The 144,179-nt window shown below is 44.7% G+C and overlaps 1 protein-coding gene across 1 annotated transcript; it reads right to left on the bottom strand.

Moving 5' to 3' along the window:
- Positions 1-17,511: 17,511 nt before the first annotated feature.
- Positions 17,512-91,164, bottom strand: LOC115461775 (CD5 antigen-like). The gene is made up of 7 exons (XM_030191820.1): positions 91,060-91,164; positions 76,409-76,521; positions 73,373-73,699; positions 68,159-68,461; positions 52,456-52,776; positions 23,430-23,753; positions 17,512-17,852 (listed from the first exon to the last, which is right to left on the bottom strand). The coding sequence occupies exons 2-7, from the start codon at positions 76,485-76,487 to the stop codon at positions 17,512-17,514; spliced, it is 1,695 nt and encodes a 564-aa protein (XP_030047680.1). The 5' UTR covers positions 76,488-76,521; positions 91,060-91,164.
- Positions 91,165-144,179: the final 53,015 nt, after the last annotated feature.

The following is a 144,179-nucleotide window of genomic DNA, read 5'->3' on the forward strand; positions in this document are numbered from 1 at the left end:
TGTGAGAGAGTGTGTGCAAGTGTGTATGTGAGACACAGTGTGATAGAGAGTGTGTGTGTGTGGCCATCCATGCTCCTCTGTCCCCTGCCCCCTCCATTCATCCCTTTCCAGCATTTCCCCTGTTAGCCTGAGGCCTGCCCTGCAATCCATATCCATCCATGCCCATCTCTCCCCTCCATTCATCCCTATCCAGCAATTCCCCTTTCCCTGAGCTCTGCCGTCCCAATCCATGGCCATCCATGTTACTCTGTCACCTGCCCCCTCCATTCATCCCTATCCAGCATTTCCCCTCTCTGCCTGAGGCCTGCCCTGCAATCCATGCTCCTCTGTCCCCTGCCCCCTCCATTCATCCCTTTCCAGCATTTCCCCTGTCTGCCTGAGGCCTGTCCTGCAATCCATATCCATCCATGCCCATCTGTCCCCTTCATTCATCCCTATCCAGCAATTCCCCTTTCCCTGAGCCCTGCCCTCCCAATCCATGGCCATCCATGCTCCTCTGTCACCTGCCCCCTCCATTCATCCCTATCCAGCATTTCCCCTCTCTGCCTGAGGCCTGCCCTGCAATCCATATCCATCCATGGCCATCTGTCCCCTCCATTCATCCGTATCCAGCAATTCCCCTTTCCCTGAGCCCTGCCGTCCCAATCCATGGCCATCCATGTTACTCTGTCACCTGCCCCCTCCATTCATCCCTATCCAGCATTCCCCTCTCTGCCTGAGGCCTGCCCTGCAATCCATGCTCCTCTGTCCCCTGCCCCCTCCATTCATCCCTTTCCAGCATTTCCCCTGTCTGCCTGAGGCCTGTCCTGCAATCCATATCCATCCATGCCCATCTGTCCCCTTCATTCATCCCTATCCAGCAATTCCCCTTTCCCTGAGCCCTGCCCTCCCAATCCATGGCCATCCATGTTATTCTGTCCCCTGCCCCCTCCATTCATCCCTTTCCAGCATTTCCCCTCTGTGCCTGAGGCCTGCCCTGCAATCCATATCCATCCATGGCCATCTGTCCCCTCCATTCATCCGTATCCAGCAATTCCCCTTTCCCTGAGCCCTGCCGTCCCAATCCATGGCCATCCATGTTACTCTGTCACCTGCCCCCTCCATTCATCCCTATCCAGCATTCCCCTCTCTGCCTGAGGCCTGCCCTGCAATCCATGCTCCTCTGTCCCCTGCCCCCTCCATTCATCCCTTTCCAGCATTTCCCCTGTCTGCCTGAGGCCTGTCCTGCAATCCATATCCATCCATGCCCATCTGTCCCCTTCATTCATCCCTATCCAGCAATTCCCCTTTCCCTGAGCCCTGCCCTCCCAATCCATGGCTGACCTTAGAGAGGAGTATGTTGCGGGTCTCTCGCTCAGTGGACATTGAGGAGAATGCTGTAAAGGTATTCTATAGATGGTACCTGACCCCGGTTAGATTACACCATATGTTTACACAGGTTTCAAAGGGCTGCTGGAGGAATTGTGGGGGGGAGGGGACTATGGGACACATCTGGTGGCTATGTCCTAAGGCACAGGCCTATTGGAGGGGTGTGCGCTCCCGACTTCCGGTATGGCTCGGCAGTTCTGTGCGGTGGCATCCTTTGATCTTTTTATTAGGAGAGAGACCTGAAGGCATTACATCTGATCAGTGGGGATTGGTAAGATATTCCCTGGCGGCAGCCTGAGTCCACTTGGCCCGAAATTGGAAAATGCCACAAATACCCTCAATGAGTGGTTGGCTTACTAAAGTGAGTTAGATATGTGAGATGGAGAGACTGACTGTGGTGAAAGGGAGAAATTTGCCAAAATGGCAAAAGATATGGGACCCCTTTTTAAAGCACAGAAAAGGAACTGGATAACAACTGTGGTTTTAGCAGTCTTTACTGATAAGGATGGGAAGACGGGGGGTAGAGGGGGTTGGGGGGAGGGTCAAGGCGGGTGAAGGGAGGGAGGAACCGTTGTATAAAATTAAAAATGCTGGAAGTAACATAAGCTACTGTTATAGCATTGCATTGGTGATGGTGCGTTCTTTTGCTAGATACCCAATGTTAGATTCATACTGTGTTACGAAAGTGTACTTTCTCTTATTGAGTTTGGACTGGTTATCCTATGCAATGATTAATAAAATCTTCTATAAATTAAAAAAAAAATAATGAGTGGAGTGGAACGGGTAGACGCAGTGGCGTTCCTAGGGGGGGGGGGGCGGTGAGTGCGGTCCACCCCGGGTGTCGCAATCCATATCCATCCATGCCCATCTGTCCCCTTCATTCATCCCTATCCAGCAATTCCCCTTTCCCTGAGCCCTGCCCTCCCAATCCATGGCCATCCATGTTATTCTGTCCCCTGCCCCCTCCATTCATCCCTTTCCAGCATTTCCCCTCTGTGCCTGAGGCCTGCCCTGCAATCCATATCCATCCATGGCCATCTGTCCCCTCCATTCATCCGTATCCAGCAATTCCCCTTTCCCTGAGCCCTGCCGTCCCAATCCATGGCCATCCATGTTACTCTGTCACCTGCCCCCTCCATTCATCCCTATCCAGCATTCCCCTCTCTGCCTGAGGCCTGCCCTGCAATCCATGCTCCTCTGTCCCCTGCCCCCTCCATTCATCCCTTTCCAGCATTTCCCCTGTCTGCCTGAGGCCTGTCCTGCAATCCATATCCATCCATGCCCATCTGTCCCCTTCATTCATCCCTATCCAGCAATTCCCCTTTCCCTGAGCCCTGCCCTCCCAATCCATGGCCATCCATGTTATTCTGTCCCCTGCCCCCTCCATTCATCCCTTTCCAGCATTTCCCCTCTGTGCCTGAGGCCTGACCTGCAATCCATATCCATCCATGGCCATCTGTCCCCTCCATTCATCCGTATACAGCAATTCCCCTTTCCCTGAGCCCTGCCGTCCCAATCCATGGCCATCCATGTTACTCTGTCACCTGCACCCTCCATTCATCCCTATCCAGCATTCCCCTCTCTGCCTGAGGCCTGCCCTGCAATCCATGCTCCTCTGTCCCCTGCCCCCTCCATTCATCCCTTTCCAGCATTTCCCCTCTCTGCCTGAGGCCTGTCCTGCAATCCATATCCATCCATGCCCATCTGTCCCCTTCATTCATCCCTATCCAGCAATTCCCCTTTCCCTGAGCCCTGCCCTCCCAATCCATGGCCATCCATGTTACTCTGTCTCCTGCCCTCTCCATTCATCCCTTTCCAGCATTTCCCCTCTCTGCCTGAGGCCTGCCCTGCAATCCATATCCATCCATGCCCATCTGTCCCCTCCATTCATCCCTATCCAGCAATTTCCCTTTCCCTGAGCCCTGCCGTCCCAATCCATGGCCATCCATGTTACTCTATCACCTGCCCCCTCCATTCATCCCTATCCAGCATTTGCCCTCTCTGCCTGAGGCCTGCCCTGCAATCCATGTTCCTCTGTCCCCTGCCCCCTCCATTCATCCTTTTCCAGCAAGTCCCCTCTCTCCCTTCCATGACCCCCCCCTCGCATCCATGCTCCTCTCTCTCCCATGTCCCAGCCTGGCCCGCCCTCTTCTCCTCCCCCCCTTCGCATCCATGCCCCCCCCCTTCGCATCCATGCCCCCCCCCCCTTCGCATCCATGCATCGGGTGTTTTTTTTTTTTGTTTCTTCTTTTAAAATTTACCCCGTGGCGGTTCCGGCAGCGAAGCGTCAGGGAAGGAGGCGGCGCTCCCGACGTCTAGGTTTCCCTTCGCTGTGTTCCGCCTACTTTTGACGTCATCCTTGACGTCAGAAGAAGGCGGAACACAGCGAAGGGAAGGCTAGACGTCGAGAGCGCCGCCTCCTTCCCTGACGCTTCGCTGCCGAGCGAAGCGATTGGTTGTGTCATTGCTCCGCCCTCGACGTCATCACGTTTGACGCGTGGGCGGGGCAGACACAATGGGATCTCACCCCCTTCACTTCTGGCTAAAAGAGGCTTCATAGAACCTTGGAGTTGCGTGTTATATAGAGAGATATTGTATATTATATAGATAGATAGATCTTTATAATAAAAGCTAATATATTTCAGCCTGCTTTCTCAGTTTCATTTCTCTCTATCAGACGTATTGGCTTGGCGCCAATCTAAGGTTCTCCCCCCTCCCCTAGACCGAATACAGAGTATTTTGCTTGCAGATAGTTCTGTTTGGAGAACCTTGGGCACAGGGAAGTATTTGCTGTGACCATACCTACAGTACAAACTTAGATTGTGAGCCCTTCTGGGACAGAGAAATATCCAGTGTACCTGAATGTAACTCACTTTGAGCTACTACTGAAAAAGATGTGAGCAAAATCTAAATAAATAAATATATGGAATGCTGCTACTATTGAAGATTCTACATGAAATGTTGCTACTATTTGAGATTCTAGATGGAATGTTGCTAGTGGAGAAGTGGCCTAGTGGTTAGAGCACCAGTTTTGCACCCCCGAGGTGGCCAGTTCAAATCCCACTGCTGCTCCTTGTGATCTTGGGCAAGTCATTTAACCCTCCATTGCCTTAGGTACAAACTTAGATTGTGAGCCCTCCAGGGACAGAGAAATACCCAGTGTACCTGAATGAAACTCACCTTGAGCTACTACTGAAAAGGTGTGAGCAAAATCTAGATAAATAAATAAATAAATACTCTCAAACAGCCAGCCCTCTGCATAGGGGAACCAGGAGAGCCGAGATAATGCCGACCAACAATAGCAGGTAGTGGGTGAAGAATGTAGTAGATTAATAGTAGAGGTTGTAAAATGAAAAGGTAATAAGGGTAAAAGGACTTGATGGAATTACAGTGATTTTTGGAAGCATGCAAACCATGCTCGTAGGGGAGAGAGAAGAAGAAAGGTGGTGGGCTGGGGAGCAGAACAAGTCCAGCATTCTAGAAGGCAAGCAACCAATAGGAAGTCTTCCATAAACCACAAGGAACCCATTAGAGAGAACTACAAAATTACATAGAATCTGCCCATTTAACGACACAGGCGCAGTAACCATGTTGGCGGGAATACTGCCAAACTGGGGGATTTCTAGGATAGTTGGGGGTTGGGCGCTTTTTTTAGCTGCTGCTGTGGTTTGAGAGTGCACCACTAGTCTGTGCACTCGTCGCCCTGACTCTTCCTGCCCTCAGATCCCCTTACTCCTAATTGGACCATTAGGAGGGTGAGGGAGGCATGATCCACCACCAAGATCATTATGATCCGGCGCCCTGCCATTTCATTTGCTGCCTGCCTGCTTCTGTCCTTGTGGTGTGTGCAGCTGCACGCCTTTTTTCAAATTCTTTCAGTCAGTGGCGGTGGTGGTCACTCTCTGTGCCCCCCCCCTCCCCGACCACGGCAGCTCCCCCCAGGCCGGCCGCGCAGAGACAGACGGATGCCAGACGGTGTTGGCTCTGGTGACGGGTCCCCTCCTGATCTGCTCTCGGAGTCAGAGCAGATCATCAGGAGAGGGGGACTGGCGGCCGCCACCAGAGAGGAGGACGGAGCCAGAGGAGTCACAGAAGAAAGGGTGTGAGTCCGGGATGGAGGAGAGTGGAGGGAGGGGAGGGTTCCAGAGTGAAACAGAGTTATGAGTTTTTGCAACCATGTTGCTGTGCTTTTATTGTTGGTAGCATTTTTACACAGGGATGTACACAGAGAAAGTATAAATTTTCATAGGTAGAGTAGTAATTAGTAGTAGTAGCCTTTCCTCATAGGGAAGTCGTCCCATCCATTTATCATTTTCGCTGCCCTTCGTTGTACCTTTTTCTAATTCCACCATATCTTAGTTTAGATGCGGTAACCAGAACTGTGCACAATATTCGAGTTGCGGTCGTACCATGGAGCAATACAAAGGCATTATAACATCTTCATTTTTGTTTTCCGTTACTTTCCTAATAATACTTAACATTCTATTTGCTATCTTAGCCGCCGCCGCACACTGAGCAGAGGGTTTCAACGTATCATCAATAGAAATCAAACAAAATAAAACATGGAAAAGAAAATAAGATGATACCTTTTTTATTGGACATAACTTAATACATTTCTTGATTAGCTTTCGAAGGTTGCCCTTCTTCGTCAGATCGGAAATAAGCAAATGTGGTAGCAGATAGTATATATAAGTGAAACATCCAAGCATTACTTTGACAGTCTGACAGGGCGGGGGTGGGTAGGAGGTATGCATATCTCCTACCCACCCCCACCCTGTCAGACTGTCAAAGTAATGCTTGGATGTTTCACTTATATATACTATCTGCTACCACATTTGCTTATTTCCGATCTGACGAAGAAGGGCAACCTTCGAAAGCTAATCAAGAAATGTATTAAGTTATGTCCAATAAAAAAGGTATCATCTTATTTTCTTTTCCATGTTTTATTTTGTTTGATTTCTATTGATAACCTTAAGAGTGGACTAACACGGCTACCACACCACTCAACGTATCATCAAAAATGACACCTAGATCTCTTTTCTGGTCGGTGACTCCTAATGTGTTATGTAGCTATAGTTCGGGTTCCTCTTTCCCACATGCATCACTTGTACTTTCTCACATTAAATGTCATCTGCCATTTGGATGCCCAATCTCCCAGTCTCGTAAGGTCCTCTTGTAATTTTTCACAATCCTTTTGCGATTCAACAACTTTGAATAACTTTGTGGGCACTCACATGGACATTGGCAACCATTCCTTCATTTGTGAGCATTAGATCCAGCATCAACCCTTCCCTTATGGGTTCCGCCACCACTTGACTGAGCAAGGCACATTGATATGCATCCATGATATCTCTACTTTGATTCTGCCGACTGGAGATTCCAATCCACATCAGGCAAGTTGAAATCTCCTAACAATAGCACCTTCCCTTTCATACCAAGATTTTGAATATTTTCTATCAGATCCTTGTCCAGCTCTTCCATTCGTGCAGGAGGTCTGCAGATAACACCCCTGTGGATACAGGTTCCATCTTCTCTTTCCAGGACAATCCATATAGCTTCTTACTTTCCCCAGATTCCCACATTTCAGCTGCTCTGATATTGTTTTTCATATACAATGCCACTCCTCCACCTCTTCGGCCATCCCTATCCTTCCTAAAAAGATTATAGCCCGGTATGGTCACATCCCATTCATGGGAATCATTGAACCACGTCTCTGTAATAGCAACAAATAAGTTTCCTTGACCTCCATACCTTGTAATTGTCCTGTTCCCTCCTTTTTGAACTTGCTTTTCTTATCATGAAATATTACCCACTCCCTGGGCTTGGATTCCGCTTTGTTCAGTGTGTATTACTGCAAGGCTATCCTGGCTTTCACCCATTCTTGATCCCAGTCTTCCATTCTGGAGTTTCTTGATCCTTTCAGCCTACAATATGTGTAATAACTCGACTTCTATCAAGCTAAATAGTGGCTCCAGTTCCAATAGCTACTCTAGGCCAGGCTTTCCTGACTGCATTAGAGCATTGCAATGTTAAAAACAAAAAGATCCTGCCTGTTTGTCTCTGCCTTCAATTTTTCTGGACCTTCTCTAAGGCAGGGCTTACCCCTTTAGCCCAAGTACTTGGTTCTGGGCTGCAGCAAGGCCCAGAGCCCTGGAGGTTAGTGGGTTTGCCTTTTCTTTTAAACCAGTAAGTTCAAATCCCACCCCCATGTGATAGCATGAGCAGATATAGGGTGTGGACCCTCCCCAGACATAGTCAAGCTGCAGTGTAGAAGTGAAACAAAGCTCTTCTATTGGGTTTCTCATCAAATGTACACTGAGGTTTGCCTGCTTCGTAGACTTGGTAACTCAGGAAGAAGCATAATCATCAGGCAGCTCAGTTCCCACTATAAAATCTCTGCTCAAAACTCACCTCTTCAATGCTGCCTTCGGCGCCTAACCGCTCGAGAAATATAAAATGCCCCAATCCATCCACCCTATCAGATTAACTGTTCACTCGTCCTCTAGCTTGTTCACTTGTCTTTAGATTGTTCTCTTGTCTTTTAGATTGTAAGCTCTTTGAGCAGGGACTGTCCTTTCTACGTTTGAATTGTACAGCGCTGCGTAACCCTAGTAGCGCTTTAGAAATGTTTGTTAGTAGTATAAAATGGAGTAACACCTGCCAGGCTACAAGTAGTTACTACGTGAACAGAAGTATTGACTTTTAAAGTTTAGCACTGAACAGGGAAGGAAAGACCTGTTTCTTGTCAGGTCTCAAAGTCAACATTTTTTGATGTTCATATCAGAATGTGTCTACCTTGGCCACACCACTGGTTCTATATACACAACTGATACCTTGAAGGGCTGTTTCTTCCTGTTGTGGGCCTCTCTGTCTTCTTCCTGCTCTGGACTTTTACTTTCCCTGGCTGGACCACATCCTTCTAAGTAAGCAGTCTAGAACTAGGTCTCTCTTAATATGGCCCTGTGATGGAGTGTTCTTAAGGGGACCTGAGCTTATTCTACAAGCGCTGTCACAAAGAGCAAGATGACGCTTGGGGTTGTTGACTACCCAGTTCAAAGTTTCTAGAACCTGAACTGCCCTGAATCACCAGGGCTCTAAAATGTGTCCTTCCTTGTGAAGAAACACGGCTACACTACCATTATCAGCTTCTTGCTGGCCTCCCACTTAGTCACCTCTCCCCTCTCCAGTCGGTTCAAAACTCTGCTGCCCGTCTCGTCTTACACCAGGGTCGCTTTACTCAAAATACCCCTCTCCTTAAGTCGCTTCACTGGCTCCCTATCCGTTTTCGCATCCTGTTCAAACTTCTTCTACTAACCTATAAATGTACTCACTCTGCTGCTCCCCAGTATCTCTCCACACTCGTCCTTCCCTACACCCCTTCCCGTGCACTCCGCTCCATGGATAAATCCTTCTTATTTGTTCCCTTCTCCACTACTGCCAACTCCAGACTTCGCGCCTTCTGTCTTGCTTGAGCCCCTACGTCTTGCCCCATCCTTGGCCACCTTTAAATCTAGACTGAAAGCCCACCTCTTTAACATTGCTTTTGACTCTTAACCACTTCTATCCACTCACCTCCACCTACCCTCCTCTCCTCTTTCCTCTACACATTAATTGATTTGTTTGCTTTATTTTTTGTCTATTAGATTGTAAGCTCTTTGAGCAGGGACTGTCTTCTATGTTTGTGCAGCGCTGCGTACGGCTTGTAGCGCTATAGAAATGCTAAATAGTAGTAGTAGTATCTTGGAGAATGTGATAGTGGTTGTTGCTAATCTGAAAGGAAGTGCTCTGAACTGAAAGTATGGAATGAAAACACGGAATTGAAGGAACCTATTGTGAGGATCTTGAATAGAAATGTGAAAATATGCTTTGAACAAGTCCAGGGATATTAGAAATTCTCTCAGCCTGACCACCAGTATGATGGAACGCAAATGAGAGATGTGAAAAGAAATACTTATGCCTTTGAGATCCAATATGGTATAAAATGACGGGGGGATCCACAAAAGATTTGGAGTAATGACCCTGCCCTTGCTTCTCAAATGGTACTGATTTGGTTTTGCATCTCTCCCCCCCCCCCCTTCTTTCCTGCTAATTTTGTAGTTCATCCTCCGCTCCTATTGTTGTTAGTGTAATATGTCCTGTCTTCGTTTATATCTCCACTTTTTCTTTCTTCTTCATCCTTTCTTTTTATTTTGTAAGCCGCCCAGACACATGTTTGATGGGTGGGGTAGAACATCTTCACTTCCAAATTCACACATCTCTGCAAGGTTTCAGCAACTACCTCCCTCATTTCCACAACTCTATAGGGAGAAACTATAAAGGCATCATAAGTGGGTTTCTTTAATAAGACATAACTGTGGCAACCACATCAACCATCAACAAGTGAAGAGTCCAGTGTAAATACTTTAATAATCAACACGATGCATTAAAATTCCAGATATTCCTTTATTCTCAAGTATTTTCTTCTTCTATTTAAGTATTTACACTGGACTCTTCACTTGTTGATGTTCATCTTTTGAGTTAGAGTCACAGTATCCTTCCTCTTTTTGTGGTTAACCACATCAAGCAGCCACTGATCAGTAGTAATATGGACCCACTCATGGTAAAACAGTTTCAGGCACTTTCACAGGCTAACTGTAACTAACTGGACTTCTTTGGCTCTTATAGGAAAGGAACTGCCCCCTTCCTGGGACTTTTGGGCACTCCAGAATGGATGAGTGTTATGGAACCTGCTTGATGAAAAGAAGGCACAAGAAAACTTCCTCTTCCTTTACTGAAATTTTCCCCAATGCTTAAAATGAGCTCTAACTATGGAGCCTTTAGAAGAAGAAAACAGGAATTTATTTATTTACAGTTTGCTCACACCTTTTCCAGTAGTTGCTCAAGGTGACATATTCAGGTACACTGGATATGATTCTCAGTAATTTCAGAATCCACCAGGCTGTCTCTGGACTTCCAAGAAATTGCTGGATCCACCTCAGAAAAGCACAAGAAATGTATCAACCACATATTGGCACCTTCATACATAATGTCAACGAAAAGAATGCCCTACTTGAGAAATACTTCAACCTTTTCTTTTCTCCCTCTGCCAGAAAGGTGGCTTTGCATGTGACCACCATAATAGCCATGTCAGTCCAAGGAAGATGGAACAAATGTCCATATCTAGTTAAGGTAAGGAATAAAGATTCCTTTTAATCCAAAATTAAAACCATCTCAGAAACATTCTGTTCCAAGAAGACCATCTTCCTGTGGGCTTTCTGGAGTGGAAAGATTTAGGCAATCTGTAGAGACCCTCAACGATGCACCTCCCTCCTCAGATGAAGGAACCCCCATCCTCAGGGACATTGTCACTCTATAATAACAAAACTCCATTTTATGGAACAAATAGAAAACTGATGATTTATTACCCTTGACTTGAGATAGCTTTCCTTCCTCTGGGGAAAGGATCCCAAAGGGACTTGGCCCTCATCAGCCAACCAAACATCAACCAATGAAAAATCAGATACTGGGTCAACACCAAAGACCTCAATAGTCAGCCTAGGATGCTTTTAGTGTCTCTAACCCTCTATGGCAAAGTGACCCAAAGCCCTATCTTTTGATCCTCCGTATGATCAGAGCCTAACTCTGCCTGAGACAAATGCAGGGCACCCAAAGCCTTTAGAATACAGCTTTGGCCCTATTATGGAGGAGCCCTCTGCTAAAGGACCCTCTGCCATATTACCTTCAACTACCTGCAACCCTACCACTGCCGCTTGTGAAGGCTGTGTCTTCTGCCAAATGGGAGACATGTGTCAGACATATGCAAACACAAACTGATTCCTGAATATACTGCCTGCTAACCCCCCCTCCCCAATGACAAGTGGGGAATGTATAATTATATTACAGATAGGAGCCCCCCCACCACCACCGGAAGGGTGGGAGGCTAAACCTAGAGCTCAGGCTGTTAAAATACTAGCCAAATCTACAGACTTATGGCTAAGTGAGTAAGGACTTGCTGGAATAGCAAGACCTAATGTGAACACCTGAGAAAGGCCAAAAGAACAAAGCCTAAATGCTGTAATTTGGAAAAGTTAGGTTAAGAAACTGAGAACAAAATGGATGCTGAGTTATTATAAAATGGAGTATATTTCAAAGTGACAGGAAGGGGGGAAAAAAGTGTTTACCACAAAGCCAGGTGTTAAAAACAGGAACTTAGAAGTAGAAAAAAAAGTGAAAAAGAAGAAGTTGCGGTTGGAAAACTTTCCGTGCGTGACCAGGCTCCCATAGAAGATAATGAGCCTGATACTTTCCAATGGGGCAAGAGCTGTATAAATATAGGGTCAGATTTGAGCAATGGAGAGAAGAAGCTGAGTTGCTGCCAGAAGTTCTGTCCCTCTGAACTGTTGTTTGATTGATGTCCCTGATTGCATTGCCTTGTATTGGTAAGCATAAGTAAAAAGCAAAAGTAGAGGCTGACAAATGCGCAAACCAATAGGGAGATAATATCAAAAACCAGTTTGTTCAGAATGGAGGAGGAGTGGCCTAGTGGTTAGGGTGGTGGACTTTGGTCCTGGGGAACTGAGTTCAATTCCCAGCACAGGCAGCTCCTTGTGACTCTGGGCAAGTCACTTAACCCTCCATTGCCCACCACATAGAGCCTGCCATGAGTGGGAAAAGCACGGGGTACAAATGTAAAAAAATATAATATATATTCATATCAATATCAAGGACCTGACACAGTCCATGTTTCGGCACCAAAGCGCCTGCCTCAGGGGTCACAATCAACTTTCTCTGAGAAGAAGCTGATAGGCTTGAATTCCTTTATGTACGCAAGTTAATCCACAGAGAGAACAAAAGAACAGCCAACCGATCAGCAAACACCATGTGACAAGGAAAAAAAAACATGGTGTTGGCTGTTCTTTTGTTCTCTCTGTGGATTAACTTGCATACATAAAGGAATTCAAGCCTATCAGCTTCTTCTCAGAGAAAGTTGATTGTGACCCCTGAGGCAGGCGCTTTGGCGCCGAAACACGGACCGTGTCGGGTTCTTGATATTGATATGAATATTCTGAATAAACTGGTTTTTGATATTATCTCCCTATTGGTTTGCGCATTTGTCAGCCTCTACTTTTGCTGTTTTGCTTTGACTTTCCGTGGAGGCTCCTCCTGTCTTCTTGGATAAGCATAAATAAATACATATCTTTACCTTCTGTCTTCTCTCATTCTTATAGAAAATCTAAGACATTAGTGTTACCTTGCAACAAAGATGATTACTATAAAGAGTTTAGATACCTTTACAGTGATAAGGAGTCAGATGGCCATAAACCATAGCCTTCCAAGGTACCCAGTGGGTAGTTGTCCATCTACCCTCGCCATAGCGAGGAGTCCATGGCCAGCTTACCATCCATAAAACACATTTTACACGATATAGTGCTAGAATAGACGGAAAAAGACCTCAGTGGCTCTCATGGTTCCATAATAAGGAGACCATGGAAGAACCTTACATTCAAACTACCATCATTGGTCAAAAAATCTTCTCTATTTTCCAAATAAATTCAGCGTGTGCAATATATAGCGGTTATACATTTAATAATTTATCATATTCCCATGTGTTTTTAAACAAATAATTCAACATGGTTTAGCTTCACTTAAACATAAACCTCATCAATAAATCACTTTTCAAACTACTGTTCTTAAGCTCAACGTAAACAACGCTAGATAAATAGATTACACATGGTTGAGCCACAGGGTTTAAATACTGCTATGGACAGGCAGGCATTTTTTTTAGGTTCCGGGTCATGCTTGCTTTAAATACTTCCGGTTCTTCTGAGTTGGCATTCATTATCATTACGAGCGCCATCTTTGAAAGCAGGGATGTAAAGTTAGCGCCAAGTTCATAGTAAGTCAATATGATTATAATTCCATTTGTTGTTTCCAGAACAATGTTTTTGTTAAAAGCTTGTCTTTTAAAAATTTTTCTAGGCAATTTAAACTACGATATAGAAACCACGCTCTCTAGTCCAAATTGCATTAGCAGGATCCTTGAAAAACTTCCCCAAAAGTGAAGGAGTCTTCTCTCATTCCAAACTGAGCAAAAGCAGCTACCCACACAACTTACCTTCCAGTTCCCAAACACCCCACATCTCTGCTTAAACCTCAAGCTTTCCCCAGGTCAAGTCATTACAACAAATTAAGCCAAGGAATCAAATTTCTCTCTCTCTCTCTCTCACTCACTCAAATAAATCCACAATAAAAGGCTTTCATAAGAAAATCTAACAGAAAAAATTACTGCCACTACAGGATCAGAAACCAAAAGAAGATATAAAAGGGGGAGAGGGAGTCAACCAAAGGAGACCCTTCATAATACCTCTATTGATCAAACTGCTGGAAAACAGAGTAACCTCCCAACTCAACGAATTCATACAAAAGTTCTCCATCCTTCATGGGTCGCAATCGGGCTTTTGACCTGCCCACAGCACAGAAATGGTATTACTCACCTTAATATCCAAATTTAAAAATGAAATATCATTTGGAAACAAAGTCCTCCTTTTGTAATTTGACCTGTCTAGTGCATTTAACAAACTTGGAATCGGCAGAAACATCATCAGATGGATAAAAGGTTTCATCACCTCAAGATCCTATCGAGTCAAATCATCCACATCAACCTTGTCTCCCTGGTCATCAAAATGCGAGGTACCCCAAGGATCACCTCTTTCCCCGATCCTTTTCAACCTTATGATGATCCCTCTAGCCAAGTCCTTATCTAAATTTGGCCTTAATCCTTTCATTTATGCAGATAATGTTACTATTTTCATCCCCTTCAAATCCAACTTAGCAGAAATCTCCGATAAAATAATCAATGGAATGAACATCTTAGCCTCTTGGGCCAATGCTTTTAAAATGAAATTGAATAAGGAGAAAACACAATGTTTAATCCTTACATCCCAGTACTCTACACTCACTCTGACTACACTCAACACCCTTGACGTCAGCATCCCCATATCTGATAACCTAAACATTTTAGGAGTATTATTAGACAAACATTTAACTCAGGGTTTCAGGTGCTTCAGCATCCACATCATGTTAAACGTTTTCTTTGTCGTAGCTTTTGCGTGATTTTCCAATCTTCCCTTAAAAACCTTCTGCAATTTGGTCCAATCCACTGTACTTACCCACGTTGACTTCTGCAATAGCATTTTCATTGGATGCAAGGCCCAAATCGTGAAAAAAACTCCAAACCGCCCAGAACACGGCAGCCAGACTTATTTTTGGTAAGTCACGGTTTGAGAGCGCAACACCTCTCCATGTAAAGCTTCAGTGGCTCCCTATTGTGGAACGAATTCATTTCAAAGTCCACATGCTGATTCATAAGATTATCTATGGAGAATCCCCACGCTACATGTACAATCTGATTGACCTTCCACCCAGGAATGACTCTAGATCTTCTCATACTTATCTAAATTTACATCTTCCCAACTGTAAAGGAATTAAGTACAAAACATATTATGCATCCAACTTCTCTGTCATAGGCAGCCAACTCTGGAACGCCTTACCAAGATGTATTTGAATAGTCAACGACCACCTACCCTTCCGGAAGCTGCTAAAAACTTACCTCTTCAAGCAAGCCTATACAAATGACCTGACTTAAATTAGAAGTCCATCTGCGCTGCCCGGATTAGACTATAAAACAGAACTTGAAATATGCTTCCCTATTTAATCCTTTCTGAATTTATCCTCCTGCCAACCCTTATTATACATTCTTCTTTAATTAACAACACTACCCCAATATACTCCCCTCCTATTCCCTTCCTCTACCACCCTCCTTCCTTACCCATCTTACTTACCCATATCTAATTGTCCACCTCTTTATACAATATATTACAGCTGTTATCCATTTTATGTTATTTTGTAAACCTGTTATATTATGTAAGCCTCACTGAACCTGCTAATAAGTGGGAAAGTGCGGGGTATAAGTGTTACAAATAAATAAATAAATAAGGCCCTAGATGACCCATACCAGGAATCTCTAGCTCACTTAGAAACATAGAAACATGACGGCAGATAAAGGCCATATGACCCATCCAGTCTGCCCATCCTCTGTAACCCCCAATTCTACCTGTTCCTAAGCGATCCCACATGCTTATCCCATGCCTTTTAAAATTCTGGAACAGTCCTCGACTCCACTACCTCCACCGGGAGGCCATTCCACGCCTCCACCACCCTTTCTGTGAAATAATACTTCCTAAGCCTATTCCCTCTTAACTTTGTTATATGCCCCCTCATTCCAGAGCTCTCCATTTGAAAAAGGCTCTCTTCCTGTACATAAATGCCCTTGAGATATTTAAACTTTCTATCATGTCTCCTCTCTCTCTCCTCTCTTCCAGCATATACATGTTGAGGTTCATAAGCCTGTCCTTATAATTTTTGCATTCAATACCGTTTACTAATTTCGTAGCAGATGGGCAGATGATCGAAAGCCCCGCATTGTTCCAAACAGCGCTCTAAAAATATGGTGTGAAGCCCTACCCAGTGCATCTCAGGATGCATGCTCAGGCACAATCCTCCCGCACTTTTACCCTATGATCAGAGATAATAGCATGCTTAAATTTGCATGCTATTATCTCTGATCATAGGGGCGGTAAAGCGCCATTTTCAAAGCGACGCCAATGGAAGAGGAGGGAGGTCACATCCCTCCTCCAATGAAGGTAGGGGGTGGGGAAGGGCTGCTAGAGCACCAGGTCGGGGAGAGGATTGACTCACGGCCCACTGAGCCACCAGGGCTCCATGTGAGGGGATGCCATGGGGGGTTGGGGGGGGCTGGAGACCCACCAGATCTCCAGCCCCCCTGAACCTGTGTCGGGGGGGGGGGGGGATTGGGGGAACTGGAAGTCCAGCCCCCATGTTGCTGGGGGGGGGGGGTCGGTGCTCCTGCGAGGGAGGGGCATGGGCTGCTGCATTGGGGTTAATGGGGGGGGGGGCCTGCTAGAATGCAAATGCATGCTGGACAGGGCTCACCATTCCTCTCCAATGGTCTGCAAACCCTAACGCCAGTTTCGAGCTGGCATAGGGTTTGCCGTGGACGGCACACCAATGTGTGGCACACTGCTCGCTGATCATTGGGGAGGAATAGGTTCAGCATGCATTTGCATGCTACTTGCACTAAAAGCCCTGTTTTGCATGCATTTGCATGCTAGTTGCATTCAGAGCCCGCAAGCACGTTGTTTCACGTGCTCAGGGGCTCTGATTATGGGGTGGTAGCAAATGCAGGTGCTAGTATGGCACTAACAGCCTCTAGCACCTGCGTTTGCTTCTGATCATCGGCCCATTAGGCTGAGACCCACAGGTCCTACCTTGGGGTAGGAGCTAACTGAAAGCTTCCCCTACTCACTAGAACTCCGCCAGAGTCGCTATACTCACGTTAGCCCTCTCCTCAAGTCGCTTCACTGGCTCCCTATCCGCTTCTGCATACGGTTCAAACTTCTCCTTTTGACCTACAAGTGCATCCACCCCGCAGCTCCTCAGTACCTTTCCGCTCTCATCTCTCCCTACACTCCTCCCCGTGAACTCCGTTCGCTGGGTAAATGTCTCCTGTCGTCCCCCTTCTCCCCCACTGCTAACTCCCGGCTCCGTTCCTTCTATCTCGCTGCTCCCTATGCCTGGAATAGACTCCCTGAGCCGGTACGTCAGGCTCAGTCTCTGGCTGTCTTCAAGTCTAGGCTTAAAGCCCACCTCTTTGCTACTGCTTTCGACTCCTAACCATGACTCTCTTACTCAACACCCTCACTTATCACCCCTACCACTGCAATTTCCCCACCCCTAGCTGTCTGTTCGTCTGTCCAATTTAGATTGTAAGCTCTGTTGAGCAGGGACTGTCTTTTTCATGTTAATTTGTACAGCGCTGCGTAAGTCTAGTAGCGCTATAGAAATGTTTAATAGTAGTAGTAGACTCAACTTCCAAAGAAAAAAAAAAAGAGAAAAACTGTGCTGCAGTAATCCACACTGCCATCTGCTGAATGTAGAGAATACTGGCAAGTTCCAGGGCTCTACCACGCCGTTTACTGCTTGTAATATCACTGGAAAGTTCTAGTTTTTTGCCTTCATTTGTTGATAGGGGCACACAACCCTCTAGTCTGGACAGGTCTAGCAGGAGATTAAGGAAAAACAAATTCAGTGATACGCACCAGTGTCTGCTCCGGAGCAGATGACTCCGACAGAATCTAAGCTCTTGCAGAGAAACTGCTGCGCTGTCCAGGATCCACACTGGGAGAGGTGTGACTCTGACCCACTGCAGACAGCTCTCTTCAACCACATTGGGCCAGAACCAGAGCCAAAAGGATTTGACTCTGGAGTTTCCATGGCAGATCCACATCCCAACTGCTTACACACCACGGCAGCATCTCGGAAATCCCAGAAATGATTGCATACTGTGCTCCATTGGTCATGATAATAAACCTCCAGCCGTCCTTCACAATGGCTGCTTCCGTTCACCAGACGCGCATTGGAGAAACCTGCAAGACAAAAGGAAACTAAGACATGCTCAACACTTCTTCTCCCAAGCAGACCCATATTCTCTACTAACGAAGAAAAATGCTCTGATTCCAGCACAAAAAAAAACCCAAGAATATAGGGAAAGGGAATTATATACCGCCTTTCTGTGGTTTTTCCAACTACATTCACTAGGAGTGGCCTAGTGGTTAGGGTGGTGGACTTTGGTCCTGGGGAACTGAGGGACTGAGTTTGATTCCCACTTCAGGCACAGGCAGCTCCTTGTGACTCTGGGCAAGTCACTTAACCCTCCATTGCCCCAGGTACAAATAAGTACCTGTATATAATATGTAAGCCGCATTGAGCCTGCCATGAGTGGGAAAGCGCGGGGTACAAATGTAACAAAAATAAATAAAATAAAAATATACAGGTACTTATTTGTACCTGGGACAATGGAGGGTTAAGTGACTTGCCCAGGGTCACAAGGAGCTGCAGTGGGAATTGAACCCAGTGAGTCCATTGCACTAACCACTAGGCTACTCCTCCTCTTGTCAAAGCTGTAAAAGTAGGGGACTAGCTGAAAAAATCTTTGCAAAATGATGCCAAGTAATTAAAACGTACACACTAGATAGTTTTTAAAAATCATGCATTCCCCAAAAAGTTTTAAAGTTGACCACTTTTACAAATTACAAAAATGTTTGTCTGACATTGTATGAATTCTACAATATATTAAAGTGAAAATAAAATATGCACAATAGTTTGACTGCGTTTAGTATTAAAAACTGAAATTAGAAAGTATTAAACTACGTTGGAGTTTGTTTCTGATGCGAGGGTCCACCTTAGGAGTCAGCACCCAAGAAAATGATCTAGGTGTCAATGTAGATAATATGATGAAATCTTTTGCCCAGTGTGTGGCGGCAGCCAAAAAAAGCAAACAGGATGCTAGGAATTATTAGGAAAAGGATGGTAAATAAGATTAAGAATATTATTATGCCTCTGTGGTTGGCTGGTGGTTGGGAGGCGGGGATAGGGCTGGGCAGACATACGGTCTGTGCCAGAGCCGGTGGTGGGAAGCGGGACTGGTGGTTGGGAGGCGGGGATAGTGCTGGACAGACTTGTACAGTCTGTGCCAGAGCCGGTGGTTGGGAGGCGGGGATAGCGCTGGGCAGACTTATACGGTCTGTGCCCTGAAGAGCACAGGTACAAATCAAAGTAGGGTATACACAAAAAGCAGCAAATATGAGTTATCTTGTTGGGCAGACTGGATGGACCGTGCAGGTCTTTTTCTGCCGTCATCTACTATGTTACTATGTATCGCTCTATGATGTGACCTCACCTTGAGTATTGCGTTCAATTCTGGTTGCCGTATCTCAATAAAGATATTGCAGAATTAGAAAAGGTTCAAAGAAGAGCGACCCAAATGATAAAGGGGATGGAACTCTTCTCATATGAGGAAAGGCTAAAGAGGTTAGGGCTCTTCAGCATGGAAAAGAAACAGATGAGGGGGGATATGATTGAGGTCTACAAACTCTTGAGCGGTGTAGAAGGATTAGAAGTGAATTGATGTTTACTCTTTCAAAATTTACAAAGACTAGGGGACACTCAATGAAGTTACAAGGAAATACTTTTAAAACAAATAGGAGGAAATATTTTTCACAATGAATAGTTAAGCTCTGGAACTCATTGCTGGAGGATGTGGTAACAGCGGTTAGCATAGCTGGGTTTTAAAAAGGTTTGGACAAGTTCCTGGAGGATAAGTCCATAGTCTGCTATTGAGACTGACATGGGGAAGCCAGTGCTTGTCTTGGAGTTGTTGCTACTATTTGGGTTTTTGTCAGATACTTGTGACATGGATTAGCCACTATTGGAAACAGGATACTGGGCTAGATGGACTATTGGTCTGACCCAGAATGGCTATTCTTATGTTCTTATATTCTAGAAAAGGTATAGAGAAGGGCAACAAAAATGATAAAGGGGATGGGAGGACTTCTCTATGAGGAAAGGCCAAAGTGGCTGGGGCTCTTCAGCTTGGAGAAGAGACAGCTGAAGGGAGACATGATAGAGGTCTATAAATTACTGAGTGGAATGGAATGGGTAGAGGTGAATTGCATGTTTACTCTTTCCAAAAATACTAAGGGCTAGATGCACTAAATCTTAACGACCCTCTAACAACCCTTTAAAGATGGAAATTCCTAACCGTTGCATGCATTAAAGGCCTTTTTCCAACGAAGCAAGCAGCTAACGAAAACGGAGTAACTACCATTGTAATGTGGGCGATTCGGGATGCACTAACAATACGGACGATTACACCGAATCATTTTCCGCAACATATTTAACGTGTGGTCAGACCAGTCGTAAAGGCCTGAGCTGTCATCTCCCCGCTGCCCCCCGTACCAGAAAAATCAAAGCTGGCATGTTTAAACATGAAAAGTGAGAAAAAAATAAAAACACCACAAACACTGGCTCCCCGCTTTCCCCTGCATTACTAAAAAAATAAACATACCATAAAAAAGGATCGGGAGGGGGCAAAGGCGCTCGTCAGAAGCGTCCTGTATGGACAGCCTTGCCCCCCCCCCCCCAGATCGCCGCTGTTCCCCGCTTCCACCCTTCACTAAATTAAAAACTGAAAATAAAAAGCTAAACTTAAGCAGCGCCGGGCCCCCCTCCCTTCCTGTGCCCCCTCACCTCGGGCTCTGGACCCCCCTCCCACCGAAGTCTGGCTACGCCCCTGCTGTGTTCTACAAATGACAAGATGGATTTGGATAGGCTGGAGAGGGCTTTGACAGCATCTCCAGTAGATGGAACATAAGGACAGAGCTGAGCGGACTTCTACAGTCTATGTCCCTGAAACAACAAAGGAAGACCATGATCAAGTATATAATATCATGATCATTGTTGATTTAATCTTGAATTAAGAATGAATGAGACTGTTGGGCAGACCAGATAGACCATTCAGGTCTTTATCTGCCATCACTTACTATGTTATTATGTTACTACTAGTAAAAAAGGCCTGTTTCTCAAACCAATGAAACGGGTGCTAACAAGGTTATCATCTAATGGTGATTATGTTTTTAAGGGAACTGTTAGGAAGAATGTGCTGTGATGATAAAGAATAATTGGGAAGGGTGTATAATGAGTAATATGGTCCAGGGTTTTTAATCTTTGTGTTTTAATTTTTATTTATAGTATATTTCCAAAAAGCTAAAGAGTATGCAGAAATTAAAAAAATTTTATTAGAAGTATAATGCTTGTTTACATTTGCAAGATTTCTTTATAAACAATATTTTAGTGAAAACTGAGTGTGTGTGTGAGAGAGAGAGTGAGTGTGTGTGAGAGAGAGTGTGTGTGTGTGTGAGAGAGAGAGTGTGTGTGACAGAGAGAGATTGTGTGTGTGAGAGAGAGACAATGTGTTAGAGAGAGAGTGTGTTTGTGAGAGAGATAGAGTGTGTGTGTTTGCGAGAGAGATAGAGTGTGTGTGTGAGACATAGAGACAGAGTGTGTGAGAGTGAGAGTGTGTGTGTTATTGAGAAAGAGAATGTGTGTGTGTGTGAGAGACAGACTTTGTGTGAGTGTGTGAGAGAGAGACACACACAGACAGACTCTGTGTGTGTGAGAGAGAGCGAGAGTGTGTGACAGTGATTGCACTGTCTGTGTGTTTTGTGTCCTTTTCTTTTTTAGATATTATCCTGTTTTTTCTGTTATATATAAATTTATGTGCTGTGCCATCCGCTGGGTACCTGGCGGTTCCGTGTCTGCCCAACGTCAGCTCAGCTTGCCTCCAGCTTTCCCTTCCCTCTTACTGTTCCGCCCTCTGACGTCATTACGTTTTGACGCGAGGGCGGGGCAGTGAGGGGGAACGGAACGCTGGAGGCTGGCTGACGTCATTTGATGTTACGAACCCAGGCAGCCAGACAGCGATGGAACGTTGGAGGTGCAAAATATTATATAGGATGTTGTAAGGATTTGATAGTCCTTATTGAGTAGCAGGTGGCGTTCTGACATCAACACTGCTAGGACTGTCTCGACGCTAAAAAGAGGGCAGAATCCTGATTGTTCAGGGTCTAAGAGCTGAGGTTGGTACATGCAATCTTGGAGTTGACTGGCCATTGTTGCTTCCATAATTTTTGCTAGTGTGGGGGATGTTTGTAACTGGTCAGTAGTTGTTATGGTTTATTTTGTCAAGCTTTTTTCCTTTAAGTAGGGGGCTTCACTATGATCCCCCCCCCCCCTAACTGTCTGGGGCAGGTGCCTTGGCTCAGCATGGCTTCTACTAATGTTTATATGTGTTCTACTATAATTGGTGATGCTGATTTTAGGAGTTCAGCCTTGCATGGGTCGAGAGTGCAAGAATCCTTCGAGAATATTTTTAGAAGATGTATTCAAATTCAGATTAAGTTCACCAGAGGTTTTCCAGAGGAGGGGCAGCTGATTTGTGTGTCTTGTGTGTTCTCCTTCTTTGGTTGGACTGCTTTGGGGATAGATTTCTGCAGTTTCTCTACTTCCACTTGGATGAGCATCCTGTAGATTGTATTTTAAGACTGTTTTGGGATTTGAATGCCAGGCGCATCCTATATATTATTTTTTTTAAGACTGAGCAGAAGATTTCAGAGTATTGTCTACAATGACACCTAAATCTTTTTCTTGGGTACATACTCTTAAGGTGGCCCTAGTATCAGGTAACTATGATTCAGATTATTCTTCCCAATGTGCATCACTTTGCATTTGAACGAACCAAAAGGGGAGATCACGCGATGCTGAGGTAGCAAGCGGGTGTTGCAGACCTGAGCTCCCGAACCACTTGCCTACTATCTACCTCTACACTGCTGCAGTGACCTAGTTTTCTCTCTTTACCTACTGTGCTACTCGTTGGAGTCTCCTGGTATCGGTGAGACATGGTTTCCCTCAGGATCATTTAAAAAATGTCATCCAAACCTCTGAGGAAGGAAGAAGCGCGGACAGAGATTCTGTGAGCCTGAAATTAGTAGGCTTTGCATAGGCAGCTGAAATTGCAGCAGACGTTTATTTTTTGTCTATTAGATTGTAAGCTCTTTGAGCAGGGACTGTCTTTCTTCTATGTTTGTGCAGCGCTGCGTACGCCTTGTAGCGCTATAGAAATGCTAAATAGTAGTAGTAGTAGTCTCTTGTAATCAGAGGTGATATTGTGATGTCATAATGCCTCAGGCCACCAATAAGAGCCAACCTCATCAGTGATGTCACAATGGCTTGATTGTCCTATACTTGGCTCACTTTTATTACATAGCTCTTTGAGCAGGGACTGTCTTTCTTCTATGTTTGTGCAGCGCTGCGTACGCCTTGTAGCGCTATAGAAATGCTAAATAGTAGTAGTTTTATGAACACACCATTTGGCTATTCAGAATACAGACTGGTTGGTTACCCTGAGAACTTGTCTTGGTGCCTTTCCGCTTTCTTTCAGACAAATTCACATGATTATAAAACGCAGTTTTATGAAACTTTTAAACCTGTGAACCTTGCAGGTCCAAACCTCAAAGGGAAACTATGCAGATTACAGGATTTAAAAATCAGGGGGGAAAAAAAGCGGCCTAAATTTCAAAAGAATTGCATCGAGTACTGGTTTTTACCTGAGAATGAACAATCGACTCTTGCCCTTCGTCCAGACTGGCACTGATTCTGCAGCAAGAGCTGAGACCCACAGAGGGAGAGATCCGTCTCTGTACCGGCACAGAAAACATTGTCCAGCCAAACCGGTCTCGAGTCAGCACTCAGAACTTCAGATGCGGCTTTCCAGGCAGGTCCGCACCCAATCTGCTTACAGACCACAGCAGCATCACGTATGTCCCAGCCATGTTCACAGACCGTTCCCCAGGTGTCATTGTGATAAACCTCCACTGTTCCTTCACAGGAATTCATTCCACCCACCAGCCTCAGCTTTGAAACTGTGGAGCCTGAAACAGAGACGGTAAGAAAAATGATTATCTTCTTACACCACCTGCACTACCCCTTGAGTCCTTAAAATACCACCCTGCCATTTCTTTACACTCTTTTGTCTCTAGTGTATGTATTCCTAGGTTTCCTTTTTTTTTTTTGGTCACAGATACTTTATCAGCTGCATTTCTATATTTCTTTGAAATAATTGTGAACATCCTGCATTATGACATGACAAGTTTTATCAAGAAACCTGTTCCTCATGGGCGGAGCTTGCATGCCGAGCAAGATGACTGACTAGTCCGAGCTCCCTTCCCATCTCCAGCCCTTTTCACCGCATAATTGGAGCTGAAATGCGCAAGCACTTGCTTTTATTATTTTATAAACCTGAAACAACTTACTGGATTTGAGAACAATTGGGTAAAATATGAGCTGCTGCCTGTCTCATCTTCCGCCAGGGTCGCTTTACTCATACTACCCCTCTCCTCAAGTCGCTTCACTGGCTCCCTATCCGTTTTCGCATCCTGTTCAAACTTCTTCTACTAACCTATAAATGTACTCACTCTGCTGCTCCCCAGTATCTCTCCACACTCGTCCTTCCCTACACCCCTTCCCGTGCACTCCGCTCCATGGATAAATCCTTCTTCTCTGTTCCCTTCTCCACTACTGCCAACTCCAGACTTCGCGCCTTCTGTCTCGCTGCACCCTACGCCTGGAATAAACTTCCTGAGCCCCTACGTCTTGCCCCATCCTTGGCCACCTTTAAATCTAGACTGAAAGCCCACCTCTTTAACATTGCTTTTGACTCGTAACCACTCGCCTCCACCTACCCTCCTCTCTTCCTTCCCGTTCACATTAATTGATTTGATTTGCTTACTTTATTTTTTGTCTATTAGATTGTAAGCGCTTTGAGCACGGACTGTCTTTCTTCTATGTTTGTGCAGCGCTGCGTACGCCTTGTAGCGCTATAGATATGCTAAATAGTAGTAGTAGTAGTAGCTGTGTCATCCTCCCCATGTGGCTGCTTCTGACCTCCGTTGGCCACAACCCACCACCCACGATCCCTGCGTGGTTCTTCTTATGTCCTCACTTATGTTCCTCCTTTCCTGATGAAGCGGATAGGATCGTGGGGTCTGCGAGATGACAATGTGATCTTTTTTTGGGTGCACTGAGGGAGCTACACTTTAAAGGACCAGTTCCTCAATGGATGCCCCGTTCAAAGCTGTACGGCCATCTCTGGAAGAACGGCAGCTTGAACGAGAGGAAACTTACCTGATGCTGATTTGGCAAGTGTCTTTCCCTTTAATTGTGTTTCTCAATTGTGGTGATTGGTGGTGGGATGTTTTAAAAATGACACCTTTGGCCCCTCTGTACAAAGAAATTTTCTGGCCAATATGGCGTCTCTCCCATGAACCGTTTAAAGCACCCAATGGATCGCTTTAATCCCATCTCTACTGTGCGTTAGCCAGAATTTTTCTTTTTGCGAAGAACCACTGGGCTATTACAATCAGCAGCTTTCTGATTTTTTTTTATGTTAACTGTTCCCTTCTTATATCAGTCCACTTTTAAATTTACAATCTCGAACTCCTCTCTGGTTTGGACTGGTTAATCAAAAGCTGACTGGGAACTATCTTATATTTTCTGATCTTTTTTTTGTTTGTTTGTTTGTTTTACCTTCTATTATCTGAGAGCAATATTTTTTGCTTTTTAAGCTTTCAGCCTTTCTTGCTGTTCCAGAGTAACTTTTTATTTCTACTGATGCTCTATTACTGAACATTTTTGTTTTGTCTTCTATTGTCCCAGGACAATATTGCTCTAATTCAAATTGCTACAGATATTATATTGTTGTGCAGTTCTGATTTAATGTTTACTATATTGGAGCAATACTGCTGCATCTTACCTTTGAACCTGGAATTATTTTTGGTTGTTGAGACATCGACATTGTGACTATGCCATAGTTTGTACTGTTATTTGAATATTTTTACTGCTGTAATTGTCTATTGCTTATGTTTGATCTATTCTTACTGTACACCGCCTTGAGTGAATTCCTTCAAAAAGGCAGTAAATAAATCCTAATAAATAAATAAATATTCAAATGACTTCATAGCGAAGCCCTTATCTTTTAAAGTCAAATCCTAAAGTAAAAATAAATGCTTTGCTATGAAGTCATTTGAATATTGAAAGTTTTACTTATTTAAAAATTAAAAACTAAAATTAACATGTGAAGAATAAAGTTACCTAAATCAGCACTTCCCAAGCTGCAAAGGACTTAAATACAAAACAACTTACGCATCTAGTTTTTCCTACATAACCACACAACTGTGGAACGCATTACCAAAAGCCTTGAAAATGACGTACGATCACCTAAACTTCCGGAAATCACTAAAAACCAACCTGTTTAAAAAGGCTTACCCTACCGATCCAACTTAAACGCCTAATCTCTGCAACACAACCAAACTAAAGCACGTAATGGACATAACACAACTCTTCCGTTCTCCAATTCCCTAATGTGGCTGTGCCACATGAACTTGATCTTACCACAACATCACCCGGTATTTGTTCACACCGGAGCCTGCAAAGGCCTCTCCGGTACTATGTAAGCCACATTGAGCCTACAAATAGGTGGGAAAATGTGGGATTATTATTATTATTACGTTTGTACCCCGCGCTTTCCCACATAATGCATGCTCAATGCGGCTTACATAGTAATTTGAAATACAAAGTTACTAGAATTTTAATAAAACAGTAGTAAAACAATGTAAAGTTGGGCTTAGTAGTGTATGATAAGTTGAGCTAGATAATATATGACTAGGATAAAAGAGGGTAGACAGGATAGGATAGTGTAATTTGGGAGAAAGGGTAAGGAGGGATAAAATTAAGGAGAGATGGAAAGAGAAGGATGGGAGGTTGGTATTTAAGTCAGAACAGAATTGGGAGTGGAGGTTGGCGAGATTAGGTTGGGGCATTTGGGTAGGTTTGCTTAAAGAGATGAGCTTCCAGCATTTTTCTAAAGGGCAAGAAGTCGTTTATTAATCGGATTGGTCTGGGTAGAGCGTTCCAAAGCTGGCTGCCCAAAAAGGAGAAACCGGATGCGTAGTAGGTCTTGTACTTAATTCCTCTACAATTGGGAAGGTGTAGGTTAAGATAAGTTTGTGAAGAATTAGATCTGTTTCTAGCAGGGAGGTTGATCAATTCATTCATGTAGCCAGGGGATTCGCCATGGATGATCTTGTGGGTCATTGTGTTGATCTTAAAGAAATAAATAAATATATTTATTGAGAGTTTTGATGTACTCTCTCATGTCAAAGAACCATATCTTTGTAAGAGAACAGGTGGGGTTCATTCCTGTCCGCAAAGAGGCCACTAGACCACCACAGCTCAGAGGGACCCATCGTCTTCTCAGGGTGCGGGTGGGCAGGGCGGGCATTGCGTTTTTTTTGTTTTGACTTTATTTCTGGCTGAAACTGAGCACTGAATTTTGGCCGCAGAATTGGTTTCAGTCAAAACCAGAACCACTGGTTTTAGTGGCCTCTAGTGTGATTTGAAAATTTGTTCAGCTCACATGTTTTATTGTCCAGAGCAGTTATAAATATGTTAATAAGCACTAGGGACACTTCATGATCCTAACCAGCAGCATATTTAAATCATATTCTGGACAGTATGTTTCCAGTCACCACATAATTCATCCATAAAATTTACTGCCAGAAAATGTGCTCAAGGCTAGTAACACAGCTGAGTTTAAAAATGTATTGGATACATTTCTAGAAGGCAGGTCCATTAACTATATTAGGCTTCAGAAAACTACTTCCAAGTGACCCAGACTGGGCACTATTGGAAACATGAGGCTAGGTTTAATGGACCATTGGTCTGACACAACATGGTATGTCTCGTTTTCTAAGATTAACCTACACTTGTTCACAAAGGAATTATCAAAAATTCATATGGCACATTTTCACAAAATGGCTACTTAACTTTATGAGTGGAAAAGAAGATGGCTGCTGTTTAGGAAAAAACATGCCAGTTTGTTATATCAGCACTGGACCTAAACCAAGTTTCAGTAGTGATACAGACCATCAAGAAACTTCAAACAGCCCAAAATACCGCAGCCAGACTCATATTTGGAAAAACAAAATATGAAAGTGCAAAACCCCTAAGAAAGAAACTACACTGGCTCCCACTTAAAGAACGTATCGCGTTCAAGACCTGCACGATTGTTCATAAAATTATTTACGGAGATGCCCCGACCTACATGCTAGACCTTGTGGACTTGCCACCCAGAAATGCTAAAAGATCGTCACGCACCTTTCTTAACCTACACTTCCCCAGCTGTAAAGGATTAAAATACAAACTAACACACGCGACCAGCTTCTCCTACATGAGTACGCAGTTATGGAATGTACTCCCAACTCACCTGAAAATGATAAATGAATTAATTTCCGCAAATTTCTGAAAACCTCTCTCTTTCACAAGGCCTACCACGAGAATCCATAACTAACTATAACACAACACCTATCCACCTTTATTCAGAATGTAACATAGTAACATAGTAGATGACGGCAGAAAAAAGACCTGCACGGTCCATCCAGTCTGCCCAACAAGACAACTCATGTGTGCTACTTTTTGTGTATACCCTACTTTGATTTGTACCTGTGCTCTTCAGGGCACAGACCGTATAAGTCTGCCCAGCACTATCCCCGCCTCCCAACCACCAGCCCCTCCTCCCAACCACCGGCTCTAGCACAGACCGTATAAATCTGCCCAGCACTATCCCCGCCTCCCACCAGAATGTATCTTTCTATAACTGCTTGACCAGATCCTCTTGTTTTCCTTGACCTCTGTGTAACACCAATTGTATTCTTTACCCTGATATGGCGATGCCATAACAGGTCTTTGTAAGCCACATTGAGCCTGCAAATAGATGGGAAAATGTGGGATACAAATGTATCAAATAAATTTGAAAAAGAGCATTAGAAAAGGTTAAAAGAAGAGCGACCAAAATGATAAAGGTGATAGAACTCCTGTCATATGAGGAAAGGCTAAATAGATTACAGCTTTTCAGCATGGAAAAGAGGGGGGATATGACTGAGGTCTATAAAATCCAAAGTGGTGTAGAACAGGTAAAAGTGAATCGATTTTTCACTCTTTCAAAAAGTACAAAGACCAGGGACACTCAATTACATGAAAACACTTTTAAAACAAATAGGAAATATTTTTCACTCAATGAATAGTTAAGGTCTGCAACTCATTGCCAGAGGATGTGGTAACTAACGGTTGCGGTTAGTGTATGTGGATTTAAAAAAGGTTTGGACAAGTTCCTGGAGGAAAAGTCTATAGTATGTTATTGAGACAGACATGAGGAAGCCACTGTTTGCCCTGGGATTGGTAACACGGAATGTTGCTACTATTTGTGTTTCTGTCCGGTAATTGTGACCTAGATTGGCCACTGTTGGAAGCAGGATACTGGGCTAGATGGACCATTGGTCTGACCCAGTATGGCTATTCTTATGTTATACCGTGTTCCGCCTAGAATTTGTAAGATAGTGCAAAATATAAATGTAGATATAAATAAAAAACTGCGATATACTGCATTACATCTAGGACCAGACAGCTGCCTTTTCCATACCCTTTGAGATCTTCATAACTGTGCATCTCAACTGGAAGTTAAATGTTGCTGTTACAATGTGAGTAGATGAATTTATTGTGGAGGGCTTTTCAAAGATTCTCATAATAATAAGAAGGACAAAAATATAAAACTAAGAAGTTACATGAAGGATAAGAACATAAGAGTAGCCAATGGTCCATCTAGTCCACTATCCTGTGTTTCGAACAGTGGCCAAGCCAGGTCACAAGTACATGGCAGAAACTAAATTGTAGCAACACTCCATGCTACAAATCCCAGGGCAAGCAGTTGCTTCCCATGTCTGCCTCTATAGCAGACTATGGACTTTTCCTCCAGGAATTTGTCCAAACCTTTTTTAAACCCAGATACGGTAACTGCTGTTACTACCTCTTCTGGCAAAGAGTTCCAGAGCTTAACTATTCATTTGAATTAAAAAATATTTCCTCCTATTTGTTTTTAAAGTATTTCCATGTAACTTCCTCGAATGTCCCCAAGTCTTTGTAGTTTTGGAATGAGTAAAAAATCAATTTAAGTGGGAGGAAGTGACGTCAGCGTCGGGGATGGACACATGATTCCGGAGCTCCGCTAGAGCGATGGTGAAAACGGCGAAAAAAACCCCTGAAAATCCGGCCTCCAGATAAGGAACATAGCGGCCAGCACAAGCTTATTGCGACCCGAAAAAAACTAGACGTTTAAATTCACGGCGGAGAAGCGCGACGGAGCAGCGAACTCCGGCAGCATTTCGCACATGACACGCGCCAAAATGGAGGCTGCAGACTCCGAATCGGAGACGGAGGGCCTCATAGAGCAACATGAAAGTGATACGGAGATCACCAAGAAAGAAGTCGCTCGATGGTTTAAGGCCCTGAAAGCGGAGATGTCAGCTGTTCGCAAGACGATCAAGGATGCAGTCACTGACTTACAGAAAGACATGCGGGAAATCGGACATAGAATGGAGCAAGCAGAGGATGAGCTGGAGCACGTGGGAAGCGAAGTACAAGAGTTAAAGTCAGAACTTCACTCCTTGAAAGAGGATAAGGCTAAAATGGAACTGGACCTGGAGGACTTGGAAAATCGCTCACGGCGAAGTAATCTCAGATTTAAAGGTATACCGGATACTGATCAAAATATGGATTGTGCTAAAATCATTAGAGAAATATGTGCTCTTATTCTGGGAGAGAATGGAGAGACTCAGCAGGAACAAGGAGACTCTGCAATCCAGTTTGACAGAGTACATAGAAGCCTGGGGCCCAGGCGGTCCTTTCAACCTCGAGATATAGTCGTCTGCTTTTCAAGTTATACAATCAAGGACATGATTTGGAGAAAAGCAAGAGCTAAGGGAGAGGTCCTCTGGGAAAACCAGAAAATTACGATATTTCAAGATCTGGCATCAGGCACCCTCCAACGGAGAAGAGCATTTAAAGATCTTACTCAATATCTTCAACACTCCAACATTAGATATAGATGGACTTTTCCCTTCGGATTACAATTTACAGTTGGAGGTCAATCTCGGAGGGTCTCACGGTTAGGAGAAGCGTGGACCATATTGAAGGATCTGGGCTGTAAGGATTTGCCACAAGAAGCTTCTGGACCAACCTCTACAATTATGAATCAGTCACGCATGGCATCTACATGGCAGAGAGTGGGATCCAGAAAGGAATCAGGTCCTCGGGGATCTCCAAAGAGGAGTGGGACTTGAGCACATGATCGTGAGAACTGGATGCATATCACACAGTGTTAATTATATAACCAGTTGGTTGAATATGTTTATATTAGGTGACAGTTTCATGTCGCTCCTGAAATGTTGTTAATAAATATGTTTTATGTTGGCTAGCAATAATATTAGGACACGATAAGAGAGAAGGATAACAGTTTATAGCAGTTGGGTTTTTCATATGCAGTCTAATAATAGTCTGCTCTGGCGAGGAGTTACTTCCTCAGAACCATCAGCTGGCAGGTTTTATACCAGCTACTTCAGGGGGGGGGAGGGGAGGGGAAGGGGGGGCCAGGGGCTAAGAGTGGGTACATGGAATGTCAATGGGTTGAATTCCCCATCAAAACGCAGTCTTGTATTTCGAGAGGTGCAACGGCTTCATTGGGACATAGTAATGCTACAGGAAACACATATTAGAAGTGGTGACGCCCATTTGCTCAAACACAAAGCTTTTGCTGATTGTATAGCACATTTTGATAAAAGGGGAGGAAAAGTGGGAGGGCTTGTAATCTATGTTCGGAAGGGTATACCATTTATAATTGATGATATTTATAAAGATGATCTAGGCAGATGCTTGGCGGTAAAGGGACTTATATATGGAAAGCCTGTGACCATTGTGAATGTATATGCTCCGAATGTGGGGCAGGGGGACTTTTTTGATAAGATGACAGAGGAGCTTTCCCAATTCCAACAAGGTCATATGATTTTAGGAGGTGATTTTAATACATATATGTCACCAATGGACCATTCTAGAGGAGGAGGTATTATAAATATGACCCACAGTAAAAAATTGAAACAATTGACCTCACAGTTAGATTTAGTTGAAGTTTGGAGGCTCAGACACCCAGGCCAAAAGACATATACATTTTTTTCTCACTCACAAACTACATATACCAGAATAGATATGATTTGGTGTAGTCGCACACTCTGGGATAGTGTGTTAGATTCTGAGATTGGCCCCATTAGTATTTCAGACCATGCTCCGGTAGAACTTGAACTGAAGGGGTGGAGGGAGGAGGATCGGCTCCTCTTCTGGAGATTAAATGAGTCATTATTGGGGGATCACAGAATTTGTGCAGATATTCGTAAAGTGATCCAGTCTTACTGCACAAGCAATGACACGGGGGAGGTTTCGGATGGGACTCTATGGGATGCACTGAAGGTGGTAGTACGAGGGCATCTCATAAAGTGGGGGGCTCGTAGAAAGCGCGCCAGGGAAGCAGCGGAACTCAATTTGAGATCTAGACTGGTTCATCTGGAAAGACAACATCAGGCGGGGGGTTTGGCACAAGACCTGCAAGAGCTCAGGAGGTGCCGGATGGAACTAGAAAAGTTACAAATAGTGCGGGTGGAATTTATGAGGAAGCTTCTCCAACATAAATTTTATGAATATAGTAATAAGTCAGGGAAAATGCTGGCTAATTGCCTTAAGGCTAGGCAGAGAAATCATACCATTACAAAAATTAAAGGCCCAGGGGATCAGCTATATTACAGGGATGACGAAATTAGAACTCAATTCCTAACTTTTTATAAAGAGCTCTATAAAAGAGAATTAAGGTTAGAAGCTGCTGAGGTTCGACAGAGTTTTGAGGGACTTGGGCTGTCCAAACTGACTAGCGATGAGAGCCGTAAGCTGGAAGCTCCATTTCGTCTTGATGAAATCACAGGAGTCATCAAGAATCTTAAGGGAGGAAAGGCCCCTGGATTGGATGGCTACTCCGCCAAATTTTACAAACTTTTCGCGGGGGAAGTGGGACCTTTGCTGATGAGAGTGGGTAATGCTTGTTTTGATGGTCAGTCATTGCCCAGTAGTATGCATGAGGCAGGAATATCTCTGCTCTTAAAGCCAGGAAGGGACCCGGCTATATGTGGGTCCTATAGACCAATCTCGCTGATCAATTTAGATATAAAAATATTATCTAAAGTATTGGCAGATCGGCTAGGTGCAATTCTACCAAAATTAGTACATACTGACCAATCTGGGTTTGTTAAGGGCCGACAGGTAGCAGATAATGTACGACATACACTGCATGTTATATGGGAGGCCAAGAGACAGGCTATACCAGTCACGTTACTAAGTACAGATGCAGAAAAAGCATTTGATAGGGTGGAATGGCCCTATCTTTGGGAAGTTATGGAACATATGGGAGTTGGGACTGGTCTAATGGGATGGCTTCATAGGTTATATGAAAGGCCAATAGCTCGATTAAAAATCAATGGTGGGTACACGTCGACATTTCAGATAGAACGTGGAACTCGCCAGGGCTGCCCATTGTCTCCGCTGCTTTTTGCGCTCTATATAGAGCCGTTAGCGCAGAAGATTCGAGAATCTGTGGATGTAGAAGGGATAGTAATCGGGACTGTAGAACACAAATTAGCATTATTTGCGGACGACGTGTTATTTTTTGTGGGAAGCCCTGTATTGACCCTTCCAAATCTGATGGTAGCTTTAGCAGAGTATGGACGCATGTCAGGCTTTAAGATCAATTATGACAAATTGGAGCTGTTGGGGGTTTCCATCACACAGGCCTGTATGCAAGAGCTCATGCGAACATACCCATTTCGTGTGCGGCAAGATAAGATTAAATATCTGGGGGTCAGGATACCTATAGAGATTTCACAATTATTTAACTTGAACTATACACCACTTTTTCAACAGGTGCGAACAGACATGGAAGCGTGGACGGGGAAATGGCTGTCGTGGTGGGGGCGCATAACAGTTGTTCGAATGAATATTTTACCTCAAGTGCTATTCTTCTTTCAGACATTACCAATATTGGTATCTAAGGGGGAGTTGGAGAAATTGCAGAGAGCTCTTTTGAGATTTATTTGGGAGGGCAAAGCGCCTAGGCAAAGCAGAAAGTTGTTATGGAAGTCAGTGGATTTGTGGGGACGAGGGGTTCCAAACCTCAAATGGTATTACTGGGCTGCTCAATTAAAGTTCATCTCCGCATGGAGCCAAGACAGGCTTTCAGTGGTGGCCCAACTTGATCAATCTATGGTGCCGAACCATTGCTTAAAAGCAATACTCTGGGCCTCCTTCCCACGTAGGACATACACAACATTGACTTTCAACCCATTCGTGCAACACCTCTTAATATTGTGGGCAGTGGTTAGAAGTAAATTGTGGCGGTCCAGGCTTACTTCATCTTATGCACACATTGGGGGGGAACCAGGGTTTCAGATAGGGATGGGTCATCCGGTGGCGAGGAGATGGGTAGAGAAGGGGATAATCTGTTTTAGAGATTTACTGGATGATGGACAAATAGTTCCCTTTGCAGAGCTTAAAGAGCAAAATGGGATTTTAGACACTGAACAATTCTTCTACATACAAGTTAAACATTATATACAAACACAAGGGTGGTTGAAGGCGGACCCGGAGGAGTATGAGGGACTGGAGAACTTGTGGGGCTCCTTGGGGAAAATGAAAGGTACTATCTCTATATTGTATAGATTTTTAAGGGGTAGGACCTTTGAGAAATGTCCTTATATGCTTCAGTGGGAACGGGATTTGCAGAGGGAATTTACAGCACACGAGTGGAAGGTGATTCTGGTAGAAGTTACTAAGTGCCTCAACCTGTGTGCTGATAAAGGAAAATGCTTTTAAAATCTTGTCACGATGGTATTATACCCCACACAGATTGCATGTTATGTTTCCAGGGACTTCACAATGGTGTTGGAGATGTGGAGACGAGGAGGGGACATATCTACATATCTGGTGGTCCTGTGCCAAAATACAGGTCTTCTGGGGAAATGTTGCTACAAAAATAGCAGCCCACACGGGGAAGCCATTCCCGTGTGAACCTCAATGGTGTTTGCTTGGATTGGGTAATAGATGTGGAGCTAAATGGCAGAGCCGGTTTAAAAGAATGTGTTTAGCAGCAGCAAAAACTGTCATAGCAAGGCATTGGAAGCAATTAGAGGCACCCTCGGAAGAGGACTGGCTCTTGAAGCTATCTTTGATCGGTGAAATGGAGAAACTTACGGACAAGAGATTGGGACGTTATAATGAATCCTCAGAGTTATGGACTCAATAGCGGAATTTAACTCACATGACATAAAAACTTAAATGTATAATTTGCTTGGGGGGGGAGGGGTGGGGAGAGGGATGGGGAGGGGAATATTTTGGATTGTGTCAGTGATTGACTGTTTGATAAGCAATATATTTGTTAATATACAAAATCAATAAATATATACAAATTAAAAAAAAAAAATCAATTTAAATCTACTTGTTCTACACCACTAAGGATTTTGTAGACCTCAATCATATCACCCCTCATCTGTCTCTTTTCCAAGCTGAAGAGCCCTAACCTCTTTAGCCCTTCCTCATACGATAAGTGTAATAGTTTTGAAACTCTGTGTTTATACTGCCTCTGCTGCTACTGTCCCCTGGAATTAAGGGCCAGATTCAGTAAATGGGGCCCAAAATTAGTTGTCGTTAATATCTGCACTAAGCTCCACTAAGGGAGTGGAGGAGTAGCCTAGTGGTTAGTGCAGCAGACTTTGATCCTGGGGAACTGGGTTTGATTCCCACTTAACCCTCCATTGCCCCTGGTACAAAATAAGTACCTGAATATATGTAAACTGCTTTGAATGTAGTTGCAAAAACCTCAGAAAGGTGGTATATCAAGTCCCAGTTCCTTTTCCCTATTTGTAGATTCTACATGGAATGTTGCTACTATTCAGATTCTGTTGCTACTATTTGAGATTCTATATGGAATATTGCTATTCCACTAGCAACATTCCATGTAGAAGCCTGCCCTTGCAGATCAGCAACGCGGCCGCACAGGCTTCTGTTTCTGTGAGTCTGACGTCCTGCACAGAAGCCTGCGTGGCCACATTGCTGATCTGCAAGGGCAGGCTTCTACATGGAAAGTTGCTAGTGAAGGAGTGGTTGCCTAGTGGTTAGTGCAGCGGACTTTGACCCTGGGGAACTGAGTTCAATTCCCACTGCAGCTCTTGGTGACTGTGGGCAAGTCACTTAACCCTCCATTACCCCAGGTACAAAATAAGTACCTGTATATATGTAAACCGCTTTGAATGTAGTTAAGTCCCATTTCCCTTTCCCCTTTCCCTTCTATACAGGCTGGTTACCACTAAGCAACTTTTACAAAATAGTGCTTAGCACAGATTTCAACGTCTAATTTTGGGTGCAAGGACTCAGGTCTGCTGAAACCTGGTGCAAATCCCGGTACCCTACTGATAGCAGCTACATGTTCAAATCCAAGTATTCTAGAACATTGGACCTAATTTCTCGGAACACCCCTGGCCTACCCATGCCCTTCTATGGCCATGCCCCCTTTTGAGTTGCATGCTATGAAATTTAGGCCAGCATGATATATGATAGGGTGTGGGGCAGATGCGGTGTAGGGGCCCTTTAACTAAGTATAGGCGTGTGTATTAGGCGCGCACTGGGCCAGTTTTTACCGCGTCTGCAAAAAAAGGTTTTTTTTTTTTTTTTTAATGTGACGAGAAAAGGGCATGCAGTAAAACTGAAACCAGAGTGTGTCTAAAACCGGCCTAAGCCCGTAACGCCACCCATTGATCAAGCAGTAAGGGCTCACGCGCTTCATGCGTGGTAACTGGTCGGCGCGCGCCAACCGCCAGTTACCGCTGGAAATGGCACACGTGGGAGGAAATAAATAAATAATTGATCCAGGCATTATGGGCACATTCCAAATCTGAAATTACTGCCAGGGGGGCACGCTGGCCTCAGGGGGAGGAATGCTGGCTTCGGCCTAACCCCTGGTAAGCCTTTCCTCAGCTGAGAGGTGCCCACCTCTACCACCGGCTGCCTTTCAGGTGCTGTGGAGGACTTGCAGCTCATCTGCATATCCTTACAGCCTTCTCCGGGGTGACACCCAGGTCCACTCCGATCCACTCAGAGCCTCCGCTCTAGGTGCCGCGCGCCAATCTTTTTCCAGTTGCTAAAGTACCTTAATCGTTTATGGCCCCTATTCACATTCTCTTCCTAGCTCTGTCCCTTCCTAATCTTTTCCCTCACCCCCTACCTCTCTCCGCTACAGGAACTCACTTCCCATCCATTGACATCATCACCTCACCTTCTCTCCTACCCTCTTCCTCCCTCTTGGCTTTTAATCTCCGTCTCTTTCTTCCCTCCATTTTGCCTTCCCCATTCCACCTAAATACCTCTCGCCTTCGACGCCTTCGTGGCCACACCTCTCCTACTCTCCTCCGCTCTCTTTTACTCCTTTTCTTACTCTCAGCTGGTGACATCAATCCGAATCCTGGCCCTCCTCACCAACTATTATCCAAACTCTACAGATCTCACCGTGACCTCTCTAACCTCATCTCTATTCCTCTACTCCCCTCCTCTTCTCTGCCCTTCTCTTGCGCCCTATGGAATGCCCGCTCTATCTGTAACAAACTCCCCTATATCCAGGACCTCTTTATCTCGCGTCACCTCCATCTGCTCGCCATAACAGAAACCTGGCTCTGCCCTGATGACTCTGCTTCAGTCGCAGCCCTGTGCCATGGCGGTTATCTATTTTCACATACTCCTCGCCCTGCTGGCCGTGGGGGCGGTGTTGGACTACTTCTCTCTCCCTCCTCCAGATTTCAACCCCTTCTTCCACCTCAATCTCACTGTTTTTCCTCCTTTGAAGTCCACTCTATCCGCCTTTTCTCTCCTCTGCCTCTTTGAATAGCAGTCATTTATCGTCCCCCTGATAAGTCCCTTTCATCCTTTCTCAGTGACTTTGACGCCTGGCTTGCCTTCTTCCATGATCCTTCCTCCCCCTCTCTCATCCTTGGTGACTTTAATATTCCTGCTAATGATCCTTCCAACTCTTATATTTCCAAGTTACTCGCTTTAACGTCGTCCTTTAATCTCCAACTATGCTCCACCTCCCCCACTCATCAAAATGGTCACTGTCTTGATTTCATCTTCTCCTCCAACTGTTCACCTTCTAGTTTCCTTGCCTCTGATCATCCCTCCTCTGATCACCATCTTATAACTTTCACACTTAAATCTCCTCCCTCCCAGTCCCGTCCTATCCTATCTAATTTATCTAGGAATCTTTACGATATTGACCCTTCATCTCTATCCTCCCATGTTTCAAACCTCCTCTCTACTGTGGCACCATCCACGTCTGTCAACGAGGCTGTTTCTTCTTACAACAATACTCTATCCTCTGCCTTAGACACTCTTGCACCTTTGATGACCCGCCCTGTAAGGCGTACAAAACCCCAACCTTGGCTGACTTCTAATATCCGCTACCTACGTTCCTGTACCCGCTCCGTCGAATGCCTCTGGCGGAAATCTCGGGCCCTTGCTGATTTCTTACACTTTAAGTTCATGCTGACCTCCTTCCAATCTGCTCTTTTACGTGCCAAACAGGATTATTATATCCAACTGACCAACTCTCTTGGCTCTAATCCTCGACTTCTCTTCAGCACATTGAACTCTCTCCTCAAGGTGCCCCCTCCCCCAACTCCCCCTTCATTATCTCCTCAGACCCTTGCTGAATTCTTTCACAACAAGGTTCAAAAGATAAACCTTGCTTTCTCTACCTCACCACCTCTCCCTCCACTAGTCCGTTCCCCTCTCTCTCCTTCCCCTCATTCCCTTTCCTCCTTTCCTGAAGTTACTATTGAGGAAACTACACTTCTCCTTTCTTCCTCAAAATGTACCACCTGTTCCTCTGATCCCATTCCCACCCACCTTCTTAATGCCATCTCTCCTACTCTTATTCCTTTTATCTGTCACATTCTCAACCTCTCACTTTCCACTGCGACTGTCCCTGCTGCCTTTAAACATGCTGTGGTCACACCTCTCCTTAAAAAGTCTTCACTCGACCCTACTTGTCCCTCTAATTACCGACCCATCTCCCTCCTTCCTTTTCTCTCCAAATTACTTGAGCGTGCTGTTCACCGCCACTGCCTTGATTTTCTCTCCTCACATGCTATTCTTGACCCACTACAATCTGGTTTTCGCCCTCCACTCAACCGAAACTGCGCTTACTAAAGTCTCCAATGACCTATTACTGGCTAAATCCAGAGGTCAATATTCCATCCTCATTCTTCTTGATCTTTCCGCTGCTTTTGACACTGTCGATCACAGCATACTTCTCGATACCCTGTCCTCACTTGGATTCCAGGGCTCTGTCCTTTCTTGGTTCTCTTCCTACCTCTCCCTCCGCACCTTTAGTGTTCACTCTGGTGGATCCTCTTCTACTTCTATCCCTCTGCCTGTCGGCGTACCTCAGGGTTCTGTTCTTGGTCCCCTCCTCTTTTCTATCTACACTTCTTCCCTTGGCTCATTAATCTCATCCCATGGCTTTTCCTACCATCTCTATGCTGATGACTCCCAAATCTACCTTTCTACCCCTGATATCTCACCTTGCATCCAAACCAAAGTTTCAGCGTGCTTGTCTGACATTGCTGTCTGGATGTCTCAACGCCACCTGAAATTAAATATGACCAAAACCGAGCTTCTCATTTTCCCCCCCAAACCCAACTCCCCGCTCCCCCCGTTTTCTATTTCTGTTGATGGCTCTCTCATTCTCCCTGTCTCCTCAGCTCGAAACCTTGGGGTCATCTTTGACTCTTCTCTCTCCTTCTCTGCTCATATCCAGCAGATTGCCAAGACCTGTCGTTTCTTTCTTTACAACATCCGTAAAATCCGCCCCTTTCTTTCCGAGCACTCTACCAAAAACCCTCATCCACACCCTTGTCACCTCTCGTTTAGACTACTGCAATCTGCTTCTTGCTGGCCTCCCACTTAGTCACCTCTCCCCTCTCCAGTCGGTTCAAAACTCTGTTGCCCGTCTCATCTTCCGCCAAGGTCGCTTTACTCATACTACCCCTCTCCTCAAGACCCTTCACTGGCTCCCTATCCGTTTTCGCATCATGTTCAAACTTCTTCTACTAACCTATAAATGTATTCACTCTGCTGCTCCCCAGTATCTCTCCACACTCGTCCTTCCCTACACCCCTTCCCGTGCACTCCGCTCCATGGATAAATCCTTCTTATCTGTTCCCTTCTCCACTACTGCCAACTCCAGACTTCGCGCCTTCTGTCTCGCTGCACCCTACGCCTGGAATAAACTTCCTGAGCCCCTACGTCTTGCCCCATCCTTGGCCACCTTTAAATCTAGACTGAAAGCCCACCTCTTTAACATTGCTTTTGACTCGTAACCACTTGTAACCACTCGCCTCCACCTACCCTCCTCTCTTCCTTCCCGTTCACATTAATTGATTTGATTTGCTTACTTTATTTATTTTTTGTCAATTAGATTGTAAGCTCTTTGAGCAGGGACTGTCTTTCTTCTATGTTTGTGCAGCGCTGCGTATGCCTTGTAGCGCTATAGAAATGCTAAATAGTAGTAGTAGTAGTAGTAGTAATTTGCGCACATGCTGCACGCGCGTAGAGCCTACCAAGGCTTGTTTATTTATTTGTTTGTTTATTTGTTACATTTGTATCCCACATTTTCCCAGCTATTTTTAGGCTCAATGTGGCTTACATCGTGCCGGAGAGCTGTGTGCAGACTCCAGAGTAAACAAATACAAGGTGTTGTTGTGGTAGGATGAAGGTTCGTGTGGTAGGGCCACATAAAGGAATCGTGCAATGGAAGAGTCGTGTAATGTCTATTATAAACTTTAGTGTCGTTGTGTTGCAGAGATCAGGCATTTATGTTGGATCGGTAGGGTATGCCTTTTTAAACAGGTTAGTTTTTAGTGTTTTTCTGAAGCGTAAGTGGTCATACGTAGTTTTCAAGGCTTTTGGTAGTGCGTTCCACAGTTGTGTGCTAATGTAGGAAAAACTGGACGCGTAAGTTGATTTGTATTTGAGTCCTTTGCAGCTTGGGTAGTGGAGAGTTAGGTACGTTCGTGTTGATTCGGATGCGTTTCTGTTTGGTAGGTCGATCAAGTCTGTTGTGTATCCCGGTGCTTCACCATAGATAATTTTGTGAACATAGTGCAGAGTTTGAAGGCGATGCGTTCTTTGATTGGGAGCCAGTGCAGTTTTTGGTGTAGGGGTTTTGCACTTTCAAATCGGGTTTTTCCGAAGATGAGTCTTGCTGCCGTGTTTTGTGTGGTCTGAAGTTTCTTTAAGGTTTGTTCTTTGCATCCCATTTAGTATAAGGGCCCCTAAGTGTTAACTCCAACAATTGTTAGCACATAATCTGCTAATTATTTTATGCACGTGTAACTCCTAATTACTGCCAAGTGCCAATTACCTCCAACAATTAATTGTATATTCCTAATCTATTAGTTTATCCATACATAAAAATCTAATTACTGCCAATTAACTCCAATAATTAATAGATGCACCTAATCTACTTATGAGTTTGTCTATGCATAATATCTCCTAATTACTGCTAATTACCTCCAACAATTAATAAATGCATCTAATCTACTAATTAGTGTATGCATTCATCAGGGCGACCTACTTAGAATCTGGGGTTAAGTGTATATGCTTCAGAGCATGTCCCGCAGTGTGGCCTGCTTTATTGGCAAAATCTTAATCCTAATAGGGGATATATATATATAATAGGAGGTACCTAAAACATTAACAACAAACTTCTATATAAATTACAAAATCTTTATTAGTGAAAACAAACCAGTGCATTAAAAGAATTACCAAATAGTATCACTGCAACTCACTCACATTGCCATCCACACCAGACTTATACCCTGATCACATATGTACGTAAATCCCACAAAGAACATTGAACATAAACCCTAAATTGCAGTTTCTTCAGTCTCTGTGTATCATCAGAGCACAATCTCAATAAAGATCAGGTCAGTGAGCCCTAAAAAAAAACACAAGGGCACACAAAACCCAGTTCTTAATAATTGTAGCAGATATTGAACATTGCTGATCTTTGTATCCAACAAGTTCTCAAGTGAAGAAAGAAAAAAAACTCCACTGCAATATAGGGTTTATGTTCAACTAGTATGAAATGCCCGTTTCGGGAAAAAATGAAACGGGCGCTAGCGAGGTAACACCCCCCCCACCATCCTCCCTCCCGAGTTCCAGACCCCCCTCCGTCCGTTCCTTCTGAGTTCCACACCCCCCCTCTTCCTCCCTCCCTCCGTCCCTCCCTCACTCACTTCAGTTGCGAGTTTGCGATGAATGTTCGCAGCGCTCTCCCCACTGCTGTAAGTGAATGTCAGACTCGCGCGTTGTGCCTTCGCCGCCCCGCCCTCAACGTCATCGCGTTTTGACGCGAGGGCGGAGCTACAGTGACTGCAGTGCCAAACTGGATATCTCGGGCGCCTCATCCGGCTTGAGGCTTCATTGGAACGTTGAAGGTGCCTTTTATATATAGAGATAGATGTTCTTTGTGGGATTTACAAATGTGATGTTTTTATCCCCCCTCTGTTAGACCTCTTTCTGACTCCGTCACACGGGGGGACTAAAGGTACTTAGTTCATATATCAGGTTCTGTATAGTTTCTCTAACCTCCATTGTCACCCAATCATAAGGGGGTGGCATTAGGAGCCGTAATTGAAAACTAATTCCCATAACTACTGCTTTCTGTCCAAAACTGAGTATCACTTGTATGTGATCTACCTTAGGCTAAATGTTAGGTAAAGAGAAGATAGAATCAATAAAAATAGAGACAGAGATAGGTTTAAATAGATAGGTACATTTTATTCCTTACCCAAAGACAAGTCTTTAAGTTGATACAAATACAGACATCAGATTCTGGGTTTATCTGCACAGCGCCCTGCCGTCTGAGAGAAGCGTTGGGGAGGAGACCAAAACTAAGGCAAAATCTCCCCTCTTTTATACACAAACCTCTCCATAGAAGTGAATGGTGAGAAACCTTGCTCCTAATCTTTCTCACTTTCTGAGATCATACTTTCCCACGCGGTCTTATCAGCATGTTTTGGGAAGCGTTGAGATAACAGTTTCACATCTCCCTGTTGCAATACTTTTCACACCATCTTAAGAACTCTGTATGACCTCTGTATCATTTTATACAAAATTAATAAGCTCCATTTTATTCATCTGATCCATCATTCTTTCATTACAGGTGCTGTATTTGATTTAAAAAGTTGTACCAGTTTGTGTCAGGACTCATTGTTCAGACCTGCTTTTTGCAGATTCTCAAATATTAAATCATTTACTTGTTGTTTGGCCTAGTCAGTACTTTTTCAGTTGTTTTAGGCTGCATAGCTTTGGCCATCACTATTCCAGTGGTAGCCTTAAAGCCAGGCCATATATTAACAGTGACCAGGGTATAAGTCTGGTGTGGATGGCAATGTGAGTGAGTTGCAGGGATACTATTTGGTCATTCTTTTAATGCACTGGTTTGTTTTCACTAATAAAGATTTTGTAATTTATTTAGAACAGGAGTACTGTCTGCTTTATTGGCAGACAGGAGTGGGCAGTGCATTTCCAGCCTCCTGGGGAGATCTCCAGTCCTGGCCCAGTCCTTGAAATAAATACTGTTATGTAGCAGGTAGTTCTCATGCTCCTGAGTCCTGACTTGGCAGCCGCCGAGATGAATACCATGAAACCCAGCTGTTACACATATGTCCGAAGTCTTACTGCCCCTGAGTAAGAAGTGCGTACATTCAGGTGGTTCTAAGACAGGAATTGGTAATTAATTCTCCTGTGTTGTAATACAAATACTGCAGCCAGATTACATTTTAGTAACCCAAGTGAATGTCACGTCCCGCTTGCTTGCTTCAATAAGGAAGAGCCAGGTTTTAGAAGGTTTCAAGGACTAAACCGCCATCATAAAAAGGGTTTTAAGTTACAAACAACACAGAATACAGAGTAAAAGATTCTTTTTTTAATGTAAAATTCTGCTGTTCTTTTTCTTTTATAATCAGAAAGAATTGTAGAAAATGTGTCATATGTATTCTTTTATTTCATTGAGGATCTACCTTCTATTAACAACTTTTCATAAAGACTATTTCAATATATATATACTAGTAAAAATGGCCCGTTTCTGGTGGCGATGAAACGGGCACTAGCGGGCAGGGGATTCCCTTCCCCTCCCCTTATGCGTGTCTCCCTGGTGGTCTAGAGATACCTGTTCGGTGGGGGCAGGAAAGAAAGAGCCCCCTCTTTCCTGCCCGTAGCGGTGGTGGTAGCTTCCTTGCTGCATCGTGTGGGAGTCCGGCTCTTGGCGTTTCAAAATGGCCGCCGAGAGTTGCAGTCTCGCGAGGCAGCTTGAACTCTCGGTGGCCATTTTGAAACGCCGAGAGCCGGACTCCCACACCATGCAGCAAGGAAGCCACCGCTACGGGAGGAAAGAGGGGGCTCTTTCTTTCCTGGGCCGATGGAACAAGTACCTCTAGACCACCAGGGAGACACGTGTAAGGGGAGGGGAGGTGACAGGAAGGGAGGGAGGTTGGTGAGGTTAAGCGTGTGCAACCGTGGGCGGGGCTATATGGCGAAAGGGGCGGGGTTGATATGCACGTCAGCGGCGGCTGGGATTTCTTGGAAGGGGAGGAGTAGGGTACCTCTAGACCACCAGGGAGACACGCGTAAGGGGAGGGGAGGTGACAGGAAGGGAGGGAGGTTGGTGAGGTTAAGCGTGTGCAACCGTGGGCGGGGCTATATGGCGAAAGGGGCGGGGTTGATATGCACGTCAGCGGCGGCTGGGATTTCTTGGAAGGGGAGGAGTAGGGTACCTCTAGACCACCAGGGAGACACGCGTAAGGGGAGGGGAGGTGACAGGAAGGGAGGGAGGTTGGTGAGGTTAAGCGTGTGCAACCGTGGGCGGGGCTATATGGCGAAAGGGGCGGGGTTGATATGCACGTCAGCGGCGGCTGGGATTTCTTGGAAGGGGAGGAGTAGGGTACCTCTAGACCACCAGGGAGACACGCGTAAGGGGAGGGGAGGTGACAGGAAGGGAGGGAGGTTGGTGAGGTTAAGCGTGTGCAACCGTGGCCGGGGCTATGTGGCGAAAGGGGTGGGGTTGATATGCACGTCAGCGGCGGCTGGGATTTCTTGGAAGGGGAGGAGTAGGGAAACACGTGCGTTAATTTGTTTTCGTGTTCCGCCCTCGACGTCATCACGTGTGACGTGAGGGCGGGGCATGAAGATGGTGTGGTGGCTTCACCACCATGAAACCACGAACCGGTGTGTGAGTGACTTCAGTGACGTCAGTGTCCTCAGAACGTTGAGGCTGCGTTTTATTATAGTAGATTATTTATTGCATTTATACCCCACATTTTCCCACCTATTTGCAGGCTCAATGTGGCTTACAGAGTGTTGTTATGACAAAGTCATGGCAGGATATTGGATACAATCAAAAGTAATCAGAAGATGGATGAGGAATTAGAGAAGATGGTGTTAGATTGGATAGTTTAGGAGATGATTTGTGTCTTCAAGGGGTCTTTTTGTAGGCTCTATTGAAGAGATGTGTCTTCAGAGATTTGCGAAAGTTGCTTAGATTGTCCATAGTTTTTAGGGCTGGGGGTATACATTGCATAAGCCTCTGGCGTGGACACTGCTTCCTTTCGCCAGGACTTTCTGGATTGCAACCAGCTGTTGGGAAATTCAGTGGCAATCAATTGTTTGTTCAGACAGGATCCAAAATGCAGAGACAGAGGGGAGAGGCAGGGGGGCCAAGTTCAGAAAGAGCCTAAGAAGCTACAGCGATCCCCAGATGAGAATAACCAGTGTGTTTTTTCTAGCAAAAAAGGTGCCAGTACTCAAATGCTAGGCCAACCTTCAGGGGTGGGGTGATCACTGAGGGACCCACCCCATAATAGCCAGGCCCCCTGCAACCAATCACAGAATCTATGACAAGGCAGAATTGGTGTGTAGAGTCTGAGCTCTATCATTAAAATTTGGGTTCCATGGGTCAGTTTTAGGAGACAATGGAAAAGGTGCCGGTACTCAGTACCCCCAAGTACCCCCTCAAAAAAAGCCCTGGGAATAACCCTCACTAACTTTCCTAACTGCACAGGGAGTTGGGAGGTTTCCCTTGGAGAATTGTTTCCACTCTATTACCTGACCTTTTCCGTCTTGAACTGAGGAATGTTTTCTTTCATTCTTTACTTGATCTCAGAGAAACCTCACCAGCCATGGAGGTGCAGGAAAATGCTAGAGTAGGATGTTGAATCTTTCATTTCCTCATAAGATAGTTGACAAAATACAAAAACCAGAGTATATATATTCCAATATTAGCTGTATCAACTGTTACGTACTCTCTACCAATAACAACTATAGATAATTCAAAATCTTTATTGTTTCACATATCAAATATATCAAAAAACCATCTACTATTAACATAGTAACATAGTAAATGACGGCAGATAAAGATCTGTACCGTCCATCCAGTCTGCCCAACAAGATAAACTCATTTTACATGGTATGTAATACTTTATATGTATATCCGAGTTTGATTTCTCCCTGCCTTTCTCAGGTCACAGACCGTAGAAGTCCGCCCTGCACCGGTTTTATTCTCCAAATACCGGCGTCGCCACCTAATGTCCGCTAAAATTCCATAGATCCATTCCCTCTAAACAGGATTTCTTTATGTTTATCCCACGCATGTTTGAATTTCATTACTGTTTTCATCTCCACCATCTCCCGCGGGAGGGCATTCCACATATCCACCACCCTCTCCGTGAAAAAATACTTCCTGACATTACTCCTGAGTCTGCCCCCCTTCAACCTCAATTCATGTACTACTACTACTACTACTATTTAGCATTTCTATAGCGCTACAAGGCGTACGCAGCGCTGCACAAACATAGAAGAAAGACAGTCCCTGCTCAAAGAGCTTACAATCTAATAGACAAAAAATAAAGTAAGCAAATCAAATCAATTAATGTCCTTTAGTTCTACCACCTTCCCGTCTACGAAAAAGGTTCATTTGCGGATTAATGCCTTCAAATATTTGAACGTCTGCATCATGTCACCCCTGTTTCTCCTTTCCTCCAAGGTATACCAGAACCCTTATCCAAACCCTTGTCACCTCTCGTTTGGATTACTGCAATTTACTTCTCACTGGTCTTCCTCTCAGCTATCTCTCTCCTCTCCAGTCTGTCCAAAATTCTGCAGCATGGCTTATTTTCCGCCAAAATCGTTATACCCACACTAGCCCACTCCTCAAGTCACTTCACTGGCTCCCTGTCCGCTTCCGAATACAGTTCAAACTTCTCTTACTGACCTTTAAATGCATCCATTCTGCAGCCCCCCCATTACCTTTCCACTCTCATCTCTTCCTACATCCCTCCCCGTGAACTCCGCTCACTGGACAAATCTCTCTTGTCGTCCCCCTTCTCTACCGCCAACTCCAGGCTTCGTCCCTTTTCCCTCGCGGCACCTTATGCCTGGAAGAGACTTCCTGAGCCTGTACGTCTAGCTCCATCTACCTGTTTTCAAATCTATGCTGAAAACCCACCTTTTCACCACTGCTTTTGGCTCCTAGCTACTACTCAATTACCTCCCCTTGTTCCTTCTCATCCAGTACTTGCCCTCGCCCTTAATTGTCTTGTCTGTCTGTATTTTTAGATTGTAAGCTCTATTGAGCAGGAACTGTCTCTCTATATCAGGTGTTCAGCACTGCGTGCGTCTGGTAGCGCTATACAAATGTTAATAATAATAAATGTTCAGGTCGGCAAGTCTCTCCTCGTACAGTTTGCAACGCAAATCCCATACCATTTTTGTAGCTTTTCTTTGCACCACTTCCAGTCTTTCTACATCTTTAGCAAGATACGGCCTCCAAAACTGAACACAATACTCCAAGTGGGGCCTCACCAATGACTAAAAAGCTTTCACACTAACACCTCATGCAGGCAAATTCTCTACACAGTGTCACTGTGGAGAGGCTTCATGCTTCCACCACTTTCCTATGTTCTGTTGAAAAGCATGAAGCTGGAATGTGGAAAAATACATTCAAAACATTAACAAGAAAAGAATACAGAATGTCTAGATGAAAACGAAATGCAAGAATGAAGTATCGGTACGTGACACTGTGTAGAGATCTTGCCTGCATGAGGTGTTAGTATGAAAGCTTTTTAGGTTTTAATAGTACATGGTTTTTTTGATATGTTTGAGAAGTGAAACAATAAAGATTTTGAATTATCTATAGTTGTTATTGGTAGAGAGTATGTAACATAAGACAGTTGAGGGAATTCTCTGAATAAGTAGAGAAATAGTAATTCACCTCAGGAGCTTAGTCAAGATCGGGAGGCGGGGCTGGTGGTTGGGAGGCGGGGATAGTGCTGGGCAGACTTATACGGTCTGTGCCAGAGCCGGTGGTTGGGAGGAGGAGCTGGTGGTTGGGAGGCGGGGATAGTGCTGGGCAGACTTATACGGTCTGTGGCAGAGCCAGTGGTGGGAGGTGGGGCTGGTGGTTGGGAGGTGGGGATAGTGCTGGGCAGACTTATACGGTCTGTGCCAGAGCCGGTGGTTGGGAGGCGGGGCTGGTGGTTGGGAGGCAGGGATAGTGCTGGGCAGACTTATACGGTCTGTGCCAGAGCCGGTGGTTGGGAGGCGGGGCTGGTGGTTGGGAGGCAGGGATAGTGCTGGGCAGACTTATACGGTCTGTGCCAGAGCCGGTGGTTGGGAGGAGGAGCTGGTGGTTGGGAGGCGGGGATAGTGCTGGGCAGACTTATACGGTCTGTGGCAGAGCCAGTGGTGGGAGGTGGGGCTGGTGGTTGGGAGGTGGGGATAGTGCTGGGCAGACTTATACGGTCTGTGCCAGAGCCGGTGGTTGGGAGGCGGGGCTGGTGGTTGGGAGGCAGGGATAGTGCTGGGCAGACTTATACGGTCTATGCCAGAGCCGGTGGTTGGGAGGCGGGGCTGGTGGTTGGGAGGCAGGGATAGTGCTGGGCAGACTTATACGGTCTGTGCCAGAGCCGGTGGTTGGGAGGAGGAGCTGGTGGTTGGGAGGCGGGGATAGTGCTGGGCAGACATATACGGTCTGTGCCAGAGCCGGTGGTTGGGAGGCAGGGCTGGTGGTTGGGAGGTGAGGATAGTGCTGGGCAGACTTATACGGTCTGTGCCTGTGCCAGAGCCGGTGGTTGGGAGGAGGGGCTGGTGGTTGGGAGGCGGGGATAGTGCGGGGCAGACTTATACGGTCTGTGCCAGAGCCGGTGGTTGGGAGGCAGGGCTGGTGGTTGGGAGGTGAGGATAGTGCTGGGCAGACTTATACGGTCTGTGCCTGTGCCAGAGCCGGTGGTTGGGAGGTGGGGCTGGTGGTTGGGAGGCAGGGATAGTGCTGGGCAGACTTATACGGTCTGTGCCAGAGCCGGTGGTTGGGAGGCAGGGCTGGTGGTGGGGAGGTGAGGATAGTGCTGGGCAGACTTATACGGTCTGTGCCCTGAAGAGCACAGGTACAAATCAAAGTAGGATATACACAAAAAGCAGCAAATATGAGTTATCTTGTTGGGCAGACTGGATGGACCATGCAGGTCTTTTTCTGCCGTCATCTACTGTGTTACTATGTTACTATGCAGATACAGCTGGGGGGAAGGGGGAGGGAGAGTGCTATATGGTGAGTGCATGTATACCTTCACCAGTAAGTCATGGACTAATTTGTCAGTTCCTGTTCATCAAATCCTCCTGGAGGTATTACACTGATACATGTAAGGCACGAACGGCTGAATATTAGATTATTAGAACCCCATGCAGGAATTACACTGATACAAGTAAGGCATGAATACAGCATGGACATCTGAAGACTGGATCTTCAACAGAACCACATATAGGCATTACACTGATACAGGGAAGGCGTGAATACAGCATGGACGACTGAAGATTGGATTCTTAGAACCCCATGCAGGCATTACACTGATACAGGCAAAGTATGAATACAGCATGGACATTTGAAGACTGAATCTTCAACAGGACCCCATATAGGCATTACACTGATACAGGTAAAGCATGAATACAGCATGGACTGAAGATTGGATTATTAGAACCCCATGCAGGCATTACACTGATACAGGTAAAGTATGAATACAGCATGGGCATCTGAAGACTGGATCTTCAACAGAACCCCATATAGGCATTACACTGATACAGGTAAAGCATGAATACAGCATGGACGACTGAAGATTGGATTATTAGAACCCCATGCAGGCATTACACTGATACAGGTAAAGTATGAATACAGCATGGACATCTGAAGACTGGATCTTCAACAGAACCCCATATAGGCATTACACTGATACAGGGAAGGCATGAATACAGCAGGGACGACTGAAGATTGGATTATTAGAACCTCATGCAGGCATTACACTGATACAGGTAAAGTATGACTACAGCATGGACATCTGAAGACTGAATCTTCAGCAGAACCTCATATAGGCATTACACTGATACAGGTAACGCATGAATACAGCATGGAAGACTGAAGATTGGATTATTAGAACCCCATGCAGGCATTACACTGATACAGGCAAAGTATGAATACAGCATGGACATTTGAAGACTGAATCTTCAACAGAACCCCATATAGGCATTACACTGATACAGGTAAGGCATGAATACAGCATGGACGACTGAAGATTGGATTCTTAGAACCCCATGCAGGCATTACACTGATACAGGCAAAGTATGAATACAGCATGGACATTTGAAGACTGAATCTTCAACAGGACCCCATATAGGCATTACACTGATACAGGTAAAGCATGAATACAGCATGGACGACTGAAGATTGGATTATTAGAACCCCATGCAGGCATTACACTGATACAGGTAAAGTATGAATACAGCATGGACATCTGAAGACTGGATCTTCAACAGAACCCCATATAGGCATTACACTGATACAGGGAAGGCATGAATACAGCAGGGACGACTGAAGATTGGATTATTAGAACCTCATGCAGGCATTACACTGATACAGGTAAAGTATGACTACAGCATGGACATCTGAAGACTGAATCTTCAGCAGAACCTCATATAGGCATTACACTGATACAGGTAACGCATGAATACAGCATGGAAGACTGAAGATTGGATTATTAGAACCCCATGCAGGCATTACACTGATACAGGCAAAGTATGAATACAGCATGGACATTTGAAGACTGAATCTTCAACAGAACCCCATATAGGCATTACACTGATACAGGTAAGGCATGAATACAGCATGGACGACTGAAGATTGGATTCTTAGAACCCCATGCAGGCATTACACTGATACAGGCAAAGTATGAATACAGCATGGACATTTGAAGACTGAATCTTCAACAGGACCCCATATAGGCATTACACTGATACAGGTAAAGCATGAATACAGCATGGACGACTGAAGATTGGATTATTAGAACCCATGCAGGCATTACACTGATACAGGTAAAGTATGAATACAGCATGGACATCTGAAGACTGGATCTTCAACAGAACCCCATATAGGCATTACACTGATACAGGTAAAGCATGAATACAGCATGGACGACTGAAGATTGGATTATTAGAACCCCATGCAGGCATTACACTGATACAGGTAAAGTATGAATACAGCATGGACATCTGAAGACTGGATCTTCAACAGAACCCCATATAGGCATTACACTGATACAGGGAAGGCATGAATACAGCAGGGACGACTGAAGATTGGATTATTAGAACCCCATGCAGGCACTACACTGATACAGGTAAAGTATGACTACAGCACGGACATCTGAAGACTGAATCTTCATCAGAACCCCATATAGGCATTACACTGATACAGGAAAGGCATGAATACAGCATGGACAACTGAAGACTGAATCTTCAACAGGACCCCATGCAGGAATTACACTGATACAGGTAAGGCATGAATACAGCATGGATGACTGAAGATTAGATTATTAGAACCCCATGCAGGCATTACACTGATACAGGTAAAGTATGACTACAGCATGGACATCTGAAGACTGAATCTTCAACAGAACCCCATGCAGGCATTACACTGATACAGGTAAAGTATGACTACAGCATGGACATCTGAAGACTGAATCTTCAACAGAACCCCATATAGGCATTACACCAATACAAGTAAGGCATGAATACAGCATGGACGACTGAAGATTGGATTATTAGAACCCCATGCAGGCATTACACTGATATGTGCAAACTAAGAAAACAGCATGGACAGCTAAAGAATGGATCTTCATCAAAGCTTAAGTAGATGTCATATTCATATATGAACAGACCATTCATAGGTAGTACCTTTTAAAAATCAGGATGCTTTGCCATACAAAATACACAAGTTTTATTTCAGAACAAATATGAAAAGGACTGAAATAAATTATAATATTGCAAAAAGGGAAAACAGACCCAGAAACAAGAACTAATAGAACTCAATAGAATGCAAGAAAAGACAAGGTGATATTCTAAGGAAAGTGAAAAACACTGCTGGGTCAAGTGGCGGGAGTGACATTAACAACTAAAGTTCTGCTTAACCCCAGAATAGGAATAATACAGTAGAAGGAAATAAGAACTGACCTGAACATATGACTCCGAGCCTGTCCTCAGGATCGTCACAAAAAGACCAGCTTCTCCAACGTTGCTTGCACTGGGATAGCTGGGGCTCAGAACCCTGACAGAAAAAAGCGCTGTTCCACCCTGATCCCGAGGTGTTCCAGAGATGCGATCCCCTTACCACATCAACAACAGAACCACAGCCCAGCTCTCTGCACACCACAGCAGCCATCTGAGTCCCAGGACCTTCAGGACAAATCATCCTCCACTCATCTTTTTCAAAAATCTCCACTTTTCCTGCACAGGAACTGTCTCCACCCACAAGCCTGGTTTTAAAAGGGAGATCTGGAAGACACCAAAACAGCAACGTGAAAAGGTAAATGTTAGACAATCATTCTTACCCGTCCTTTCTCCGAACTTCGTACATGCTAGATTAGCACTCTGCTGCATGAATTTCCCAGAAAGTGGGAAAACCCTTCTGTTTTCGCTCCAGTGGCAGTGTCTCGTAATTATGTTGTAAGCATGCTCTAGATGGAGGAGTCAGATTGAAGGTGGAGTTCAGTATTTGAAAAAGAAGAAGTGACCATGTGTTATCTACTATTTCTCAGCTAATTTTACGTATCAGCTTGCGCCTAACGGTACACACGTAACTACCAGTATTTTCTTACCTGCGCGTGTAACTCCTAGGCACACCCATGTCCTGCCCTCATCCATGCCCTCTTTGCAACTGAGTGCTATGGAAAATGTGCGCAAAATTGATAAAATATCGCCTATGGTCAGTTACTTACCTAACTGTAAATTAGACCTAATTAATGCCAATTACTCCAATAATTGCAATTATTGGTTCTTTAGGCCAATTAGCACCTAATTTAAAAATTAAGTTAGGCACATAACTGGCCTTATTCTATAAACTGCATGCCCTACTTTGTAGACTAAACATAAAGTTGGCGCCCAACTTTATAGAATTGAGGGATTTATCTTCCATTGCTTCACGTAGAGGGGCATAATCGAAAGGGACGCCCAAGTTTTGCTGAGGACGTCCTCGCAAAACGTCACGGCGAAGGGGCGGGGAAACCCATATTATCAAAACAAGATGGGCGTCCATCTTTCGTTTTGATAATGCGGTCAGGGACGCCCAAATCTTGAAATTTAGGTCGTCCTTACAGATGGTCGTCCCTAGACTTGGTCGTTTCTGATTTTCGGCGATAATGGAAACCAAGGACGCCCATCTCCGAAGCGACCAAATGCACGCCCTTTGGTTGTGGGAGGAGCCATCATTCGTACTGCACTGGTCCCCCTGACATACCAGGACACCAAAAAGGCACCCTAGGGGGCACTGCAGTGGACTTCAGAAATTTCTCCCTGGTGCATAGCTCCCTTACCTTGTGTGCTGAGCCCCCCAAAACCCACTACCCACAACTGTACACCACTACCATAGCCCTTATGGGTGAAGGAGGCACCTACCTAGATGTGGGTACAGTGGGTTTGTGGTGGGTTTTGGAGACATTTACCTCAACAAGTGGTTCTGCCTGCCTGAAGTGCACTGCATCCACTAAAACTTTCCTAGACTTTCCTTTTTAACAACATTTACCATAATAATCAATAATATGAATTGCAACACATCACTAATCCTACGTATATAATAATTCTCACCTCCAACAATCTGTGCTTGGGACCGTGGCTCCCTGGAGGTGGTCTGCTAGGCAGACACGCACTGACGTCACTGACGTCATGACAGCTGATTCCAAGGCAAGGGGAGGAGTACATCTGTCACCCCCCGCGCTATGGCCCCCTCGACCCCCCCTTCCACGAACCCGTCGACCTCACCCCCGGCCCGCCGAAAACCGCCCCCCACCGCCGTTGTGGACTACCTGTGCTGACGGGGGACCCAAACCCCCGACAGCCGAAGTGCTGTTGTACCCTTCGCGTTGCTTCCTTAATCTTCTTCTCTGCAAGTTTCTCTGCGTGTGTCTGACGTCAGACGCACGCAGAGGAACTTCCAGAGGAGATGATTGCGGAAGCAACGCGAACTTCGCGAAGGGCACAACAGCACTTCAGCTGTCGGGGGTTTGGGTCCCCCGTCAGCACAGGTAGTCCACAACGGCGGCGGGGGGCGTTTTTCGCCAGCACGGGGGAGTCGAGGGGCCGTAGCGCACGGGAGGGGGAATTGCCTGCCTAGGGCCCGTTTCCTTGCCTTCAGAAATGGGCCTTTTTTACTAGTTAGTTGATAATTTGTCTGCTTTATTGAATTGTTTATATCCATTATGTTACTCTTCTTCCTTATGTAACCAATTGTTTATCTACTCTTGATTGACGCTTGTCATGATGTATTATTGTATGTCACATTGAGTCTGCAAATAGGTGGAAAAATGTGGGATACGAATACAACAAATAAATAAATAAATAAATAAATAAAACTGCTCTAGGGACCTGAATACTGCTGCGATGGACCTGAGCATGACATTTGAGGCTGGCAAAAAATATTTTTAAAGATGTTTTTTTGAGAGTGGGAGGGGGTTAGTGACTACTGGGGGAGTAAGGGGAGGTAATCCCCGATTCCCTCCGGTGGTCATCTGGTCAGTTCGGGCACCTTTTTGTGCCTTGGTCGTAAGAAAAACAGGACTAGGTAAAGTCGTCTAAGTGTTCGTCAGGAACACCCTTTTTTCCGTTATGGGTCGAGGACGCCCATGTGTTAGGCACGTCCAAGTCCCGCCTTCGCTACGCCTCCAACACGCCCCTGGAAACTTTGGTCATCCCCATGACGGAAAGCAGTTGGGGACGTCCAAAATCGGCTTTCTGTGAGAAGGACGCCCATCTTCCGATTTCTGTCGAGAGATGGGCGTCCTTCTCTTTCAAAAATAAGCCTGCTAGTCACTGAACGATACTTCTACCAAGAAGGTGCCATGTATATATATATTTTTTTGTTACATTTGTACCCCGCGCTTTCCCACTCATGGCAGGCTCAATGCAGCTTACGTGGGGCAATGGAGGGTTAAGTGACTTGTCCAGAGTCACAAGGAGCTGCCTGTGCCTGAAGTGGGAATCGAACTCAGTTCCCCAGGACCAAAGTCCACCACCCTAACCACTAGGCCACTCCGAGTACAATACAGGAGTAGAGGAGTAGCCTAGTGGTTAGAGCACTGGTCTTGAAATCCAGAGATGTTAGGTTCATATCCCACTGCTGTTCCTTGTGATACTGGGCAAGTCACTTAACCCTCCATTGCCTCAGGTACAAACTTAGATCGTGAACCCTCCAGGGACAGGGAAATAACCAGTGTAACTGAATGTAACTCACTTTGAGTTACTACTGAAAATGGTGTGAGCAAAATCCAAATAAATAAATATTCCTTCACATGTATGTGTAAATAGCGGAAATCCAGCTACGTGCTCTTCTGTAACTATGCCACGTCCTCAATAGCTTGCAAGTAAGAGGAATGAGGGCAGGGTGCACACTTACTCACATTACTTAAAGAATACTGTAAGTTACATGTCTACCTGTATACAATAATTGATTTGTTTGCTTTATTTTTTGTCTTTTAGATTGTAAGCTCTTTGAGCAGGGACTGTCTTTCTTCTATGTTTGTGCAGCGCTGCGTACGCCTTGTAGCGCTATAAAAATGCTAAATAGTAGTAGTAGTAGTAGCAGTAGTACCTCCAGAATCTACGTGCTCATGCCTCCTTTATAGAATAGGTTTCAAATAACATGACTGAATATTATATCTTGTCCTGATATAGTACGTTATGTTTATCTATCAATCCACTTCCAATCCTACATGATTTACTTATGCACTCTTATTTGTAACTATTGTAAAATTATTATTCCGTTAATATGATTGCTATGATATTCTTACGCACCTATCTGTATCTATATTTTGAAATTACATAATTACATAGTAACATAGTAGATGACGGCAGAAAAAGACCTGCACGGTCCATCTAGTCTGCCCACGATAAACTCATGTGTATACCTTACCTTGATTTGTACCTGTCTTTTTCAGGGCACAGACCGTATAAGTCTGTCCAGCAGTATTTCCCGCCTCCCAACCACCAGTCCCGCCTCCCATCACCGGCTCCGGCACAGACCCCGTATAAGTCTGCCCTCCCCTATCCTAGCCTCTCAACCACCAACCCGTCTTCACCCCGCCACCCAATTTCAGCTAAGCTTCTGTGGATCCATTCCTTCTGCACAGGATTCCTTTATGCCTATCCCACGCATGTTTGAATTCCGTTACCATTTTCATCTCCACCACCTCCCGCGGGAGGGCATTCCAAGCGTTCACCACCCTTTCCGTGAAGAAATACTTCCTGACATCTTTCCTGAGTCTGCCCCCCTTCAATCTCATTTCATGTCCTCTCGTTCTACCGCCTTCCCATCTCCGGAAACGATTCGTTTGCGGATTAATACCTTTCAAATATTTGAACGTCTGTATCATATCACCCCTGTTCCTCCTTTCCTCCAGAGTATACATGTTCAGGTCAGCAAGTCTCTCTTCATACGTCTTGGAACGCAACTCCCATACCATCCTCGTAGCTTTTCTTTGCACCGCTTCCATGTTTTAACATCCTTCGCAAGGTATGGCCTCCAAAACTGAACACAATACTCCAGGTGGGGCCTCACCAACGACTTTTACAGGGGCATCAACACCCCCTTTCTTCTGCTTGTCACACCTCTCTCTATACAGCCTAGCAACCTTCTCGCTATGGCCACCGCCTTGTCGCACTGTTTCATCGCCTTCAGGTCCTCAGATACTATCACCCCAAGATCCCTCTCCCCGTCCGTGCCTATCAGGCTCTCCCCGCCTAACACATACGCCTCCCTTGGATTTCTACTCCCTAAGTGCATCACTTTGCATTTCTTCGCATTGAATTTTAATTGCCAAATTCTTATTCTATAATGTGTATATGTCGTTGTAACATTTTGTAAGCGACATTGAGCCTGCAAATAGGTGGGAAAATGTGGGATACAAGTGCAGCAAATAAATAAATTAGGCTCCTCTTTGCAGAATTACCGTCTTAAATTGTAAGCTCTTTGGGGAAGGGCCACCCAGTCTTCCCAACATGATAATTTTTTTTTTTGCTACATTTGTACCCCGCGCTTTCCCACTCATGGCAGGCTCAATGCGGCTTACATATTATATACAGGTACTTATTTGTACCTGGGTCAATGGAGGGTTAAGTGACTTGCCCAGAGTCACAAGGAGCTGCCTGTGCCTGAAGTGGGAATCCAACTCAGTTCTTCAACGTCCACCACCCTAACCACTAGGCCACTCCTCCACTGTTGCTACTATTTGAGATTCTACATGGAATGTTGCTATTCCACTAGCAACATTCCATGTAGAAATCAGATCACCAATGTGGCCGCGCAGGCTTCTGCTTCTGTGAGTCTGACGTCCTGCACGTACGTGCAGGACGTCAGACTCACAGAAACAGAAGCCTACGCAGCCTTCTACATGGATTGTTGCTAGTGGAATAGCAACATTCCATGTAGAATCTCCAATAGTAGCAACATTCCATGTAGAATCTCCAATAGTATCTATTTTATTTTTGTTACATTTGTACCCTGCGCTTTCCCACTCATGGCAGGCTCAATGCGGCTTACATGGGGCAATGGAGGGTTAAGTGACTTGCCCAGAGTCACAAGGAGCTGCCTGTGCCTGAAGTGGGAATTGAACTCAGTTCCTCAGGACCAAAGTCCACCACCCTAACCACTAGGCCACATGTCCCAATGATTTCCTAATCATTGGGACATGATTGCTTGTCATCTGAAAACATAACATAAGAATGTGTACAACTGGCAGTAGAATCACCTGGTTAGTGGTATATGATTCGCACATGTTTTCAAAACACATTTTCAATATTCCGTGCCTTCGGTCATTTAGCAGGGCTACTGAACAAGCAAAAATTGAAAGAGCCATCACAGAATACAAGGGACATAATTCCCTCACAGTGGATTCCTTAGGTAATGGAAAAACAAATCAGGGATTAATGGGTAACAGAGGGTGTTACGCAAAATGAGTTTAGTGACCTGGATTGGCCGCTGTCGGGGACAAGATGCTGGGCTCGATGGCCCTTTGGTCTTTTCCCAGTATTCCATGCCATTACTTATGTACTTATGTTAGCTGTGTCCATATACATTTTGCAGCATTTAAACTTCATTAATTCTGCTATTTACTACTGCCAGGAGGGTGGAGATTAGATGAAATGATTCTTTTCTTTGTGTATTTTAGTATGACGAAATAGTAATGTGAGGATATCTCCTGATTCCTGTTTGCTGTAGCAAGTATTGCTACAAGTGATACTGCACTGGAAGGTTATGAATATAAAATTTAAAAAATACTAAGAAGAGAGAATTTAAATTGATTGAAAATAATCTGAGAATACTCAGCCACTTTCCTTAAACATTGGCTGCTGCAGGCTGATTTAGACACACTTATTCAGAAGTCCATCCTATCCCCCGAGAGTTTCCAGTCACTGTGAATGGGAAACAGTTGGTAAAAGTGGAGGAGTGGCCTAGTGGAGGAGTGGCCTAGTGGTTAGGGTGGTGGACTTTGGTCCTGGGGAACTGAGGAACTGAGTTTGATTCCCACTTCAGGCACAGGCAGCTCCTTGTGACTCTGGGCAAGTCACTTAACCCTCCATTGCCCCATGTAAGCCGCATTGAGCCTGCCATGAGTGGGAAAGTGCGGGGTACAAATGTAACAAAAATAAATAATAGAGTTTAGTAGTTGATGTGAATAGAAACAGAAAAACCAAGAAAAATGTAGGCAGATAAAGACCATATGGCCTATCCAGTCTGCCCATCCATGCCATCTATTCTCCCTTAGAGATCCTATGTACATGTCCCAAGATCTCTTGACTTCAGATACTGTTTTTGTTTCCACCACTTCCACAGGAAGGTCGTTCCACGTGAAGAAATGTTTCCTCAGGTTACTTCTGAGTCTGCCCCTTTCACCTTCACCCTATACCCCTAGACTTGCCCTCTTTGCATTTCTGCCGCATATATATTTAAATGTCTCTATCATATCTCCTCTCTTCTACCATTCTTCCAAAGTATACATATTAAGATCTTTAAGTCTGTCCCCATACTCTTTATGACGAAGACCGCTGACCATTTTAGTATCCACCTTCTCAACCAACTCCACCTTGTTTATATTTTTTTGAAGATGCAGTCTCCAGAATTGTACACAATATTGTAAATGAGGTCTCACCAGAGTCTTACACAGGGGCATCATCGCCTCCTTTTTCCTACTGGCTATTCCTCTCTCTATGCACCCCAGCATCCTTCTAGCTTCACCATCACCTTTTCAACCTGTTTGGCCACCTTAAGATCATCACATACAATCAACATCCAAGTCCTGTTCCTCTTTTGTGCACAAAAGTTCTCCACCCCCTAAAGTGTAGGGCCCTCAGGGTTTTGCAGCCCAAGTGCATGACCCTGCAGTTTTTAGCATTAAATCTTAGCTACCAAATTCAACTGTGATGCATCACAATTGAAGCTGTGTCTTCTGTTGATAAGGACAGGGATCTTGTATTCATTGCCATGAGCTAGTGCGAGTGAGCTGGTTGTAAGTAGTAAGGACACAATTAGGTACTAGGCTATTAGATTTTTGCCTACTGTCTTTCCACTCATCGTGTGTGAAGGAAATCCCAAGCGAAGGAAGAGAATTGTCGAATGGGTAGAGATTGGAACTTACTGATTTCGGCTGGTGAGTAGCTTACTTCTTTTTATTGGGCACTAGCCAATTGCTAATGTCAGTTTAACAACAACAACCATTTCTAAAGCGCTACAGGGTTACGCAGTGCTGTACAATTCAAACATAGAAGGACAGTCCCTGCTCAAAGAGCTTACAATCTAAAAGACAAGAGAGCAATCTAAAGACAAGTGAACAATCTAGAGGACGAGTGAACAGTTAATCTGATAGGGTGGATAGATTGGGGTATTTTATATTTCTCGAGCGGTTAGGCGCTGAAGAAAGGTAAATAAGAAATTAAGGTCAACGGAAGTGCATGTTCGGAGTGACTAGAACTACAAGTTCATGGCGTCAAGGAATAAGATAAACAGTAATACAACTTGGCCTGGTGGCATTAATAATACAAGCTCTAGTTTATTTTTGTTACATTTTGTACCCCACGCTTTCCCACTCATGGCAGGCTATGGAGGGTTAAGTGACTTGCCCAGAGTTCACAAGGAGCTGCCTGTGCAGGGAATTGAACTGAGTTCCTCAGTTCCCCAGGACCAAAGTCCACCACCCTAACCACTAGGCCACTCCTTGGGATTTGAACTGATTGATGTTCTTTCACATTAGGTAGACAAGAATTTGAGATCAAAATAAAACTTTATGTTCTGGGCAACAGGAAGTTTCAGTCCTTGATAACACAAGCAGGAATTGGAGAGCAGGAACTAATAGTATTAGAGACACATGCTCGGGGCAACAATAATTGAGATCAGCTGAAATGCAAGCGAGAATGTCATCAAGAAATGTGAGCAAGAACTAATGCATACTCTTGACCTCTCTGTGGGTCTGACAAGAATTAAGATAAATTAATACTATGTGCTGCCAGTGACGTAGCCATGGGTGGGCCTGGGTGGGCCAGGGCCCACCCTATTTGGACTCTGGCCCACCCAAAATTGTGCACTCTTGCTATGGCTTGCAGAGGTCCTCAAACCCCATCAGCTGAAGATTTCCTCCTTCTCAGGCAGCCAGTGCTCTTTCAAACGGCAGGTGGCAGCACTTGCCTCGAGCTGAAACCAACACCAGCCCCTCGTCACATGCTTAGTTTTCATGCATGCACAGCCTGCTGGCCCTGGCATCAGCTCAAGGAAAGTGCTGCTGGCTTGTTAGGAAGAGTGCTGACTGTCTGAGCAGGAGGAAATGTTCAGCACTCTTCCAAACAAGCCAGCAGCACTTTCCTTGAGCTGATACCACGGCCAGACCCCTTTCTGTGGAAAGAAGGTTTGGATTTATCCAGATGTGACAAAACAAATTCAAGATCACAGGAAAGCTTTCTAGCACTGCAGCAAGACGTGTTACCTTTGGGAGTATCATTTTTGCTAGCATATCCTTGTAAGTGTTTAATTAAATATATGGGTGTGAAATACACTTTTTTTTCGGCCTAAGCAGTTGAAGGCTTTTGTGGATATGAAAGAAATCATTACCGGATAGTTCTAGCAAGCGTTATATTTAGATAATAGTGTGGGGTATTTCACATTATTTCCTTTTTAATTGACCTCCTTGTCATATTTCTACCCCCTCCTCTCCCCCCAATGTTGTGGTCTAAGAAGGATTATATATTCTGTGATATTTAATTGTATTCCTTGATTATTTTCAGCTGTTTTTCCATAACAAGTGTGTGTATATTTGATAATAATATTAAATAAATAAATAAATAAAAAATAACTAACTAAGAAGAGCTAAAAATATTGGAACTACATGCACAGGGTAACAAGAACTGAGATCATCGGGAATGCAGGTAAGAACTGAGAGAAGTAAGTGAGCAGTAGCGATAGAGGCACTTGTTTGTTCCAAGGGTTTGGGCAATGTTCCTGATTTGCTTAGAGTCTGTGGCTCATTCATTTTCCGGGGGGTGCATTCCTTTATCTGCCATTGTCTCAGGTAAAAGAAAAACAGAGGAGGGGTGGGGAAGATAGGCTCTTTCCAAACAACGGAGAAGACATATGATCCTATATAATAAAAGGCACCTCCAGCATTCTGAAGCTGACTGCATGGCTGAGGCATTCCTGCTCTCTGTATCCATCTCCTGAATTGACATCACGTACTTCCGGGTTTGTCACAAGCAGAAGTGACCAACCACACGAGGTTTCTCGGCTTCAGAATGTTGGAGGTGGATTCTATTAAATAGGATTGGTCAGTTCCTTGAAGCACAGCCAGAGCTCAGCGTCCTGCACAGTAACGCTCAGAGAGAGGGGGAGGGCTGACACCAGAGAGAGGGAGGGAGGGGGGCCTGACACCAGAGGGGGGGGGGAGGTATCTGTCACACACACACACACACTCTCTTTCTCACACACTCTCTCATAGTCAATGTCTTTCTCTCACTCTCACACACTGTCTCTCACACACTCTATGTCTCACACTGTATCACATTCACTCTCTATGTGTTACACAGAGGGGAATAATCGAACGTCGCCGGCGAAATAGGTCGCCGGCGATCTATTTTGGCGGCGGCGCAACAGCTGGCCGGAACCGTATTTTCAAAAAAGATGGCCGACCATCTTTTTTTTCGATAATACAGTGTGGGCCGGCGAAATGCCTTGGATTTCGCCGGGTTTGAGATCGCCAGTTTTGTTTTTCCGCGATAATGGAAAAAACTGCCGGCGATCTCAAACCCGGCGAAATCTAAGGCATTTGGCCGTGGGAAGAGCCAGCATTTGTAGTGCAATGGTCCGTCCCCCTCACATGCCAGGACACCAACCGGGCACCCTAGGGGGCACTTCAAACATCTTTTATAAACAACCAATTAGCTTCCAGGTGCATAGCACCCTTCCCTTGTGTGCTGAGTCCCCCAAATCCCCCCCAAAACCCACTGCCCACAAGTGTGCACCATTACCCTAGCCCTAAGGGCTGAAGGGGGGCACCTACATGTGGGTACAGTGGGTTTTGGGGGGTTTGGGAGGGCTCAACATTACCCACCACAAGTGGAACAGGTAGGGGGAGGATGGGCCTGGCTCTGCCTTTCTGCAGTCCACTGCAACCAACAACAACTGTTCCAGGGACCTACAGTGGGGGAAATAAGTATTTGATCCCTTGCTGATTTTGTAAGTTTGCCCACTGACAAAGACATGAGCAGCCCATAATTGAAGGGTAGGTTATTGGTAACAGTGAGAGATGGCACATCACAAATTAAATCCGGAAAATCACATTGTGGAAAGTATATGAATTTATTTGCATTCTGCAGAGGGAAATAAGTATTTAATCCCTCTGGCAAACAAGACCTAATACTTGGTGGCAAAACCCTTGTTGGCAAGCACAGCGGTCAGACGTCTTCTGTAGTTGATGATGAGGTTTGCACACATGTCAGGAGGAATTTTGGTCCACTCCTCTTTGCAGATCATCTCTAAATCATTAAGAGTTCTGGGCTGTCGCTTGGCAACTCGCAGCTTCAGCTCCCTCCATAAGTTTTCAATGGGATTAAGGTCTGGTGACTGGCTAGGCCACTCCATGACCCTAATGTGCTTCTTCCTGAGCCACTCCTTTGTTGCCTTGGCTGTATGTTTTGGGTCATTGTCGTGCTGGAAGACCCAGCCACGACCCATTTTTAAGGCCCTGGCGGAGGGAAGGAGGTTGTCACTCAGAATTGTATGGTACATGGCCCCATCCATTCTCCCATTGATGCGGTGAAGTAGTCCTGTGCCCTTAGCAGAGAAACACCCCCAAAACATAACATTTCCACCTCCATGCTTGACAGTGGGGACGGTGTTCTTTGGGTCATAGGCAGCATTTCTCTTCCTCCAAACACGGCGAGTTGAGTTCATGCCAAAGAGCTCAATTTTTGTCTCATCTGACCACAGCACCTTCTCCCAATCACTCTCGGCATCATCCAGGTGTTCACTGGCAAACTTCAGATGGGCCGTCACATGTGCCTTCCGGAGCAGGGGGACCTTGCGGGCACTGCAGGATTGCAATCCGTTATGTCGTAATGTGTTACCAATGGTTTTCGTGGTGACAGTGGTCCCAGCTGCCTTGAGATCATTGACAAGTTCCCCCCTTGTAGTTGTAGGCTGATTTCTAACCTTCCTCATGATCAAGGATACCCCACGAGGTGAGATTTTGCGTGGAGCCCCAGATCTTTGTCGATTGACAGTCATTTTGTACTTCTTCCATTTTCTTACTATGGCACCAACAGTTGTCTCCTTCTCGCCCAGCGTCTTACTGATGGTTTTGTAGCCCATTCCAGCCTTGTGCAGGTGTATGATCTTGTCCCTGACATCCTTAGACAGCTCCTTGCTCTTGGCCATTTTGTAGAGGTTAGTCTGACTGATTCACTGAGTCTGTGGACAGGTGTCTTTCATACAGGTGACCATTGCCGACAGCTGTCTGTCATGCAGGTAACGAGTTGATTTGGAGCATCTACCTGGTCTGTAGGGGCCAGATCTCTTACTGGTTGGTGGGGGATCAAATACTTATTTCCCTCTGCAGAATGCAAATAAATTCATATACTTTCCACAATGTGATTTTCCGGATTTAATTTGTGATGTGCTATCTCTCACTGTTACCAATAACCTACCCTTCAATTATGGGCTGCTCATGTCTTTGTCAGTGGGCAAACTTACAAAATCAGCAAGGGATCAAATACTTATTTCCCCCACTGTACATACTGCTGTCAGGGTGCTGGGTATGACATTTGAGGCTGGCATACAGGCTGGCAAAAAAGGTTTGTATTTTAATAATTTTAGTATGGGAGGGGGTTGGCGACCACTGGGGGAGTAAGGGGAGGTCATCCCCCATTCCCTCCAGTGGTCATCTGGTCAGTTGGGGCACCTTTTTGAGGCTTGGTCGCGAAAATAAAAGGACCAAGTAAACCCGGCGAAATACTGCTTATCGCCAGGTTTTATTTTTCCATTATCCGCGAAAGCCGGCCATCTGGTAGCCACGCCCAAGCCTGCCCCTGTCCCGCCTTCGCTTCGCCACCAACACGCCCCTTTGAACTTTCGCCAGCGAGGCGAAGGGAAAGCGGCGAAGCTATCACAAATGTAGCTTTCGATTATACGCTTTTCGCCGCTTTTGCGAAATCGCCGGCCATATCCCGATTTGTGTCGGGAAATAGCCGGCGATTACTTTCGATTATAAGCTGGACAGTCACTCACACACTCTCTTGGTCTCATACACTCAGTCTCACAGAGAGTCTGTGTCTCACATACACTCTCTCTCTCGCACACACTGTATCTGTGTGAAACACTCTCTCTCACACTGTCTCTTACATACGAACTTGCACACACTCTCATTCTCACACACACACTTGCACCCAGACTCACTCTCTCTCACACACACACTTGCACATTCACTCTCTCTCTCACACACAGTCACTCTCACATACACTCTCTCAAACATACACACTCCGAGGAAAACCTTGCTAGTGCCCGTTTCATTTGTGTCAGAAACGGGCCTTTTTTACTAGTTTTAAATAAAAAGTAATGTTTATTACAAGTTGACTCAACACAGCCGTGTTTCGGTGACATGGCGCCTTCTTCAGGAGTCTTCCCCCAGCTTCAACAATCAGGCCAGTTGGGCATCCCCTTCCTGCGATTTGACAGCACCTCTTCTCCCAAACCCCCGCGGTCCAGAAGAGGTGCTGTTAAATCACAGGAAGGGGATGCCTGACTGGCCTGATTGTTGAAGCTGGGGCAAGACTCCTGAAGAAGGCGCCACGGTGCCGAAACACGGCTGTGTTCAGTCAACTTGTTGTAATAAACATTACTTTTTATTTAAAATCATACGTCTTCTCCATTGTTTGGAAAGAGCCTATCTTCCCCACCCCTCCTCTGTTTTTCTTTTACTTTGTCTCGTGGGGATTAAGTGCACCTACACACTCTGTGCGGTATCTTTTTGGATTGTCTCAGGTACACAATTATAGTATAAAGACCGTACATCAGGGAGATATCGTACCTGAATACTTATCACCAATGGACAATGCTGCACATCTCCATAAGTACATAAGTATTGCCATACTTGGAAAGACCAAAGGTCCATCGAGCCCAGCATCCTGTTTCCAACAGTGGTCAATCCACATCACAAATACCTGGCAAGATCCCAAAAATGTACAAAACATTTTATACTGCTTATTCCAGAAATAGTGGATTTTCCCCAAGTCCATTTAATAACAATCTATGGACTTTTCCTTTAGGAAGCCGTCCAAACCTTTTTTAAACTCCGCTAAGCTAACCGCCTTTACCACATTCTCTGGCAACGAATTCCAGAATTTAATTACATGTTGAGTGAAAAAAAATTTTCTCTGATTCATTATAAATATACTACATTGTAGCTTCATCGCATGCCCCCTAGTCCTAGTATTTTTGGAAAGCGTGAACAGACGCTTCATATCAACCCGTTCAACTCCACTCATGTCCAGTAGCACTATAACTATGTAACTCCAGATAATGTGGGTTAAAAGCACCAATCCTATATAATAATTCTCACCTCCAACGTTCTAATGTGCCTGGGACTGTGGCTCCCTCGGAGGTGGTCTGCTAGGCAGTATAGAATGCACTGACGTCAGTGATGTCACTGACAGCTGATTCCAAGGCAAGGGGAGGAGTAGGGAAACACGCGGAGCATGTTTCCCTTCTCCTCCCCCTGCCTGGGAAACAGCTGTCAGTGCCCCCCCCTCGGCGCAACACCCAAGCCCCTACCCTGCAAAACCGCGAGCCAGGCCTACCAATCAGCCCTCAGTGCCCCCCTCGGCGCAACACCCAGGTCCCTACCCCCCCCTCGACGCATCACCCAAGACCCTCCCCTCGGCGCATCACCAAAGCCCCTACCCCCCTCTCGGGCACATCAACTCCCTCGCCACCCGCAGCCGCCAATACTAACGCTGTCCAGCCACTGCTGCTTCTCCTGTGGAGCAGCAGCGGCCGGTACAAAAAGAAAAAAGCCAAAAAAAGATTTTTAACCTGAAATGCGGCTCCGTAGACAGCCATCTGGCATTGGCTGTCGTCACTGCTGCCGCTCCTCCTCTGCTCTCCCCTCCACGTCACTGCCCCTGCAGGAAGACCCCGGAGGAGCGCAGCGACGTCAGAGGGGAGAGGAGGAGCAGCTGCAGAGATGACAGCCAATGCCAGATGGCTGTCTACGGAGCCACGTTTCAGGTTTAAAATCTTTTTTTGGCTTTTTTCTTTTTGAACCGGCCGCTGCTGCTCAACAGGAGACGCAGCAGCGGCCGGACAGCGTTAGTATTGGCGGCTGCGGGTGGCGAGGGGGTTGATGTGCCCGAGGGGGGGTAGGGGCTTGGGTGATGCGCTGAGGGGGGAGGATAGGGTCGCTGGACATGGGTGGCTGCAGGGGGAGAGGAGGGTCGCTGGACATGGATGGCTGCGGGGAGGGGGGCAGGGAAGAGGGAGGTGGGGATGGGGTCCTGAGACCAGATGGGTGGCTGCAGGTGAGGGCAGGAGAGACAGAAGGGACGCTGCAGGGGGGCAGGGGGAGAGGAGGGTCGTTGGACATGGGTGGCTGCGGGGGGGGGGGGCAGGGGAGAGAGGTGGGTCGCTGGACATGGGTGGCTACAGGGGGGGCAAGGGGAAAGGAGAGGAGGGTCGTTGGACATGGGTGGCTGCAGGGGGGCAGGGGAGAGGAGGGTCGCTGGACATGGGTAGCTGCAGGGGGAGAGGAGGGTTGCTGGACATGGGTGGCTTCAGGGGGGCAGGGGAGAGGAGGGTCTCTGGACATGGGTAGCTGCAGGGGGGCAGGGGGAGAGGAGAGTCACTGGACATGGGTGGCTGCAGGGGGGAGCAGGGGAGAGTGGAGGGCCGCTGCACATGCGTGGCTGCAGGGGCAGAGGAGGGTTGGTGGGGAGGGGGTCCTGAGACCAGATGGGTGGCTGCAGGGTGGGGGCAGGGGAGACAGGAAGGATGCTGCGGGGAGGGGGGGATTACCTTGCTAGCGCCCATTTCATTGCCTACCGAAACGGGCCTTTTATACTAGTAAATAAATATTATGAGTCCAACCTATGCACAACTATTGCCCTGTTTTGTATCTGTTGTAAAACACTACATTACCTGGTACTGAGCACACCATTCCCACATGGTGAGAGCTTTCATTGAATGGATTTGCAAGGTAGGTGAGGCATTCGGACAGATTCTCCTCCTCGCCAGTGCACACAACGGGCAGAAACCGATCTCCGTCAGTAGGTATGTTCAACACATATCGTAAACCACGACACCCAAGCTGTCTGCATGCTACTTCAGCCACTGTGTCATCTTGAAGCTGTCCTGTCACTCGCTGCCACGTGTGATAGGAATAGACCTCCAGCGTGCCATCACAGGGGCTGTTTCCATCTACAAGTCTTACAGCTGAAATAGCTGAGTTAAAGGGAGAGATAAAACGTGTTAATGCAATGCAAATCTTTGCTTATTTGATTTACGTTTCTTGACCCAAAAGATCACCATTAATAAATACAGATTTAGGAATCCAGCTGCAGACACAAATTGGGGTTATCTTGGAAGCCTTTCCATGTGAAAATAATGGAATTTATACTGGGTTGCATACCTGTACAAATGAGAGAAAATGAAAAGGGAAACCAGCACTAGATTAAATCACCTCCAACCGTGCTTACAAAAGTTGAAGATAAACCAATCATGAACTGGGAATATTCAATTACACCATTCTTCAAACACCAATCAAAATGAAGGCAGGAGGTTTTTAAAAAAGTGTTCAATAGAAATCAAACAAAATAAAACATGGAAAAGAAAATAAGATGATACCTTTTTTATTGGACATAACTTAATACATTTCTTGATTAGCTTTCGAAGGTTGCCCTTCTTCCTCAGATCGGAAATAAGCAAATGTGCTAGCTGACAGTGTATATAAGTGAAGACATTCAAGCATTACTATGACAGTCTGACAGGGTGGGAGGATGGGGGTGGGTCGGAGGTATGCATGGGGACATCAAAGCATATCATTGATATTCTAACAGGATGGGTGTGGATAGGTGAGGGCTGGGGTGATCAACAGAGACATACAGCTTTATGGTTTATAATGGGCTAGGAACCCCAGGTCCTTGTTAAGTCCTTTCTGTTGGATGTTAAAACATTCAATCATTCTGACTTCAAAGGTCTTACGTTCTTGTATGGTTTTAAAGTTACCTTTCAGTATTCTCACTGTGAAATCACTGGTACAGTGTCCTGGTTCTGTGAAGTGCTGTCCCACAGAAACAGGACACTGTACCAGTGATTTCACAGTGAGAATACTGAAAGGTAATTTTAAAACCATACAAGAACGTAAGACCTTTGAAATCAGAATGATTGAATATTTTAACATCCAACAGAAAGGACTTAACAAGGACCTGGGGTTCCTAGCCCATTATAAACCATAAAGCTGTATGTCTCTGTTGATCACCCCACCCCTCACCTATCCACACCCATCCTGTTAGAATATCAATGATAAACTTTGATGTCCCCATGCATACCTCCGACCCACCCCCATCCTCCCACCCTGTCAGACTGTCATAGTAATGCTTGAATGTTTTCACTTATATACACTGTCAGCTAGCACATTTGCTTATTTCCGATCTGACGAAGAAGGGCAACCTTCGAAAGCTAATCAAGAAATGTATTAAGTTATGTCCAATAAAAAAGGTATCATCTTATTTTCTTTTCCATGTTTTATTTTGTTTGATTTCTATTGATAACCTTAAGAGTGGACTAACACGGCTACCACACTCCTCTACTTAAAAAAGTGTTAAAATTAAGGGCGAATACCAACTGTCTGATGTCTTATGTAGTTTACTGCATATGTTCCCATGTCAAAAATGATATGTTGGACAAATTTCAAGAGCGTTGAATTTACGATCGTTGGAACATAAGAGCATGATTCAGATGTGTAAAGAAACATCTTAGTTGGCGGCACGCTGTATGCAAATGAAGCATGATTTTCCATTATTGAAATGCATTGTATTGGAGTGGGTATCACCTAAAAATAGGGGTGGGAATAGGAGACGTCGGTTGCTACAAGCAGAACAATGCTGGATATTCAGATTGAAGTCTCTTGAACCAGAAGGTCTGAATTTGAAGATAGAGTGGCAACACTTTTTTTGGATCTCCCACCTTTGTTTTTCATTGGTGTTTGAAGAACGGTGTAATTGAAGATTCCCGATCCAAAGACAAAGGAGGCTAGGGCTATTGAGCTTGGAGAAGAGACGGCTGAGGGGAGACATGATAGAGGTATATAAAATAATGAGTGGAGTGGAACAGGTGGATGTGAAGCGTCTGTTCACGCTTTCCAAAAATACTAGGGGGCATGCGATTAAACTACAGTGCAGTAAATTTAAAACAAATCGGAGAAAATTTTTCTTCACCCAACGTGTAATTAAACTCTGGAATTCATTGCCGGAAAATGTGGTGAAGGCGGTTAGCTTAGCAGAGTTTAAAAAGGGGTTGGACGGTTTCCTAAAGGACAAGTCCATAAACCGCTACTAAACGGACTTGGAATAATCCAAAATCCCAGGAATAACATGTATAGAATGTTTGTACGTTTGGGAAGCTTGCCAGGTACCCTTGGCCTGGATTGGCCGCTGTCGTGGACAAGATGCTGGGCTCGATGGACCCTTGGTCTTTTCCCAGTATGGCATTACTTATGTACTTATGATTGGTTTCTACTGAATGACGTAAGACGTTAAGAAAAGAAGGCTCCGCCCATTGAAGTGGCGGTAAGTTCTCCTGTTCTAACCCAGCAGTAACCAGGCAATGCACAACACTGCCCAATTATCGCCCGGGTACATACCAGCGTTATAAATATTGAAATATTTTTGCGGCACTGGAAATGGCGCATGTTGGGGGGGGAGGGAACTAGGTACTTCCTTTTTAGCGAGCGGTAAACCCGTGTTGGGCTTACCGCTGCTTTGTAAAAGGACACCTTAGTTTCTGAAGTAAGAGCACTGTGATATTGATGATATGGATAAATCTTGAGTGGGTCAAGAATGCAATACTGTTTGTTCATATTGTTTCAGAAATCTGCTCCTGCTAATTGCACACCGCAAGTCCCTGAAGCAGTTAACGAAATGCTGGCCACCGTCGGACAGCTGCGATGGTTGAAAGTATATAAGTGAAGAACTATTTTTCTAAAGTGATTTGCAGTGGAGCGTGATATTTTTGACAATAATAAAATACACAGGAGGTTTTCGATGCCTATAATAGACAATGGAACCCTTGAAAGCCGTTACTCTAAAGCGGTCAGGGTCAACTGAAGCTATTTCCTCCTTGTGTCCAATAGTTCCTCTTGTTGAATTTACGCCCATGTTTACAAAGGTGTGGTATAGGCGTGTTAGCATTGTTAACGCGTGTTAAACGCTAACAGAAATGTATAGGCGTCAGGGCATAGCTAGACCAAGCGGTGGGAGGGGGCCAGAGCCTGAGGTGGGGGGGGCACATTTTAGTCTGCTGCCCCTCCGCCGCTCCCCCCACCGCCTCGCCGTACTCCCCGCCGCCCTGCCGTACCCCTCAGCAGCAAATACCTTGGCTGGAGGGGGTCCCCAACCCCCGCCAGCTGAAGCCTGGTCCAGCGCCGCGTTCCCTGCCCTGCTCTCTCTTCCTCCTTATGTCCTGCACGCTCCTTTCACGCTCAATTTCACTGAAAGGAGAATGCAGGACGTGAGGAGGAAGAGAGAGCAGGGCAGGAAACAGGGTGGCGCTGGACAAGGCTTCAGCTGGCGGGGGTTGTGGACCCCCACCTGCAAAACCAGGCCCCCGTGGTCCCACCTAGCTACGCCACTGATAGGCGTGTTAGTGTTTAACACACCTTTAAAGGTGATTTAAGAACACTAACACACCTCAGTGTGTTTGAATTGATAGTACTCCACCACCTTCCAATTTGATGTTATCAGGAAAGAATCCTTCCTAGTTAAACTTTTTTGAATATCAACCCCATTGTTACTGGGCCTAGTATACATAAATGGCTTTTTCTAAAATAAAGAATAGTAATAATAAATAATAATAAATAGCTTAGTCAAGATCGGGAGGCGGGGCTGGTGGTTGGGAGGCGGGGATAGTGCTGGACAGACTTATACGGTCTGTGCCAGAGCCGGTGGTGGGAGACAGGGATAGTGCTGGACAGACTTATACGGTCTGTGCCAGAGCCGGTGGTGGGAGACAGGGATAGTGCTGGGCAGACTTATACGGTCTGTGCCAGAGCCGGTGGTGGGAGACGGGGATAGTGCTGGGCAGACTTATACGGTCTGTGCCAGAGCCGGTGGTTGGGAGGCGGGGCTGGTGGTTGGGAGGCGGGGATAGTGCTGGGCAGACTTATACGGTCTGTGCCAGAGCCGGTGGTGGGAGACAGGGATAGTGCTGGGCAGACTTATACGGTCTGTGCCAGAGCCGGTGGTGGGAGACGGGGATAGTGCTGGGCAGACTTATACGGTCTGTGCCAGAGCCGGTGGTTGGGAGGCGGGGCTGGTGGTTGGGAGGCGGGGATAGTGCTGGGCAGACTTATATGGTCTGTGCCAGAGCCGGTGGTGGGAGACGGGGATAGTGCTGGGCAGACTTATACGGTCTGTGCCAGAGCCGGTGGTTGGGAGGCGGGGCTGGTGGTTGGGAGGAGGGGATAGTGCTGGGCAGACTTATACGGTCTATGCCAGAGCCGGTGGTTGGGAGGCGGGGCTGGTGGTTGGGAGGCGGGGATAGTGCTGGGCAGACTTATACGGTCTGTGCCCTGAAGAGCACAGGTACAAATCAAAGTAGGGTATACACAAAAAGCAGCAAACATGAGTTATCTTGTTGGGCAGACTGGATGGACCGTGCGGGTCTTTTTCTGCCGTCATCTACTATGTTACTATGTAAATAAAAGCGTTCCTGTGTAACTTTTTATCATTCATCTGCTGTGTGAAATTATGAGCTTCTTTTACAAAGCTGCGCTAGCGATTCCCGCGCTGCAAATGCGAGAAAACCCAAAGGAATTGAATGGACTTCCTCTCATTTGCCGCACCGAGACTCAGCAGCGCTGCTTTGTAAAAGAAGCTCTACATGAATAGACGTTATCAATATGTTGGGAGATGGATTGACGGACAGGCTGGGGCTGCAAGGAAAGTCACCTAGAGAGCGGCAAAATTCAGCCACTCTCCAGATAACTCATCCCTTTAAGTTAGACATGGCAGCAACGGTCACCGCTTTGACGCGTATTCACCAGTTCTACTTAAACGGACAGAGCTGTTGAATATCGGAATAAAGTGATACCACGCCACTATCAGTTTTATTAGCATTAAATAAAATTGGCAGTACCTGAATCTGAGCTGCTAAAATCTTTGATTGTAAAATACGCCTTGCACTGCTCCGCCTGTTTGAAACTGTGTGAACATCTCACCCTCCCTGGTACTCCCATGCACGTAGTGTCATAGTCCACAAAACTCGTCGGGGTTTCTCCGGAGGGAGTTTCTGTAAATACGTGTAAGACAGTTCCGCAGCCCATCTGTTTAAGGTCTTTTCCAGAAACCGGCAGGAACTGAGAATGAGACTGATAACAAACTGTCCCCCAGGTGTTATCGTGTTGAATCTCCAGTCTTCCAGAGCAGGAACTATCTCCATCCACCAGTCTTACCCTGGATACACCTGGGAAAAGAGCCATCCAGTCATTGATAGAAGGAGTTACACCTCCTCTCTCCCATTCTGTCCCCCCCCCCCCCCCCCCCAAAGATAAGTTTGAACACAGTAGGAAGCCACAGCTCAACCAATGAGTTTAAGCAGCCAAAGGTGGCACAGCTATTCCTCTTATGTTCTGACCAGTGGCTGGAGCACGTCTTTCAAGAACCTACCGGTTCAGAACAATTATGTGTAGGACTTGAAATTTTACAGGATGGGGCTTTTGAAATTCTAGTCAGGTCTAGAGAAGCTGTGATACTCATTGAGTAGCCAGAGATGTAATAACTGAGGGGGCCGAGTGACCCTCTCATCAAGACCAAGTAGTTGGGAGCGTGAGAGAGATGCTTTTGACCTTTTTTTTAAGCTTCTCATTTGCCCTCAACTCCAGCCCCAGCTTCATAAACACCCAATGATCCTAAGAAGGCCCTCTGGAGGTGTCGAAGTGTCATGGAGGACCAGCATTTTACAGAATACCTTCACTATTGAAAGGCCACCAGAAGAGGAAAGATAATGGGCCATCTTTCAAATGAGCCATGCTATTTCATCTGTGAAAGCAAAATCTACAATGCTTATTTAATTATTTATTGCATTTGTATCCCACATTTTCCCACCTCTTTGCAGGCTCAATATGGCTTAATGCTAGTTTCAAGGGAAACTGGTCATAGCATAGGTCCCACTGTTTCCATTCAAAAGCAGCAGCAGGAAAAGAAAGACTATCAGTCACTCAAACTGGCCCTGCCCCTCTTCCCAGGACCTTCTCCCAGTGAGTGGTGTCACAGCAATGGCAAGCTACCATATAACAGACAGAGTGGTATTGTGCAAGAGACAGGTAGTACTAAGGTGGGGATGTAGTGTTTTGGGGAAACTATCAGCTTGGATGACCAGCCCCTGCAGATGCTGGAACATGTGGGATTTTAGCAGCTGCCTGCAACTCTTAAATGTCTTAAATGACAGAACAACTTTTAGTCGGTAAATGAACCCCACCCTATATTCAGTGTTGTGTTCAAATGCAGGCACAAATGGCCAAAGCAAAGGAGAGAAGGATCTATTTTATAAGAAACATCTGGACCACCCAGAATACCAGGATTTCACCTCTGCTTGATGGCACACTGGTGGCAGCTAGTTAATAGGCTGTGCTAAGTTTGCATTGCATTACCAAATGAAAATGAGCAGAAGAAAATATGACATTTTCTGTTTTGTGATTTGCCAATAATAGTACACAGTCTTTGGAAAGAATGTACCATCGTGAATGTGTAAATAGTGCACACAAGCATCCACTATCGGAAACGAGTGTGCATTCCTTCTGAAAGAGTGTGCCATCACGAATGTGTAAATAGTGCACACAAGCATCCACTATCAGGAACGAGTGTGCATTCCTTCTGAAAGAGTGTGCCACCACGAATGTGTAAATAGTGCACACAAGCATCCACTATCAGGAACGAGTGTGCATTCCTTCTGAAAGAGTGTACCATCATGAATGTGTAAATAGTGCACACAAGCATCCACTATCAGGAACAAGTGTGCATTCCTTCTGAAAGAGTGTACATCAATAGCGCACAACTCTTTCAGAAGTGTATGCACTTTTTCCAAAAGACTATGCACTCTTAGCGACATTGTTCCTGAAATGACCCCCCCCCCCCCCCCAATAAAACCAAACACTCCTCCAAACAACACAGGGAATGATATGATGTGAAAATGTTTTGGCTGTTCACCTCTACCTCTCACCCCTCTGTTTCTCTAACCCAGTATTTAGCCTCTAAAGGAGTATAGCACTCATCTCAGGCTGTATTCTCAATACAAGTGTGCAGCCCCAAATTTTTTGTGTTGTGCTGTTTCCGGTGCCCTTTGTATGTTTGGTTGGGGGGGGGGGGGGGGGGTTGGGAGGGAGCTTAACATTTTATGTGACAGAAGCAATGTTAAGAACCTGTCCTCTTTCAGAAATTCACAAAGAGTTATTTCCCAATACTATATGCATATATGTAAGTAGTATAGGTTACACACCTTTTGTCAAATGTAATTTGCATATTATTGACAGGTGGCCACACCTGTCAAATCAGCCAATCAGAATTGAAGATCTGCCTAGGCCACACCCACTCTGTCTGCCCCACCCCTTTTGATGGCATCTTTGGATGTGACATCATAGCCCTGCCCCTTTTGCATAACTTCACCCAAACCCTGCCCTTTTGCATAGCCCTGCCTAAGCCCCACTCTTTTTTGGTGATATCACAGGAAGTGACATCATAACTGCCCTGGCCCCTTTTCAAGATAGCGGCGAGTAGTGGACATCCCTATGGGCACTTCCTGTTTCACACTACTCACCACCATCTTGGATGAGTCACACAATAGGAAATTATGTGAATCATCCAACAGTGTCCCCTGCAGTCTTGGAGGAGTGTGCACAATTTATTTTTCCCAACCCTTAAACCATTTTTTTTAATGTATTCTTTCAATCATAGGGAGCTGATTATTTTTTTTCAGTGTGTGATTTGCTGTCTGCTTTCTCTCAGGAACAAAAGGACGTTTAGGCTTCACTCCTCTAACTGTTCCGTCCCTACAGTGCATTCTTTGTACAGAACCTGGATATTTATTCACAGTCAGAAAAGGGAAAGGAAACAGAAGAAAACAAACTTTGCAAAATATTTGAGGTCTCATGAAATGGAAAGTGGTAGAATTTCTTACCTTCTTTAGAATCATCACCCAGTGCTCCCAGACTGAGAGAGATCAGTGCAAGAAGCAAGAAGATTTTCTTCATTCTCATGGAAGAGGAAACCACACCTTCCCAAATGTAAACCCTGACATTAAATTAATTATATAAAAAAATATTTAGCAGTGCATTTGTGATTCCTTTAAACACATAATTTAGCTACTTGACAACTTAGCAATGGAAAGATATGCAATATATACACCTTAACTGTTACATTACAAAAAGACATACCATAATGATCCAACTTAAACACCTGAACCCTGCAACAGAACAAAACTCACACCATAACCGAACAAAACTTAACTCTTTCTCCTTACTACTTAATTTACTCTGTCACTTATGAACTTTAACGCAATACCACCCTGTATTTCTCATACCGGAATTGGCGATCGCCATCACGGAACTATGTAAGCCACATTGAGCCTGCAAATAGGTGGGAAAATGTGGGATACAAGTGCAACAAATAAAGAAATAAGTATCAGGGCATCTGCAGTTATACAGGTCTTGCGCATGCAAGTGATTCCTTAATTGGCAGATTCGTGCACAAGTGCACTACTCACTATTCTATATTATTATTTATTGCATTTGTATCCCACATTATCCCACCTCTTTGCAGGCTCAATGTGGCTTACAATTCTTCAAGGGTGATGGAGGTAGAAGAGAACATACAATTGGTTTAACAGAGGGTTTTGGGTTACATGGTGGTGAAATACATGATGATTTTAGAGCAAAAGACATTAAAGAGCATTTCTGGATATATTAGAGATACGTGAAATACATGATAGTTTTAAAGCAAAAGACATTAAAGAACTTTTCTGGATATATTAGAGATACTGCAGTTATACGTGTTGATCTTTATGATATATTTTGTCAAAGAGATAAGTTTTCAGTAGTTTGCGGAAGTTGGTCAATTCATAGACCGTTTTCAGGTTGTGTGGCAACGCGTTCCAGAGCTGTGTGCTTGTATAGGAAAAGGTTGATGCATGCATTAATTTGTATTTCAAGCCTTTACACTTGGGAGGATGAAGATTGAGGAATGTGCGGGAAGATATTTTTGCGTTTCTGGGTGGTAGTTCTGTTAGGTCTGACATGTATGCTGGGGCGTCATCATGGATGATTTTATGGACTAGGGTACAAAGTTTGAATGTGATGCGTTCTTTGAGTGGGAGCCAGTGTAGTTTTTCACATAGGGGTTTTGCGCTTTCGTATTTTGATTTGCCAAATATTAGTCTGGCTGCTGTATTCTGGGCTGTCTGGAGTTTTTTAAGTATTTGCTCTTTGCAGCCAGCGTAAAGTGAGTTACAATAGTCCAGATGACTAAGTACCAATGATTGTACCAGGTTGCGGAAGACACTCCGTGGAAAAAATGGTCTGATTCTTGTTAGTTTCCACATTGAATGAAACATCTTTTTAGTTATGTTTTTTGCGTGATTCTCAAGTGTTAGGTGTCGGTCAATGGTGACTCCAAGAATTTTGAGGGTATCCGAAATTGGTAGACTTAGTTTAAGTGTGTTGATGGTGGTGAATTCAGTCTTGTTGTATTGCGAGGTGAGTACTAGGCACTAGGCATTGGGTTTTTTCTGCGTTGAGTTTCAGTTTAAATGCGTCTGCCCAGGAGTTCAAAATATGTAGGCTTTGGTTGATTTCATGGGAGATTTCTCTTAGATCTTGTTTGAATAGGATGTAAATCGTTACATCATCAGCGTATATATAAGGGTTTAGATTCTGGTTCGATAGTAGTTTAGCCAAGGGTGTCATCATTAGGTTGAATATGGTTGGTGAGAGGGGGGATCCCTGTGGAACTCTGCATTCAGGTGTCCATGTAGCTGATGTAATCGAGTTTGATGTCACTTGATATGAGCGAGCGGTTAGGAAACCCTTAAACCAATTTAGAACGTTGTGTATAAGTTAGTGTATAAGTGCCTTAGCGTGTAACTGCAAGGAGGCATGGGTAGAGCATGGGCGGAGCATGGGAGGGGCACGTGTAGAATTCTATAAGTTACACACCAAGGCTGACACACTTAGACCCGACCAATTCCACCTGCCATTCATATGACATCATTGGGTGCCTTCATGTAAATATGCTGATGCCGACTTACTCTAGTATTCTATAAGGTGGTGCATAAGTGTGTAACTGCAAGGAGTGGGGTGGAGGCAGGGCGGCCTTGCCCCGGCCCTGGCCTAGTCTCTCGGCGGCCCTGTCTGTTCCCACTTCCCTGCATACCTCTATTTATCCCGTGGGACTTTGATGTTCAGTTACCTTTTGGTTTTTTAGCACCCTAGATTATTCAGTTGACTTTAAACTATGCTAAGTAGTGAGGATTACAAAACTGTGCTTTACGCTTTGGTCTTGAGCAAGCTGGATTTTTGCAATTCACTGTGTTTGGATATTTCCCAAGTGTAGTTAAGAGCTTTGTAATTGATCCAAAATGCAGCTGCCAGACATTTAGCTGGTTTATTGTGTCACCAACATATTGCTCCTCAATTTATGACACTGCTTTGACTGACGGTTCAATTTTGTACTTCATAAAGCTCTTCAAAACACTGACAGTCTAAAAAGGCTTGGCAGATCCCTCAGGATGAAAGTTATTCAGCGACTTAGTGTAGCGCCCCCTAGGTTTCAGCGCTGCTCCGCTTCACAACAATAACAAAATTTGCTATTGGTCACAGCACCGGGGTAAGATGTTTCCCCTGAAGCGGTGCACACTTCCACCCAGCACTACTGCCTTTTTTATGTAATAAAGGAATAAAGTAACTAAAATAAAATCATTTTTATTAACAGAGTTGATTATTTTCAGAGTGTGAGGAGCCCCATTCACGGGAGTAAAGCAGTAAACCACTGTTTAACAGGTAAATATGTTTTTGTTTATTCCACAGCCAACACTTGTTTAGCAGTTAACACATTTAAATAGTTTAAACAGCCCAAAATACTTCTCTTTCTATTAAAACCTTTTACAACCCTTTGAGAATCTTATAAGTCAAATTCTTTTCCACCGTGTGGAAACTTAAATTACTTTCAAAAATACTTTTTAACTTCAAATGGCTCAACTGAAGTGACAACATGCAAAAGTACATATTATTAATCTGTACGCTAACAAAAAATTCACTTTTCCCAGTAACTTCAAGCTCATTCTCTTCCTAGGGTTCCGGATTTCAAAGAACCAAGTTCAGGAATTCTCTGAACTGAAACCCAGAAAAACCAAGTCCCAGCAAATCATCAGATAAGTACTTTAATAGTCCATAACCTTTGCTCCTTTCTTGACCTTAGCCAAGAACAAGTTTTCTTTGGTTTAAAATTGTTTATTTTTTTCCACAGGTCAAACGAACAGCATCAGATACATCCGGAACTTTCAGGAACCTCAGGAACTTTCAGCTCTCAGCATAGGCGTAGTTTGACTGTTTCATTTGGGGGGGGGCAAAGAATGGGCGGAGCATATTAGCATATCATTTGCATATATACATATGCAAATGAATATGCTAATGTGGAGGAAGGAATTGAATTTACAGGCAAAATATCACAGATGCACATTTCAAAAAGCTGACACATTTCAATTAATAAATTATGAATAAAATACTTTTATCTACCTTTGTTGTCTGATCATTTAGTTTTTCTATTCGCTTTGGTCCCAGTGTCTTCTGTTTTATTCAGTGTCTTCTTTCCAGTAGGCTTCCTTCTGCTCCCCACCCCTCCCAGTCCCATCCATCTGTTGCTCCTTCCCTCTGCTCCCCACCCCTCGCAGTCCCATCCATCTCTTGCTCCTTCCCTCTGCTTCCCACCCCTCCCAGTCCCATTCATCTCCTGCTCCTTCCCTCTGCTTCCCACCCCTCCCAGTCCCATCCATCTCTTGCTCCTTCCCTCTGCTCCCCACCCCTCCCAGTCCCATTCATCTCCTGCTCCTTCCCTCTGCTCCCCACTCCTCCCAGTCCCATCCATCTTCCCTCTGCTCCCCCCCCCCCCCCGCGAGGTCCAAGATGGTGACTCCGTTTACCCCCTCTCTTCCTCCCTCCCTCCCTCCCTCCGGTGCAGGCAACAGTCTTCAGCTTTTTCAGCGTTCCTGGCAGCGGTAGCGATGTACACGCTGCCTTCGGTCTGCCCCGGAAGCCTTCTCTTCAAGTTCCTGTTCCCACCTATGCGGGAACAGGAACTTGAAGAGAAGGCTTCGGGGCAGAGCCAAAGGCAGCGTGTACATCGCTACCGCTGCCAGGAACGCTGGAAAAGACTGCTGCCTGCGGCGGAGGGAGGGAGGAAGGAAGAGAGAGGGGTAGACGGACACGCTCCTCTCCGTCCGCTACTCCGCTTGGCTTCCCTGCCCTCTCTGTCTGCGTCCCGCCTTCCTCTGACGTCAGAGGAAGGCGGGACGCAGACAGAGAGAGCAGGGAAGCCAAGCGGATGGAGAGGAGCGCGTGCGTGCATGTGTTTTTTTTTTTTTTTTTAACTAATGGCGCGGCGGCGCCTCATCGTCGTTTGGGGGGGCATTGCCCCCCCTCGCCCCCCCCCCCCAGTCTACGCCTATGGCTCTCAGGTAAGTGAGTGATGAACTTTGATATTGCAAGAAAAGCTAGCGCATAAGCTTAAAATTTCCTTAACCATTTCAACAGTCCAAAACTAAATTTATGTGTGCACACAAAACACACAAAAAAAATAGTTCTGGAAAATTATTTAGAATTTAAAAAAAAACCAACTTATCCTCTACTTCACGGTTTCAGTCAGGAATTCCCTTGCTGCAGGAAACTGGAACTGTCAGGAACCACCGCTGTCACTTAGGAACAACAGCAGCTGCCACTCCGGATTGCTGTTGGAACTCACAGGAACCTGCTTTAATGCAGTTGGTGCACAGGAACAGGACCTTAAACACTACTGTGACACTGATACAGGGGTTCTGGCACTAGTACTGGCTAACCTTAAAACCAGGCCCAGCTTCTTCATCTGACAGATCCTCCTCTAATGTCAGCTCTTGGAGATAAATAAAAAAAACCCTCTAAGCCACCCTGTTCAAGAATCCTGTGCTATATTCTGGAGTCTATTCCTCCAATGTCACTACTTTCTTGTATAATTGCCCTCTTAAAATAATAAACTCTCTCTCCTTCAACTGGAAACTCCCCAGCCCAACACCCTTAAGGTGCTCACTCCGAATCCCAACAATTGTTGGGAAATAACTTCTGTGCCACTTTGGCCTTTCTCATATAAAATTAAACCCCTTTGTCTGGAGCACTGGAGAATCCCTTTTCAATTCCCTACTCCTACCAGTACAGCTTCCAAAATGATTCTCTGCTTTATCAGCCTTTCACTGAAATAGCCTCTGTTTTCTCTTGGCCTCTTCTCTGCAGAAATAAAACTTTTTTCCTCTGCTAGTAGGGTTACCATATGTCCGGATTTACCAGGACATGTCCTCTTTTTGAGGACATGTCCGGGCAACCGGGCGGGTTTTACCAATCTGCCCATTTGTCCAGAAATCCGGACAAACAGGCAGATTGCTAGCCTCCCTCCCCTTACTTACTTACTACTGCCCTGGTGGTCTAGTGATCTCTTCCGCCTTCGGGGCAGGAAAGAGCCCCCTCTTTCCTGCCCGGAGCACTGCCCTGCATGCTTCCTTCCTGTTGCTGATCTCGGCGCCGATTCAAAATGGCCGCCGAGAGTTGAAGTCTCGCGAGGTCACTTCAACTCTCGGAGGCCATTTTGAATCGGCGCAGAGATCAGCAACAGGAAGGATGCATGCATGGCAGTGCTCTGGGCAGGAAAGAGGGGGCTCTTTCTTGCCCCGAAGAGGTCACTAGACCACCAGGGCAGTATTAAGGTAAGGGGGGGGGGGGGGTGACGGGGTGTGTGACAGGGGGGAGGGGAAAATGTGACAGGGGTGGAGCGAAGGTGTGAAAGGGGTGGGGTGTGTGTGGTGGGGGCGGGGCATGTGTCCTCCTTTTGGGGGGACAAAATGTGGTAGCCCTATCTGCTAGCATTGAAAAGAATCCCTGTCAGCCCTCTTTTCCCCTGCTCTACCCAAGCCGTAGTCAAGGAAACCAGAACTGGATGACATCATCTGTCCCCCCTGAGCCAATCAAACTCTCCAACACTTTTTTTCCTCTGCTAGCATTGAAAAGCCTCCCTGTCAGTCCTCTTTTCCTACTCTTCCCCTGCTCTACCCAAGCCGTAGTCAAGGAAACCAACATCTGTCCCCCCTGAGCCAATCAAACTCTCTACCCAAGCCGTAGTCAAGGAAACCAGAACTAGATGACATCATCTGTCCCCCCTGAGCCAATCAAACTCTCCAACATTTTTTTTTCCTCTGCTAGCATTGAAAAGCCTCCCTGTCAGCCCTCTTTTCCTACTCTTCCCCTGCTCTACCCAAGCCGTAGTCAAGGAAACCAGAACTGGATGACAACATCTGTCCCCCCTGAGCCAATCAAACTCTCTACCCAAGCTGTAGTCAAGGAAACCAGAACTGGATGACATCATCTGTCCCCCCTGAGCCAATCAAACTCTCTACCCAAGCCGTAGTCAAGGAAACCAGAACTGGATGACATCATCTGGCCCCCCCTGAGCCAATCAAACTCTCCAACACCAGAGTTAGTTTGTGCTGAGAAAATAGAATCTGGATTTTCCTGATGTCAGCTCAGCTCCATTTTAAAACAAAAAGTCCCAGACTTTAATGAAGAAATCACATTTTCTAAATATTTTAATACCCGTATGTGCCACACCACTCCCGCTCGCTGAGCTGGTATAACACATCCCTCCAGGTACCCTGGTAACTTTAGATTTTAAAAATACGTTTTCTCCTGTCCGCACCGTGTTTTCCTGAAAACCCCCATAGAATAATTAATTAAATTTCCTGCACACCATCTATTCATGTTCCTTAAATTCCCCTCCATCCTATACAACCATTAAAATTCCAAAACGCACACCCAAAGATGTGCAGCCCCTTAAAACTGCGTTCTCCGAAGAAACAATTTTAAATTAATATTTATTTTGGTCAGATCCCCATAATTCAGGCAAATAGGACCCCAAATGCCCTTACTAACAGAAAGAATTTCATTAATTAATTTGCTCCAAGGCCCTGTCCAGGCCTCGATTTCAGGCCTACTCAGAGCTTCAGAGCCTTACTGAGCATGTGCAAAGCTCTCTCTGCCTTCCCCTCAGCAGTGTTGCCAGGTGGGCGGTTTTACCGCCCAATTGGGCGGTTTTCTGCGACCCGCCGCAGGAAATTTTTGCCCGCAGCGGGTTGCGGTTTTTTGGGCTTCTTTTTTGTCTTTTGGGCGGTTTTTAGGCGTTTTTTTTTTTTTGGCCGCGGGGGCGGGGTTAGTGACGTTTTGGGTGGGGTTAGTGATGTTCTGGGCGGGGCTGATGACGGGGAAGGCGGGGCCGATGACGGGGGAGGCGGGGTCGATGACGGGGGAGGCGAGGTTGATGACGGCAGGGGCGGGGGTGATGACGCGGGGGTGGGGGTGTCAGGGGTGGGGTTTGAGTTTGGGCGGGTTTTGAGCTGGATTTAGGCTGGTTTGGGTGGGAAAAAAATTTTCCACCTGGCAACCCTGCCCCTCACTTGAAGCCAGCCAGCGATCAGGGCTGCTGGACACAAACAACTCCTGCTGCAAGCCTCCCTGGAGCCACCTTCCACTAGCCTAAAAATGTCCCAAAATGGGCCAGGAGTACCCTGGACCCCCTAGAAGGGTCTCAACATTAGACCAAATAAAAAAATTGAACTGGTCTCAGACCTCCTCCGGAACCCCAAAAGGATCCAGAAATGTGCCAGCCCCGAAAAACCACAAGCAGCTCCACAACAACAGGTAAAAACACTTTTATTTCATTTTTAACCCTGTTGCATTAGCATTCCTTGTGTGGTGAAAGGACATTTCACCCGGAACAGAATCCTCCATTTTCACTATTGCTATTTTCCTATATATGGAACAAAAGTTTAAGGACATACAGCTGGGCAAGATGAATAGTCCATATTTCCTCAGACATACTCCGTAGATATTAATGGCTATATTCTTGTATATTCTGTAACATCAGTCAAAAGATGAGTCTGCTAGATCACACACATTGCATTTTAAACATGGGCACATTTTGAGCTGCTGAACTGATGGAGAACAGTACCTGCATTCCAGTAGTTACTGTACTAAAAGATTTGGAGGCCCTCATACTAAGTTGGGCTGAAACATGGACATAGTGCATCTTTATTTTTTTTATTTTTTTTATTTTTTTATTTATGAATTATTAAGTTTATATTTATGCAATAGTACATAGATACACACTTCAGACATTAACATATTAAGTAAATATCACAAAAAGGAAAAACATCTCTTATTTAGTCCACAAATTATTTGTTCCAAGATCTAGGAAATAAAAATAAGGGAAAAAAGGTTAAAAAAAAGAGGGTAGGTAGAACCTTCAGTATCACAGCCGGGATAAGCGCAAGCTATCAAGGAATTCACAGCGATTATTCTTTAGTTGTAATAAACTCATTTAACTTCACTGGATCAAAAAAAAAGTAATTAACAGCATTCAAGGAAATATAACATTTACAAGGAAACTTTAGTATAAAGGATCCTCCTAATCGGAGAACCCTCTCTTTTAAGGTCAAAAACTGCTTTCTTCTTTTTTGAGTCTCTCTACAGAGATCCGGAAATATCTGTATTTTTGATCCAAGAAAAGGAGAGTTCATGTGTCTGAAATAAAGTTTAAATATATTGTCCCGATCTAATTGTAAAGCAAATGTAACTAGCAGTGTAGTTCTTTCAGTAACTACCTCCAGAGATTGCTCTAGAAATTCTGTCAAGTTAACCTCAGATTGGGGCTTTATAGGCAACTTACTCAAAACAGCACCCGAAATATATTGTGTCCTGGTAATAGCTGGTAATCCCTCGAGGGGGATACCTAATACCTCAAGGAAATATTTTAAAACCCAGATACGTTAACCACTCTTACCACATCCTCCGGCAAAGCGTTCCAGAGTTAAACCTCTGTGTCTTTGTAAGACATGTAACCTCACAAAATGTGCAGTAATCATGGCTAAAATGTATCTGTGTTGCCTGCATCTCCTTTTCCCAGAAATTAGTCCCAGAAATCAGTTATCTCCCAGGTTCTTTATCTTCTCTGCTTCCCTATTGATTGATTGGAGTTCCTTTCCCTCATGACATTAGCCCAACTTTGCAAACCACGTTCACATTATATAATGAAAAAGTGGTCTAGAAATTAAAAAAAAAAAAAAAAAAATAAAAAAATAAAATATATATATATATATATCTTTCAGCAGCTTCATAAGATTGTTTGGATACATTTGGAGTCCCGCAAGCTGCAACTGCAGTAGTAGAAAGAGCTACTTTATTGATTACTTTGGTAGTTGAACAGGACCTGATCTCCTTGATGCGTATATACTTTCAGAAGGCTCAAAGTCTGTTTGAAGGACAAAGAGACTGGATTTTTCCTGACCTCTCTAGGGCTACCCAAGAGAGGCAAAAAATATTTTTGACAATTCGCCAGGAGACTGTGGCTCTTGGCGCAACGTTTCAATTACGATTTCCTTGTAAATGACTGGTGAAATATGAAAATGTACAATATGTTTTTTTCATCCTCAGCAGCTTAGATTGTTTCTGAATGTTAAGAAAGTACCCTCCACTGTATAAGGCTGGAAGACAGGGCAGTGCTGATGCAGTAAGTGAGGTAAGCGCCGCTTGCCTTCCGTCAGTCTGCTCACTTGCAAAATCTTTCACCTGAACTTGTGATTCTCCTATCTCCACTGCCCTCCCCTTTTCATGCAAAGGAGCAGTATTAATTGAGGCAGGCACGCTCTTCAAGTTACGTGAGAATACAACCAGATTGCTATTTATGCTTCAGTTTGGGGCTAGCTCCACAGTCAGAGTGAGTTTCAGAGCTTGAAACAGCATTCAAATTAACCTGAAATTTTAAAAGTGCTAAAAATAAGTTTTAAAAGTATTTGCCTTAGATCTAATTGCAGAATTCAGGTGCTGGGAGTCTGTACTTGGTTGTCATATGCTCAGATTTGTTTAAATCATATGCAAATTAGTCTGGTGTTTTTCACTAAACATTCCCATGAGTGTCTGTATGTTAATCTGCATTCAAATAGAGCTCTCTGATTGGATGATCAGCTTCTGTTAAGAAATCTGCCCCAGAAGTGAACAGAGTGAGAGCTGTCCTTTGCCAAGAGAGACATCCAGCTGTGACTTCCTGTGTTTGTTGACTGAAGTTATAAAAGAGTGCCTGATTGTGGTAAATGAGAAAATATAAGTGAAAAGAGATTGGTGACGATTGAAGTTTCTCTAGTGAGAAAAGGATCTGAATATTTCAGGATTACTTGAAGTTTATGAAGTATAGAAAAGGGTGAATTTCAGTTTAAGAGTGTTTAAATCCTATAAGCTAGGTAGATTTAAGTGACTGTAAGCAAGGAAACCTTAATATTTGATCTGAAATAAATATTTGATCTGAGATAGTTGATCAGAGATAAATGTTTGATCTGAATTATATCCTTTGGTGCAAAGGAGATTAGAATGCAAAAGAGTATTTCTTTCTGTTTACCAGTACAGTCAAATAATTCCATTCCACTTAAATAATTTTTTGTTATATATATGAGGGAGTAGTATCTGGATTTATTGTAAATCAAACTGATTCCATTCACAGGAATTCATATTCACCTTCATGCATTCATCCGATATTATCTTTTAGGATGAAGTTTTATTTTATGTTCACTCTGTCTCTTGTGAGCTGAGCACAGTTAGTTTCCTCGGCTGGCACGACTACATATTAGAGGTATTTTGATACTGTGTGAAGTTTTACCACAGACGGGTGACATATATAAAACATTCTCCTTGGATAGGATGTGATATGTGAAAATACATTTTGCTTTAATGAAATTGCTAAACTTTAGAGTCAGAGACTTATCAATGAGGGATACATACAGTGCTATTTTTTCCTGAGGTCCGGCTTACTTGCCTGCTCCCTTCTGTTCCTGCTCTGCTGGACGGGGGCGGGGGGGGGGGGGCGCCAACCGATAGTCTGTAGGGGGGCACCAGAGACCCTAGGCACGGCCCTGCTGGAAGACATTATATACTCTGTTAAGTTTGATTGAGGAACATGCTTACAGTTGGTTTGAGTTGCCACGATTTGGGTTTCTGCCAGGTACTTGTGACCTGGCTTGGCCACTGTTGGAAACAGGATACTGGGCTAGATGGACCATTGGTCTGATCCAGTATGGCTAATCTTATGTACTCTTATGGCATGTTTATACCAGGGTAGTGAAACCTTCTGCTCAGTGTGCTGCGGCAGCTAAGAAAGCAAATAGAATGTTGGGTATTTTTAGGAAACTAGTAAAAAAGGCCCGTTTCTGACACAAATGAAACGGGCGCTAGCAAGGTTTTCCTTGGAGTGTGTATGTTTGAGAGAGAGAGACCTACGGCAATGGAGGGTTAAATGTAAATAATATATACATCTCTGACACACACACTCCATCTCTCTCACACACACAGAGATGGAGTGTGTGTGTCAGAGATGTATATATTATTCTAATAAAATTAACAGAGAGAGAATGAAAGAGAGACAGAGACAGTGTGTGTGTTTGTGTGTGAGAGAGAGAGAGAGAAAGAGAGTATGTGAGAGAAAGAGTGTCTGTGTGTGTGAGACTGTGTGTGTTTGACAGAGAGATAGAGCGTGATAGGCAGGGAGTGTGTCAGAGAGAGTGTATGTGAGAGACAGTGAGTGAGTGTGAGCCCCCACCCCCCCCCTCTCGCAGGGCCCCCCTCCCCACCCCCACCTCTCTGGTCTCAGGACCCCCTCCCCACCTCCCTCTCCCCTGCCCCCCTCCAGCCATCCATGTCCAGCGACCCTCCTCTCCTCCTGCCCCCCTGCAACCACCTATGTCCAGCGACCCTCCCCTCCCCCCTCCAGCTACCCATGTCCAGAGACCCTCCCCTCCCCCTCTGGCGCATCAACCCCCCTCGCCACCCGCAGCTGCCAGTGGTAACGCTGTCCGGCCGCTGCTGCTTCTCCTGTTGAACAGCAGCAGCCGCTACAAAAAGAAAAAAAGCGATAAATGTTTTTAAACCCAGCTCTAATCATTCGCAAATGCCCAAGTCTTAAAACGCAGTCTCTGCAGCCGCTCCTCCTCTCGCCTGTCACGTCGCTGCGCTCCTCTGGGGTCTTACTCCAGAGTGAGTGAGTGTGAGCCCCCACCCCCCCTCCCGCAGGGCCCCCCCTCCCCACCCCCACCTCTCTGGTCTCAGGACCCCCTCCCCACCTCCCTCTCCCCTGCCCCCCTCCAGCCATCCATGTCCAGCGACCCTCCTCTCCTCCTGCCCCCCTGCAACCACCTATGTCCAGCGACCCTCCCCTCCCCCCTCCAGCTGCCCATGTCCAGAGACCATCCCCTCCCCCTCTGGCACATCAACCCCCCTCGCCACCCGCAGCTGCCAGTGGTAACGCTGTCCGGCCGCTGCTGCTTCTCCTGTTGAACAGCAGCAGCCGCTACAAAAGAAAAAAAGCGATTAATGTTTTTAAACCCAGCTCTAATCATTCGCAAATGCCCAAGTCTTAAAACGCAGTCTCTGCAGCCGCTCCTCCTTTCGCCTGTCACGTCGCTGCGCTCCTCCGGGGTCTTACTCCAGAGGCAGTGACGTGGAAGTGAGAGGAGGAGCGGCTGCAGAGACTGCGTTTTAAGACTCGGGCATTTGTGAATGATTTGGGCTGTGTTTAAAAACATGGTTTTTTTTCTTTTTGTAGCAGCCGCTGCTGCTCAACAGGAGAAGCAGCAGCGGCCGGACAGCGTTCCCAGTGGCAGCTGCGGGTGGCGAGGGGGCTGATGTGCCCGGCGGGGGGGGGGGGGTGTTGATGTGCTTCGGGTGGGGGGATGGGGTGTTTGATGTGCCGGGGGGGGGGCTTGGTTGATGCGCAGAGGGGGGGGGGGGTTCTGTGGTGCCGCGCTTGTAGTTTTTTGATACGCCGCTCCCTGCCACTTACTCCGAAGTGGCAGGGAGCGGCGCACTGACAGCTGATTCCCAGGCAGGGGGAGGAGTAGGGAATCAGCTGTGAGTGACATCACCCTGGCTACAGAGCCTAGCTCAGCAACTCCAGGAGCCACGGACACAGGCAGTCCCACATTAGAACGTTGGTGGTCAGAATTATTATATAGGATGAATGGAAAACAAAAATGAGGACATTATAATGCCTTTGTATCACTCCATGGTGCGACCGCACCTCGAATATTGTGTTCAATTCTGGTCACTGCATCTCAAAAAAAGATACAGTGGAATTAGAAAAGGTACAGAGAAGGGGGATGAAAATGATAAAGGGGATGGGATGACTTCCCTATGAGGAAAGGCTGAAGCGGCTAGGGATCTTCAGCTTGGAGGAAAGATGGCTGAGGGGAGATATGATAGAGGTCTATAAAATAATGAGTGGAGTGGAATAGGTAGACATGAATCTTTTGTTTACTGTTTCCAAAAATACTAGGACTAGGGGGCATGCGATGAAGCTACAAAGTAGCAAATTTAAAATGAATCGGAGACATTTTTTCTTCACTCAACGTGTAATTAAACTCTGGAATTCGTTGCCAGAGAATCTGGTAAAGGCAGTTAGCTTAGCGGGGTTTAAAAAAAGGTTTGACCGGCTTCCTAAAGGAAAAGTCCATAGACCATTATTAAAATGACTTGGGGAAAATCCACTGCTTATATTTGGGATAAGCAGCATAAAATGTATTGAACTTTTGTGGGATCTTGCCAGGCATTTGTGACCTGGATTGGCCACTGTTGGAAACAGGATGCTGGGATTGATGGACCTTTGGTCTGTCCCAGTGTGGCAATACTTATGTACTTATAAGCACATTTGATTTGGTGCAAAGAGCAGCTGCAAACTACATGAGCCAGTCAAAATTTCTCCCTACCCTAACACTATTTATTTTTTCCTTATTACCTCTCTGATCCTGTCTGGAAATCTTCAAATCAATCTCTCTTCCTCTGAAATTATTATTAAATTGTTAGATGTGTAATTACAGTGAGTCCTATATATCTCGGCTTGTGTCCCGTTTTTCAGAAGCTCTTCTGTATATCCACAGAGCTTAGCAGGGCACTTGTGAGTTAAAGAGAAAACAGCCAGAAACAGGGATGGGAAGCAAAACCGTTTTCAGTTTCTTAAACTTTTCCATCCACAATGTTTTGTTTTATTTAATCTCAAGCAAATGCTTTGGGACCATTTTACAGCATCCTGTCATCTCCTGAACGCAAGTTTTTAGAGAATCAGAGGAGAAACTGCAGAAGCCGTCCTGAACCAGAGACTTACTAGTATTGGCAGGAGATTCAGTGTTAGGCACAAAATGATCTTTCCTTTTCATCACATTAATTTCCTATACATACTTGATAAGTGATATTATTAATTGGTGCTGCAGAAAAACACTCTCTGTGATCCATTCAATTAATGATCCACTCCAAGAAGCAATAAAAACAGACATTTATCATACCCAAAATGTAAAAAAAAACAAAAACCTATGGTAACAATAGACCCCTTAAAAATCTGAGTTATCTCATTGTGAGGCTGCAAAGTCCAATGCAATCACACTCTGGTTTTCACACACTTTATGGTCTAAAATTAGAGTTTTCAAACACCAGGAACAAAGGGAAAATGTCTTACCTTTAATGAGGGTCCTCCAGTAACTGCTACTAGATGGGTTCTGTGATGCTGTCGCTTGAGGAGTGGAAGCACATCCCAAAGCTGAACTTTTTTAGAAGCTTCATATCTTGGACAGCTCCCAAGTATTCAGCTGTCTGCCTGCCAGCAGTTGCTCAAATTTGCACTTTGCTACTTTGCAAAGTTTAGAGCTCAGATTGTAACTCTTTGGGGGAGGGGAGAGGGGCTTGTGAGAGTCCACTGCGATGCAGTTTATTTTATTTAGATTTGCTCACACCTTTTTCAGTAGTGGCTCAAGGTGAGTTACATTCAGCTACTCTGGATATTTTTCTGTCCCAGGAGGGCTCACAGTCTAAGTTTGTACCTGAGGCAATGGAGGGTTAAGTGACTTGCCCAAGATCACAAGGAGCAGAAGTGGGATTTGAACCGGCCACCTCTGGATTGCAAGACCAGTGATCTAACAACCACTAGGCCCCTCCTCCATTATAGCATCATTCCATGTAGAATCTCAAATAGTAGCAACAGAATTTCAAATAGTAGCAACATTCCATGTAGAATCTCAGATAATATCAACATTCCATATAGAATCTCAAATAGCAACATTCCATGTAAAATAGTAGCAACAGAATCTCCAATAATTTATTTGGATTTTGCTCATACCTTTTTCAGTAGTGGCTCAACGTGACTTACATTCAGATACTCTGGATATTTCTCTGTCCCAGGAGGGCTCACAATCTAAGTTTGTACCTAAGGCAATGGAGGGTTAAATGACTTGCCCAAGATCACAAGGAGCAGCAGTGGGATTTGAACCTGCCACTGCTGGATTGCAAGACCTGTACTCTAACTACTAGGCCACTCCTCCACTAGCAACATTCCATGTAGAATCTGAAATAGTAGCAAACTAGTATTTATTTATTTAGATTTTGCTCACACCTTTTTCAGTAGTAGCTCAAGGTGAGTTACATTCAGGTACTCTGGATATTTCTCTGTCCCAGGAGGGCTCACAATCTAAGTTTGTACATGATGTAATGGAGGGTTAAGTAGCTTGCCCAAAGATCACAAGGAGCAGCAGCAGGATTTGAACTAGCCATCTCTGGCCACTAGGCCACTCCTCCACCCCAAAGAATCTTGTTACTCTTTGGGGTTCTACATGGAATATTGCTACACTTTGAAATTCTGAATTGGAATCTTGTTATTGTTTAGAATTCTAGAATCTTTATTTATTTATTTAGATTTTGCTCACACCTTTTTCAGTAGTAGCTCAAGGTGAGTTACGTTCAGGTACTCTGGATATTTCTCTGTCCCAGGAGGGCTCACAATCTAAGTTTGTACATGATGTAATGGAGGGTTAAGTGACTTGCCCAAGATCACAAGGAGCAGTGGTGGGATTTGAACTGGCCAGCTCTGGATTGCAAGATCCGTGCTCTAACTGCTAGGCTACTCCTCCACCTTAATTGTAGTTAGGTAATTTCACTTTCTCTAGTAATAAACAGCCTGAATGGAATGGAGATTGCCAGTATTAAGGATGTAATCAGCCTCCTGTCAGTGCTGGGCAAAATAGTGGAAAATATTATAAAGAATAACATTACTGAACACATAGATAAACATGGTTTAATGGGACAGAGTCAGCATGGATTCAGCCAAAGGAAGTCTTGCCTCACCAATTTGCTTCATTTCTTTGAGGATGTGAATAAACATATTGATAAAGGTGAGCCGGTTAACGTAGTGTATCTAGATTTTCAGAAAGCTTTGGACAAAGTCCTCATGAGAGAATCCTGAGAAAATTATAAAGCCATGGGATAGGAGGCAATGTTCTGTTGTGGATTGGGAACTGGTTAATAGAGGGTAGGGTTAAACCGCCATTTCTCTCAGTGGAAGAAGGTGAATAGTGAAGTATTCCAGGGATCTGGAATGGGAACAATATAATTAACATATTTATAAATGATCTGGAATAATGATGAGCGAGATAGTTAAATTTGCAGATAACGCAAAACTATTCGAAATTGTTAAAATAAATGCAAACTATGAAAAATTGCAGGAGGATCTTAGGAAATTGGAAGACTGGGCATCCAAGTGGCAAATGAAATTTAATGTGGACAAATGCATGATGCACATTGGGAAGAATAATCCAAATCATAGTTACTTCGTGCTTTGTTCCACTTTAGGAATCAACAACTAAGAAAAAGATTTAGATGTCATCATGGACAAGACGTTGAAGTCTTCTGCTCAAAGTTGGGCACCGTTTATAGATTACCGCTTAGAACCAGGATCCGTACTCAATTTTGGGCAGGAGGATTTACACCAACCGAAATCCCTAAACCTAAATTAGGTACCGATCCCCTGAATTCTATAACACTGTGCCCAAATCCTGGGAATGCCCCTTTCCTGCCCATGCTCCTCCCATGGTCTTGCCCCCTTTTCATATCTGTACAGAAAAATTTTCCCACACATCTTCATAGAATAGTGACTATAAAGATTCAGCCGTAAATTCCAATTATTGCCAATTAGCACCAAAGACTGATTCTTACCCAATAATCAATGCCAATCGTCTCATCAAACAATTACATTTCTGCCCAAATTTGCAAGTGCAGTTTTGAGGGCTCTGTTTAGAACTAGGGTGTTAATGGCTGGTATGCAAATGATAGTAACCGGCTCATCCCGGGTATGTCCCTGACTTCCCATGCCCCTTCCATGTCTACGCTCCTTAGAAGATTCATGCAGTAGATTTTGTGCATGCAACTACTAGAATACATAGTAACATAGTAGATGACGGCAGAAAAAGACCTGCATGGTCCATCCAGTCTGCCCAACAAGATAAACTCATATGTGTATACCTTACCTTGATTTGTACCTGCCTTTTTCAGGGCACAGACCGTACAAGTCTGCCCAGCAGTATTTCCCGCCTCCCAACCACCAGTTCCGCCTCCCACCTCTGGCTCTGGCACAGACCGTATAAGTCTGCCCTCCACTATCCTCGCCTCCCAACTACCAACCTCTCTTCCCCCACCTGCTCCGCCACCCAATTTCGGCTAAGCTTCTGAGGATCCATTCCTACTGCACAGGATTCCTTTATGCACATCCCACGCATTTTTGAATTCCATTACCGTTTTCATCTCCACCACCTCCCGCGGCAGGGCATTCCAAGCATCCACCACCCTCTCCGTGAAAAAATACTTCCTGACATCTATTTTGAGTCTGCCCCCCTTCAATCTCATTTCATGTCCTCTCGTTCTACCGCCTTCCCATCTCCGGAAAAGATTTTTTTGCGGATTAATACCTTTCAAGTATTTGAACGTCTGTATCATATCACCCCTGTTGCTCCTTTCCTCCAGGGTATACATGTTCAGGCCAGCAAGTCTCTGCTCATACATCTTGGAACGCAAATCCCATACCATTCTCGTAGCTTTTCTTTGCACTGCTTCCGTTTTTTAAACATCCTTCGCAAGGTACGGCCTCCAAAACTGAACACAATACTCCAGGTGGGGCCTCACCAACGACTTGTACAGGGGCATCAACACTTCCTTTCTTCTGCTGATCACACCTTTCTCTATACAGCCTAGCAACCTTCTCGCTATGGCCACCGCCTTGTCACACTGTTTCGTCGCCTTCAGATCCTCGGATACTATCACCCCAAGATCCCTCTCCCCCTCAGTACCTATCAGACTCTCACCGCCTAACACATAAGTCTCTTGTGGGTTTCTACTCCCTAAATGCATCACTTTGCATTTCTTCGCATTGAATTTTAATTGCCAAACCTTAGACCATTCTTCTAGCTTCCTCAGATCCCTTTTCATGCTTTCCACTCCCTCCCGGGTGTCCACTCTGTTGCAAATCTTAGTATCATCTGCAAATAGGCAAACTTTACCTTCTAACCCTTCGGCAATGTCACTCACAAATATATTGAACAGAATCGGCCCCAGCACCGATCCCTGAGGCACTCCACTACTCACCTTTCCCTCCTCCGAGCGAACTCCATTTACCACCACCCTCTGTCGTCTGACCGTCAACCAGTTCCTAATCCATTTCACCACTTCGGGACCTATCTTCAGCCCATCTAGTTTATTTAAGAGCCTCCTGTGGGGAACCGTGTCAAAAGCTTTGCTAAAATCTAAGTAGATTACGTCTATAGCACGTCGATGATTCAGTTCTCCAGTTACCCAATCAAAGAATTCAATGAGATTCGTTTGGCACGATTTCCCTCTGGTAAAACAATGTTGTCTCGGATCTTGTAACTAATACCTCCCCTCTTCCCCCATTCTCTATCTCTGTTAATGGCTGTCTCCTCGGCTCGTAACCTTGGAGTCATCTTTGATTCCTCTCTCTTCTTCTCTGTGCATATTCAACAGATTGCCAAAACCTGTCGTTTCTTTATCTACAACATTAGCAAAATCCGCCCCTTTCTTTCTGAATACGCTATCAGAACCCTTGTCCAAACGCTTGTCACCTCTCGTTTGGATTATTGCAATTTACTTCTCACTGGTCTTCCTCTCAGCCATCTCTCTCCTCTCTAATCTGTCCAAAATTCTGCAGCATGACTTATTTTCCGCCAAAATCGTTATACCCACACTAGCCCACTCCTCAAGTCACTTCACTGGCTCCCTGTCCGATTCCGCATACAGTTCAAACTTCTCTTACTGACCTTTAAATGCATCCATTCTGCAGCCCCCCATTACCTCTCCTCTCTCATCTCTCATTACATTCCTCCCCGTGAACTCCACTCACTGGACAAATCTCTCTTGTCGTCCCCCTTCTCCTTCATTGCTAACTCCAGACTTTGTTCCTTTTCCCTTGCGGCACCTTATGCCTGGAATAGACTTCCTGAGCCTATACGTCTAGCTCCATCTCTACCTGTTTTCAAATCTATGCTGAAAACCCACCTTTTCACCACTGCTTTTGGCTCCTAGCCACTACTCAATTGCCCTCCCCATGTTCCTTTCTCACCCAGTACTTCCCTCGCCCTTAATTGTCTTGTCTGTCTGTATTATTTTTAGATTGTAAGCTCTATTGAGCAGGGACTGTCTCTCTATGTCAAGTGTTCAGCGCTGCGTGCGTCTGGTAGTGCTATACAAATGTTAATAATAATACCGAATCATGGCCCGTTATTGCTTGTTAAGGACATTGTTCAGATGCACTGGACAGATGAACTGTACAACAGTTTTACAAAAATAGCAAAGAAAGAGAGAGAGAAACTCACTTCAACTGCTATATAACACACTCCCCAGAAAACATATATAAGCACAATTCACCAAATAGGGAAATGGAAATGTGACTTGATATACCACCTTTCTGAGGTTTTTGCAACTACATTCAAAGCGGTTTACATATATTCAGGTACTTATTTTGTACCAATCAAATGTTCAGTCTAGATGATACATTTTTATTTTATTTATTTATTAATTTGTTGCATTTGTATCCCACATTTTCCCACCTATTTGCAGGCTCAATGTGGCTTACATAGTACTGTGAGGCGATCGCCTTTCCGGTATGACAAATACAGAGTGATATTATCTATATATATAAAACTCACCCTCAACGTTCTATTTGCACTGACGTCACTGAAGCCGGGTTCGTAAGTTCGAAGCTCTGAAGCCACACAAAATCACAGTCTGTGGGCCCCGCCCTCGCGTCAAACCTTATGACGTTGAGGGCGGAGCACATTCTCAGCTCTAACGTTGTACTGCACTGTACCTCTGCTCCGCCCTCGCGTCAAAACACGATGACGTCGAGGGCGGAGCACACGGGGGCGTGCCAAAAGGGCCAGGGTCACACATTTGCACGGAGGCTGCAGGGGGGCCGGCGACACGGAGACAAAAAGGGACAGAGGGGAGCCTTGCTAGCGCCTGTTTCATTGCGATTTGAAATGGGCCTTCCTCACTAGTGGTTTAATAAGGTGCATGTGTGACAGACCCATAAGGGAATAGAAAGGAGGAAGCGCTAAGTTGTGTCCAGTTCAAGTATTAGTATTGTTGTGTTGCAGGATTCAGGCATTTAAGTTGGATCGTTAGGGTATGCCTTTTTGAACAAGATAGTCTTTAGTGATTTCTGGAAGTTTGGTAGGTCATACGTTGTTTTGCGGCGTTTGGTAGTGTGTTCCAAAGCTGCGTGCTTATATAGGAGAAGCTGGATGCATAGGTTGATTTGTATTTGAGTCCTACATATCAATATTCGCACAACACAAGCACCCACGTAATATGAGGGGACAAAAAAAGCCTCAGAACCACACCTCCGCTAAGCAACATCAGCAGTAAGGATTTAAAGGTAAGAATCTCACAGGTATAACCTGGACAAGATTTTTGCCTTGCAAACTGGGAGTCTGTTCTCAACCAGCTCTCTCTCTCATGCAAAAAAGGCTGGAAGATTTTCAGCCATATGCTGCTGAGTAGTAATGCTGTTTATACTTTTATACTGATGAAATCTTGATAGAATCACAGTTTCACTTTGCTTTCTATAGTGGACTGTTGCTAGTTAGTTCTTTGTAGTAAGTAATGGTTTGCTAAGGCAAGTGTAGAGATTGAGAGCTCTATGTATATAGCCTGTTTGTGTTATGTTAGCTCTCTATTTATTAAATAAGATAACAACTGCTATGGCGATTTATTATCATTATTAAAGGAAGATTTAACTTTTAAAATATATATATACATTTTTTTAAAGTCTCCAAGTAGCATATGGAAAGTTTTTTCTTCTTCTTTTCTCTTACTTTTCGCAATTTGTTTGCAGTGTCCTCACCTTGATTGAGGAAAGCACCCTGCTGGTTTTTTTACCTTTCAATCTCATGTCCTGCTTGGACTATTGGGAGTTATCTATGTTTTTATTATTTTGATTATGTATGTTTTCAAGTAACATTATAGTAATAGATTTCTCCTATTAAGGTATTCATCCAACATATATGCCATTCCTTTCTGAAAGAGATAACTGATAACAAATGACATCCTATATAATAATTCTCACCTCCAACAGGATGTGCTTGGGACCGTGCCTGCCGGAAGTGGTCTGCTAGGCAGGCACGCACTGACCTCAGTGACCTCAGTGACAGACAATTTGGCAAAGCAAAACAATCTGAGTGCTGGCCATTAGGACACAGGGTTGATAGGAGAGTTTTAAAAGACTGAAGGAACCGAAAGTGTTAAATGGGGGGAGGGGGGGAGTTCTGAAGGACTGAAAGACATGAACATTTGGGAAAGGAAAACAATCTGAATGCTGGCCATTAGGACACAGGGTAGATAGGAGAGTTTTAAAAGACTGAAGGAAACAAAAGTGTTAAACTGGAGAAGGTGGGGGGGGGGGGGGGGGGGAGTTGTGAATGACTGAAAGACATGCAAATTTGGGACAGGAAAACAATCTCAATGCTGGCCATTAGCACACAGGGTACATAGGACAGTTTTAAAAGACTGAAGGAACCAAAACTGTTCAGGGTGGGGGGGCAAGTTCTGAATGAATGAAAGAAATGAAAATTTACGAGAGGAACACAATCTGAATGCCGGGCATTTGTACACAGGGTAGATAGGAGAGTTTTAAAAGACTGAAGGAAATGAAAGTGTTAAACTGGATAAGGGGGGGGGGGAGTTGTGAATGACTGAAAGACATGCAAATTTGGGACAGGAAAACAATCTCAATGCTGTCCATTAGCACACAGGGTACATAGGACAGTTTTCAAAGTCTGAAGGAACCAAAAGTGTTCGGGGGGGGGGGGGGGGGGGCAAGTTCTGAATGAATGAAAGCAATGAAAATTTATGAGAGGAACACAATCTGAATGCCGGGCATTTGTACACAGGGTAGATAGGACACTTAAAAAAAAATGAAGGACGTGAAAGTATTACATCTTGGGGGAGGGGTGAGGAGGAAAGCGGTGGGGTATCTGGATACTGGGCGTTAGGGCAACGGGGGTACATAGACTTGAAAGCCTTAAGGAATCCAAAGTGTGGGAAGGAGGAGGAAAAGGAGGGGAGGGAACGGGGTGAGGGGCATTAGGAACAGGGGAGGGCCGGGGGGCCCTGCCACACACTCTCATTCTCATACACACACTGTCACACAGACAGTCTCACTCTGTCACACACCTGCACATTCACTCTGGCTCTCTCTCTCAAACATACACACTCCCAGGAAAACCTTGCTAGCGCCCGTTTCATTCCTTCCAGAAACGGGCCTTTTTTTACTAGTTTTAAATAAGTATTGCCATAGAATCTTTTCTGTGTGGCCGTTGTCTTGTTGAATCATATGATTTATTTTGGTCCTTTTAATATTCTATTTTACCTTTTTTTGTATATATATAATTATAACTGACATTTTAAATGTATTATAAATATATATTGCCATATAATTCTTTTTGCGAGTTTTATTGAGTGATAAATTTGTATGAGGTATTTTGTTATAATTGTTGTGAGTCCGATTCTTTATATATGATTGTATTATGTTAATTATTGTTTGGACTATTGTTCATATGTTATCTAAATCAGTTATCTCTATTTCAGACAATTATCATATGCATAACAGAGAATTTATGATTATGTCTTATTTGTGTTACTGAAATTTGTATGTTTGTAAACATAGGTTTATGCAAGTATTTATGTTTATTTCCTCGACGATATTTGATTTCTCCTTCCAAATGTTTGATTGATTTTATATATCTGATATGGTTTCTTTTTCATTATTAACGTTTTAGGATATAGTATTATACAAATATATATGTTTTTAATTGTATTTGATTTTATTTGCTTTTGTAGAGCCCCTGACGCAGCCCTTGTGGGCGAAACACAGTCTGTGTCGGGCGAATCTCTGAAAATAAAGTTTTGAACCATATCACTGATTGATCTGCTTTGTTTGTCTCCACGTTGGATTTTGCGGATCGCTTGCCATCTTGTTTCTTATGATCATTTCAATCTACAGGAAATATGTTGCAGATTCTCTAACAGACCCAATAGAGAGAGAAGATTGGGGGGGGGGGGGGGGGGGGGGGGGGGAGGCAACTTGCCCAGTATGCACAGAGAACAAGGCAAGCCAATAGAAACAGTTCCATAAAAGACAGGGAACTGGACATGTGCTGTAAAAGAGCCTATTAAAGGGAACTACAAGGTTTGGACAAATTCCTGGAGGAAAAGTCCATAGTCTGCTATTGAAACAAACATGGAAAGAAACTGCTTGCCCTGTGATTTGTAGTATGGAGTGTTGCCACGATTTGGGTTTCTGCCAGGTACTTGTGACCTGGCTTCACCACTGTTTGGAAAACAGGGACTCTTCAGCTTGGAGGGGAACTTGATAGAGGTCTCTAAAATATTGAGTGAAGTAGAATGTTTGAAATGCAAGGATTAGAGAGCATGCAATGAAGCTACTAAGTAGTATATTTTCAACACATCAAAGAAAGTATTTCTTCACTCAGTGTATAATTTATTGCCAGAGAATGTAGCAAAAGCAGTTAGCTTAGCAGGGTTTAAAAAAGGATTGAACAAGTTCCTAAAAGAAAACTCCATAAGCCATTATTAAGATGGACTTGGGAAAATCCACTGCTTATTCCTGGGAGAAGCAGCATAAAATCTGTTTTACTCTTTTGGGATCTTGCCAGGTACTTGTGACCTGAATTGGCCACTGTTGGAAACAGGATATTGGGCTTGATGGACCTTCAGTCTTTTTTTAGGGCAAATACTTGCAGCCTAAGCAACAAAGTGCAGGATCTGGAAGACCTAGATATTGTTACGCGGTCTTAGCCATGTTCAGTTTCAGGTGGCGGTTGGACATCCAGGCAGCAATGTCGGATAAGCAGGCCGATACTTTGGCCTGTGTTTCCGTAGTGATTTCTGGTGTGGATAGATAAAGCTGGGTGTCATCAGCATAAAGGTGATATTGGAAACCATGCGATGAGATCAGCGAGCCCAGGGAAGAGGTGTAGATTGAAAAAAGAAGGGGTCAAGGACAGATCCCGGAGGAACTCCGACAGAGAGCGGGATGGGGGTGGAGGAAGATCCATGAGAATGTACTCAAGGTACGGTGGGAGAGATAAGAGGAGAACCAGGAGAGGACAGTGCCCTGGAACCCAAATGAGGACAATGCGGCAAGAAGTAAATTATGAATGACAGTGTCAAAAGCGGCGGATAGGTCAAGGAGGATGAGGATGGAGTAGTGACCTTTGGATTTGGCAAGGAACAGGTCATTACAGACTTTAGTGAGTGCCGTTTCTGTCGAGTGTAGAGGGCGAAAACCGGATTGAAGCGGATCGAGGATGGCATGAGAGGCGAGAAAATCAAGGCAACGGCTGTGAACGGCGCGTTCAAGTATCTTGGAGAGGAAGGGTAGGAGGGAGATGGGGCGGTAGTTGGAGGGACAGGTAGGGTCTAGTGATGGTTTTTTGAGGAGTGGTGTGACTACAGCATGCTTGAAGGTGTCAGGCACAGTTGCAGTGGAGAGAGAAGTTGAGGATATGACAGATGGAGGGGGTGACAGTGGGAGAGATGGTGTTAAGTAAGTTGGTGGGGATGGGGTCAGAGGAACAGGTGGTGCATTTCGAGGAGGAAAGAAGGTGGGCAGTTTCCTCTTCGGTGATATTAGGAAAAGAGGAGAAGGAGGCCTGGGTTGGTTGGTTGAGGGAGTGGGTTAATGGGTGAGGAGGAGGAGGTGGTTTGGTAGTGAATTCGAGGTTGATCTTCTGTACCTTGTCGCAGAAGTAGTCAGCCAGTGATTGAGGAGAGAGTTGAGAGGTGGGGGGGGTGGGAGCGGAGGGCACTTTGAGGAGGGAGTTAAGGGTGGCGAAGAGACGACGAGGGTTGGAGTTGAGGGAATTAGTCAATTGGGTGTAATAGTTCTGTTTGGCAAGGAATAGGGAGGACTGGAAGGAGGATAGCATGAATTTGTAATGAATGATGTCGGTATGGGTGCAAGATTTCCTCCAGAGGCGTTCAGCTAGAAGAAAGCTAGAAATGGAATTGTAAGACTGAAAGATGCTGAAAATCGCTATGTGGAGACAGGACCAGATTAAGTCCGATGCCCTAAGCACAGCCCAACAATGATGGGCCCAGCCCTTCCATTGTTTAACGGGAAGGACACAATAAGTGCTAAGAAATAACATTGTACAAATCAAAACATCATATATATATTTATAATGATTAGAAAAACACTGAAATTCATGTTGGATAATGGGTGTGGCAGATGGCAGTGAAAGAGTTAAGGGCATGATAGCTAGGGGAAAAACTCATTGGTGCCCTAAGCATGTGCTTATTTTGCTTAATGGTTAAGGGTGTATGGAGAATGATGAAGGAAAAGCGGACATGCTGAACAAGTACTTCTGTGTTCGTGGAAGAAGATTCTAGAAAAGAGCCACAATCAGTGACAACGTTATATATGGGAATGGTGTGGATATTGCACTGTTCACATTAGAAAGTGTGTAAGAACAACCATAGGTCCAGATAAAATACATCAGAAGATATTGAAGGAACTCAAGGAGGCTCGATGATCCGCTTAATAATTTGTTTAATAATTCCTTGAAGATGGGAAAGGTTTCAGGGGACTGGAGAAGAGTCAATGTGGTCCTCTCCTCAAAAATAGTGATAAAGAAGACGTGGGAAACTATGGTGTGAAGGGGAGGATAAGGGTTTTGAACAGATGGAAGTGGAGGGGGGAGAGGGAAGGAGGCTCAAGAGCCGAGGGAGACAGAGCAGAGCCTTACCTTTAATCATTCCTCAGGGAGAGAGAGGGAGAAGGGAAAAGTTAGTGCCCCCTAGAAAATGGAGGTGGGAGAAGGACTACATTTCCCAGCATCCCCGGGGAAAACCCTGGTATAAGGATTATGGGCCCCAGCATTCCCCGGGAGAAGGCTCTGACAAGGCAAGGGAGGGGCACCTGGAACCTAATCAAGTAAGAGAGGAACAGCTGTCCAGAGTAGAGGAGAATGAGCCCATGGACTGGCAGGCTGCTGGAGAGAAGGAGCAGGAGGCAGGCTCTGAGGAACCCATGGACCTTTCTGCCTGGGCTCATGCCTTGAAAGCTAAACTGAAAAACCAGGTGAACTCTTGGTGTCAGAGCTGGGCTGAAAGTGGAAAGGGGAAAGGTCATGCGGGAGGAGGGTCAGTGAAGTAACAGAGTGACCCAGAAAGGGGGGGATCTTTTCCTCTTTCCCAAAAGAGTTCAGGCTATGTTCCTTGAAAAGACTGTGTGTCTGAACTGAGTGCTAAGGCACTAAGCATTGTAGATTTTGAACTGTTGGGAAAACAAACCTTTTTTGTGTGTGGGGGAGGGGAAAGTAAGCTACAGTGTTTTTTTTTTCTTTTTGTGGGCTGGGGCCCACAGAATTGTGTGTTTTGAACTGTTTGCAGAAACCCCGTGGGGGTGGACAAGATACAGGGATTCTTTTTGGGGTGTGCAGTTGGACTACAGAGGAACCTATCTGTGGGGACTGTTAATTTGGCTTCAACTGATTTGTGCAGCAACTGAAAGGGGATGTGTTGGTGTTTCTGCTGTACCTGGGCCCTGAGAGGAAAACAGGAGCAACTGTTTTGAAGGGCTGCAGGATTCCTTTTGAAAGTTACTGGACTGTGAATCCCTGACAATAAAGGAGCTTGGTGACTTTTACCTTTTTGAAGTTTATTTTCTTTGAGCCCTGCCCTGTGGACTGCAGTGGGCCGGGAGGCTGAGTGGCCAGGGCGGAGGCAAGATCCCGAAGACCCTCAGGCGGAGGGAAGGATCTTTCACAACGGGCCTTTTGTTTAATAATTCCTTGAAGATGGGAAAGGGTCCAGGAGACTGGAGAAGAGTCTATGTGGTCCTCTCCTCAAAAAGAGCGACAGAGAAGACGTGGGAAACTACAGACCTGTAAGTCTCAATTCAGAGATTGGAAAAGTAATGTAGGTACTGCTGAAGGAAAGGATAGTGAACTTCCTAGAATCCAATGGGTTGCAAGACCCAAGGCAACATGGTTTTACTAAAGGAAAATTGTGTGAATGAATCTGTGATTTCTTTTACTGAATGACCAGAGAATTGGATCGACATGTCTCCTACTTGGATTTCAGCAAAGCTTTTGATTTGGTTCCTCAGAGGAGGGTTATTAATAAACAGAGCAAGTTGAAGTTAGGACCCAAAGTGGTGAACTGGATTACAAGCTAGTTGACTGACAGCAGAGGGTGGTAGTAATTGGAATTCACTCAGACAAAAGAAAGATAAGTAGTAGAATACCTCAGAATTCACTACTGGGGCTAAATCTATTCAATATATTTGTGAGCAACATTGCTAAAGGAAAGATTTGCCTTTGTGCAGGTGACATGAAGATTTGCAATAGAGTAGAAAACATGAAAAATGTTGTACTAAAAGTTAGAAAAATGGCCTAATCGTTGGCAATTAAAGTTTAATGTGAGAAATGCAGAGTGATGGACTTGACGTGCTAATGCCCCTGTGCAGGTTGTTGGTGAGGCTCCACTTAGAGTACTGTGTTCAGTTTTGGAGGCCTTATTTTGCTAAGGACATAAAAAGACTTGAAGCGGTTCAGATGAAGGTGACAAAAATGGTATGTGGCTTGCACTAAAAGACATATGAGAAGATACTTTGAACACCTGAATATGCTCTAGAGGAAAGGAGGCGCGGGGAGACTTTTAATTACTTGAAAGATATTAATATAGAAACAAGTCTTTTCAGAGATGGGGAAGTGGTAGATGTAGAGGACAAACATTGAATATTGCTGGATGGTAAACTTAGGAGTAACATCAGGAAATACGTTTTCACAGAGAGATCGGTAGATGCCTGGGATACCCTCCTGGTAGAGGTGACGGGACAAAAACTATGAAAGAATTCACAAATGCGTGGTACAAACATGGAAGATTTCTATACAGAAAGGTTAAAATCACAGCAAAATTTAACTGACCTTCACACCTCTAACAGTGCACAGATGGGTGTAACCTGCAAGGAGTGGCAGATTAGCTCCTTTTTAGGCCGCCTAGATGGATCATACTGGCAACCCCCCCCCCTCCCCCACCACACAAACACACACAAAAAGTAGAAAGAACACAAAGATCCCACAAAGTCAAAAAACAAGGACTGGCACTCTACCAAAACCCTCATCCACACCCTTGTCACCTCTCGTTTATACTACTGCAACCTGCTTTTTGCTGGCCTCCCACTTACTCACCTCTCCCCTCTCCAGTCGGTTCAAAACTCTGCTGCCCGTCTCATCTTCCGCCAGGGTCGCTTTACTCATACTACCCCTCTCCTGAAGTTGCTTCACTGGCTCCTTATCCGTTTTCACATCCTGTTCAAACTTCTTCTACTAACCTATAAATGTACTCACTCTGCTGCTCCCCAGTATCTCTCCACACTCGTCCTTCCCTACACCCCTTCCCGTGCACTCCGCTCCATGGATAAATCCTTCTTATCTGTTCCCTTCTCCACTACTGCCAACTCCAGACTTCGCGCCTTCTGTCTCGCTGCACCCTACGCCTGGAATAAACTTCCTGAGCCCCTACGTCTTGCCCCATCCTTGGCCACCTTTAAATCTAGACTGAAAGCCCACCTCTTTAACATTGCTTTTGACTCGTAACCACTTGTAACCATTCACCTCCACCTACCCTCCTCTCTTCCTTCCCGTTCACATTAATTGATTTGATTACTTTATTTTTTGTCTATTAGATTGTAAGCTCTTTGAGCAGGGACTGTCTTTCTTCTATGTTTGTGCAGCGCTGTGTACGCCTTGTAGCGCTATAGAAATGCTAAATAGTAGTAGTAGGGAACTGGATCAGACACTTAAACAGGCATAGGACACCAAAGTGAAATTATAGTTGTTTTAAGCTGACCTGACACGGTACCATGTTTCAGCACATATGTGCCTGCCTCAGGAGTCTTGATATATATACTTGGCAATCACATTTCTCCTTGGCAATGCATCTGGTAAAATAAACATGAGATGGTCTTTAAAAAGACCATTGGTAAAAGAAACAAATGATGAATAACATTGCCGCTGTGGTGCTAAAAAAAAAAAGGCACCTAAGCGGCAGGAAACAGGAACTAAGATTACCAGAAACACAAGACACAGCTAGGAAAAGGCTGGCTATTAACCCTTCCACCACCACCACCAAGCAGAATAACTGCTTCCAACCCATGGTTCAAGGCTGCAGTAGCTTGTACCTAATAGCTATTAAGATAGGAAAAAAAGAAAACCTTGAAATTTAAGAACTGACACTTCAGGGGTTTTCCTGTTTCCCATGTTGTTTCAAATGAATTCACATTCCCTACTAAATGTAGAATAATAGTCACAAATTAGAAAGATGCAGACACAGAAACTGAACTGGAAACCACAAATACAAGGGTATCGGAGAAATTAACACATTTCCTGGACTATTAAGAGTTTCGGAAACTACTAAAGACTTTTCTTTTTAGAAAATATGTTTCTTAATCTATAGATGTTGTATTTGATTTCAAGATTGTGATTATTCTGTATAATAATCTGTAGTATGGTCTTCTTTTTGATGTTCTCTGCTTAAAACTTGTTGGTTGTAGTGGGCTGAAAGACCTTAATGTAATGAAATGAATCAAAGATTTCCCAGAAACAAATGTGCAGGGGAAAGTGTTTAATGCTGGGGCAAAGAAGAGAAACAGCAACCGTAGTAGCCAAATATGTTGTATCCTGCCACCAGGCAAGAAAGCAGGGGTGGCCCAAGGCAAGTTGCCGCCTGAGGCGGATCTAAGATGCCACTCCTCCTTCCCCGGGCCAAGATGCTGCTTCTCCCCCCTCCCCCCCCCCCGGACCAATATGCGGCTCCCTCCTGAGCCGAGATACCACCCCCTTCCTTCCTTCAACCCGTTAGCAACATTTACCTTGTTTCGTCATGTTCCAAAAGCCAGCAGCGATTCCCATAGGCTGCCCTGCACCAACCGCCTCTAGTGAAACATGAAGTTACATCAGAGAAGCAGCTACAGTCAAGGGAAGAGGCGGGAATCGCTGCCGCCACTGGCTCTTGAAACATGATGAAACAACAGGTAAATGATGCAAAAGGGGTGGAGAAAGGAAGGGGGAGATGCCACTCCCTGAGGAGTGGCACCTGAAAACCCCACCTCAGGTGGCCTAATGGTCAGGCCGCCCCTGGCAAGAAAACCCCACTAGATCCTCTTTTATTAGAATTTTGCTCATACTGTTTTTTAGTAGTAGCTCAAGTCAAGGTGAGTTACATTCAGGTACTCTGGGTATTTCCCTGTCCCTGGAGGGCTCATAAATTTAAGTTTGTACCTGAGGCAATGGAGTGTTAAGTGAGTTGCTCAAGATCACAAGGAGTAGCAGTGGGAATTGCTCCATTTATTAATAAGCATGCTCTGAGAAACCGAATCAAAGGCTTGTGCTGAAATCCAAGTAGATTACATCTAGCCTGTGTCCTCAATCCAATTCTCTGGTCATTCAATCAAAGAAATCAGATTCATTCACACAATTTTCCTTTAGTAAAACCATGTTGCCTTGGGTCTTGCAACCCATTGGATTCTAGGAAGTTCACTATCCTTTCCTTCTGCAGTGCCTACATTACTTTTCCAATCTCTGAATTGAGGCTTACAGGCCTGTGGTTTCCCACGTCTTCTCTGTTGTTATTTTTGAGGAGAGGACCACATCGACTCTTCTCCAGTCCCCTGGAACTCTAACCACAAGGATACTCCTCCACCACCTGTGCTGTCTTAGTATTTCTATACAGAAGACTGAGTCTTATACCAGAGATATCAGTATTCACATAGAGGGTCGTCCTAGTGCCAGATTACCATGTAAGCACATATCTAGAGCTCTTTCTCTTACCCCCTCCCCACCCCACCCCCATGTTAAGGAGCCTATTGTGAAGATTTTACTGGAATGTAAACCACCATGATGATGACACCAATTTTGAATGGCTGCATAGCAAATAGTTGATGAATGAATAAAATTCTTTAATTTCTTTATTTTGCAGACACATGTACAAAATATGATATCATATGATGTCAATTCAATAAAGATTCCTGAATCAGAGATAGGCAAACAGACAGAGCTAATTAATCTGTATCTAGATTAAGATCACATGGGGGGATAATTATATAAGGAGCTGCTTAGGTGGTGAGACAGATAAGAATGCCAGTATTCCAGTCATTTCCATGCATTTCTGAGCCCGTTTGCACATACAATAGAAGTTTCCAGCTGAACAGTATTCTCTAAACATGTGTAAATATATTGTGGTGTGTACTTTGCGGGTGTATATCCCATGGGTTAGAGTCTGGATAGAGCACGGGTGGGTCATACACAGAGATTAGAAAATCTTATAATTTATGCACATTCTTTTGCAGTCGAGATATGAGCATTAATACCAGCTCCTGTGGTTGGTGTCAATGTCCATTCCTGCAAAGCAGGTGCAGATAAGGTGGCTTATAATAGTAATTTATTAAAAAAAGCACTATTTTTTCTTTATAGAATAAGCTTCAAATAGACACTTTCTGTCTCGTTCTAGTGCACCCTTAGAGAATTTCCTTCATGTTGCCTCGTCCCTTGTTGCACTTTCTCGTTAGTGATCTCAGTCTGTTTTATACCATTAACCGATATCACAGGAAGATTACGATCAGGATCAAAGTGCAGCTGGATAGTTGGTTTCTCACAGATCCAGGGATGCTGAGAGTGGCAGCTCCAGTCAAGTAGTCTTTCAACAGACAGCACTGCGCAGGAGGCATTACGACGAACTTCAACAGGAGATCTATGGTGAAAATTGAAATTGTTTCATAATTACAACCTTATTGCATAGCCCACTGCAGTTAAAGTGATTCAGAATCAAACATTTTGCATACGGATTGAATGTAAGAAGTGGAATGGTCCAGGTCCGGACATTCACATTTCTCCAGTATTTTATTACAAGCTACTACTACTACTATTACTGAAAGCGAAGCCACAGAGACCAGCAGAACTGCACTGAATTGTCTGACTCACTAGGAAAGAATGAAAGGGGCACAGAAAGACAGAGAAAAGGAAGACGAGAGGAATGATTGGACAAAAGAAGGTGAGAGAAGGTAAACATGGAGATGGTGGAAGACTGGAGGGGAACGTGAGAGAACAGAGAAATCTGGAAAGTGGAAAATCATGGAGTCGGAGAGATGGAAAGATGGGGAGGTGAGAGATGAGCACAGAGCAGAGATGGAGAGATGAGGAAAGATTGGGAATACAGAAGGCTGGGAGAAACAGGCAAAGTGAAAGGCTAAAAGGAAGAAGGAAGAGATAAGGAATATGGGGAGATGGTGGGACAGATAGAAGCATGAGAAAGTGCAGTGAAAGTTGAGATCATTTTCCTTCTGAATCAAGTCAGTGCTGACAGGCTTTCTGCTTCTGGTATACCTGAAAAAGTTATTGCTATGACTTTTGCCTCTTTTAGGGTTCCTTTTACCATATGGTCATAAAAAGGGCCCTGCCACAGGTAAAAGGCTGTAAAAAAAAAAGGATATGGCTGTTACTTGCTATGTGGCCATCTCCTGGGGGAGCCCGGTGGTAACTGGTAGCGCCGATTACACTGGCCACACCCCCAGTGCTATAAAATATTTTTTTTAAAACCCATTTTCCAGCACTGGGAATGGTGTCTGATGGGGGTTGGAAATACCACCAGGCTCCTCCAAGAGCCCAGTGCTAGAGCCAAATTCCTACGTTGCAAGCCTGTGGTAAGCTTTCATAAAAGGGCCCCTTAGTGTTTCCTCCCCTCAAAATAATAGTGCAGAATAATTGTGACTTTCTGAGACGTTCCGAGAGAAGAGGACATTTCTCTGGTAAGTGAACGCTATTTTGCTTTTTGCCGGTGTAGTTAAAACGTGAGGTGAAGGAAGCTATTAGAGCTAAAAGAAAATCCTTCAGAAAATGGAAGGAGGAACCGACTGAAAATAATAAGAAACAACATAAGGAATGGCTAAGAGGGACTTCGAAAAAAAGATTGCATTGGAGGTAAAAACACATAGTAAATTTTTTTTTAGGTATATTAAAAGCAGGAAGCCGGCAAAAGAATCGGTTGAACCGCTAGATGACCGAGGAGTAAAAGGGGTGATCAGGGAAGACAAAGCCGTAGCGGAGAGATTAAATGAATTCTTTGCTTCGGTCTTCACCGAGGAAGATTTGGGTGGGATATCGGTGCCAGAAATGGTATTCGAAGCTGACGAGTCAGAGAAACTTAATGAATTCTCTGTAAACCTGGAGGATATAATGGGGCAGTTGTACAAACTGAAGAGTAGCAAATCTCCTGGACCGGATGGTATTCACCCCAGAGTACTGATAGAACTGAAAAATGAGCTTGCGGAGCTATTGTGGAGGAGTATCCTAGTGGTTAGTGCAGTGGACTTTGATCCTGGGGAACTGAGTTCGATTCCCACTGCAGCTCCTTGTGACTCTGGGCAAGTCACTTAACCCTCCATTGCCCCTGGTACAAAATAAGTACCTGAATATATGTAAACCACCTTGAATGTAGTTGCAAAAACCTCAGAAAGGCGGTATATCAAGTCCCATTTCCCTTTCCCACCCTTTCCCCTATTGTTAGAAATATGTAATTTATCCTTAAAATCGAGCGTGGTACCAGGAGATTGGAGGATGGCCAATGTAACGCTGATTTTTTAAAAAGGTTCCAGAGGAGATCCGGGAAATTATAGACCGGTGAGTCTGACGTTGGTGCCGGGCAAAATGGTAGAGTCTATTATTAAGAACAAAATTACAGAGCATATTCAACAGAATGGATTAATGAGACAAAGTCAACATGGATTTAGTGAAGGAAAATCTTGCCTCACCAATCTACTACATTTCTTTGAAGGGGCGAACAAACACGTGGATAAAGGTGAGCCAGTTGATATTGTGTATCTGGATTTTCACAAGGCATTTGACAAAGTACCTCATGAAAGACTCCAGAGAAAATTGAAGAGTCATGGGATAGGAAGTAGTGTTCTATTGTGGATTAAAAACTGGTTAAAAGACCGAGTGTAGGGTTAATGGTCAGTTTTCTCAATGGAGAAGTGTAGTTAGTGGGGTTCCCCAGGGGTCTGTGCTGGGACCACTGCTTTTTAACATTTTATAAATGATCTAGAGATGGGAGTAACTAGTGAGGTAATTAAATTTGCTGATGACACAAAGTTATTCAAAGTCATTAAATCACGACAGGATTGTGAAAAATTACAAGAAGACCTTACGAGACTGGGCGTCTAAATGGCAGATGACATTTAATGTGAGCAAGTGCAAAGTGATGCACGTGGGAGAGAGGAACCTGAATTATAGCTACATCATGCAAGGTTCCACGTTAGGAGTCACGGACCAAGAAAGGGATCTAAGTGTCGTCGTTGATGATACGTTGAAACCTTCTGATCAGTGTGCTGCTGCGGCTTAGAAAGCAAACAGAATGTTAGGTATTATTAGGAAAGGAATGGAAACAAAAATGAGGATGTTATAATGCCTTTGTATCGCTCCATGGTGCAACCACACCTCGAAAATTGTGTTCAATTCTAATCGCCACATCTCAAAAAAGATGTAGTGGAATTAGAAAAGGTGCAGAGAAGGGCGACGAAAATGATAAAGGGGATGGGACGACTTCCCTATGAGAAAAGGCTAAAGTGGCTAGGGCTCTTCAGATTGGAGAAAAGGCGGCTGAGGGGAGATATGATAGAGGTGTATAAAATAATGAGTGGAGTTGAACGGGTAGATGTGAAGCGTCTGTTTACGCTTTCCAAAAATACTAGGACTAGGGGGCATGCGATGAAGCTACAACGTAGTAAATTTAAAACGAATCGGAGAAAATGTTTCTTCACTCAACGTGTAATTAAACTCTGGAATTCGTTGCCAGAGAATATGGTAAAGGCGGTTAGCTTGGCGGAGTTTTAAGAAGGTTTGGACGGCTTCCTAAAGGAAAAGTCCATAGACCATTATTTATTTATTTATTGCACTTGTATCCCACATTTTCCCACCAATTTGCAGGCTCAATGTGGCTTACAAAGACCTGTTATGGCATCGCCATTCCAGGGTAAAAGATACAGTTGGTATTACAATGAGATCGAGAATGACAGAGAAGAACTAAGCAGACAGTTATAGAAAGGCATCATTCAGAGTAGGGTGGAGTGGTGAAGTGTTATAGTTAAGCTATGGATTCTCATGATAGGCCTTGTTGAAGAGATAGGTTTTCAGAGATTTGCGAAAGGGACTTGGGGAATATCCACTATTTTTGGGATAAGCAGTATGAAGAGCAAAAATAAAAAGTGCCAAGGGGTAACGTCTTTATTCTTATATACAGTGGGGGAAATAAGTATTTGATCCCTTGCTGATTTTGTAAGTTTGCCCACTGACAAAGACATGAGCAGCCCATAATTGAAGGGTAGGTTATTGGTAACAGTGAGAGATAGCACATCACAAATTAAATCCGGAAAATCACATTGTGGAAAGTATATGAATTTATTTGCATTCTGCAGAGGGAAATAAGTATTTGATCCCCCACCAACCAGTAAGAGATCTGGCCCCTACAGACCAGGTAGATGCTCCAAATCAACTCGTTACCTGCATGACAGACAGCTGTCGGCAATGGTCACCTGTATGAAAGACACCTGTCCACAGACTCAGTGAATCAGTCAGACTCTAACATCTACAAAATGGCCAAGAGCAAGGAGCTGTCTAAGGATGTCAGGGACAAGATCATACACCTGCACAAGGCTGGAATGGGCTACAAAACCATCAGTAAGACGCTGGGCGAGAAGGAGACAACTGTTGGTGCCATAGTAAGAAAATGGAAGAAGTACAAAATGACTGTCAATCGACAAAGATCTGGGGCTCCACGCAAAATCTCACCTCGTGGGGTATCTTTGATCATGAGGAAGGTTAGAAATCAGCCTACAACTACAAGGGGGGAACTTGTCAATGATATCAAGGCAGCTGGGACCACTGTCACCACGAAAACCATTGGTAACACATTACGACATAACGGATTGCAATCCTGCAGTGCCCGCAAGGTCCCCCTGCTCCGGAAGGCACATGTGACGGCCCGTCTGAAGTTTGCCAGTGAACACCTGGATGATGCCGAGAGTGATTGGGAGAAGGTGCTGTGGTCAGATGAGACAAAAATTGAGCTCTTTGGCATGAACTCAACTCGCCGTGTTTGGAGGAAGAGAAATGCTGCCTATGACCCAAAGAACACCGTCCCCACTGTCAAGCATGGAGGTGGAAATGTTATGTTTTGGGGGTGTTTCTCTGCTAAGGGCACAGGACTACTTCACCGCATCAATGGGAGAATGGATGGGGCCATGTACCGTACAATTCTGAGTGACAACCTCCTTCCCTCCGCCAGGGCCTTAAAAATGGGTCGTGGCTGGGTCTTCCAGCACGACAATGACCCAAAACATACAGCCAAGGCAACAAAGGAGTGGCTCAGGAAGAAGCACATTAGGGTCATGGAGTGGCCTAGCCAGTCACCAGACCTTAATCCCATTGAAAACTTATGGAGGGAGCTGAAGCTGCGAGTTGCCAAGCGACAGCCCAGAACTCTTAATGATTTAGAGATGATCTGCAAAGAGGAGTGGACCAAAATTCCTCCTGACATGTGTGCAAACCTCATCATCAACTACAGAAGACGTCTGACCGCTGTGCTTGCCAACAAGGGTTTTGCCACCAAGTATTAGGTCTTGTTTGCCAGAGGGATTAAATACTTATTTCCCTCTGCAGAATGCAAATAAATTCATATACTTTCCACAATGTGATTTTCCGGATTTAATTTGTGATGTGCTATCTCTCACTGTTACCAATAACCTACCCTTCAATTATGGGCTGCTCATGTCTTTGTCAGTGGGCAAACTTACAAAATCAGCAAGGGATCAAATACTTATTTCCCCCACTGTATTTTGTTAACGGATTGGACTTTGGTTTGTACTTTGTTCCCTCTCTTTTGCTATACTATGGGATAAGCAGTATAAAATGTTTTGTACTTTTTGGGGATCTTGCCAGGTAATTGTGACCAGGATTGGCCACTGTTGGAAACAGGATACTGGGCTTGATGGACCTTTGGTCTTTCCCGGTGTGGCAATACTTGTGTAGTTATGTACAATGGTTTCTTCTGCTCCACATAGCAAGTGTGTACATATGAGTCTCTCCATGAATTTTAGAAAAGGTTTTGAACTGGACCCCTCCCAACCTGAACGTCTCAATTCCATTTTCTACTTTCTATCTACAAAGGGGATGCACAGCAAACAAGGGACCCTTTTACAAAGCAGCACTAAAAGTTGCCTTACCATATCCTTACACGGGTCTTTCCCACACACTAAGGCCATTTTCAGCACAGCAGTAAAATGGCATTTCTGAATTTTTGTATTCATGGCCATGCAGTAATGTTCTCATTAGCACATGACCATTAAAAAAAAAAGATTAGCATGTAGGTTTTAAGGGCTCATGCATGAATCACACTGTAATCAATAAGCATACAGCATCGTAGCTGAGCTAACTGACTAGAACATACGAATAGCCATACTGGGTCAGACCAATGGTCCATCTAGCCCAGTATCCTGCTTTAGCAGTGGCCAATCCAGTCACAAGTAGCTGACAGAAACCCAATTAGTTGCAACATTTCATGCTACCAATCCTAGGGCAAGCAGTGGCTTCCTCATGTCCTCCTCGATAACAGGCTATGGATTTTCTTCCAGGAACTTGTCCAAATCTTTTTTAAACCCAGCTATGCTAACCGTAATTACCACATCCTTCAGTAGCGTGTTTTAGAACTTTATCTATTCTTTGTGTGAAAAAACATTTCCTTCTATTTGTTTTAAAATTATTTCCACATACTGTCCACTGGTCTTTGTACTTTTTGAAAGAGTGAAAAATTGATTAACCTTTACTTGTTCTACACCACTCAGGATTTTATAGACCTTAATCATATCCCCCCTAAGTCTTCTCTTTTCCAAGCTGAAGAGCCCTAACCTCTTTAGCTTTTGCTCATACGAGAAGAGTTCCATCGCCTTTATCATTTTGGTCGCTCTTCTTTGAACATTTTCTAATTCCGCTATATCTTTCTTTGAGTACGGCAGCCAGAATTGAACGCAATGCTTAAGATGAGGCCGCACCATGGAGTAATAAAGAGGCATTATAATATTTTTGGTCTTATTTTGCATCCCTTTGCTAATAATTCCTACCATCCTGTTCGTTTGTATGGCCTCAGCCACACACTGGGCAGAAGAGTTCAGCATATTACCTACATTGAGACCTAGATGTTTTTCTTGGGTTCTGACCCGCAAGGTGGACCCTAGCATCAGCTAACTATGATTCGGGTTATTCTTCCCAATGTGCATCACTTTGCATTTGTCCACATTAAGTTTCATCTGCCATTTGGATGCCCGGTCTTCCAGTTTCGTAAGGTCTTCCTGCAGTTTTTCACCATCCGCATGCGTTTTGACAGCTTTGAATAGTTTTGTGTCATCTGAAAATTTAATCACGTCACTCATCTTTCCAATTTCCATTGTAACAGATCATTTATAGATATGTTAAATAGCATCACAGACACATTCACTCTCCACCCCAGATTTGCCCTGTCCGTGGTAAAAAATAAATTTTTAACGTGTGGTGTGCACACACCCAGAACTTACTACAAGATCTTTGAGCACACTCTGTGATAAATCCGGTCAAGCTGCAGGTTGGTAAAAGGATCTTGCAATGTCTACGTAAGGATTCCACAGTAATTTACTTTTCATCAATATTGTGTTCTCAGGTTATGCATTTTTGTATATTTTTATACTTGTATTCCTTGTAGAAGCCACAATAAAATATATCATTTTACTTTTTTTAGAAGCTCCATTTCTCATTGAATCCTACAGAATTAAGTGCCTGAAATAGTTAAACAAAAAGGTGAATTCTTGAGTTACGTGTTGGTATGTCTGTTTGAGGCTTCATTCTCTTTCTCCAAAGTGACATCAGAGTCTGGTCTCACATCTTGTGATGAACTGAACTCTTAAATGAATAAGCTTACCTTGACTTTATACCATCCAGCCATGTCCATGTGTTATTGGTGTACTGTACACCAACCCAGTATGCAACCTTAGTTAGGTTAAGCATCATGTCCTAGAAATAACAAGAACAATCTAAATTCAAGCTATTGTCCAGTTTCAAAGTTGTCTGTTATGGCTAAACTTCTCACAACATAAGGTTTCCATTCAGAAGAGAAGAGTTTTGCATCCCACACAGACTGGTTTTAGGAAACATTATATCACAGAAACAGCTTTGGTTGATATGACCACTTTCATTCCGATGAATCTGGATAGGATATTGATGTTCTGCTTATCTCATTAGGTCTTTCAGCAGCTTTTGATCTTGTCGATCATACCTTGCTATTACATAGACAAGTGGTTCCCAAACCCGATCCTGGAGGCACACCAACCAGTCCGGTTTTCAGCATATCCACAATGAATATTCATGAGAGAGATTTGCATGTAGTGGAGGCAGTTCATGCAAATCTCTTCATGAATATTCCTTGTGGATATCCTGAAAACCAGACTGGTTGGGGTGCCTCCAGGACCAGGTTTGGAAACCACTGGTAAAGACTGTCAGAAATGAGAATTTCAACCATGATTTTAGAGTAGTTTTTGTTGCCATTTTACTGGTAGGACATGTCTGGTACATTGGCAAAGTTCAACATCGAGGCTATTTCCTTTGACCTGTGGAGTTCCACAAGACTCAAATCTTGCATCTCTTATTCAATAACATTCATCACTACTGGCAACATTGATTCAAAACATTTTCTTTCCATTTTTGCCGTAAAGGTCGTGTTGTCTCACATTTGTACATATTTTTAATAAGGAAAAGTGCAAAAAGCAAATTAAGGGCCCTGTTTACATGTGCCTACAATTAGCACATGCTCTAATCGTGTAGGCATCTATAGGGATATTGCAGACGCTGTGATAAGTATGAGGCTGTCCTACCCTGGTTAGGCCCCTAGAGGCCCTCTTTCCCCTAAAATGTCCAGGGAGAAGGGCTGGGTGAGTCACTAAAGGGAGCCAGTAAGGGGATGTATAACAGGAGGTCGCTAGGACCGAGGAGAGTCCTGGAGGAGGAAACATGTGCAGCAGGTTATGGGCTGGGTCCTGTTTAGCCATTAACCACTTAATACCCCACCTGAGGGGGGGGGGGGGAGAGAGAGGAGAGCTAGCAGCTGAAGCAGAGAGCTGGGAGCTGATGCAGAAAGATCCCCATGGAAAGTACTGGTGGAGCCCTATGGACTGGTGGTGAACTGTGTGTATAAAGAAAGGAAACTGGCTGGGGTAAGAAGGCCCTTGAGCTTTAAGTATAAGAACTGGGTGTCCAAGTACAGAGAGAGGCAGGCTGCAAAGCCTGGGGTTGGAAGTCCCCAAAGTATGTGGAGCTAAAGGAAGTGTGCCCTAGGGGCTGAAATAAAGTTTTGTATGAGTAATATTCTGTTGGTGAGACCTGACTGTGTTTGCCTTTTGAGAAGCAGGTCACCCCGAGCCGAAAGGGGTATGAGACTAATTTGCATATAATCTGCATACTAAAATCCAGCTCACCCTGAGTGAAAGAGGGACCTGGGATCTGGAGTTTGGAGCCTCATCTCACAAGAGGAGGTGGGGATGTCACAGTGTGTACACAGTTAATGCGCATACATGGTTAACATGTGTTAAAAACACTAAAGCGCCTATAACACGGATTACTAAATGGGGTTATAAGTTTGCATTCAGTATGGGAAAAAGATGTTCAGTATCAAGTCACTTCTCAGCAATGGATACAATTTTGGTCTAAAACTAATAGACCTATTGCATCAGCCAGCTATATCCAATCATTATATTTCTTTCACCATAGAGCCATTTGGACACCACATAAAATGGCTACAGCTGGTCTTGTAACAAGCAATAAGTACTGGTCATGTAACTCTTACCTGCGTATCTTGACTCACATGATTTTTGGTCTTTTATAATAGATATTCTTCCTTTACAATGTTCCATCACACCCACAACTATAGGGGTCCTTTTACTAAGGTGCGCCAAAAAATGGCCTCTGCTGTTGTAGGCATGTGTATTGGATGCACACAGGTCCATTTCTCGGCGCACCTGCAAAAAAGGCCCTTTTAGGCTGAAAATGGACGTGCGGCAAAATAAAAATTAGCGTGTGTCCATTTTGAGCCTGAGACTTTACTGCCACCCGTGAACTTAGCAGTGGTGCACTGGTCCCCCTCACATGCCAGGACACCAACCAGGCACCCTAGGGGGCATTGCAGTGAACTTCACAAATTTCTCCCAGGTCCATAGGTCCCTTCCCTTGTGTGCTGAGCCCCCCAAAACCCACTACTCACAACTGTACACCACTGCCATAGCCCTTATGGGTGAAGGGGAGCACCTACATGTGGGTACAATGGGTTTCGGGTGGGTTTTGAAGGGCTCACATTTACCAGCACAAGTGTAACAGGTAGGGGGATGGGCCTGGGTCTGCCTGCCTGAAGTGCACTGCACCCACTAAAAACTGCTCCAGGGACCTGCATACTGCTGTGATGGAGCTGGGTGTGACATTTGAGGCTGGCATAGAGGCTGGAAAAAAATGTTTTTAAAATTTGTTTTTTTTGTGTGGGAGGGGGTTAGTGACCACTGGGGGAGTAAGGGGAGGTTTTCCCCGATTCCCTGTGGTGGTCATCTGGTCAGTTCGGGCACCTTTTTGAGACTTGGTCCTGAAAAAAAGGGAACCAAGTAAAGTCGGCCAAATGCTCGTCAGGGACGCCCTTCTTTTTTCCATTATTGGCTGAGGACACCCATCTGTTAACCACGCCAACGTCCCGCCTTCGCTACGCTGCCAACACGCCCCCGTGAACTTTGGTGGTCCCTGCGATGGAAAGCAGTTGAGGATGGCCAAAATCGGCTTTCAATTATGCTGATTTGGGCGACCCTGAGAGAAGGACGCCCATCTCCCGATTTGTGTCGGAAGATGGGCGCCCTTCTCTTTCAAAAATGAGCTGGATAGGCACCTACACACTCAATGGGCACCATAGTTTTTGGTTCCCTATTATATCAACCCAAGTTAGACTCCTCTCAACAAAAATTATTGTGAACCATGGAGGGGAGTTTGCTAAGAGATTCTTTGTTGGAATCACAAGGCCTCTCATTGTCTTGACCGTAAATACTGTTGGACAGAAGTACATAGTTTATGATTGGTCCATATGTGTCACCTGGACTGAGAGGGATGCCAATGTTGGACAAGAGGGAAAGAAAGAGGAGGAGAAGAGAAGAAGATTTGATGGTGAATGGATCTTTCTCAGACGAGACAGAGAGACTAATTTGCCCCCAATCACCTCTGAACTAATCCTGTGCTGAGTACTGCTTGAAACAGTTCTGTGGCTTTCTTTGAACTGAGTAACCAGCTGCACAGAGCAGGGACTGTAGACTTATCCCTGATATATTAGAGCTCACAGGAGGTACCTGCTGGAGTCTAGAAGAGAACCCAATTTATCACCCCCTTGCTCTGAACCTACGGGACCAAAAAGGGTGAGAGAAGCAGGAATTTCTGTTCTTATGGAAGGGTGTAGTTAGTCTTGGTTTTGCCTACGACTGACTGGTTATAACAGGACCTGTGGTTTTAGCCTAATTCTGCTGCTGTTGGTAATCTTTTCTCAGGATATGTTGTAGCTGTGTAATTACTCATTCATATATATATATTCATATATCTATTGGTAATAATCATTATATTGGTAGCGTACAGAATTATGTAACTTGCTTTGCATTTTGCTATATTGAAATATCTATAATAACTAATATATTTCTATTTTGTCATTATTCCTTTCATTGGTACAGCCTGTCAGTAGAGCCCAAAGGCCACATGCGGTACTGATTATATCCTTAGCAAACGAGTCCAGAATAATTACTGCCTAAGTGATTTTCTGTTTTCTGATATAAGTACCTTATCCTACAGTTCCTCTTACCCACCCAAAGCTTTAATACGTTCTCAGTTGCCACTCCTCAATTCAGCCTGAGTTTATTCTGCACTCCAGGATCCCCCTATCCGCCAAGGGTCCTGGTGGGGGTACAGGCAACCAAAGACCTTGTGTTCCTCACTGTAATCCCTTTTACTACCTCCAACTCCTCATCTGCCATCAATCATCACAGAGAAACACATTTCCTCTTCAACCTATTCCAGAACCCACCCCCTAGGGTGGGATCCCTATTCCTATCAGACTACTAACCCTTCCCTCGGCAACTCTGGGGAGTTCTATCTATACTGCTAGTAATCCCCATTATAACGGGGGATTACATATTCTGTTTGGAGAACTCAAAATATTTACTGAAAAAACTACAAACAATTCAAAATACTTCAGTCAGACTGATTTTTTCCCTTCCTAAGGTTAGTCATATCAAGCCTTTCTATACGAAATTGCACTGGTTATCTATCGAGGGAAGAATTTTGAAAGAAGTCCTTAGAGATTTACAACTAACGACAGATGATCAAATCTTCTGAAGATTTTTGTTTCGTAAAAAGTTTTTAGATTAATGTATAAGCTAATGAACTATTATATCTGGTGATGTTCCAGCTCTTTTTGTTGTGATCAGCTTTGAACTTCGCGATATTAGCGGAATTTACATTTTAATGTTGCTATGCTATGTTACATGTAGGTCCAATAGTTGTGAACATTAAATTAACTAATTTTTTACCAGGTCTCTTGAGTTGTCGACCTGAGCCAGGTGAGAGCCTCTGAAAACACAGTCCTGCTGGCTGGAGCTCCAGTTTTTCTTTTCATTAGATAGAAAGTAACACTTTCCTTTCCAGGGTCTCCAACTCTCTGGGCAGAACTCATACTGCTGACCTGTGTGTAAAGCAGAACATGAAGTGACCCAAGTTACACAAATGTTATCACCAGAGTGAGGGGTTTCTCCTGATAGGGGTTGAAATGTATTCAAAGGCAGTGATCTCTCCTGGATAAGTGCTGGTGAGGGATGTTCAGGGGTATTAACCAGATAGTGCTGCTCAGCATTACTCGGATAGTACCAGGGAGGTCCATCTGATTACTAATAATATTGATGTAAACAGAGAAGAACACAAGTCTTTGTACTCTCAGAATCACACAGGACACAGTGAAGATGACACAAAGAAATGGTTTCTAGGCGATGCTTAAAAAGTCCAAATTTATTGTGTCGCTTAAAGGACCTCATGACTGTGTTTTGGCCAACCGGCCTGCCTCAGGAGTCTTTGCAGTCTACATTAAAACACATAAATAACTTATAATGTAAATAAATATATACATTCAAAATCAAATAAAACTGCAAAAATGACACAATCAAGAAAATAATACTCATATTTAACAATAAAATTAATCACAGAGAAATAAACATATCATAAAAGTCAATATAAAAATATTAGTAGTTCTTATAAACATAAAATTTAAAAACTGGGGGTCACGTGATGCCTGCTTCCTAGGAAGACACAGACCTGTGCAGCTCCCCCTGATACCAGCCGAAATCTGCTGATATATCAAAGATCCCGAAATCCCTGAAGTCGCAAAGGCAGTGCGGGGGCGAGAAGAACATCACCGGCTACTGCGGGGCTGAATTTGGGAAGGCGGAACGTCTGAGTTATGCCCACAAGGGCGCAACGAAAATCTAAAACACCGCGAACCCAGGCCCTGAACAAAATGGCGGCGCTACAGCGAGATCAAAATCCAGACCCGAGCGTGCCTCCGAGCCCGACGCTCATGCAGACAACGGAGTGGGTCCAGGAAATTACCCGTTCGGTATCGGCGGCATTAGCGGATCGCCTGAACAAACTACAATCAGCTGTAGAGGAAATACATGAGAAGTTCGATGCGCACTCCCACAGGCTGCAGGAGATGGAACAGCGGATCTCGACGGGCGAAGAGGAGGCGAGGGCCACGGCGACTTTGGTCGCCGCACTGCAGAAGGAGACGGGAGAACTGCGAGAAAGAATTGAGGATCAAGAAAACCGGAACCGCAGGAACAATCTGCGGGTGATCGGGCTGCCGGAGACAGTGGCAGGTAACGAATTGTACCGGTTCTTTGACTCCTGGCTACCCCATGCGCTGGGCCTGGAAGAACCCCAGAGTACCTTTTGCTGTGATAGAGCCCATCGGGTGGGAGCAAAGGGAGATGTCAATGCCAAGCCACGTACAGCTATAGCCCATTATACTAACTGGCCCTCCAAGGAAAAGCTGATGAAAGCATTCCGGGCGCATGGGAGTGTGGACTATGAAAATCACCGCATACTTTTGTTCAATGATTATTCCGCCCGGATTGCAGCGCAGAGGAGGGCAATGGCCCCCACATGGTCCGAGCTCCATAAGAAGGGAGTGCGCTTCGCGCTCCTGTATCCTGCGAAACTGCGAATATGGCATGGAGGGAAGACATTTCTCATGCAGGAGACCGGGGAGGCCCAAGCGTTTCTGCACACGTTAAATGCCAATGCGCAAGAGGGCTGAATCAGCTGGAACTGTGGGAGCTGGAAAGCAATCTGTTTGCAGTGGTGGTAGACTGGTGATACCTTTGCAGTTTCATAGTACAAGGAGATCTCTGCATTAGTTAATGGCGAGCCTGCTGCCTCTGAGGTTTGGACTGGGAACATTGCTAAGAGTCTAATGGGAGAGAGGGCAGCGGGAGTTGAATTGGTTGTTATCTAGTTGAGAAGGTTCATTAATGATTTCAGTGCTTCTGGGACTTGGGCCAGTTACCATTAAGTGGAAGGGAAGGGATCCGAACACTTAGGGTTCAATGAGCTGGGAAGGGGGAGGGGCTAAGGGTGGTTCTGGGAAGGTGAAGGATGGGGAGAGTGAAGGGGATTACAGAGGGGAAGGGGAAGGGAGGAGAGATGACAGTGGGGGGACAGGGGAGGGAGAATGAGGGGGGGAGGGAAAGGAAGGGGGATGTGTGTGTATGTGTTTGGTGTATGGAAGCGAGGGTGAAGGGGGTGGGGAGGGGAGTAAAAGGAACACGAAAACGAATTGAAACCCAGATGGGGATTCAGAGGGGAGGAGGAGAGAGAGGAATGCGGAATAGATCTGGAAGGCCTTTGGAGGGGCAACAAGAGGGATTTCGCTGGTCCAGCTGGGAGACCAGTGAACGTGATGCTGGCAAAGCCATAATGAGCACTCTTATCTGTGGTGAAGATGGCTAACTTAAAAGTAGTTACTCTTAATGTTGATGGACTTCACTCCCCGGTTAAGAGAACTAAAGTGCTCTCCTGGTTGAAAAAAGAGAAGGCTGATATAGCTTTCATTCAGGAGACACACTTAACCGCGATAGAACACCAAAAACTTAGGAGGGATTGGGTGGGAGAGGTAGAATATGCTTCTTATAACTCTAGGCAAAGGGGGGTGGCTATTTTAATCCATAAGCAACTGCCTTTTACCATGCATAAGGGGATCTCAGATACGGAAGGAAGATATGTACTCGCACTGGGAGACCTTTGGGGTCAGAGTATTCTATTGTGTAACGTTTATGGACCCAACATCTACTCCCACAAATTTTTTTCACAATTAGTAGCTAAAGTAGTACCATTCCCGGACTCTCACATAGTGATGGGGGGAGATTTTAACTGTATAGCCGACCAGACAGTGGATTGTAAACCAAGGAAGTTAAGGGGAGGGAATTGGGGGAGTAGGGGGGTTAATTTCTTACTATCCCAGCTAGGGCTGGTGGATATCTGGAGGCTTTTGCACCCACATGACAGGGAATTCACCTTTTACTCTCACCCACACAACACCTATTCTCGGATTGACTATCTGCTCACTACACCATCCCTGCTTTCTCGGTCCTCTCACGTTCACATAGTGGACTGCACCCTTAGCGATCACTCAGCTGTCACCATGACGGTATCTTTTGCAGGAGGCCAGGGAGAGAGAGTGTGGAAACTTCATCCCCTTCTGTATCATGACAAGGAGTTCCGGGAATATTTACGGAACAAGTGGATAGATTATCAAACGCATAATCACACAGTGGACGTAGATGCGGGTACATACTGGGAGGCATCGAAGGCAGTGATGAGAGGTCACATAATAGCTTACACAGCGGGGAAAAAGAAGGAGAGAGAGGCAGACCTGTTGAGACTGTCTAATGAGTACCATACTTTGAGGAGAACACATCTGAACACTATGATAAAGCAGGACAGTGCACGCATATTAGAGGTCAGACATCAGATAGATGAAATCTTGAATCAGAGAGCGCAGCGGGATATATACTTTCAACGATTTAGATTATTTAAGTGGGGAAACAAAGCTGGGAAATTACTGGCAGCATTGGTTAGGCCATATCGTAAGCGGCAACTTATTACCACTATCAGGGATACGGCAGGTAGGGAATGCACTACAGAAAAAAACATCACACAGCAATTTGTTAATTTTTATAGTTCTTTATACGGGGTAAGAGAGTTTGATCACGAAGCATGTGAAGTCTTTTTTCAAGATGTTCACCTTCCTACCCTGACATCTGACCAGTTATGTACTCTCAACAGTCCTATAGTGGAGCAGGAGATTAAACAAGCCATCAAATCTCTAAAGCTGACTAAGGCGCCAGGACCAGATGGCTACGGCCCGGAGTACTATAAAATTTTGGCAGACCTGGTGGCGGTCCCCTTGGGAGATTGGTTCAATGGGATGGGGAACAATGGGTTAACTATACAGAACAATATGGCCCATATAGTGTTACTACCAAAGCCCGGTAAAGACTCAACCCAGGTGGGTTCTTATCGTCCCATCTCATTGTTAAACCAGGATATTAAAATCCTGGCCGCTATAATGGCTCGACGGATGAACGGGGTGGTTTCTTGCTTAGTTCATGAAGACCAAGTGGGATTTGTCCCGGGGAGGCATGCCTCCATGAACATTATGAGAGCTCTTTTAGCCATACAGGAATGTAGGGGTAGAGGGGGGCTGGAAGTCATTGCGGGTCTTGATATGGAGAAAGCGTTTGACAGCATTTCGTGGCAATATCTGTTTTGGACCCTAAATCGCTATGGCATAACAGGGACCTATATATCTTGGATTAAAATGCTTTATACTCTCCCAGTGGCCAGATTGTTAATTAACAGTAAACTCACAGAGAGCTTTCCCTTACAAAGGGGAACCCGTCAAGGATGCCCCCTGTCACCGCTCCTTTTTTTGCTGGCCATAGAACCGTTAGCTATAAAAATTAGGGGACATAGGGCTATAAGGGGGATAAGGGTGGGTAAACAGGACTTCAGGGTGAATCTGTTTGCAGATGATATCCTAGTATACTTGGCTAATGGGCCTAGAGATCTCCCCCGGGTGTTAGAAATAGTAGGGGACTATGGGGAATTATCAGGTCTGTGGGTCAACTGTTTAAAATCAGAAGTACTTCCATTGTCAGGATGTTCTGTGGACCCAGGCCTGTCGGGGATGCCAATGCCGTTTGCCCGAGGAACCATGAGATACTTGGGAATTTTCCTTAGTGTTAATCCCTTGATATTCTACAAGAAAAATATAGCGGATACACTGGATAACATCAGAAAGCTATGTGATAGATGGAAACACTTGCCGCTTTCCCTGATGGGCAGAATAGCCTTAGTTAAAATGGTCTTATTGCCAAAAATCCTATACCCACTACAAGCGGCCCCCTTATGGTTGTTGAGGAGGGATGAACGCCTATATCGGTCTATCATACGCTCCTTTATCTGGCGGGGGAAGGGAGCAAGGATCGGACATCAAAAGCTCTCTTTGAGTAGGGCCATGGGAGGTCTGGCATTGCCTGAATTACGTTTGTACAATGTGGCTGCACTTATGCGACTTATTTTTGAGGGACTGACGGGTAACTACTGTTTTTTGCCGGGCGGAGGATTAGAGAACTGGAGTGCCCCGTGGTCTTTCACAAATTTACTGCATATGAGGCCTAGTAACATATATGATACTGCAGGGAGATTGACCTTTCTGCAGCCTTTACGCAGGGCATGGGCTTGGTGGAGAGGGCAACAAAATAGAGCGTCGGAGGCTTCCCCTTTCTTAGGCATGGTGGGCAATGCAGACTTCCCGGCAGGTCTGGGATATTCTATCTTTGATAAATGGAGAGAGAAGGGATGTGTGATGTTGGTCCACCTTATGGAGCAGGGACAGGAGCAACTAGACTCTTTTGACCAGCTGAAGGAAAGGTGGGATATCCCCAACAATCATTTATTGCAATACCTACAAGTACGGCATTATTACTCTTCTTTGCAACAGGCATACAGGGACAAATGGCTGTGGGGACCTATGGACAGGATTTTACTGCGTACACCGTACAAGGTGAACAGCCTAACTACATGGTACATAATCCTGCAAATGCATAGACCCCTGGGGGGGATGGAAAGACTAATGGATCAGTGGAATAGAGAGTTGAACAGGAATTATACTATTAAGGAGTTTGATAAACTCTTTTCTAATATATACGACATGGTTAAGGTAGCGGATCTCCAAGAAACCCAATACAAAATATTGCATAGAGCATACATTACAAAGGCTAAGGGGGCAGCTATAGGACTTTGGGGAGAGGGACAATGCAACAAATGCCAGAAAAGGTGGGAGACTTTTCTTCACTCCTTTTTGGAGTGTCCTTCCCTTTCCCTGTGGAACCGAGCATTTCTGTTGATTACCGAAGTCACAAATAGGCAGATAGAGTGGGACTACGCCACCTTATTATTGGGAGACCAAGATCTTTTGATTGCCCAAGGACTTACTAAGCCGTACAGAAGATTCATATACACCTCTCTTTTACTGATTAAAAAGACCATCTTACAATATTGGATCCAATCGGAGAGCCCTCCGGGAGAAGTGTGGTACAACAAAATGAGAATGGTTGGTGAGAATGAGTGCCGAATTTATTCTGATTCCGCAAAACTTGCTAACAGACAATATCATGCTCTGTGGACAGCATGCTTAAAAGCGTTACCTTTACAGGGTAATGAGGGAAGGGGGGAAGGGTAAGTGGGGTGTGCATGGGATGCGGCTGATGAGTTACGGAGTGGGTTAGAGTGGTGAGCATGAAGTATGAGTGTAAAGGGGGGGAATAAAATGGAAAATGCAGTATGCAGTGTAAGCCATGTTGGCGATTTATGGGTAAATACTTTTGACAGCTAACATTTCTTTGTGATGTTGTATAACTATAATTGGAAGTTGTGGAATTTGTATAAACACTGTTGCACTGTGTTCATAAAAATAATAAATAATAATAAAAAAAAAATTTAAAAACTACTTATAAACACAAATAAAATTTATACAACAGTCATCACAGTTTTAAAACTTTGTTTATAAAAAGTACTAATATTTTTATATTGACTTTCATGATATGTTTATTTCTCTCATCTTGATTTTATTGTTAAATGTGAGTATTATTTTCTTGATTGTGTCATTTTTCCAGCTCTATTTCATTTTTAATGCATATATTTGTTTACATTATAAGTTATTTATGTGTTTTAACGTAGACTGCAAAGACTCCTGAGACACGGCCATACTGACAATATTGAACACTGCTATCCAGATAATTATTTGGATAGTTTAGGAAAGCAGAGAAGCTGTCTGGATAGTAACTGAACATTGCCGCTATGTGAATTAAGCTTATTACTACTACTACTACTATTTAGCATTTCTATAGCGCTACAAGGCATACGCAGCGCTGCACAAACATAGAAGAAAGACAGTCCCTGCTCAAAGAGCTTACAATCTAATAGACAAAAAATAAATAAAGTAAGCAAATCAAATCAATTAATGTGAACGGGAAGGAAGAGAGGAGGGTAGGTGGAGGCGAGTGGTTACAAGTGGTTACGAGTCAAAAGCAATGTTAAAGAGGTGGGCTTTCAGTCTAGATTTAAAGGTGGCCAAGGATGGGGCAAGACGTAGATTAATGAACCAAGGGAAGAAGTGTAGATAGAAAAGAGGAGGGGACCAAGAACAGAACCCTGAGGTACGCCGACAGGCAGAGGGATAGAAGTAGAAGAGGATCCACCAGAGTGAACACTAAAGGTGCGGAGGGAGAGGTAGGAAGAGAACCAGGAAAGGACAGAGCCCTGGAATCCAAGTGAGGACAGGGTATCGAGAAGTATGCTGTGATCGACAGTGTCAAAAGCAGCGGAAAGATGAGGATGGAATATTGACCTCTGGATTTAGCCAGTAATAGGTCATTGGAGACTTTAGTAAGCGCAGTTTCGGTTGAGTGGAGAGGGCGAAAACCAGATTGTAGTGGGTCAAGAATAGCATGTGAGGAGAGAAAATCAAGGCAGCAGTGGTGAACAGCACGCTCAAGTAATTTGGAGAGAAAAGGAAGGAGGGAGATGGGTCGGTAATTAGAGGGACAAGTAGGGTCGAGTGAAGGCTTCTTAAGGAGAGGTGTGACCACAGCATGTTTAAAGGCAGCAGGGACAGTCGCAGAGGAAAGTGAGAGGTTGAGAATGTGACAGATAAAAGGAATAAGAGCAGGAGAGATGGCATTAAGAAGGTGGGTGGGAATGGGATCAGAGGAACAGGTGGTACATTTTGAGGAAGAAAGGAGAAGTGTAGTTTCCTCAATAGTAACTTCAGGAAAGGAGGAAAGGGAATGAGGGGAAGGAGAGAGAGGGGAACGGACTAGTGGAGGGAGAGCTGGTGAGGTAGAGAAAGCAAGGTTTATCTTTTCAACCTTGTTGTGAAAGAATTCAGCAAGGGTCTGAGGAGATAATGAATGGGGAGTTGGGGGAGGGGGCACCTTGAGGAGAGAGTTCAATGTGGTGAAGAGAAGTCGAGGATTAGAGCCAAGAGAGTTGGTCAGTTGGATATAATAATCCTGTTTGGCACGTAAAAGAGCAGATTGGAAGGAGGTCAGCATGAACTTAAAGAGTAAGAAATCAGCAAGGGCCCGAGATTTCCACCAGAGGCGTTCAGCGGAGCGGGTACAGGAACGTAGGTAGCGGATATTAGAAGTCAGCCAAGGTTGGGGTTTTGTACGCCTCACAGGGCGGGTCATCAAAGGTGCAAGAGTGTCTAAGGCAGAGGATAGAGTATTGTTGTAAGAAGAAACAGCCTCGTTGACAGACGTGGATGGTGCCACAGTAGAGAGGAGGTTTATTATTTATTATTCAGTAGCAACTGTTATCCAGATACTGGCACCGAAGATTCTGGGCAGCCAGAATATTAAAGAAATGCTAACTACTGGAGGCTCAGTATCGAGAGAGATATTTCTGAGAAATGACCACCTGGAGCCACCCCGGAAGGCGAGTGAAGGAAGAAAACAGTGTTTGAGAAGAACTGAAAGTCATCTCCAGGAACATCTGTACTTATTCTACCTGAAAATATACATATTGTTCCACTACACATATTCATAGGGCTGATTTAGGGCAGGGAGATTTCATACAGCTGGATAGTAAAGGTGAAATGCATTTTGGCCACATCAATCACTTTGGAAATTACCCTCCCAACGTCCCAATTAGATAACAGCGTTTGTACCAGTCATGGTCTCCCATCCTTGTACCCTGTCCTGCTTGTCTAGTAAATCCAGTCTTGTTGAGGTTGGTGCTTTATTCACAAACTTGTGATCTATAAAATGAGAGAAGAGAAATAAAAAGCAAAACCTTGCCAATATATTACATAGAATAAAGATAGATATTAACTAAAAATTGCACGTGCGAATGAACACACAATTTAATTTAAGAATGAGTTAATTAGTGCTGATAATTGGCTTTTTAACAAGCAATTATTGGTACTAATTAAAATTAATTAAAATTTAGGTGTATAAATTTAGGTGCAGGATCCATGCTTACATTTTATGCGTGAATCAAAAAAAAGGGGGCATGGAAATTACTACTACTACTATTTAGCATTTTTATAGCGCTACAAGGCGTACGCAGCGCTGCACAAACATAGAAGAAAGACAGTCCCTGCTCAAAGAGCTATGTAATAAAAGTGAGCCAAGTATAGGACAATCAAGCCATTGTGACATCACTGATGAGGTTGGGTCTTATTGGTGGCCTGAGGCATTATGACATCACAATATTAGCTCTGGTTACAAGAGACTACTACTACTACTATTTAGCATTTCTATAGCACTACAAGGCGTACGCAGCGCTGCACAAACATAGAAGAAAGACAGTCCCTGCTCAAAGAGCTTACAATCTAATAGACAAAAAATAAATAAAGTAAGCAAATCAAATCAATTAATGCAAACGGGAAGGAAGAGAGGAGGGTAGGTGGAGGCGAGTGGTTACGAGTCAAAAGCAATGTTAAAGAGGTGGGCTTTCAGTCTAGATTTAAAGGTGGCCAAGGATGGGGCAAGACGTAGGGGCTCAGGAAGTTTATTCCAGGCGTAGGGTGCAGCGAGACAGAAGGCGCGAAGTCTGGAGTTGGCAGTAGTGGAGAAGGGAACAGATAAGAAGGATTTATCCATGGAGCGGAGTGCACGGGAAATGGAAGGGTTAAGGGTGTACTGGGGATACATATTTGTAAAACCAGAAGTTACTTCAGATGAGGGAAGGCCCGAAGGGAGACGATCTGTGACTGCCGCTTGAAATACAGGGGGCCTGGAGCCGAGGAGGCAGGCAGGTGAGACCGGGAACTGCAGCGCTGGCGGCCTGACCCCGGCGCTGGGCCCCCCTTGGAGGCCCTGGCCCGGAGAATTTTGTCCCCCCTGCCCCCCCTTTCGGCAGCCCTGTCCATGCCTCATTAACGGTGAGCATTTGCAGCACGTTTCCACTGGTATAAATGACCACGCCTGAACGATGTCACGGTTCCCAGGCATAAGCGCTAGTCTATAAATCGTACCTTTAAGCGTGGTTTATAGAACAGTGCTGAGGAGATTTTTTGACACTATAATATAGTCCTAATTGCTGCTGTTGCTGCTGCAGAGACAAAGAGATGGATGCAAATCAAAGCACTGCGGGTAAAAGGCCTTTTCAGGGGGGGAGGGTACATACTGGCGCTACAAAAATTCAAATATTTTTCCAGCGCTGGAAATGGCGCACTCTGGGGAGGGCGCTACCGCTGTGCTGCCGTACTAGCCTGGCGGTACTTCCCTTTTAGCGAGCGGTAAAGCCGAGTTGAGATTTTTGCCAGACCGATATTTGGCAACTAAGGTTTAATCCCAAAAAATGCAGGGTCAGGCATTTGGGTCGCAAAATCTGAGGGAACGGTACAGTATAGGGGGTGTAGTGCTTCAGTGTGCGAAGGAAGAGCGCGACTTGGGGGTGATTGTGTCTGACGACCTTAAAGCTTTCAAACAGGTAGAAAAAGCAACGGCCAAAGCCAGAAGGATGCTTGGGTGCATAAAGAGAGGCATGTCCAGCAGGAAAAAGGAGGTGATGGTGCCGTTGTATAAGTCTCTGGTGAGGCCCCATTTGGAGTACTGCGTGCAGTTCTGGAGACTGCACCTACGGAAAGATATAGACAGGATGGAGTCGGTCCAGAGGGCGGCTACAAAATTAGTAAGCGGTCTTGAATATAAAAATTATAGGGACAGGCTTATGAACCTCAACATGTATACGCTGGAAGAGAGGAGGGAGAGAGGAGACATGATAGAAACGTTTAAATATCTCAAGGGCATTTATGTACAGGAAGAGAGCCTTTTTCAAATGAAGGAGAGCTCTGGAATGAGGGGGTATATGACAAAGTTGAGAGGGAATAGGCTTAGGAGTAACCTAAGGAAGTATTATTTCACAGAAAGGGTGGTGGAGGCGTGGAATGGCCTCCCGGTGGAGGTGAGGAGTTGAAGACTGTTCCAGAATTTAAAAAGGCATGGGATAAGCATGTGGGATCGCTTAGGAACAGGAAGAATTAGGGGTTACAGAGTATGGGCAGACTGGATGGGTCATATGGCCTTTATCTGCCGTCATGTTTCTATGTTTCGTAAAAGGGCCACATAATGATTTGAAGAAGGTTCTAAAAAGTGGTCACATTTGTGAAAGGACTTTTACAAAGCAGCAGGAAACCCAACGTGGGCTTACCTTACACTAATCTTGAGCTACCGCCGGCCCAACGCGGGCACCGGCAGTAGTTCCAGCTCTAGCACTTGCCATTCGCCATGCTAGGGAAAGCCGACCCATATTCTTTAGTGCAGCACTAACCCGGCGGTAATTGGGAAATGACGTGTGCCACCCGGTTACCATCAGCTTAGCACAGGAGTCCTTACCGCCACCTCAATGGATAGCAGTAATTGCTCCTACCCTGCGTGGCCACAGGCTAAGAGCAATCTTACCACACGGCCATGGCTATTTTCAATCTTTTTTATCCGCAGCATATGGCATTAATACACCTACTTGCAGAACTATTGACCATCAAGTACATAAGTAATGCCACACTGGGAAAAGACCAAAGGTCCATTGAGCCCAGCATCCTGTCCCCGACAGCGGCCAATCCAAGCCAAGGGCACCTGGCAAGCTTCCCATGGTGATCACAATTTCTACATCACAGAAGTGGCTGCCTGCTCTTCCTGTCAGTGCTGTAGGCATACGTGTATAAGTATTGCCATACGGGGACAGACTGAAGGTCTATCAATCCCAGCATCCTGTTTCTATCAGTGGTCAATCCAGGTTACAAGTACCTGGCAAGATCCCAAAACAGTACAATACATGTTATGCTGCTTATCCTAGAAATAAGCAGTCAATTTTCCCCTAGTCCATTTTAATAATGACTTATGGACTTTTATACCCCGCTAAGCTAACCGCCTTTACCACATTTTCTGGCAACAAATTCCATAGTTTAACTACACGTTGACTGAAGAAACATTTTCTCCGATTCTTTTAAATTTACTTTGTAGCTACATCGCGTGCCCCCTAGTCCTAGTATTTTTGGAAAGAGTAAACAAGTGATTCATGTCTACCCATTCCACTCCACACATTATTTTATAGACCTCTATCATATCTCCCCTCAGCCGTATTTTCTCCAAGCTGAAGAGCCCTAGATGCTTCAGCCTTTCCTCCTAGGGAAGTCTTCCCATCCCCTTTATCTTTTTTGTCGCCCTTCTCTGTGCAGAGAGAGGTCTTTATCTTTTTTGTCGCCCTTCTCTGTGCAGAGAGAGGTGAACAACTGTACCCTAGACATAAAGGACTGGATAGAGGGGAAAGAGGTGACTATTAAAGAGTTTGATCTGCTGTATCTTCTGATTCTGCTTGTCTCTACTTTTTCCCTTCTAAGTTTTCTGTGCAAGGATTAGTGGGTATTTGCTGATTTCAGTGTTTCACAAGTTTTGGCAGGGTTTGTGACAGAGAATCAACACCAGAGTACAGGAACATTGAAAGGGTGACAGACAGTCTGGGTTCATGGCTATGCCAGTAATATGACGGCTGAGACCAGACTCCACCAACAGTGCGACACTGGAGAAAGAGAACCAAAATATATTTCCTCCTGTACTGTTCAAAATGCTAATACATCAGAGATTCTCATTTTCCAAAACTTACAGAGAAAATCAAAGAATGAGCAGGAAAAAAAGTGAACCTGTGGAAAGACAAGAAAGAAACTGAAATGCATTTCTTACTATTTTGTCTATGAAAATGGGCAACATCTGGAAAGCGGAGGGTAATGTTGATCATAGTATAGTAAATAAGGTTTTGCATCTAGAGGCTGACTGGGATTTAGTGGTGATCACAGAGCAATGGTTCAGGGAAAACCATGAGTGATATATCGGGCTATAATCTATCCAGGAAGGAGAGGGGTAGGGAGAAAGGAAGGAGGCGGCTGCTCTATGTTAAAGATAATATTAATGCAATAGAATTGCAGGAATTATGAGTTAAGGATGAGGCAGTGGTGGTGAATCTGGAAAGAGGGACTAGAACATCTGCTCATATTGGTGTGATATACAGACCTGCTTAACAAGCAGAAGTGGACGGAGATTTAACTGAAGATATTCACACAGAATAGTCATAAACAGGGGCGTAGCCAAACCTCAACGTTTGAGGGATCCGGATCACAAAATGGGGGGCACAGTTTGGCCTGCCTTCCTGCTGCAACCCCACATATCTTGGCTGGCAGGGGTCCCCAACCCCTACTGGCTGAAGCCTTTCTCCAGCGCTGTTCACTGTGCATGTCCTGCCCTGCTTCCCCTCACGACGAATGCATGCTCGGTTTTAGTGAAACCAAATGTCCATCAAGCCCAGCATTCTGTTTCCAACAGTGGGCAATCCAGGTCACAAGTACCTGGCAAGATCTCAAAACAGTACAATACAATTTATGCTGCTTATTCTAGAAATAAGCACTGGATTTTCCCCAAGTCCATTTTAATAATGGACTTTTCCTTTAGGAAGCCTTCCAAACCTTTTTTTATACCCCGCTAAGCTAACCGCCTTTACCACATTCTCTGGCAACGAATTCCAGAGTTTAATTTATCTCCCCTTCAATCTGTCCAAAACTCTGCTGCGCGTCTTATATTCTGCCAGAGTCGCAATACTCACGTTAGCCCTCTCCTCAAGTCGCTTCACTGGCTCCCTATCCACTTCCGCATACGGCTCAAACTTCTGCTTTTGACCTACAAGTGCATCCACTCCGCTGCTCCTCAGTACCTTTCCGTTCTCATCTCTCCCTACACTCCTCCCCGTGAACTCCGTTCGCTGGGTAAATGTCTCCTGTCGTCCCCCTTCTCCCCCACTGCTAACTCCCGGCTCTGTTCCTTCTATCTCGCTGCTCCCTATGCCTGGAATAGACTCCCTGAGCCAGTACGTCAGGCTCAGTCTCTGGCTGTCTTCAAGTCTAGGCTTAAAGCCCACCTCTTTGCTACTGCTTTCGACTCCTAACCATGACTCTCTTACTCAACACCCTCACTTATCACCCCTACCACTGCAATTTCCCCACCCCTAGCTGTCTGTTCGTCTGTCCAATTTAGATTGTAAGCTCTGTTGAGCAGGGACTGTCTTTTCATGTTCATTTGTACAGCGCTGCGTAAGTCAAGTAGCACTATAGAAATGTTTAATAGTAATAGTTAATTACACGTTGATTGAAGAAAAAGTTTCTCCGATTCGTTTTAAATTGACTACTTTATAGCTTCATCGTATGCCCCCTAGTCCTAGTATATTTGGAAAGAGTAAACAAGCAATTCTCATCTACCCGTTCCACTCCACTCATTATTTTATAGACCTCTATCATATCTCCCCTCTGCCATATTTTCTCCAAGCCGAAGAGCCCTAGATGCTTCAGCCTTGCTCATAGTGAAGTCGTTCCATCCCCTTTATCATTTTTGTTGCAGATGAATGGTTGGGAGTAAGATGACAAACACAAATAGAAATGGATGTGAGGTAGCTCTTGAGCTGTTTTGAGAAGACTGTTCATAAGGAGCTGGCAAAGGAAGGAACCAGACTGGATGTGATACTTTTGAGGGTACTGAAGGAAGTTCTGGTGGCTCTACTGTCTGACATTTGCAATGCTTTAGAGTTAGGAGTGGTCCCAGATGACTGGAGAAGGGTGGACATGGTCCCTCTTCAAGAGGATATTGGGAACTCTAGGCCAGTTAGTTTGACCTCAGTGGTCAGTACATTAATGGAAATTTTTCTAAAAAAGAGGGTAATGTGGTTTCTGGAATCCAGTAGATTGCTTGACCCAAGGCAGCACGGTTTTACGGAATCTGGTTAATTTTGTGTCTGGGTGACAAGAGAGTTGGATTGAGGAACAGAAGTAGATGTGGTTGACTTTGGTTTCAGCGAAGCCTTAAATAAATTTCGCCTTATTGGTCTGCAACCTCAGTTGACTGACTGGGTTAGAAACTGGTTGAGTGGAAGATGACAAAAGGACATGCCACAAGGACTGGGTTTTGGTCCAGTTCTTTCTGGATGATGCCATCATCTGCAATAGAGTAGCCCCTGGATGACACGAATAAGGATCTAGAAAAGCATGAAAAATGTTCTAGAACTGCCGTTCTAGAATATTAGCTTAAGTCTGCATTTTCAGGCCTAACTTTAGGTGCAAGGACTTAGGGAAGCCAATGGCTGGTGTAAAAGCTTACGTCTAACTACTGGCATTTAGGCACATAAAGCAAGTATTCTATAAAACTGCGTCAAAACACTGAGTGAGTCCCTGATCCACTCATGCCCCTCCCCTGGCCATTCCTTCCTTGGAGTTGCAAGCTATAAAAATTAGGCAGCTATTTATAGAATAAGGCATAGAACGCTTGTTAAGCCAAGTTTCCAAGTTTATTCAAGCTTGATCTATCGTGCATTGTGAGAAATCTATGTGGTTTACAATAAAATTTAAAATCTTATCTAATATAATAATTCGTACCTCCAATGTTCTGAAGTTGACTCCGTGGCAGTGAAGCCGTGTAGTGTTCGTAATCGCACTCCCGATCACTGCCCCGCCCTCGAGAGAACTCTGTATAGCGTGACGCGTCTCAAGCACGAGGCGCCAACAGACTCAACCCACACCAGCTAACAAAGGCACAGGAGGACTCAGCGCCTCTTCCGCACTCCAACCGAAGGCAGATGCGAGGGGCAGCCGGACTCAACACTGCCTGTACCGCTGCTGTCACCCCCCTCCGAGCCACACGCCATGCCGCCCCCCCCCCCCGGGACCACAGCCAACAACACTACAACACCCCTCCTACCTCGCCTGCACCGCCCCCCCACGAGGTACACGCCCCTGCAACCCCCCCCCCCCCTCCCCGACTGTCTCTCTCACACACATCTTCAACAGTATTGGGACCTCTGCTTCATTTTGGGAGCCATTAGACACAGGAGAGTCACACACACACACACCCCAGCAACACTGCCCTCCTACCTCGGCTCCGCTGCCCCCCCCCCAAAGAGGTGGACGCCCCCGCACACCCCCACCCCCCACTGACTCTCACACACACCTTCCACAGTAATGGGACCTCTGCTGCATTTTGGGAGCTGTTAAGCACCGCTGCCCCCCTACGAAGGGAGGGGGGACCCTGGAACTGGGAAGAAGGGAGGGGGGACCCTGGAACTGGGAGGGAGGACCCTGGAACTGGGAGGGAGAGAAGTGGGACCCTGGAATTGGGAGGGAGGGGGAATGCTGGAACTTCCCTTAAAAACATTAATGGCAGAAGGTGATTACCTTGCTAGCGCCTGTTTCATTTCAATGAGAAACGGACTTTTTTTACTAGTATATAAATAAAAGAAAGGAACGCCATTAATAAAAGTATAAGGGATAGAAAGCTTAACTCTGTTGGCTCTATAGACCATGTACAGCTGTCATCATGCCTCTTATTATTATTGAGGAGTATTAATCAGTAAAGGTATTGTAAAAAAAAATATGCTTTGAGTCCAGTCTTAAATTTCTGGTAGGAGGTCTAAAATCATAAGTATTGAAGTAGGTTGTTCCGAAGTGTCAGCCCAGTGACACTAAATATGAAGCCACGTTATGTGTGGGTAGTACCGCCAGGCTGCTGCAGTAGCCCAGCGGTACCTCGTGTTTAGTGAGCAGTAAGCCAGCATTGGGCTTACCACTGCTTGGTAAAAGCGGCCCTGAATGATGTGAAAGGATAATACTACTAGAAGGTTCTGTTAGCTCAAATGTAGAGTACGACTCAGAGCAAAAAGAGGGGAAAGCCAGTATTTCGAATGGTGTGTTCAAGAGCAAGGATTTTATAAGAAATCCCGGCAGATACCAACAGCTAGTGTTGCGATATTAAGCACTTTGCACCTGAAATCAGCTTTACAGCAGTTTTTCTGAATTATCTGGTCTCTTAAGATCAACTAGTACAAGGCCTTGGAAGAGCCCTGCTGCTAATCTAAGTATTCACTGTGTGTTCACTGGGTTGGACCCTAGTTTTGCTGGCATGTTGGAGACCACAGAATACTCCGAGACAATAGGCCCATCACTCTTCTGGAGTCTCTTGAAAGTACAAAGTCAGATAGGACCCAAACTTGCAGCATGGGAAGCGAGGAAAGAAAAGAAGAGCAGGTGAGTGTGTCGGGCATTGCTAAAGGACCAGAGTCCAAACTGACCATAGCCACAGCTGGAATAGTACTAGTTACCAAATGCAGCCAGACATCATGCCCCACCGAAGACCCCTTGAAAGGGAGGGGAAAGGTCAGGGCCTAGTCAGGAATGAAGAATCAATGGATACAGGGAGTGTGGCCACCAGCTACACGGAAAGTATCTGGCAGGTGACCCTACAAATGCAGCCAGACATCATGCCCCACAGAAGACCCCTGGAAAGGGAGGGGAAAAGGTCAGGGCCAAGTCAGGAACAAAGAATCAATGGATACAGGGAGTGTGGCCACCAGCTACACGGAAAGTATCTGGCAGGTGACCCTACAAATGCAGCCAGACATCATGCCCCACATAAGACCTCTTGAAAGGGAGGAGAAAAGGTCACGGCCTAGTCAGGAACGAAGAATCAAAGGATACAGGGAGTGTGGCCACCAGCTACACCAAAAGTATCTGGCAGGTGACTCTACAAACCCAGAGGTAGAGACCTAGAGAAAACATCAAGGCCTGATAGAGCAGCAGCACATTTTCCTCAGAGTAAACATGTTCCAGGATGGCTTTGTAGAACCATGGAGTAGCAGACTGCAATCAGCAATTTCCTGAATGAACAGGAAGGCCTTGTCTGTCAAGAGACCTCAACATCAGAAGACTTTGGTGAATTTGTTTTGATTAATAAATTATGTTAGGAAAATGTTTTCAGTCAGAAGAATGTTTAATTCATCAAAAAGATATGATGTTCCATTGGTTTAATTCATGTGTCATGTAACCAACTTTATTTCTCATTTGTGGGATGGTTGCTCCATCTAGTGACCATTAAATTAATTTACTTTCAGGTATCAAGTCCAACCCTGTGATGGTACTTTATTTATTTATTTTATTTGTAGCCCACATTTTCCCACCAATTTGCAAGCTCATTGTGGCTTACATAGTACCGTAAAGGCGTTCACCAATTCCGGTGTTAAATCTATTTTTGCTTTCACAGTCTGGGGTGCGGGGTGGGGGAGCAAGTGAGCTGTGCTTGAGGACTTGAAGACGGCCAGTGAAACCACCGGTTTCTGCTTCTTGATTTATGAATAGACCCATAATCTATCTCATGTCTACACAGTAATACAGTAATTGTTTCATGCATAGTCTGCTGAAATGGGGCATTACGATGCAGCAGTTGAATGGTTTTTGGTCCTCTCTTTTAGAAGGGGTTTTAATATGTTCTAATTTGTGGGTTTTAATACATAACAGTCCTTTTTATGATATGAATAATAGAGATTTTTATTTTTAAAAAATATAAACAGATACTGGTCTCTCGTCTGTCATAAGCTGGTTCTTACAAGCAGGTGTAGAAGAAAGAAGGTGACCGATACATTGGATAACACCTTTAGACACCATTTTTGCAGTCTTCAAGGTATTGAGCCTAATGGCGTCAATGGCGTCAGCAGTTTTAATAATGTATCTGTATTTTAATTGATTCTGAAGCGTAACCATTTGCATGCCTTTTGGGCTAATATATATTTGATGTGTGTGTATATATATATAAGGCACCACCAACTTTCTAAATGAAGCCTCCAGCCGGAAGTGTGAAGCGGTAGAGATATCCGGTTTCCCCATGAATGTCTGCCCCGCCCTCGCTCTCTCTGTAACACAAACAGTGAAGGAAAACACAGCACAGCACGAAATCGCTCTCTCTGTAACAGTGAAGGACTCGGAGGAGGGAGGGGAGAGAGGGCAGATGCCCTCACTCTTTCTGTAACACAAACAAACAGCAGGAAACTTAACACTGAAGGACTCAGAGGGGGGAGGGGACAGAGAGCAGAGAGGACAGACAGCACAGGGGAAGGGAGAAAGGGCAGAGGGCAGGGACACACACACTCCCACATGCACACTCTGAAGAAAACCTTGCTAGCCCCCATTTCATTTGCATCAGAAACGGGGCTTTTTTTTACTAGTGTATATATATATATATATATATATATATATATAATAATAATTCCATTGTTTTGTTTATTTATTTATGTTCATTTATTTTACATTTCTAGATTACCGCTTTTAATAACCTTATTTTATGTTATGTAATATTTAATTACTAGTAAAAAAGGCCTGTTTCTGACACAAATGAAACGGGCGCTAGCAAGGTTTTCCTCGGCATGTGTATGTTTGAGAGAGTGTGTGTGTGAGAGACAGAGAGAGTGAATGTGCGAGTGTGTGTGTGTGTGTGTGACAGAGAGAGAGAGAGTGAGACTGGTTGCGAGTGTGTGTGTTAGAATGAGAGTGTGTGCGACTGCGTATCTGAGACACAGTGAGTGTGAGAGAGAGAAAGTGTGTTTCACACAGACACACTGTGTGTGAGAGAGTGTGTGTGAGACAGAGCGTGTGAGAGAGTATGTGTGCGATACACAGACTCTCTGTGAGCAGCCACTCATGTCTAGCGACCCTCCTCTTTCCCCTGCCCCCCCCTCCAGCCACCCATGTCCAGCGACTGCTCTCTCCCCTGCCCCCCCTCCAGCCACTCATGTCCAGCGACCCTCCTCTCTGCCCTGCCCCCCCTCCAGCCACCCTCCTCTCTCCTCTGCCCTCCCTCCAGCCACCCATGTCCAGCGACCCTCCTCTCCCCCTGCCCCCCCTCCAGTCACCCATGTCCAGCGACCCTTCTCTCTCCCCTGCCCCCCCTTCCATTTATGTTAATTTATTTTATGTTTCTAGATTACCACTTTTAGGGCTTCTTTTACAAAGCCGTACTAGCGATTCCCATGTGGCAAATGAGAGGACGCCCATAGAAATTCAATGGGTTTCCACTCATTTAGTGCACAGGAATCGTTGATGCGGCTTTGTAAAAGAAGCCCTTAATAACTTTATTTTATGTTATGTAGTATTTTTTATTATTATTATTGCTTTCATATCATTTATTATTATAATTATTCAATTGTGTTTTGATTCACTACTTCATTACTAGCCCCTGAAGCAGTCTATAGGTGAAACACGGCCATATAGGTTGTTTAGGGCCTCTTTTAACAAACTACACAGGGGTGACATGATACAGATGTTCAAATATTTGAAAGGTATTAATCTGCAAACGAACCTTTTCCGGAGACGGGAAGGCGGTAGAACAAGAGGACATGTATTGAGGTTGAAGGGGGGCAGACTCAGGACTAATGTCAGGAAGTATTTTTTCACGGAAAGGGTGGTAGATACGTGGAATTCCCTCCCACGGGAGGTGGTACAGATGAAAACGGTAATGGAATTCAAACATGCGTGGGATAAACACAAAGGAATCCTGTTTAGAAGGAATGGATTTACAGAATCTTGGCGGAGATTGGGTGGTGATGCCGGTAATTGGAGAGTAAAACCAATGCTGGGCGGACTTCTACAGTCTGCGCCCTGATCGTGGCTGAATAGATATGGATGGGCTGGAGTATAAATTTTAAGGGGCTTTGATGTTAGCTTCAGAATTTTTAGTACAAGAACAGTGCTGGGCAGACTTCTACGGTCTACGCCCTGATTGTGACTGAATAGATAGGGATGGGCTGGAGTGTAAATTCTAAGGGGCTTCAATGTTAGTTTCAGAACTTAGTACAAGAACAGTACTGGGCAGACTTATACGGTCTGTGCCCTGAGAAAGGCAAGGACAAATCAAACTCGGGTATACATATAAAGTATCACATACCATGTAAAATGAGTTTATCTTGTTGGGCAGCCTGGATGGACCGTACAGGTCTTTATCTGCCGTCATTTACTATGTTACTGTGTGAAACAATGAGGCATTCGCTGGCGATTTGGAAAGACAATAGGACATGCCGTTTTATGCTGTTTTTTTCTACATTTCTTCCTTGAGCTGGTATGTAAGTTGAAATTGTTCTTTTCAGAAAGATACAATCTAGCCCCTGACGCAGCCCTTTGTGGGCGAAACACGGCCTGTGTCGGGCAACTGTTTTACATACGGTATCTTTAATAAACTCCTTTTGATGTTATACTGATCTGCTGCCTTGTTTTCTAAGTTACTATCGTTACACTAGTGATTCCCGTGAATGGGCTTCGTCAGTATTGCAGCTCAGGAATTGCTAGTGCAGTTTGGTAAAAGAGACCTTTAATGACGGATCTTCCGATATATATGGATTTTTAATAGTCTTATAAATATTATTTATTGATATTAAGGAAATTAACTGACACTTCTCCCTTTTCTTTCGCTTCAGCTCAGTGGGAACAAATAATACTTTAACACTCCATTTCCCTTCTTCCGATCCATGGCTGAAACTCATCCAAATATCCAACATGACAAAGATCTTGCTGTACTCTGCGTTGGGTGAATTTCTTCAAAAGGTGGGTGAATAAATCCTTATAAATACCTATGTACACATACATAATCAAGCTGGCATTTGATATGTCAGCAAAGCGTCTGAGGTAAACAAAAAATCATGGTGATAATCCACAATTAAATAAAAGATAATCCAGATTTTATTACTAGGGATGCGCATTCATTTGAAAAGACTAAGGGGCCCTGTTACTAAGCTGCGTAAGTGCCTATACGCGTCCAACTCATGGCAATTCCGAGTTACTGCCCAGCTACCGCGTGGCCTGTGTGGTAATTTCAGTTTTTACACGTGACGGAAAACATTTTGATTTTCTGGTGCGCTGGCGATAATTGGCATTTTATGCGTGTAGACCATTACCACTTGGTTACCACGTGAGACCTTACCGCTAGGTCAATGGCTGGCGGTAAAGTCTCAGACCCAAAAAGGACACGCGGCAATTTTCATTTTGCCACACGTCCATTTTCATCAAAAATTTTAAAAAGGCCTTTTTTACAAGGGCTAAAAAATGGATCGGCGTACGCCCAAAACCCGCACCGACACTACTGCAGGCCATTTTCAGTGCCCCTTAGTAAAAGGACCTTTAAGGTGCGCTGACAGATTTAGTATATGCTAATTGTTTTTGCGTGCTAAGGAACGGAATGGGCATCTCATCATTTAGCACACGCTGATCATTTGTGCGTGCTAAATCCGTTAGTGCATCTTAGTGAAAAGAGCAATTGTTTGATGTGGTGCTTGGAGGTAGGCACCAAGGTGATGCACATTGGGAAGAATAATCTGAATCACAGTCACCTGACGCCAGGGTCCACTGTAGGAGTCAGCACTCAAGAAAAACACCTAGGTGTTATTGTAGACAATACGCCTGAAATCTTCTGACCAGTGTGCGGTGGCGGCCCGAACAGCAAACAGGATGCTAGGAATTATTAGGAAAGGGATGGTAAATAAGACCGAGAATATTATAATGCCTCTCTATTGCTTCACGTGGCAACCTCACCTTGAGTATTCCGTTCAGTTCTGGTCGCCATATCTCAAAAAAGATATAGGGGAATTAGAAAAGGTTGAAAGAAGAGAGACCAAAATGATAAAGGGGATGGGACTCCCCCCGTATGATGAAAGGCTAAAGTGGCTAGGGCTCTTCAGCTTGGAAAAGAGATGGTTGAGCGGGGGATATAATTGAGGTCTATAAAATCCTGAGTGGTGTAGAACGGGTAAAAGTGAATCAATTTTTCACACTTTTCCAAAAGTACAAACACCAGAGAAGACTCAATGAAATTACATAGAAATAATTTTAAAATAAAGTAGAAGGAAATATTTTTTTATTTAAAGAATACTTAAGCTCTGGAACTCTTTGCCGGAGAATATGGTAACAAAGGTTAGTGTATCTGGGTATAAAAAAAGGGTTTGGACAAATTCCTGGAGGAAACATCCATAGTCTGTTATTGAGACAGACATGGGGAAGCCACTGCTTGTCCCGGGATTGGTAGCATGGAATGATGCTACTAATTGGTTTTCTATCAGGTACCTGTGACCTGGAGTGGCCACTGTTGGAAACAGGATACTGGACTAGATGGGCCATTGGTCTGAGCCAGCATGGCTGTTCTTATGTACTTATGTGCATCAAAGGTGCCATTAATTGCCAGTCACATGGAGGGCCGTTGATCTGAGCATCATTTATCTTTAAGTAAGATCTGTGAGGCAGGCAACAGCTGGAAAATATTGGCCATATAATCTATAAAGGCCAGTTGTTAACAGTTCTATTCATTTTCTGATGCTGTTTTCATAAGGATTGTTTTTTTAACATTTTGGGGGAAATTCTATATCTGGTGCTACTTCCGTGTAGAATTTTCTGCGTGGTTAAGTGCTTTAACGGATGCAAGGCGCCAAAACAGGGCAGAAACATCAGATCTGCCGGAAAATACACGTACACCCCACTTACAGAACAGCTCCTCAGGGTCATTTACTAAGTCGCTAAATGATAAAACGCCCATTATTTTCTTATGGATGTCTTATCATGTATAATGCGCTATTCGTTAGCGCGCCTTAGTAAATGAATCCCTAAGTATTGCTGCAT

The sequence above is a fragment of the Microcaecilia unicolor genome, chromosome 2, assembly GCF_901765095.1.
Source record: "Microcaecilia unicolor chromosome 2, aMicUni1.1, whole genome shotgun sequence".
In the NCBI taxonomy this organism is placed as follows: domain Eukaryota; kingdom Metazoa; phylum Chordata; class Amphibia; order Gymnophiona; family Siphonopidae; genus Microcaecilia; species Microcaecilia unicolor.

What these genes read in the sequence shown, in the direction of transcription:
- LOC115461775 (XM_030191820.1), bottom strand. Translation starts at nt 76,487, where the DNA reads ATGAGAATGAAGAAAATCTTCTTGCTTCTTGCACTGATCTCTCTCAGT. An exon ending in AATGGTGTGCTCAGTACCAG is followed by an intron (nt 52,777 to 68,158) that starts GTAATGTAGTGT and finishes GGTGTCTTCCAG; the next exon opens with ATCTCCCTTTTAAAACCAGG. An exon ending in GCTCGGAGTCATATGTTCAG is followed by an intron (nt 23,754 to 52,455) that starts GTCAGTTCTTAT and finishes TCTCTGTTTCAG; the next exon opens with GCTCCACAGTTTCAAAGCTG.